This window comes from Glossina fuscipes, unplaced genomic scaffold, assembly GCF_014805625.2.
Source record: "Glossina fuscipes isolate IAEA_lab_2018 unplaced genomic scaffold, Yale_Gfus_2 61, whole genome shotgun sequence".
NCBI lineage: Eukaryota > Metazoa > Arthropoda > Insecta > Diptera > Glossinidae > Glossina > Glossina fuscipes.
Window position 1 is genome coordinate 3,796,609 of NW_023998433.1, and position 143,419 is coordinate 3,940,027.

At 33.1% G+C, this 143,419-nt stretch overlaps 14 protein-coding genes across 35 annotated transcripts; 6 read left to right on the plus strand and 8 right to left on the minus strand.

Annotated features, from left to right (window-relative positions):
• Positions 1-3,092: 3,092 nt before the first annotated feature.
• On the minus strand, positions 3,093-58,785 carry LOC119637925 (protein MLP1). Of its 7 annotated transcripts, none has more exons than XM_038034369.1 (14): positions 58,644-58,784; positions 45,323-47,878; positions 44,571-45,262; positions 44,259-44,505; positions 44,036-44,176; positions 38,891-39,199; positions 22,980-23,105; positions 19,900-21,057; positions 19,437-19,604; positions 18,355-18,549; positions 17,275-17,781; positions 5,467-8,516; positions 5,294-5,404; positions 3,093-3,805 (listed from the first exon to the last, which is right to left on the minus strand). In XM_038034369.1, the coding sequence occupies exons 1-14, from the start codon at positions 58,656-58,658 to the stop codon at positions 3,559-3,561; spliced, it is 9,522 nt and encodes a 3,173-aa protein (XP_037890297.1). In that variant the 5' UTR covers positions 58,659-58,784; the 3' UTR covers positions 3,093-3,558. The 7 variants fall into 7 exon arrangements, with proteins under 7 accessions (XP_037890297.1, XP_037890300.1, XP_037890298.1 ...); XM_038034371.1 differs by lacking the exon at positions 3,093-3,805 and adding an exon at positions 3,850-4,953 and having other exon boundaries at positions 58,644-58,785; XM_038034372.1 differs by lacking the exon at positions 38,891-39,199.
• On the plus strand, positions 38,229-80,333 carry LOC119637928 (integrator complex subunit 10). Of its 2 annotated transcripts, none has more exons than XM_038034382.1 (7): positions 38,229-38,295; positions 78,104-78,278; positions 78,344-78,411; positions 78,473-78,725; positions 78,784-79,578; positions 79,639-79,806; positions 79,874-80,333. In XM_038034382.1, exons 2-7 carry the CDS (start codon positions 78,144-78,146, stop codon positions 80,315-80,317), a joined length of 1,863 nt encoding a protein of 620 aa, XP_037890310.1. In that variant the 5' UTR covers positions 38,229-38,295; positions 78,104-78,143; the 3' UTR covers positions 80,318-80,333. The 2 variants fall into 2 exon arrangements, with proteins under 2 accessions (XP_037890310.1, XP_037890311.1); XM_038034383.1 differs by lacking the exon at positions 38,229-38,295 and adding an exon at positions 78,010-78,029.
• Positions 62,075-65,923, minus strand: LOC119637926 (putative uncharacterized protein DDB_G0282133). Of its 3 annotated transcripts, none has more exons than XM_038034379.1 (3): positions 65,764-65,923; positions 65,467-65,628; positions 62,075-64,920 (listed from the first exon to the last, which is right to left on the minus strand). In XM_038034379.1, the coding sequence occupies exon 3, from the start codon at positions 64,790-64,792 to the stop codon at positions 62,486-62,488; it is 2,307 nt and encodes a 768-aa protein (XP_037890307.1). In that variant the 5' UTR covers positions 64,793-64,920; positions 65,467-65,628; positions 65,764-65,923; the 3' UTR covers positions 62,075-62,485. The 3 variants fall into 3 exon arrangements, with proteins under 3 accessions (XP_037890307.1, XP_037890306.1, XP_037890305.1); XM_038034378.1 differs by having other exon boundaries at positions 65,750-65,923; XM_038034377.1 differs by having other exon boundaries at positions 65,467-65,923.
• LOC119637930 (ubiquitin-conjugating enzyme E2 variant 1) lies at positions 69,917-73,002 on the minus strand. Of its 2 annotated transcripts, none has more exons than XM_038034386.1 (4): positions 72,208-72,442; positions 71,768-71,910; positions 71,547-71,669; positions 69,917-71,481 (listed from the first exon to the last, which is right to left on the minus strand). In XM_038034386.1, exons 2-4 carry the CDS (start codon positions 71,810-71,812, stop codon positions 71,341-71,343), a joined length of 309 nt encoding a protein of 102 aa, XP_037890314.1. In that variant the 5' UTR covers positions 71,813-71,910; positions 72,208-72,442; the 3' UTR covers positions 69,917-71,340. The 2 variants fall into 2 exon arrangements, with proteins under 2 accessions (XP_037890314.1, XP_037890313.1); XM_038034385.1 differs by lacking the exon at positions 72,208-72,442 and adding an exon at positions 72,813-73,002 and having other exon boundaries at positions 69,919-71,481.
• On the plus strand, positions 73,290-75,120 carry LOC119637929 (tektin-B1). Its single transcript, XM_038034384.1, has 4 exons — positions 73,290-73,774; positions 73,835-74,266; positions 74,331-74,553; positions 74,625-75,120. The coding sequence occupies exons 1-4, from the start codon at positions 73,563-73,565 to the stop codon at positions 75,051-75,053; spliced, it is 1,296 nt and encodes a 431-aa protein (XP_037890312.1). The 5' UTR covers positions 73,290-73,562; the 3' UTR covers positions 75,054-75,120.
• On the minus strand, positions 74,913-77,767 carry LOC119637927 (protein arginine N-methyltransferase 7). Of its 2 annotated transcripts, XM_038034381.1 has the most exons (4): positions 75,662-77,767; positions 75,450-75,601; positions 75,126-75,387; positions 74,913-75,000 (listed from the first exon to the last, which is right to left on the minus strand). In XM_038034381.1, exons 1-3 carry the CDS (start codon positions 77,351-77,353, stop codon positions 75,129-75,131), a joined length of 2,103 nt encoding a protein of 700 aa, XP_037890309.1. In that variant the 5' UTR covers positions 77,354-77,767; the 3' UTR covers positions 74,913-75,000; positions 75,126-75,128. The 2 variants fall into 2 exon arrangements, with proteins under 2 accessions (XP_037890309.1, XP_037890308.1); XM_038034380.1 differs by lacking the exon at positions 74,913-75,000 and having other exon boundaries at positions 75,069-75,387.
• Positions 80,334-80,437: 104 nt separating the features above from the next.
• LOC119637908 (mpv17-like protein 2) lies at positions 80,438-81,766 on the minus strand. Its single transcript, XM_038034350.1, has one exon. The coding sequence runs from the start codon at positions 81,164-81,166 to the stop codon at positions 80,438-80,440; it is 729 nt and encodes a 242-aa protein (XP_037890278.1). The 5' UTR covers positions 81,167-81,766.
• A 3,695-nt stretch (positions 81,767-85,461) lies between these two features.
• On the minus strand, positions 85,462-92,305 carry LOC119637888 (Bloom syndrome protein homolog). Its single transcript, XM_038034323.1, is given in 11 exon segments — positions 85,462-85,891; positions 85,955-86,965; positions 88,101-88,191; positions 88,257-88,453; positions 88,513-89,115; positions 89,118-89,337; positions 89,397-89,954; positions 90,338-91,177; positions 91,239-91,936; positions 92,009-92,044; positions 92,092-92,305. Coding segments are annotated over 11 exon segments (4,347 nt in total). The 5' UTR covers positions 92,138-92,305; the 3' UTR covers positions 85,462-85,844.
• Positions 92,306-98,856: 6,551 nt separating this feature from the next.
• On the plus strand, positions 98,857-101,005 carry LOC119637848 (GPI mannosyltransferase 3). The gene is made up of 7 exons (XM_038034211.1): positions 98,857-99,105; positions 99,163-99,630; positions 99,687-99,815; positions 99,884-100,138; positions 100,193-100,390; positions 100,448-100,691; positions 100,758-101,005. The coding sequence occupies exons 1-7, from the start codon at positions 98,978-98,980 to the stop codon at positions 100,953-100,955; spliced, it is 1,620 nt and encodes a 539-aa protein (XP_037890139.1). The 5' UTR covers positions 98,857-98,977; the 3' UTR covers positions 100,956-101,005.
• Positions 101,006-102,252: 1,247 nt separating this feature from the next.
• On the plus strand, positions 102,253-106,133 carry LOC119637773 (succinate--CoA ligase [ADP/GDP-forming] subunit alpha, mitochondrial). Its single transcript, XM_038034042.1, has 6 exons — positions 102,253-102,314; positions 102,387-102,449; positions 102,757-102,983; positions 103,044-103,274; positions 103,704-103,988; positions 105,714-106,133. Exons 2-6 carry the CDS (start codon positions 102,413-102,415, stop codon positions 105,927-105,929), a joined length of 996 nt encoding a protein of 331 aa, XP_037889970.1. The 5' UTR covers positions 102,253-102,314; positions 102,387-102,412; the 3' UTR covers positions 105,930-106,133.
• A 1,546-nt stretch (positions 106,134-107,679) lies between these two features.
• LOC119637771 (arrestin domain-containing protein 2) lies at positions 107,680-116,415 on the plus strand. 2 transcript variants are annotated; one of them, XM_038034040.1, is made up of 4 exons: positions 107,680-107,773; positions 114,831-115,371; positions 115,435-115,617; positions 115,674-116,057. In XM_038034040.1, the coding sequence occupies exons 2-4, from the start codon at positions 114,913-114,915 to the stop codon at positions 116,055-116,057; spliced, it is 1,026 nt and encodes a 341-aa protein (XP_037889968.1). In that variant the 5' UTR covers positions 107,680-107,773; positions 114,831-114,912. The 2 variants fall into 2 exon arrangements, with proteins under 2 accessions (XP_037889968.1, XP_037889969.1); XM_038034041.1 differs by lacking the exon at positions 107,680-107,773 and having other exon boundaries at positions 114,913-115,371; positions 115,674-116,415.
• An 80-nt stretch (positions 116,416-116,495) lies between these two features.
• On the minus strand, positions 116,496-119,054 carry LOC119637774. Of its 9 annotated transcripts, none has more exons than XM_038034051.1 (4): positions 118,869-119,054; positions 116,989-117,479; positions 116,781-116,918; positions 116,496-116,685 (listed from the first exon to the last, which is right to left on the minus strand). In XM_038034051.1, exons 2-4 carry the CDS (start codon positions 117,154-117,156, stop codon positions 116,596-116,598), a joined length of 396 nt encoding a protein of 131 aa, XP_037889979.1. In that variant the 5' UTR covers positions 117,157-117,479; positions 118,869-119,054; the 3' UTR covers positions 116,496-116,595. The 9 variants fall into 9 exon arrangements, with proteins under 9 accessions (XP_037889979.1, XP_037889977.1, XP_037889976.1 ...); XM_038034049.1 differs by having other exon boundaries at positions 116,989-117,549; XM_038034048.1 differs by having other exon boundaries at positions 118,104-119,054.
• A 7,379-nt stretch (positions 119,055-126,433) lies between these two features.
• Positions 126,434-127,859, minus strand: LOC119637955 (histidine triad nucleotide-binding protein 3). The gene is made up of 4 exons (XM_038034431.1): positions 127,829-127,859; positions 127,311-127,630; positions 126,759-126,952; positions 126,434-126,691 (listed from the first exon to the last, which is right to left on the minus strand). The coding sequence occupies exons 2-4, from the start codon at positions 127,597-127,599 to the stop codon at positions 126,653-126,655; spliced, it is 522 nt and encodes a 173-aa protein (XP_037890359.1). The 5' UTR covers positions 127,600-127,630; positions 127,829-127,859; the 3' UTR covers positions 126,434-126,652.
• Positions 127,860-134,711: 6,852 nt separating this feature from the next.
• Positions 134,712-139,549, plus strand: LOC119637866 (golgin subfamily A member 4). 2 transcript variants are annotated; one of them, XM_038034252.1, is made up of 4 exons: positions 134,712-134,898; positions 134,963-138,172; positions 138,233-138,352; positions 138,412-139,549. In XM_038034252.1, the coding sequence occupies exons 2-4, from the start codon at positions 135,032-135,034 to the stop codon at positions 138,670-138,672; spliced, it is 3,522 nt and encodes a 1,173-aa protein (XP_037890180.1). In that variant the 5' UTR covers positions 134,712-134,898; positions 134,963-135,031; the 3' UTR covers positions 138,673-139,549. The 2 variants fall into 2 exon arrangements, with proteins under 2 accessions (XP_037890180.1, XP_037890181.1); XM_038034253.1 differs by having other exon boundaries at positions 134,712-134,886.
• The last annotated feature ends 3,870 nt before the right edge of the window (positions 139,550-143,419 follow it).

Here is a 143,419-nt window from a genome sequence, read left to right on the forward strand (position 1 = left end):
TTTTATTTAATTTATACATTAATGATTTGCCCTCGGTGATTAAATCCAGCGAAAATTTAATGTATGCTAATAATGTGAAAGTGTTTTCTTCTTTTTCTGTAGAATCGCAATCACATCAGCTTCAAATTGACTTGAATAATTTTTTTGCATGGTGCTTGTTGAATTCTCTGAAACTAAATCTAAATAAATGTAAGATGATTTCTTTCTCAAGACGAAAATCATCCATTACTTAGTATTTCACTGATTCGCACAAGATTCGTCGATTCGTTCACAGATCTAGGCGTTCTATTTGACCATAGGTTACGTTTTAACTTGCATATTGAGGTCTCGTTAAGCAAAGCTAGGTCCGCGCTTGGTTTTATAAAGAAGTGGTCCAAAGAACTTGATGATCCTTATATTACGAAAAGGCTGTACATATGTTTGGTTAGATCTACACTCAAGTTTGCCTCTGTTGTGCGGCCACCTTCCTATAGGTGCAATGTAGATTTAATTGAATCTGTTCAAAAGCAAATCTTGCTGTTTGCCCTTGAAAATGTGTGTTGGGACCCGATTGCTTTTTACTTTGTTTATTACTTTGTTTTTATTAGTCTTCTTTTTTCATATCTTTCTTTATATTGTATACTAGTTTTTAAAACAATTAGTGCAAGATTTACTCTTAAGAGATACTTGAATTCGAAGTTAATTTTGTTCAGTTGAATTTCATGTGTAAGTATTTAAAATAAAATAAAATAAAAATACATACCGACGCGAGTATGTATAAATATGAAGCTGTATTGCTACAGAAGAATCCAAGTGATCAACAATTACATCTGCTTGAGTATATGAATCGTAAGACAACTTTATTCGAACAAAAAATCATTTATACCAATTAGAAGTTCTTGCAGTTATTGAAACTTTAAAGAAGTGGCGTGTTTATGTAACCGGGATTAACATAAAATTGTACATGATACCTTTAAAAGTTTCGAGATGCGCCATTTTTCTTCAGGGATTTGATTTTACAATTGAACACAGATCTGACATCAAAATGCGACATGCTCTTAGCCGAGTGTCTTTTTTATTAATTGAAGATTCATTAAAACATCGTATAATCCAAGCCCAAAAGCTAGACAATTGGGTGAAAGCAATAAAAAAAATAGCAGAAAGCAATTGATATGAAGTCTTCTACTTACAATATAACCTATTATGTAAAGATCTCGCTAAGGGGCTCATCGTGATACCGTCACTGATGCACAGTTTATTGAATTCATTAGATAAGGCAGATAAACCATTATTGTTGTTGTTGTTAGATTGCATAGAATCGATGAAACAAACGCGAAAAATTTACAACTACATATTTAAAATTGTGGATGCTTTTTCTAAATTTGTTTGGCTATACCCACCCTACTCGCAGCTATGATTCTGATGAAGTGATTGGTAAATTAACGAAGCAACCAATTATCAACATTTGCGAATCTAGAAAGAATCGTATCTGACAGAGGAACTGCTTTTACGTCGAAAGCTTTCGAGAAATATTGTGAAGATCAAAACATACCACATCTTTTAATCTGCACAAATGTCTCTGGAGGAAATGGGCAAGTCGAAAGAATTACACAAATAGTTCTAACTTTTCTGACTAAATTGTGCATTAGCCAGCCTCAACAATAGTACAAACACATTGACAGAGTAATGCAATGTGTAAATAACACGCCTTCAAGAAGTATGCATGTATCACCATTTCAAGTCTTAACTGGAGTCGATATTCGAATTAAAAAACAACCTACGGCAGCTACTCGAAGGATTTATATTAGAAAAATTAGATGTGGAAAGAGAAAATTTTGGAGAAAATTTTGTCCGAGACAACATAAACCCCATTCAGAGTGAAAAGAGGAAAACTTTCAAGCATAAAACAAACACAGTTTGGTCCGGGTTTAAAGTTAAAACAAAAATACTTATAAAATAATTAATCAACTTAATCATGATAGATATGAAGTTGAAAAGGTTGATGATGTGAAAGGCCCAAGGCCCACTACTGTAGCAAAGTTCATGAAAAAATGGCACATCTTTCTAGGCGAATAACAATTCAGAATGGCCGAATGAAGGAAGTACACAGAACTACGCTAACAGAACACCATGCAGTATAAACATTTTGTAAATTAGAGTAAGCCTGCGATGTCATTTTCATTTTTATGAATTGGCCTTTCATTTTTTTTTTTCAGTTTAGAGTTGTTTTGCGAATTATTAAAGTTACGTAAGTCAAGCAAATAATTTAATTTATTAGGATGAAGAAAAACATGCCACCCAATTCCTATATAGATTCTCCTCTTACACTCTTTGAACAACTAACCATTAAGATACGATAAAGCAAACAAAAATTGTAAACCAATTTAATATGTATGGCAAAATATCCAAAGATGTTTTCGAATCAGCAATAGTCTAGAAAAATGTTACAAAGAAGAGCTGGCGGAAAATAAAAGCAAAAACATTGAATATAAGCAGCAATGAGATAATGAATATTTTAAATTGAAGGCTAGAAAAAATAAATATTTTAAATTTCGAACTGATAGAATAATATTCTATATAATAAATAAAATTTCTCTTTCTTTAAAGACTTCACAAAAACGTGATCTTAAGAAAAGTGATAAAGAAAAAATTTCAGGCCAAGACTATTCTTCCACACAAAAAGTGTATGCGATCCTCATAGAAAGAAGAATGAGACTACTAACCGCATTATTTAAATGGTGATGGGGCAGACATAAGAACAAATTTAGAAACGCAAGGCACCCAAGGCAATAGAAAATTTCGTAACATTTTATCATTTGAAAGAAAATCTAGTAATGTTTTATGTTTAATAAATATTTTAAAACGTTTATTTTCTCAAATTATTCCGAAATAAACTTAGAATTTAAAGCTATAAAATATATATTTCATTAAATTTGTTTTTATTATATGTTAACATTGTATATATAACGAAGGCACTCTTCCTTTGTTTACATTTATTATAAAAGTAAACTGAATATGTATAGAAATTATACAAAGAAAATGTAAAAAGAAAAAAGATGAGAAATTTTGTTTACCAAAGTATTGAAAAACAAGTTTAAAATTTGATTTTGAAAACAAATTATATATTTAGAGAAATGAACTTAAATTATTTTAAAGCTTTAAAACAAAACAAAAAATGATTGAATGATGAATGATAAAAACGCGTTCAAACCAAATATTTAGTAATGTTTTATATGTAAGTAACTACAGTTAAAAGATATATAAAATGGCCACAAATAATGACACGTTTGACTTAAAAGTAGCGGAGGGTGTAATTTGAATTTAAATAATAAAAATACTTGGATATAATCTTTCTTTCTTTCTTTTCTTCTCCCTTTCTCTGCCATTCTCCCTCGGCCTTTAACCTTCGTTAAAAGCAACGTACAACACCTTTGTTTTAAAAATATCTTAGGACTGATAACACTTAACGTTAACACATAGATTGTAAAAAGATATTACATCTTACAAGTTAAGACTTACATTCTATTATAAGATCAAGAGAAGAATAAGTGATTGCTCTTACTTAACTCATATAAACATTTATAAAGGCTGCTGTTTTGTTGGCACTTTTGGCCAATCAAATGCTTTCACTGACGTGGCCGATGAAGGTGTCGTTTGATGATAGTGATGGTGACCAAATGACGCATTTGATGTTGTATACGACATTAAAGTTTGGTCAAAGGGTTTGTGCGAATTTCGTCTTAAGCCAGAGCTATTTATTTTTGGAGATGTAGGGCGCGTGGAACCAACAGTACTAGTGCTACTTATGGCTGAGACTTGAGGACGTCTATTTTTGCATTTTAATGACCAAAAAAGTATATATAATAAGAAATCATTTTCAATCAAGAGATAATTTTGTACTTTTTCTTTATTGTTGATTCAGAAACATATTAGAAAATTATATTCACCCAAGAACGAATCTTACATATCCACCACTTCAAGGTAACACATAAAAACCGCGAAACTTTCGTTTTATTAAGAGCAAGCAAGCTACTCAAACGATTGAATCTATTTGGCATACAGCTTTTAAATAATCTTAATAAGAAATCGTAGCACATTTCGATTACTACTATCTACTATTTTTAGTTATTTGTAACACAACGAAACGCATTAGGTTTTTTAATACTTTTGTTTTCTTTCGCCCACAAATGCTAATGAAACAAAGTAAATGTACATATACATATGTCTATAATCCGTATATAATCTATGTGATATCTACATCTTTATTCTTCATAGTGAATACAAAAAGTATAAGGGAAAATTTATATGCAGCTTGTAATAAATATTGTTATATTTATCCACATTACCCTCTAATGATTTTTTTCTTTCTTAAACTTACTAAAAATACAAATTCTACATCTCAATTTTCATCTAGTGCAATCCAAATAGATGTGAGTATATAAATATACAAAGTACTAAAAAGGTGTAATGCTTTCTTAATACAATAAATATAGAAGTGAAATAAAGATCACAACAGTAAAAAGTAATGTCTCATCTACGTGAAAGATTCAATTTCTTCATGTTCTTGATATTTTACTAAATGAGCCGAGATTTATCTTTAGAATTTTATAATTAGGACACCATTTAGTCCGTTTAGTTTTTTTTTTTTTTTAATTTTAATATCACAATACAACACACAGAGCAGATTGGACGGATTGATAATAAAAATTTCTAGAGAGATTAGTTTGTTAAGGAGTTATAGAAACAGGAATAAATTTAATGTAATATAATATCCTGATGGTAGTGAATATAGAAATTGTGTATGCTCTAAAATGTTTTTCTAATTTATCTGTAATTTGCTAGTGATTTTTTTGATTTTTTCTAAGCTTTACTTTCCTTATACAGTAACATTAATCCTTCTTAGCATTGTTATTTGAGTATTTCAGTTATACATGCAAATTTACAGTCACCAGTGGATTACTAGCATTTGAACAGCTTAAGATTTTCACATCATCAAAAATAGAAGAAAGTATTTAAAAGAGAACGGAAGGGAAAAGAAATTCAAACATAATTAAAATGTAATTTTGAATCTCTTACTAGAAGAAAAAATGTAGAGTAAATTAAACTTGTGATTTTTTCAAATCTTTTACTGTATACAAAAAAATTATAAAAATTCTTCTATAAGTAAATTAAGATATTTTCACGTTTTCAGTTAAATTATTTCATAAAAGCATAAAATTTACCAAGACAAAGTTTTATACGGTTCGATTTTAACTTAAAAAGCTTCGCATATACCGCTGCAAAGAATTTCAAGAGCTATTTACCTAAAACTCACCTTTGATGGGTAATGGTAAAAACCGATTTAGATACTATACGTTTGCCGTTTTGCCATAAACGTCCAATATACCTCATGCGTTGGATTGATATAATAGCCAAAGCCACTACCCTGGAAATAACATTGAAACGATTTTTTATGAGGTGATTTAATTGCGTTAATTTAAAACTTACTTAAATAATTTTTTTTTATTTTTTTGATTTTCAGTTAATAAATGTTGTCCATCACACGCTGCCAAAGCGCGCTGTTCACTATCGACATAGCTTTGCAGGGAAATTTTCAAGTAACGCTTTTGATACACCAAAGCTTTACGATGTGATTCAACTCTAAGATAACGCCCAAACAAATGATTACAGCGATCCTCCAATTCACTTACATTAGCACTACCGTTCACTTGCGACTCCAGTTCATCACATTTACGTTGCAATTGTCTGCGTTCTTCCACTAAGTAATGAACAGTTTCAGACATTTGCTTGTTCTCTCTAGTATTTTCAGCTAATAAAGCATTAATTTCTTTCATTTTTTGTAAAAACTGCTCAGGCACGGCTTGCGAGCCATCACGATTCGCCAAATTGGCATTGGCGTTGGCTAGCGCCTCGCTTAACCTAGTTTCCCGTTGAGCTGAACACTCGATATCATAACGCAATTGCGCGATAATATTTTTCAGTTTTTCTCTCTCGCTTTCGATTTTTTGCAATTGCGTTTTCCGCTCCTGTAAATCAACCATAAGTTGTGCACTTTCTTTAAGTTGGCGGTCTTTGCGTGCTCGACGTCTTGTTTCAGCTTCTTGCAAACTAGCTATTCGCCCTTCTAAGCTTTCAATTTCTTGTGTTTGCAATGTAAGTCTTTCCTGAAAATGTTCAATTTCCAATTCAGAATTTTCTTTATCTCGCGCTATCTTCTCCATTTCATATTTCAATTTCTCACAATAATCGGTGCGCTCTTCCAGTTCTTTTTCAAAACGCAAACGCTCGCGTTCACTACTTTTTTGCAAATCAGCTGTGCGTTCACGTTCACGTTCATTTTGCGCTGTTAGCAACTTAATTTCACTACGCAAACGTTCAGTGAAGTCAGATTCAAAATCAGGTAAGGATCGTGAAGATTTACGAGGAGATTCGTTGGGTGATTTCAAGAGTGCCGAATTACGTCTGCTCTCCGTGCGCTTCAAGGCGCATAATTGCGTCTGAAAGGATTCACAACGTTGTTTTTCTATTTCCAACTGTTTATGAAGTTCCTCGTCTTGTTCAAGCACTTCTTCTAAACGTTTTCGCAACGATTCAATAATCATCACGTCTTGTTCTTGAATTTCTTGTGAATGTTGTTTTTCTTGTAATAATTCTTTATGTATTTTCTCACCCAGCTCTTGTTGTACAACAATTTGGGCCTTTAACATTGACAATTGATTAAGCAATTCTCTTTCGCCTGCAAAATTCTCGTCATCTGTGGTACCGGGACCGTCAACTAAAACAGGCTTATGCGCGTGACTTCGATTAAGATTATTTTCCTCTTCACTTTCGATGGCCTTCAATATATTTGAGTCAAGCTGTGCGGAATAATTCAGTTCTTTTTCCACTTGCTGAGCTATTTCCTCCACCGAAAACTGTTTAGAGCTATTATAACTGTTTTGCTGTTTTAGTTTTTCCATTTCGCGTTCTAAAGTGGTTATTTGTTTTTCCTTTTCATTTAAGCTCTTTTCAGTTGTGGTAAGTTTAGTGCTCAATGCAAGTAAACGGTCGTCTTTGCATTTTATAGCTCGATTAAGTCCTTCCATTTCATGCCTACGATTCTCATTATCATGGATTGTATATTTGCATTGCTCATGAGCTTCTTCCAAGCATTGCAATTCTTTACGTAAATTCTCTCTTTCCTTAACTTCACGTTCAGTATTTTCAAGTATTTGGCGTTCCATCTCTTTTATACGCTTCAAGTGATTTTCCTCACTTTCTTCATAATTGCGCAAATTTTTTTCATTTTTGCTCAGCAATTCGGTTTTCTCTTTCTTAAGTTTATCTTGTTCTCTTAAAAGTTGTTCAATTTCAAAAGATTTTTCTACGACTTGCCCGCGTAATTCAAGTAAGTCTTTTTGGCAGTTAGTAAAATCATCTTGCAACGCATTTAAACGTAATTGAGTAGATATTAAATTATCTTCATTTTTTTCTTTCTGCTGACTAAGAACATCCTTTTCTGCTTTTAATAAATTCAGATTTTCCTTCAAAATATTCGCCTCCTTTTTCAAATTTTCTACGAGTTGATCTTGATCTTTGTTGGTAGATTGTGGAGTTTGTAAAGGAGTTCTTAACTTCAAATCCTCAGTGACGGCTGAAAAGTTAATTTGTCTTGGTATCAGTAAGGGTGTAATACTACTATCCGATTTGGCAGAACCCAATACGATATTGGGACCCTGAAAATAGTGAGGATTATCAAAAGTATTGGCTTGTTGTAAAATATTGAAGCCGGAAAGATCTTCGCAACGTCTTTGTGTCAAGTTGTCTATTACTGCTTTAGAAGAATCAATTGTTTGCTGTAGAACGCCACCACAACCTTCGGGTACCATAAGGGGAGAACCCATATTCTGGGCCGCTGCCCTTCTAACAACATCTGGTTCATCAAACTCACTAATCGACATTATATCACTTAGAGTGCGGGCACTTAATTTCGCTTTAGATTCTTCAACTTTGACACCGCACGCTTTTGCTGCACCCACCGAAGATGTCTGATTCGTTTCCAAGACAGATTGCAATTCATTTTCTTTGGTTTCCAGCTGTTCTCGCAAATGATCGATCTCGTCGTTCTTGTCGGCCAACATGGTCTCCATTAAATCAGGTAAGGCCAATTTATTAATCATTTCATTTTTGATTTTCTCCTTAAGTTTTTGATTTTCTATCTGCTTTTGTTTCACTTCATTCTCCAAGCGCTCAATGGCGCTGCGATCTGGTTGATGCTCTATCGCCAGTTCAGCCTCTAAACGATCTATAGCCAATTTGCTTTTTTCTAATTGCTGTTTTAAGGCCGCAATTTGTTTGTCCCTCACATCAAGTGTCTCTCTAAGATTTTGAACTTCAGTTTGAAGATCGTGTATGCGAATACTTAAATCGGAAGTGTTAGCACGTTGTAAGTCTTCAGCTCTTTGGCGTTGCTCTTCAAGACGATTTTGCAAAGCCGATATGCGCTGCGTCTGTTCAGACATACGCTCTTGCAATGACTCTCGTTCGTGCTGAAGCTCCTGTATGGGAAATTTGAAATTAGAAGAAAGAATGAAATAAATTCTGCATGTGTATATCTGCGCTAAACCGCTTATCGAAAGCAATTCGAAAGCATTTCATTCTTTTTCTTCTCTTATAATAGTATACGTCTGTAAGGCAGGATATAAGTCGTTTTCACAGTTTTTATATTGTATACAAGATAGTTAATATATTTGAGGTCTATATAGAAATTAAAAAAAAAATTATGTAAATTTCGTATGTAAAATAACGGACCGCAAAAAAAGTTTATTTGTTGGGCAGTGCTTACGTTATGTGCAAAGTCTGTTCGTTAGTTCTTTCAAAAAAAAAAAACCTTGTGTCCATATATGTACGATTAACCTGATTAGCGAAACAAGTTTACCCATACCTGTCTGTCACTACGTCCGCCATGCTTCCGCTTTGCTAAAATTCTATCTTATCTAAATTTCAGAGAATGGGTGGATAACCGGCTTCAAGATGTGTTTTAATAAAAGATTTTTAATTAGGAAGCATTCATAAAAAAAAGTTCTCAATATCCTGTCATATGGGTTTGTAGAGTTTTAATTGGGACCATACACGCAGTTTATAGTTTAGATTACTATCGATGCAAACTCTATATAAATAGATATAGGGAAGATTTGAATATAAGAAATCAACAAAAAAGATTTCTCAGAAGTTCAGTAGTTTTTGACCATGTGAAATTGCTAAAAAAAACCCAGGCAACAAATAAAAATAAATCAGATTAAAACAGCACAATTTTTACTCTGACCTGACAAATCTGTGTATAATTTAGTGTTAGTGCCCACTGCGAAGTAGAGGATCTAACAATCGTTATTGCTTACTAATTGTGCATAAATAGTTTTCTGCTTGATAACAAAAACAAACACAAAACATAGTCAACATATTTAACATAACACCTGAATGCAAGAAACTCTGCTAACCAATAATCATAGAGATTTAATTTATGTGAACAATATGCAAACAAACTAAGTAAAATTTCTTTTGTTAATTTAAGCGAATTTTATCCATTAGACTTTTAGTATATATGACCAAAAACGCACAAATAAAGAGACAGATGTTATGAAGATTCTGTGCAAAGTGAAAATATTATTAATTTATATTGACTGTTGCAAACATCCATGTATTGCAACGGAAGTCTTAGCGCCCCGACGTTGAGCCAGGTAGCTTGGACTCACCTTACACTTGCTTATCCTAAATACGCAAAGTAAATTTCAGTACAATAAGTTTCAAATCAATACCTCTCGCACATTATTAGCTTCTTTTCAATCAATTAAAGCTTGCTATGCTAAGTTATAAATTTTTATCTGGGCTTTTGCGACTGTAAAGAGATTCCAACCACAGCTAATAAAAAGTCATATAAACGGACGGACGTAAAAGATAAGCAGACATGGAGAAATTAACTTGACATTATGCAGCGATCAATGTTATGTTTCATGCCATCATTTCAGTTGCGTGTTTCTGATTGCAACAACCGGGATCACAAATTCTCTTTACCACATATTTCAGTGATGGGCATGCGAAGATAACAGACTATATTAAACACTTTCCGGTTTTGACTGACGTAATTTTCATGTAGTAAAACGTTTAACAGTCTTCCTACGGATGGTGGTGTTCAATTAAAATGAAAAATTAAACTTATTTCATCATGGTTTATAAGAACATCTTATTTCAATGAAGTGGAACGGTTCAATTACCTTGAGCTTCTATATATCTCTCTCTTCCTGATTCTTATACTCATGACCAAAGGATAAGAGGTATACTCATTTTGTCAAACCGTTTGCAACACCCAGAAAAAAGTTTCAGAGACCCCACAAAGCCACATATTCTTGATCAAAATCAAATTCTAAATCGATTTAAGCATGTCCGTCTATCCGTCTGTATAATGCCTGTTGTAAACATTCTCCTGGCCGAAAAAATTAAGCTATCTTCTTCAAATTTTGCAGAAATATTGAACGTTCTTGTACGCAGTTTATTAGCCTAATCAGTATGAGAACACGCCCACAGAGCTAATTAAACTGAGAACACCTCTCTTTTTCAAAACCAAAAAAAAAATGGTTTTTGCTCATTACTCAAAAATTTGAACAGATATTCTATTGGCGATATTGTAGCACCTGTATAAAATTGAAAAAAATTGATCACGCCTACCCAAAATTATAATGTATCAAAGTTTAATTTTTTTTCAATATCTTTATAAGGGGCAGACACAAGTTTCAAAAACCCCATAAAGTATATAAATTCTAGTTCAGTTTCAAATTTTGAATGCACATGTCCGTCTGTTCTTCTGTCCATCTATCCGTCTGCGCAACCTTGTACTATTTGTGGTAAACATTCTACCGTTAGAGAAAATGCGCCCAATTCATATTATATGGCATGAAAATTTAGTTCTCTTACTTTTTTTGCTTTTTTTACGATAACGGTGATGAGCATAAAAATTCGAATATAATTTTTTTTTTTTTTTTTTTTAAGTACTTTTGGTGCAAGTAATGGTAAAAGTATTTCTACCATAAATTTTTGATAACCCATAGCATCAATATCTTACCCCAAAGCAATATCCAACAAAAATATTGCAATGATTATAATCCATACTTCAACAGCAGTAATGCCAACGATACAAACTGCAAATTTTTTAATAAATAAAACTCAGTTTTAATTAAGAAAAAACACTTTCGTTTAAATGAAAACGAAAAAAAAAAAAAAATAATAGTAAAAAAATGAAATGATCTCCCTACACATGAGGCATGGTGCATTCAACGAAAAAGTTCATAAACAGCGTTTTGTGCAACTGTGATGAACGTATGACGACTGCCAGTAGCTACAAACTGTCTATGAACGAACAAGAGAGAAACCCTAAATGAATGAATGTCATGAACTCTGCGGAGCATTAACTTCTCTTTATTTTTGTTCTGTTACAACACAAAAACAGAATGCAAAACAAACACAGATTTTTCTTATTGAATTACTTGAGATAATGCAAAATTACTGGAAAAGATGAATAGAATATTTAAAAAAAAAAATTTTTTTTTAAATCACTTAAGTTGTACAAGTACAATAAACACTTGATGTGAACTTTGACCGCAACAAACGCAGATTCTTTTGTAGTCGATTAAAGAGCAAAGAAAGGAACAAATACAATGTTTCTAAAGCATTGTAGAGATCAATTACGACTACTTTTGCATGCGCCCGTGTATATACAGCAATTCAAAGATTTCAAATGTCAGCAATTTTATACAGATTACTTCGTTTTATCCCTTTGCGAATATTTTTCCGCATATTTTTGGCTATAGTTTATCGTACATTCAATTTTACATATTTGCACATTTTTCTGCAAACAGGCATGAACTAAATTATTTTTTTAATCCCGTTATGATATGTTTGCAAAACATCTATTTTCGTAATGAGTGCGAAATATTTAACCCAATTTTAATATTATTTAAAAAAAAAAAAATGCTAAACCGCCAAGCATTATTGTGGACGTCATTTACTAAATATAATGAAAGAAAATTTTTATTCACATTACCGGCCCCTACGAATCTTTTCATCTGTACGGCACTTGCTATTTCTTAAATATATAAATGAATGTTTGAACATGAATTACTTTTATACCTGAACGTAGGACCAATTATATACATTTTAAACTAATATCGGCCTCAAATGAAAACCAAGTTAGCGACTTTTTGTAAACCCGCATTCTTACATATGATTCAGTTCGTATTTTTTACATCTAGATGTAATTTTATAGAGAAAGCCCGACAAATGTGGTGCAGTCACTTCCAGTATTACCTAAATCAAAGATTTAAGGTTGCGTGGCCATAGCAACTGTAGGAAACCGATCATGGCGTGACTCAAAAACTGATACTCTGCAGTGAGACTGCAGATAGACTGTACATAAACAGACATAAACATATCGACTTTTAACAGAATATGCATTGTTGTGGAGCTCAATGAATTGCACTTTGCACCAAACTTGACATTTATTGTAATTAATAAGCGGCCACGATTGTTTTCAGGGAACCTTACATAGGTTTAAAATAGAGCAGGACCCATTTTGTAGTTTTTGCAAATGCATCGAAGAGACTAAAGACCGGTTCTTTGTCTGTCCGAAACACTATTAAGAATGACAAAGACTATACAAAAAAATCGAAAAGAGGTAAATACATTGTTCTTAATATTTGTATTTTATTTCTTTTTATACCTACCACTGAAGGATGGGGGGGGTATGCTGATTTTGTGTCGCAATGTTTGGACACCCCAAAAGGATGCTTCAGGGTCCCTATTAAGTATATATATTCCTGATCAGCGCGAAATTCTGGTTCGATTAATCCATGTCTCTGATCCTCTGTAAGCCTGTATCATGTGTTGTTGTGGTGTTGACAGACACCCTTTTGAACGCAAAAATGAAGATATTGAAAATGACCGAAATGGTTCAGAGCACATGTCCGCAGCGAAGCGTAAACTTAACATAATCACGTATCTTTAGGCAAAAATTTGTGGACTTTTGTTCATTACCCAAAAATTAAGAAAGATTTAAGTCTGCGATTTCCTACATTTATTTTACGGGAAATTCTGGTATTTACGTGCGAAAATGGAAATTGATTTTGTACATTCCGGAAATGAAGATATATTCACCGCGTAAAAATGCGTTAATTCTAAGAAAAAATTATAGTAGACGTCTCGACGTAGTGGGTTAATTTTTTCTTAATAATACCGCCGATATTGGTATCAAATAAAAGTACTTACAGAGTAGAATGCAAAAAACGAAGTGTGTTAATTCTAAATTAATTGTGGTGGATGTCACGACGTAGTAGATTAAGTTTTCTTAACAATACCTAAGAGGTGAAAGATAAATTTTTATCCGATTCACTTTTTTATGATCGTAAATAAAGCATTGGGGTGCTACAGATTTTAAGAGTGGCGGGTACGCGAGAATCGGCGTTAGCCGAATATAACTTTCTTGCTTCAGTGTTTTTAACTTTTTAAAGTGTACAGGCTTCAAGAGTTGATGGAAAACTCTGACGCAACTTTTTCAATTGTACAAATTTTGCGAACGTTTTTGAATTGAATGCATTGAACCGCTCTGTGAATTTTTACAGCTCTTACAACTTTCTATAATAAAACGAATTTAACGACGTACCAGCGTTTTTTTGGGATGGAAAGAAAGGTAATTGAAGAATAACACTCATATTCGTTATATTAACTTTACATTGAAGTATGAAAAAAATAATTTTTTTTTTTTAACAATGATTTTTCTTAATAGCTAAAGCTATTCTTCTATCCCTCGTGCTAGTCTTTAAAATTATGTTTCGGCAAAAGCCCGCTTTTAGTTTCAAATGCCCGTACACTGTTCTATAAAGTTAATTACTTAAAGATTATGTTTCTTTTCTACAATCGTCCAATACCAATCGGAATCGATACAAAATGATTACATCAGCAAAAAGAACATTGTTTGTGAAAAGCACAAGCTTTACATGGTTAGAAGTGGCCTGCAATTATTAGCAGCTGCAGTTTCTTACGCTCGTTGAAAAGGAGTTCGGATAACATTCAAAATTTTGTGATCATGAAAGAAACGGACCCTTAAAAGAGTTAATTTCGCCTGAAAACACACCAACAAAACCCTAAAAGTTATTCCCAATAAACGAAAAGTGGCGTTGCAAGACATAGTTCATATTATAAAGATACCAAAAACACTATTTTGCATGAAAAAGAATGTGTTCCAAATGGCTACCGTGGCATCGCGTTCACAGTAGAAAAGTACAACACACAGTGTGACAAATCATTAACTACCATGCCAAATTTCTACTCAAGCCCCTATAATCTTCACATCCGGCCATCAGCAACTACTATCTATTTGCAAATCTTAAAAGAATGCTCCAAGGAGAAAAATTAGAGTTTACTTGACATGTTTTCACGCCTTTTTCTAGAGTCTCTCGCACGGATCTCGTAAATACTGATTTTAGCAAATCGTGAGTAAGATAACCGTAACTTATTTATCTTCAAACTCCTTGCTTCTGGCTTCGCTTTCTACTTAGTAAAAAAGGATAACCTCGTATCTGCACAGCAGATCATTCATGGTTCTGGATGAATTTTCCGTGACGTCTGGCGACCCTGACAGCCACATAGGACCAGTTTTATTTATTTTATGCATTCGTGACCCCTCGCCGGTAATTAAATCCAGGCAGATTTCAATGCACACTGACGATGGTAAACTGTTCTCTTCCTTCTCCTTGGAATCGCAATCGTATCAGCTTCAAACTGGCTTAAATAATTTGGTTATATGGTACTCATTAAATTTCATAAAATTAAAAAACGCAAGAAGCTTTCTTTCTTAAGAAGGAAGTCATTTAGTATTGAGTATTTCATTGACTCACATAAGTTGGAAAACGTTGATTCGTTCAAAGAGTTAGGGGTTCTATTTGACTAAAGATTACATATTTAAGTAAAACAAGGTCCACGCTTGGTTCAATTAAGAGGTAGTGCAAAGAGCTTAAGGATCCTTACATTAAACGTTGTACATGTGCTTAGTTAGGCCAATACTTATTAATGCTTCTGTTATATGGTCTCGTTCCTATAGGTGCTTTGAAGATTCAGTTGAATCCATTGAAGAGAGATTCTTGCTGTTTGTCCTTCTAAATTTGGGTTGGAGCCCCGTTCTGTCTCTGGCTCCTCATGATCTTGTCTGCGTTATCATCATTTGATAAACGTAGATAAGCTTCAATATATCTCACCGCTTCTCTTGGCACTTTATGTTCACTAAACTGAGTCAATGTGAATACAATTATGAGCTGTTTAACCCGTTCAGAGTCGTTTGTAGAGACCTGAATTTTGTCTATCACTGGATGTCAATATCGGATTCTTTAAAGTCTATCAAAACAACTTTGCTTAACATCGCATTTAAACTACCTTGCAATCTTAACATTTCGCTATGATGCGAATTGGTGTTGTTTACTGTATCGGTTGCCATGCTTCTGTGTGCTTGCAATGGTTTATGGGTTCACTTGCAATTTGGTCCTCTACTGGTTGTGGGTGTGCCTCTGTACTAGTTGTATACACAAGTTTTTTCTTTGTTTTTTTCGCCTTCTTATTTATTTATACATCAATTATTTTTTAATAATTATTGTTTCTTTTTTTTTTATTTCCTATATACTTTATACTAGTTTTTAACATTAATTAATAAAAGATTTACTTCTAAGAGTCAATTGAATTCGACTATTAATTTGTCTTAACTGAGTCTCATGTGTAAGTCAATAAAATAAATAAATAAATAATCCCGAGGCTTATTTTCAGATGTGTTTTAATGTACTTTGGTTTTTTAATCGGACAATAATTCTTTTCCAAATTCAGAATCTATATCTACTATTGAGAAGTTATTTATAAAAAATCGTTGATATTTTCAATTATATTAAAATGGGCGTTCCGTAAATTATTAAGTATAATAAAGAGATTTATGGGATTTCTGTCGATCGCGAGGATCATCGTATTTCATCCGTAAAATTGTTCTTAACTTTAACTTTCTGCTTAATTTTTCGACAATTTGAAATGATAAGTTTCAAGGAAAATATGGGCGTAGCAAAGACGTGTAAGAGTTTCTCGCTATTTGGACATATATATGTGATCACTAGCGCATATATTTACGCATTACAAGACGCGCAAAATTCGTACTTTTCAATATTTTTTACAAGAATGTGTGCTTACACAAGCATAAAAAGTATTATTGTAAATAATCAATATAAAATTAAAGTAAACATTAATTTATTTAGTTTTCATTTATTATACCGACTTGAAAAAGAAAGATATAAAAACCGGAGCTATGATGTTAAAAAGGTATGCCAAAGCATTTTATATTGGATTAGGATCTTCGTCGTTTTTTGTGTCAATTTTTAATACCAGCTTAACAGAACTTCTTATAGACAATTTAATTATTATGAATATCATACCGACTGTACACATATTCGTGGGCCATATGCATATATTTAAACTATGGAATTAAAAAAAAAAAACACAATACGCGTTTACATTGAAAATTTTTGCTTTTCTTTATCAATTCTTTTAATGCATAACAATTAATTACAACAAAGAAAAATTGTAAAAAAAAATTCTTCCCACTTTGGCTTGTTTTTGACAAAATTTTGGCAAACATTTAGGGAAATTTGCAAATATATTTTTTTTTATTTGCGGACAAACAATAAAAATGGTTTTGGGAAACTTACCCTAAACGGACTCATTTTAAGCGATATATGTTTTTGTAACATTTATAAATTAAAACAAAATTCTTTAAAAAAAATTAATTTTCATATTTTTGAAAGAAAAAAAAACCACTAAAGACATCGAAGTCTTTGTCACTTACGAAAAGAGAATTAATTCAATTGAATGTTCTGCGTACAAAGACTCACAATTGACTAACATCAGAAACACTTAATAATTTAAATAAATAAAGGGGGATGCAGGCAAATAACTAGAGAAAGGAAGAGTAAACAAAAACCATAACAATAATAAGAAATATTTTTTGTAATTAAATGATCTCCCAATAATAAAAATCTCACTGCTATAGTTAAGTATAGTTGCGAGGAAAAACTTTTCATAAAATTATCGAGTGAGTGGTTGCTACAGTATGAAAGAAAGAAAGAAAGCTTTCGATTTCAAAAATATGAAAGCTTTTTGCTTTCACGATTTTCATTGGATCCGTTGTTTCCTTGTTTGCATAAATAGCTATAAAAAAGAAAATAAGAAAATACAGCAACTCACCACACATACTGCTCTTATGTGAGTCATTTGCATTTCTAAATCTCTTAGACGTTTAACGGATGCCTCTTCTACGCGCGAATGCTTTGACAACTTATCGGCAATGCGTTGTACACCTTCCATGGCGAGCGAGTGTTGGCGTGGTGAAGGATGAACTGGGGATTCTTGTAGACCAGCATCAACTGTTGCCGGCAACGATGACGGCGCAGAGCCGTGCACCGACACATCTTCAGTAGCACTTAAACTGCCCGAATTTGAAGCATTCGAATGATGTAAAGATTCTAAGTTCTTAGTTTTCTGATCCAAACAGTTCTCTATATCGCGCAATTGCTCCACTACCTGATCTAAAACAAGACTTTGTTCCGCAGTTGGACGTATATTTTGTAATTTATCTTCCAATTGTTTAACGCGCATTTGATAGCCACATTCAATCTCAGTTCTCAGACTTTGGACTTCACTTTGCAAAGTGTCATTAGAACGGTTTTGCAAGTTAATATAATTTTCCAATTCCTTATCAAAAAAGAAAAAGAAAAAGAATTAGTTTAGAATCTTTTGTCCACAAATAATCCATATTTTAATATATTCATGAGAGTCGATATAATAATATGCCTGCTCCTATACTAAGTGTGGCCTAAGATCCTCAAACTCAAGATTTGTGTTTCATAGTAGATTGTACGAATTAAATTTCTCTCAGAATACGCTTAGTTAAACAAAGCACGTCAGACAGAAAAGAAGCTGAAAAAATTCGGTCAGAAATTCTCGTAATCAAAAACTTCACAAGTTCGCCATGATTTTATTATAAATAATAGAAAAGAATCACGCATAAAGAGTGTGTATTAATAATCGGGCCATTAAAATGTCCATATGCAACAAAACACTACAATTTTCACAAATTTCCTTTAAATAAGGGACGTCCAATTGTTTGCTCTATATAAAACTATTCTATAAGTAATTTCGAGTTTCGCATTTGACATCGTTTCATCAGGGTTCGTCAGGGTTCGTAACCGCCATTTTAGACGCCCAATATAAAATTTTTTACTATTCCCTTGATTCTTATTATAATAAGAAGAGAAAAAACCCTACCTTAACTTTTTCACTCATTACATGTTCATTAAGAGCCTTTGCTTCAATCTGAGTTTCTAGATCAGATATAATTTCTCTCAATACAAATATTTTATCAATCGAAGCTTTCAATTCCACTTCAAACTTGTCACTTTTATTGATCGAGTCTTGCAGTTTTTTTGTTAAGCCACGCATTTGGACCTCCAATTGTTCAACCTATGAGTAAAAATGAAAGAAAAAAGAATAATCCAAAGGAAACTTAATTAAACAATAAATATCTTATACGCCAAACTAAAATTCAAACTTACATTCACAAAAATTCTTGCATTGAGTGCATACAATAAAAATGAGTTATTTTCGTTTAACAAAGAGAAACGATTAGTGCTTAAAGCATAAAGTTAGAAAGAAATAAGTATTAAAGATAAATTTTATTTTAATATATATATATATATATATATATATTTTTTTTTTTTTTTTTTTTTCTTATATTATCAATATGTTTTTTAGAGCTAAAGAGAAACCAATAAAGCATTAATAAGAGTAACGTAACACAACTTGGATGGATAGAGGAATTATTGTAAACCCAAAAACAATACAAATGTGCATCGCATTTTATAAAATATCCATTTAGATATTTTCGCATAATATTCATACACATGCAGCACCTTTACTTTTTCAATATGTTATCCATAATTTCCCTTAAACAGGTCCGCATAGATTACCTTAAATCGCAAAACAATTGCAAAACATACCAACATCCATATGACTTTCCGCAAAATAAAATTTTTATACATTTAAATACGAAGCATAAGAGAAACGTAAAAAATAAAAATTAAAGAAAAACTAAAAGAAAAAATCATGTACTTTTTACACCAATCCTTAAATTCAAATTAACCAAAGACGAAAGATGGATAAGTAGTGGTACTGGAAGGTTTAATATAATAACCGTCATTCATCAACAACCAAATAAAATCAATATTGGGAGTAAAATATCCGTAAAAGTAAAAATAATGCAGTGGGAGTAGGTGTGGTAGGATATCACTGTTAGATATTTTAGCCATCCAAACCATATAAAAAAAAGTTTGCGTAAAAGTTGAACTCACCTCCTCAGAGGCATTAACATAATTACTGCACTCTTTTTCTTTATCGCGTAACTGTCCTTTAATGTTTGCAATTTCGCACAGAAATTCGTCACGTTCCTGCTCACGTTCGGCTGCCTGCTCTTCCAAGAATTGTCGTGTAGCTTTTAACTGTTTATCGGCCGTATCAATCTTCAAACGATGTTTTGAAGGTATAAAAATTAAAACTAGATTTATAATCCAGACAAGGAAACTAAGTCTAACTTATGTTGAAGAAATTTTATAACAAAACCAAAAACATAAGCGAAAAATTCTTTATTTCAGTAATAATTTTCTTCACCTTTTTTCACAATAAACTCTTTCAGTTCAACTAGTGGGAATGTATTATTATGACACGAAATTGTAGTCACTCATTAGTATCATATTAATATTTACACAACAGCAAATTTACTAAAAAGTTTAATAATTTTTTTTTTTTTTAACTTACTTGTGATTGTAGATCCTCCCGTTCCCTTTTATTGAACTCTACTACTTTGTCACCCTCACGACAGAAGTCCTCAATCATTTGCAAAAGTTGAACCGTAGAATCATGATCCGGTTGGTTCTGTGTTGGTGTGGTCAATATATTTCGAGCCTTCTCTTGCAATTGAGCGAAATTACTAGAATTGTGCTCCGAAGGGTAAAGGCGTGGAGATGTTACTTTTATTGACGCCATACCATAACCTTCATTATAGTCGATATGATTCAACGAACTCAATTGTGACAACTGGTCTCTAAGGTGTTGCAACTCTTCTCCTAATTCCGTATTACGATTTATAGTTAGATCCAGTTCTTGTTGCAATTTCAAACGATCACTTTCCGATTTAATAAGGCGGTTTTTAAGTTCGATCAATTGAAAGTTCAATTCAGAGGCATTAGCATCATTCGAGGAATTGCTCTCAAATTGCAAACGATTAAGATCAGGTGGCAGTGAAGATACTTGTGGAGCATTGATAAAGTTATTGAATTGATAAGTAGATAAGTGTTGTTCATTCAACGAGTTAACGCGCAAAAATTTATGTTTATCTAGCTCAGTTTCGCAATAACTGCCTTGCTTTTCAGCTTCACTACCATTAATGCTCTCCGGTCTTTCAATGTTTTGCTGTTCCCTTTTACGTTTAACTAGATCTTCGGATAAATGCAAAAGATATAAAGCCTCTGAACGTAGTTTATCCAAGCAATCCTTTAAATCGAAATCATCATTAAGTTCATTACTTTTATTTGCAACATATTGCAATAAACTGGGATCTTCTATTACTTCTAAAAGATTCTGCACATCCGGCATTAAGCGAGAAGATAAAGAGTTGTTAAGAGATGTATTAAATAAGCGAGAAGAATTAAAGTTGATATCATCATTATCCTCCACAGAGCGATTATAAGATAATAAGCGTTGCACTTCTTCTATAAGAGTTTCATTTAAATCATTCTCATAATTGGCCACACATTTGGCTAATTCGGCTAGGACTTGAATCAAAGATTTGGTTAGCTCGCGTAAACTTTCTTGTTCATTGAGTAATTTATCAAAATCTCGTTTCGAATCAAACGTCAAATGGCGTTTATTCTTACGATTCAATTGTTTCTCATAATCCAGCTTTAATCGCGACATCTGATAATCGAAATTTCAAAAAAAGAAATTTATGTAATTCATAACGAACGGGAAAATTCATAATTTGATTTTGCAATTGAGTTTCAAGAAAAATATAAAAAGAGAAAAAAAATTTATTATTGGTATCAAAATAGAGTAATTAAATACTAGCTACCAAGAAAAGAGAAAAAAACGATGCCTAAAAATATGCTATACATATGTAATGCGCAAACGGAAGGAACCAGACCTTAAAGTTCGCGGTTACTATGCGACGCTTTTTTCAGTGCAGATGATATATGATGCCAAAATCGTTCAATAAGGTCTGTGATAAGGCAGAGAATGACTCGAAATAACGAAAATCTCCTTACCGTTCGGGCAAATTGTTTACTGAAAACGAAAATCTATCGTTTGGAATTTTCAAGAAATGGGATGGTCTGTGAGTCTCACTTGGCCAGTTTTCAAAAAGAATTTGAGCCTATATACTTATAAAATTTTTGACCTTCAGGAATTAAATCCCATGGATCCATGTGAATTCGCTTAGTTGGTTTTGGAACAATTTGAAAACTATGATGTTTTTGTTTTCAAGAAAATCTCTTTCTCATTCTACGCTTATATTTGCCTCGAAAATTTAAAATGAAAACCCAATCCACAAATTATTCAACAGACATATCTACATACCGTAAAAGTGAGTGTTTGATGTAACGGCACCATACATACATCGGAGAATTAATTTATTACGTGGTCAATAATAAGTTGTGATAGCGATAAGTTATCAAGGACGTTATCAAGTTAACAAATTTAGAATATTTCTTGTGGGATTATTTAAAATTACGAGTCTATAACATTAAACTAGATTTTATTTCTATTTATGCGTTGAAAACGAATATTGAACGCACTACGCACGAAGTTCTCGAAAATCGGGTTCGTCGTATTACTTCCTATAAAACGAGCTGTAATGGCTATTAAAATGATATTGTTGTGCTTTTTCTCAATTCTTTAATGTTGTTTGTTTAAACTTTAAATGCCCCCTTGCAGACGTAATTAAATCAATTTTTAAGCTCATCACTACCGTGCTTGTTTCCTCCTACCGTTTTTAACACGCAGCTATATTCATGCAATGCGGATCGAGATACTACACCAAGCGAAAGCGTTAGTCAAAAGATGAAACTCATTTTAAGACTCAAGGTTACTTAATATCCTAAAATATGTACCGTGTTCACAGTAGACTTATGCATCATTTCAAATAACTGTTGGTATAAAATGTACTTACTGACATCTTCCAAATCTCATTAGTTATATAATTTCGCGACAATTATTGTATTGGTGATAATTATATGTAGTCTAATAAACAACTTACGAATAAATGTTTACGCCGAATTTCAAATCGATATATACCTTAAGTGGTAATTTTTGAAGATAAAGCCTAAAATTTGCTCCAATTAAGTTGCTTTCAATTTTTTGACAAATAAAGAAACTTAAATTTGACTTTTTAGGTATAAACTAAACAAAAACAAATTTAGATTTCTATCGAAATTTTTAATAACATTAAAAGCCGCACACCAGAAAGATATAAAATGATATTGTAGATCGGACGTTCTACAACTAGACCAAAATAGTTGTAGTCATTTTATTTTCAGACAAATTTCTGATATTTAAGATCTTAAAGCAGTTTATGAAAATTGAAAAATATTTTATCAAGTGTGGACATGCCAATTGGACCATTAAAACTATTTCTATACGGACACACACTGCAATAGATTGCAAGCTACAGTTTTTGCGGACTTTTGACTTGCTTGCAAATGGAATGCGTTTGTTTTCCTACTTATATCTTGAATGGAGCGAAAATGAAATGAAATCTAGTACACACGGACCGTTCAGTCGTATTTTAAAATTGAAATGAAATTAAATGAAATAAAAAATCACGTCACATTTATTTATCCTACCTCTTCAGCATGTTTAATTTGTAGTTGAGCAATCTCCAGCTGGCTTTTGGCGGTGAGCTTTTCCCGTAATAATATCAATTCTTTGGGCCAATGCTGATCGTCTGCCGTGGTTTCTGACAATAAAGTCTAAAAGCGAAAGCGAAAAATTAATACATTATTTACTATTTGCTTCAAAGGTAAAGTTTTGCTTTATAAAATTTATTCATATATATCATTGTTGCCGTTTTTGAGCTGCTATCCAGGAAAGTGAAATAAAACTTGAACAATTCTATATTAAAAAGTTTTAAACGAGAACTTTCTTGGCACAAATTTCTCTCTGAATAGCTGAAGTGTTTATTTTATGACTTCGTTTCTGTTAAAACCACATGATAAACATATGCCACAAAAGAAAGCATTAAGCAAAAAACTCGAAAGATTTTGCTGTTTAACTCTCTTATTTTGCGGTTTAATAAAATATTTTTGTAATTAAGTTCGTACCACTGAATTACGATTTTTGGAGCAGCATAGATTTTATTGACAATTCTTAGGAAAGAGCTTATATTTCCATTGTTACCAGATTTCATTCCCAAATTTTGCGTAAATCGTTTTGTCTGTCAAATATCACTCTTGTTAATCTGTTTGCTAATCGCCGGCATCATAAAGCTGATTTCACTTATGGCGCCGCCAGGCAAAGCATTATGAATCTGTATTTGGTCTTAACATTTAAAAAGATTTTATTTTCTAGAATATCAAGTATTTCTCATCGTTTATGAAACGAGTGACTTTCGTAGCGCACCCCCTCTACTTAATCTTGCTCATCACGGCCTCCGCGATGTGCTTGTATTCGATTCCCTCATAGCTAGATAGAAGTTTAGCCGACAAACTTCTCTTGCGTAATAGACTAAGCGGTCTTCCTTAAACTCTTCATTATTCGCTCTTAGTGTCTGGGTTTCGGTTCCCCCCTTGCGATGTATATACATCGGTTTGGGTTCGTTGGCAATTAGTTGGTGTTTTCAATTCGAAGTTCGCCGGAGATAAAGCCGCATTGTGTGTTCATTTTACAAATATTCTGGAAGTACGGACCGTACACCTAGACCAGCCACAAAATTTCTGGAAGATAACTGGTCCATCTACGCAAGTCATCGAAAATTCGTTTGGCCGCAATAAACTTACTAAGCACACTATTAAGTGTGCAAATGCTAAAATAATTCAACAGCAGTCCGAAAGAATTCGCTTAGCGAACATAGGGGAATTAGCCAACCTTATCAAGAAATTGTAGTCAAATAAAATTATCCAAACTCAAATAGCCCGTATTTCTCATCGGTAGTCCTTGATATAAAAGGGCATTTCACGTAACCGCAGCTCTTGGTGATTTTGTGAACGTGACGACTCTATCTATGGAAACCATTCGGGCACCACTGAGTTTTACTGTTGAATGTTCTTTGTATTTTTTTACAGCATCTGCAAAACCTTGATGAAACGTGAGATTTTCTTTGCATTTAATATTATTTTCTTCTTCTTCTTCTTCTCTTTTTCTTCAAGCCGTTGTGAAATTGTTTTTTCAACCCATTGTCATTATCTTTTTCCACTCGGTTATTTTGTGATTAGTTTGGCTCAATCAAGATGTCTTCTTCATTCATATCGTTTAGCGTTATTAGAGCCTCCACTAAAGAGCCATTTCAGCTCTTTCAGCAATTTGGCAATGCGACTAATCAATTTTTTTTCTGTTTTACAATTTTCGGCGTGCTTTTATCTCTTTTTATCTCTCTTCTAGACGCAATGAACGTAGCGGACACATCGTCAGCTTTATATAGTTTAGGAATTTTATTCGAAGTGTTCGTAGAAAAGTGGTGTCTTTGCCAACTATTGGAAGGACGTCCCCAGGAAAGTTGGCGGTCAGAAAGTCGGCGCTTTTCTATGACCACTTCTTCCATGAACTATCTGAATAGAATTTCTAAATTAAGCAAAGTTGACAATATGTCTGCTACACTTGTTGCTTCTTGTGATTCAATGTTTGGCTTTGTACGTCGAATTTCTAGAAAGGAAGAAGAAAAGGAATGCACGATGAAAACTGGAAAATAGAAAAACAATTGATTAACCTCATTGACAACCTACTGAAAAAGAACGGCTCTTGTGGAACAAAAATAAAGCGAAGCAATACGAAAAACAAAACATGTTGGCTGAACCAAACCAATCGCATAAAAATCATATGGAAAAATGTAATAAAAATGTAGTGACAAAAACGAGCCCACAGCGGTTTGAAGAAACAATGACTCGAAAGAAAATTACATTAGAAGAATATCATTCTTAAACTATTTTAAAAGAACTAAGTTCGTTTTAAGCAAATGTTTTGCTTATGTAATCTTTCACTTTCATCTCACGAATACCAAATTTCGCCATTTTTGTTTTAATCCCGTTTTCTATGAATTGTTGTAAATTTTTTCGCCAATCACTAGCTGCATAAGGTCACCTTACTGTATTATGTCGACAGCGTAATACATCAGTATATGGTTTTACCATTTTAAAGGAGTTTCCTTTCATAGAGAAAAGGGGAGCTTTCAAGTTTTAAGAAATATTTGATCTTCATAGCAATATATTTACTATGATCTCTCAAAAAATACATTTTCTAGATTGATCCAAATATATTCGAACATATGCTGGGTACGTAATTTCTTCGCAAGTACCAACAATAACAACGTCACCAAGATCTACATTCATAAGTATATGTAAGCCAACGATGCTCATCACGTTTCAAAGTTTTAAATGTTTCATTTATTTGAAATAAGAGCTAAAGCTATTGTTATTTAGTACTGTGTGGTGATTACTTTTTGTAGGTCATCCATCAACACATTATTTAATTGAAAGCTATATAGTATCGCGGACGCGCATAGAGTACTTTTTTATGTTATACCTAAATTCCAAACAAATTAGAAAGAAAAAAACTCAATCTGTTAGCATATGTAAAGAAATGCCTCCTTCACGTCTTGCTTTATCATAATTACATCTCAATTCCGTGAATCTTCTTTTCAAACAACGATAAATTCACTTCTTAGAAAATTAAGAGCCAACAATTAGTATTCGTTAAAAAAAAAAAAAGGGAAAAAAAAAAAAAAGTAAAAAAAATTTTAAAATTAAGCAAATTAAAAATGTTGAATTATTAAAATTAAAGAAGATTTTAATTTTTAATTACGCTTGCGGTATCTAAGCTTTATTTTAGATGGATTATCTCTGTTTTCACATTTGGTCTACGGATTCATCTCAAGACTATGTGCCTTTCGACACCGTTAGAATATCAATTATTTCTTACAACTACACATTCCGATCATCGACAGTAACAATTGTTACGATTTTGTCAATGTTTTTCGGTGTTATTAACTGTTTTAAGCGCCCACTGCGTGCAATATAATCAGTGTCGGGGGACAATCCCTTTTAAAATCAACAAGTCTTTAGCGTTCGTCTTATTATCATGTGTACGAATATTCCGATAAATATAATTTGTATCGTGTTATTTTCAGAACCGCACGTATGTTAAAACGTATAAAGTGTCGAACATTAATTGTAACGAATCCCTCCTGTTAAGATAATTAATTCAACGAAGCACTACCTACAGTAGATTTGACGCAACCGGTGAGAAAGGTGCTCAAGAAATGACTACAAGTTTCTTACATATTACATTCCCAACAGCTAATGTATTTCAATTGTCAAATATTTGCATCACCGGCATCCTCTTAAAAATATGCATATTTCTAATCTTCATTGGCATCAAAATAGATCGCCCGTTTTACACTTTACATGTTAGCGAAAAAATATATAATTCTATAGCCAAATTCATAAACATATTCAAAAACATCTTCTCATACCTTGAACTTGTTGGTTGAGACATTGAAATCTTTCGAATAGCTTTCAGCCTCATATCCAATAACGAGTTAGGTTAAAGTTACATGAGTTCTTTTTCACATATCCTAGGGGCATAAAGTATCTTTTCAGCCAATAAGAAAGCTTTTTGTTTGAAAAATGTGCATTGGTCTCACCTATAAGATGGAAGACTGCAACGAAATTTATAAAAATAAAACTAAACTGTGATAGCTGTGGATTGAAGACTCGCCGTAACGAGTAGAGAGTTTACAGCTGTTGATAAAGTATGCATTTTTGTGACTATCGAATGAAAAATTTTTCGATCGTAAAATTGTTGTCGGGTGACATATTGAAATTACTATCAAGTTAACTTTATATCAAGAACGATGAACCGACCCACAATTTAAAATAGCTATCAAACTGAATACATTTTCTCCTTTCATGTCTATTATTCTTGATATAAATATCGGTTTTCATATTTTCTCTTGTCTTTACCACAGCAAATAACAAATAGTTGATGTTATTATGAAAAATGATATGAATACTAATTTATAGTTCATTTCTCCCTTGTGAAATACATAGATTAACTGAAAGCTTAAAAACGTACTTTTTTCCATATAGCAAATAAGTAAATTATGTCTCCTTTTTTATTCTATTGCACGCAAAAGTCCGTAATGAAATTTATTTACTAAGCAAATTCTCGTCTCATAAATTATAAGAAAAAAAAAAAAGTTTTCATCTCAACGTCACTTAATATCTCTGTGGCGAACATAATCTTTTGGTCTCTCTTTTGACTGTTTCTTCTCTTGCTCTGTATGTAACATAAATGGAATGCATGCAGTGAAAACTGTACATTTTCGTCCAAAATAAAATTAAAATCGAAACATTATGCGAAGTAATGAATGTACATAAAGGCTCCAAACACAAATAACATTAAAACCTTATATATACTTGCATGCATATTTATATACATGTATATACATTTATAAATTGTATACGTGTGCGTCAAATGCAAAATTTTCATACACACCCACATGCAAACATATTTTTCTTCTCTTCGGTTTATTTATAATATGTAAATAAAACGCTTTTTGGAAGAAAATTAAAATAAAATAAATATAAGAACACGCAACAATAAACCTTTGTACTAGAATAGAAAAAATGGCAACTAGTAGGCCATACAGAATTCCCGTACAAATTCCTTAAAACAAAAATATTTATGCATATTTTGATACAAACGCGAATAAGAGCGATTGCAAATTGGAAGTAGACTTTTGAAATTTTAACCCCGCTTTCCTCGATGCTCCATTTATAGACGTTATTTATCGCATCGTTGGGTTCTTAACTTTGCAACCGATTACTTTAGTATTTTAACTGCAGCTTGAGATAAAAATTTCTGCAATGGTCAATTAAAAGAAAATATTGATTTGTGGGAGCGCTTCCTTCCACTATTCCACTTTGCCGTTAAACGATCTACAAATACTTCCAAGAGTAAAAACGTGCGCATTAATAATTGCTTGTTTCTTCTCTTTTATACAAACATCGATAAAACTTATCCTATTTTGAATAATATCTTGACCGTCAAACATAGGCATATTTTACTAAAGTAAAGGATTATTCATTATATTAACAAAATATTGACTTTTGAGTATATTTGAACCTTTTCCCAATCTCCCCCAAACTTCTGCAATTTCTCCTAGTAGATCGATTCGTACAATGTAATGAAATAAACCCTAAATGTCTACAAAAACAATAATATGGAAAAGAGCGAGTTTTGAAATGGGTTTTCTGGCAATCAAGAATGTTACAGAATGCTTGAAATGCAAGCTATTGTGCAAACTATCAAGAAAACTAAGACTTTGAATTGTCATTCGAATAATTAACGTTTACGGTATTCTTGCTTATCTGCCGTACATTATCCATTACTCAGCATTTATATTATTCTTACATCACTATTCACTATTGGGTAACAATTGTTCACTGTCTATATTACCAGTTATTATTATTATTATTATTATTATTATTATTACATTCTCTACCTACTATTCCTTTACAACTCTTAGATATGCATAGGAATGTATCCTCGGACATTATCTGTTATACTCGCATTTATATATATATACATATACATTTCCTTCAAATAAAACTGCACTGAAAATATGAAACACAATACAGAAGAATGGTTTTGCTTTCAATACATTCTCGATGGTTTATACTCTTATGGCTTGTGCTTTTCTTTTTGCGGTAACGTATTGAATGATAAGCTCAAAATAGTGATAATAGAGTTGAATTTTAATCTTTAATTAATGAACCCTTAGGTTTAATTTAAGATGCAATTTCAGACAGAGAAAGAGAGAGATAGATAGATAGATAGATAGATAGATAGAGAGAGAGAGAAAGTAACGAAAACAAGCAAAGCTATGCCATTGCATTTTCATAAAATAAATCTTCTATATTTACCATCTTAAAGAGTTATGGAAAAATCGCAACGTATTCTATGTTTGTGTCAGGTTTTTGAGTGTCCAATTAATTAGACTCACACAGCTTTGCGGTTTAACAGAAAGATTTACAGACTTAAGACAAAAATTTTCATTTTCTCATTTTACTTTTTTATACCCATCACCTAAGGATGAGAGGTATATTTATTTTGTCAAAACGTTTGCAAAGCCCAGAAGGAAGCTTCAGTGACCCCACAAAGGATATATATTCTCGACCAGCATCAAATTCTAAATCGATTTAAGCATGCCTGTGTAATGTCTATTGTAAACATTCTCCTGGCCGGAAAAATGAAACTGTCGACTTCAAATTTGCCAGAAACATTGGAACTTCCTACACGTAGGCTTTTGTTGAAAATGGGGAAAATCGGTCAATGGTCACGCCCACAGCAACACGTAAACTGAGAAGACCTCCATTTTTCAAAAGTAATGAAAAATTGTTTTTTTTTTTGCTTATTACTCATAAACTATAACAAATAAATAAATAACAAATACAGAAATTTGAACACATATTCTATTGGCGATGCTGTAGCAACTGTGTACAAAAATAGAAAAAAATTTAACGCGCCTACCCAATATTACAGTGTATCAAAATTTAATTATTTTTTCAATAACTTTATAACACGCGGAAACAAGCTTCAGAAACCCCATAAAGTATACAAATTCTTTATATATATATGTACATATATATATAAGTATGTTTATATATATATACATTTTTTTATATTATATTATTTTATATATTATATATATATATAAACCAAAACGAATTTATATTCCCTCTACGATCGATCGGTTGTAATGTAAACATTTTAGAATGCATTAAAATTAACATAATGTAATTAACATAATGAAACTTACTGTATACAACTATAACATAACATAAGATATGTAGTAGTGTTTATAAACAAGTGCGCTGCCATATGCAAAAGGCAATGATGGGATATAACTTACCCGAAGCATAACAGATTTAATATAACACTTTTTTTTTAACTTTTTTATTAAATATGAAAAAAGCTCTAAGTCAACTTCAACGACTTTTCAAATTAATTAAACAAACAAGCTGAAAAGAACATTATTATGATTTCCAACTTAGAATAATAGCTATTTTTAAGAAACAAATGAATAATAAATTGATGCAATCAATTTCTTGCTTATTTAATATAAGCACTGCATTGTATTTTCCTATGTAAAAAAAGTTTTATGTATTGAATCTTTCTGTCTGCCTGCCTTTGTGTCTTTCTGCCATGCCTAAATTAAAAGCAAGTTTATGTACGTGTTGAGAACTGCGCAGATTGTAGATCATGAGAAAAAAATGCTCAGCTAAATATGAGCGTTGATAGTTAAAGGAATAAATGAAGACAATTGAAATATGATTATATTAATTGTAAGAGGATATTTAAGGCATGCTTTTCAAAATTTAAATTCCGCTACATTTTCGTGTCTCTAGTCCCTAAAGAAACATTTACCGAAATAATAATTTTTCTATAACATTCAATTTAGCATTCCGCTTATTGATTTATATCTCATTAAATCGAAAAGTCTCTTCAAACGTAATAAACATTTTGTTAAAACACACAATAATATAAATATAAAAAGAGCAAAAAGAAATTGATTTATAAGAAAATTCTTTAAAATGAAATAAAAACAATTAAGAAAGTTATATTCGGCGGGGGCCAAATGTCGCATACCTACCACCATGCTTTTCGCATTCTACTCTCCAAGTTCTTTTATTTGTTATCCGTATCGCTGGTATATCACTAAGAAAAAATTAATCGCGGTGTCTATCATATTCATTTTAACCCTTTGCACTCCGTAGGCACCGCTATTGCGCCATATGCTTTCATTGCACTAACTCTATAAGTAATAGTCAGTAAATCTAACGTAGTGCTCGACTACACACATTCAATGGGTGGTGTAGATCGGGCTTATCAATATGGATCAACTTATTTTATTGCTTCCTAAGAAAATCTCTCAACTGGTGGCGAAAGTTATTATTTTGGGGGATGGAAATATGTATACAAACAGGTTAAATGGAACACTTCATGTAATGCGAAGAGGTACAAAAAAGGACTGTATAGTATGGTCTAAGCGCAAAGGTAATGCCGGAAGATGAGAAACAACGGAATATTGTGACACATGTGCAAAAAAGCCACGGATTCATATGGGAGATTGTTTTCACAAATATCACACTAAGTTGAATTACAAAATATAAATATCAAACTGTATTTCTTGTATCACAAACTACGTTAATTAAATAAATAAATTTATAACAACAGATCTTTTTTTCTTTAGTACAACAGAAGTTCATTTTTCAGATGCTCCAACGCAAAAATGTCACGGAGTTGTCGCACTTTTGAATAAAAAAACACTCGGAGTACAAAGGGCTACAATTAATCTATTTCGTTTGAAGAGTTTTAACCGTTCTATCTTGTATGCCTTAAGATAAATAAATATTAAACCTCAAAACAGTCAAAAAAGTTTAATTTAATGACTTGTAACTTGGCGTGGGCGCGGACGATTGGTCTCACTGCACACTTCTGCTCTGACCAATTTGGCCCATTTTTAATACCCGCCTGTGTGCAGAAACTTCCAATGTTTCGACCAAATTTGAAGTTGATATCTTCATTATTGCGATCAGAAGAGTGCCGACAACACAAACCACGCAAGCACATAAGCGGAAAGGCATGGCTAAATCAACTCAGAGCTTCACGCTGATCAAGAATATATGTACTTTATAGGATCTGTAAAGCTTGGTTTTAGATGTTAGACATATTATGGAAGAAAAAAATAAAATAGGTATACCCTCATCATACAGTGGTAGGTATAATAAAAACAAATTTGATATAATTTTTTACCAAAATGAACAAAAATGTCACAATATTTTATATGGTTTATTATTTATTCGTTTATTTTGAAATAAAAATTTAAAGCAATATGATCGTTACGGTTTTAATTTAAATTCACGCACTTACACAAACGCGAGTCTTCAAATTAGATTTTATTGTCACTCTTGCACATCAATTAATATAATAAATTTACTTTCTAAACATACACAAATGTTGTTTCTTTATATATTAAAGCAAGAAACATCAGAAGCCGCTAGCAAAGTAATTTTTCTACGCATACGCACTTACGAACGTTTGAAATCCTCACGACCGACTGATCTGCGTTAATTGCAGAGAAAGAAGACTTAAATGGAACGTTTCGTAAAATATTGAAAATATTCTAAAACAGCTAACAAGAGCGAATCATTAAATTTTAAGAGAGCAATAAGTGATGTTGTTCTCATCATTTTTAAAACACACTATCCGCGATAAGGATCGCCAAATAATTATTAATAAATATATGATAGGATGATATATATTATATATTATTACATATTATTATATAGCATGTATTATAAAAACGTAACAACAAAAGAAAAAATTAAAAAATATTATTTCATAGACATATTGGAAAGTTTCTCTAACGTAACCATTCATTCAGAGTCAGTCCTCTCTTAGGTAAACTTGAAATTTTCATTACAAACATATACATCATTTGCAACTTAAATAAATAAATAAATAAGTTTACACTATTTTTCAAATTTTGTTTGTAGCTTACAATTCTTGAATATTATTTAATTCATGGTTTTTCTGCGATTATTGATTTTCAGTTGAAAATTTTTGAATTTCAAATTTGCAAACTTTGCTTTCACCTAAGGAAATTTAACTTTTTTATCTCTTTTTTAAATTCAGCTCACGATGGTCAAAACGGCCGAAGTCTATTACTCTTCAATAACAGTCCCCATTTCCAATTCACATTTCGCTTGAATTTCAAAATGTTCAAAATTTATATTATGATGATCAATCCACGACTTACAATTTCCGATTTAAAATTTCTGGATCTCAATTAAAAAACTTGGAGTGCACAATTTTTACAAGGCTGTTTATGATTTCAAAACTTGTGAATATTAATTCAATAATTTCTAACTTACAACAAGTGCGTATTTTCTCGTGTCAATTTAGGTACCTTCTGCATGAGCTAATACTTAGATATTTTATTAAGAAATTTGAACGCCCTAACACACTTTACTATATTTCCATACTATTTCTAATAAGACTCGGCACAGCAAGAGATACGATATTTATTGATACCATATGCAATGTTTGCGAAGGATACATAATAAGAAGCTTTATTTTTGAGCTGAAGAGTTCAAATTTCAAAGCAAACTAACCGTACTGCAAGTACGAAAATTATGGCTTAACACACAACCGCCTTTAAAGCATCAATTCGACCCAACGAACGCACGCCTGTTTCACCCCTAATCTGCGATCGCTGCACTCCACAATCAGTTTAGTAGCTTTCAATACTTTTATGGGCGCAGCAGAAATATTCTAAAAATTCCATTGATCGTTTCATACGTGATTTTCATACGTGATACGTGTTATATTCCAGTGCTTCCAGTACAATACATGTAATATGTGCGTGCGCCGATATTCGGAAAATCATATTTTTAACTTATGTAAAGTTTCGATTCGTTCCACAATCATCTTTTCATATCATTCTTGAATGAATTAAGGGACCATATTTTAAGACAACAAGAAAAAAAAAGACTAAAAACAATTAAAAGTTGTCTCTCAGAAACGTTTTTCGCAAATATCCATACAGCCGAAAAGATAAGAATAATTTTAGAGGTTTTCAACGAATCTAGATGGTAAAAATAGGAAAATCAAATTTATTGGAATCGAATCCTCCGAATCCGAATATCTATAGTACGGTTTCATACTTTTAAAAAAATTCTTACGCAAAGACTTAACGTTTAGATATTAAATGAAATACACTTGCCACGAATGCTATAGTCGCACAAGGTCGATCTTTAAATACCCTACACGATTTCAATTAACATAGTCATTTTCGTTATAATACATCCAAAAATTATACATTATTTTAATTTGAATGCATAATTTTCATGAAAGGCCTCATATTAAAGGATAGCCTAAAAGGTCCACGTTGAATTCAGTAAACTTAATTTACTTGTCGAACATACTATTATTTTGCAATTGTTCCCATCATAAAAAACCAGAGTAAAGAAGAAATGAGAGATACTACACATAACACGGTGCAAAAAATAAACTTATGTGATTCACATTCTCTAAGAAAAAGTTTTCATTACAAAATATTAAATATTAGACTTTTTTGGCACATAAAGACGCTTTTTTCATTAGAACTCTTATGAGGGTTGGGATTGAAATAGTAGGCCTAGAATTTTCATGAAGAAGTGTTGAAAATTAGGCCGTTTTACCATATCAAGATTCAGTTTCCATAGGAACGGTTATGCGACAAGGAGTGTAAATTAAAGTTTTCAGATTAATTTATAATGCCAAAATACTATTACTAAGCGATTTTTGCCGCGAAATTCTAAAAATTGTCTTATTTTGGCGAATGGTCGGAAAAGTCGTCGTTCGGTCTTGGGTCAAAGTAGGTCAGTGAACCAAATTTTATTGAAAAATTTCTCGAATATTGTGACCTGTAGATTAAATAGAAGAATACAAGGGCAGATATCATTCAGACAGACGGACGCACAAGCTTAGATCAATTCAGAAAATTATTCCGAATCAAATGGTATAATAAAAGTTGGGTCTATTTCAAGTCCTACTAGGTGTTGCATACGTTCTCACAAACTTAATATACACTGTACGACAAGTGGTATAGTGTATAAAAATAAAGCAACAAACGAAAAAGATGTAAAGCAGGTTTTAAGATACATGCGTTTTTCATACAATCGTCACTTTCTTAAATAACAGTTTGGGAATTTCTTGGAGAACATTTTTATTTAAATTAATTTAACTTTTCATAATTTATTTATTTATTTTGATTATTTTTTTTATTTCCAACCTTGATCTTTTTAAACTCTCTACACTTTATTATATTTAATTATATAAATTAAAATATATATATGAAATAATAAAAATAATAATTTTTGTCAAAAAATATAACTGAATATTAAAAAAGACGGGTGTATGACCAAGAATGCCTTTCGTAACTTTTTTGTATTAGCGAGCGCTTCTTATGGGACGATTGGAAATATATTCACACTGCAATCTGCGCGACGAATTGTATTGGAGTTTCAAGTTTTCTTTTGGTTGTTTTTATCTTTTCAAACCTTCGGCCATTTTCAATCTTAAATGATGAGATGAAGCCAAGCATATGTATAATAAGTTCGGAATTTTCATTTTCTTTCTTTTCCTTTTTTAATATGTCAAGTCATGAATCTTACATTGAGGAAACCGAATTTACTAACAATCTTATGTCAATCAAGAATATGGAGAACGCATGTAGCGTCTCCGATATACGTTAAATTCTCCCAAATGATGATAATGCGACAGATCCCTTTAATGCATACTTAGTGTCAATCAATATAAGCTTCTATGTGCAGTAATCTCTCTGCAATATGGAGTTATAAAACAGAGAGAGAAAGAGAGAGAGAGGGAGAGAAAATAAACAAAAAAAGATTGCAATTCTCATATATTTCCTCGGTAGGTATTTATTATCAATTTTAATTAATTTAAAATATAAATCGAAGATTTTAGCCAAATTTTCCATGGTTTTTGCAATATCTGCAAAGTTTTCTAAACATTAGATAAGCATCAAGAGCCTTGAGAAAACGAAATATCCCCTTTTTATGACCATATATCACAATTTCAAAAACCGTCCATAAGCTGATTGCAGATGTGAATTCGCAATATTATTTTCAATTTTTTGTTGAAAACTTTCATATAAATATTGATTTGTTCAAGGACAAGACTTTTTGGACAACCAAGCATTTAAAACCATTAAATTGTCGTTTCCCTATCATTTGAATGCACTTTTGTCTTTCTACTCTTCCTTTAAGCTCTATAATAACATACTAAACTCCAAAAATCTAATCTTGACCTTACCTTTAATTTTACAAATAATTGAAATAATTGAAAAACCACCAGAAAACGAAGATTTATTTATGGCTTCACAAGTTTATGTATTTAAATGGTCACAAACAAATCAATAAAAAATATATCATTAGCATAGATTTTCTCTATATTTACCAATGCGCCTACCTAAGGCGGTAATGAACTTTAGCTGTGCGGAAGAAACCACTTAAATGGTGCGATTTCCTCATGGTAAATGTAAAATCATCTCAACAATGTGGTACCAAACAAATCGACCAAGAACCAAATTAGAATGAATTTCTATTTCAATACAATTCGAAAAATCATTTTTTAGCACTCGTTTAAAAAAATGTTATATTTAGCTCTAGACTCTCTTTAACTTTCGTTCTCGTTAAAGAATATACATAAAAAATAAAAAGAAAACGAATGTGCGTTTGTATGTATGAAAATAGAGACCAAAATTCGTTTATAAATATACATAAGGCAAAGCGTAAACAAAATTATTCGAAAAGACGCACACGCGTGTGAACTGAAACGCTTTTGTTTATTTATTTTGTCACAAAAATTTTCTTTGTAAGAATTTTCAAAAAGAAAATTTCAAATAACAATTTGTCTACATTGAATTTATGTCGGTAAACAAATACATTACGTCATAGAAAAGACATCATAAATTTACATCCGCCTTAAGTCGTCTTCTTTTTTTTGTAGTCACTATCTCATAAAAATACTTCACACATTACAAAGTACTTGGAACATTGTGGGCGTGCCTATTAAGCGATTTTTACACTGAAAACTGTAACAACATGCTAAAGTTTTCAAGAGTGGTACACTCTTTAAGAAAAAAAAAAGCTACATTTAAATATGGCATCATTTAAATCTCCACTACGGCTTCTGCTACAGAATGAATCCGATCATCTCAAATTTCGGGCGTTCCGTTTCGTCCTAATTTTACCAATACGGCATTCAATATACATTTTTAATGCGAAATTACTTCTGCCGACCAAAAATGTGAAATTAGAACTCCTTGATAATCATTCGGTATCTTCGACCTATCTGTTGAGTTTTTACGAATTATTGTGAAATAAATTTCATTAGGTTTCATATGTTTAACATTTTATCGCCCTTAAAACCGCATGTGTGTGTTTCGGGAGAGTCATATAATTATTATATACATAAAAAAAGGAACTCTTTGTAAATGATCTGCTCAGGAATAGGGCGCAGCAGCGAAATTGTCCAAAATTTTTGATTCGACCTTTAAGCACAAAAAGTCATAAATTATATTTTTTCTTTCATGCTATTCTCTTTTTAACATACAAAAATGCGAATGCGTTACAGAAATCGTCTAACTGATCATTATAGGATACCGAGTTATTTTATTGTAAATAAATTGAACATACAGATGGTAAAATATAATACACACGAGAGAATCACGGTCTTGTCATTTCCTCAAGTCCAGTCATCCATCGTAAAAACCAAGATCAAATCTTGAGACATACATTCATTGGACCGTTGTCGATGCCTATTGCCAATGTAATGAAATGATAGAACTTTCAATTATTGTGTACGATTGCAAGATGAAACGAAGATATATAATGAAGTATCGAATATTGGCAGCATCATGCGTGGGTTGTCCAAATTTGGCACAGTTAATTTTTTTGTCTTAAATTACTATCATGATCTGATTTTCATTATGAAGCATTGAAAATTGCACCTTTTTGTCACATGAACTTTAGTTTTCGCTAAATGGGAAGGGGCTCGAAAAATGGGCCCAGCCGGTTCAAAGTTTTCGTACTAATTTAGAATTCCAAAATACTGTTATTTGGTCACTTTTGTCGAGAAACTTTGAAAATTGCAATTTTTTCCATATAACGACTTTTTAAACTAGTGCTTTCTGTGAGGAGTGGTCGAAACATTTTCAATAGCGTTCGTCCTCCAGACAGATAGGCTTAGATCGATTTAAATAATGATTCTGAATCGATCGGTATAATAAAATGTGCATCCATCTTAGGCGCTTCTGCATGTTGAATAAGTCAACACAAACTTAACCACGAGCGATGTAGGTTGCAAAAAGACCAGGTAAGTTCAATTATCATTACTAATCGATGTGAAAACACTTTTACTTTTCTCAATCTGATTTAGATCGCTTTTAATATTAAAACAAACTTAATACTGACTAACTTACTTCGAGTTTATATGGGGCAATTCAGTCAGCTTCGTAAACTAATGATAAACAAATGATACATTGTCTTTGAGTAAACATGATTTCTCAACCCTAGTATTATCATAATCATATACTAGTTTCGTTGTTTCGACAATCGTTTCCTCTTACGCTCAAATTGCTTACCTCAGAACCACACATTTAACTAGAATTTGTTATTAAAGTATAACAGAGAGCAACCAATAATAGCGTAGAGAATCCATACTTTAAATTAATTATTTATTTAATATTGCATCCAAAAAAAAAATTAAAATAAAATTTAAAAAAAACTCTAAAAAGCTCTAAACGCCAAAAGTTAATCATGCATTAAGACGAAGAAAGGAAGGCAAAAAATTGTAAATAAAATTAAAGCGAAACGAAAGAAAGGCAAGCAAGGCAACGTTAAGTATATATGAGAATATATGCGATAAGGATAAACGACATAGATGTTATTCATCTCATCTCAGCACTCACCTGTATTTGCTGCTCCAGTTCATATACAATGTCCGCTTTGGCTAAAGCCAATTGTTCTTGTAATCGACTTTCATATTCATCTATGATTTTTTGTATAACCTGCGCTTCATTGTTAACATAAACACTGTTTAACAACTCATCCTGATCAATAATGATCAGCGATGATCTATTGATGTCTTTATTGTTATTACGATGATCCGGGAATTCCTTCGATGTTGTAGCCAACGGTTCACTCCGAGCAGCTATGTCTGGCACATCATCCATATCAGTAATGCTATTGTGTACACTACTGTTAAGTTTTATGGATCGCTGTTTATTTTGAACGTTTAGTATTTTGGATTTGTACATTTTGGGGAGTTAGCACAGTGGATTGATATTGTTTATAGGCCCATGGATATTGTCATAAATATGCAGAAGGATATAAAAAAAAAAAAAATGCAGAAAGAAAAACATGCGTGTTAGCACAGCATCATAACCTCTTTTTTTATATAATAACACAATTTTACCAAGAAAGGATCATGCTTGTGAATAAAATTACAGAAAGCTAAAAGCTATTCGATTTGCCATAATAATTGATGAGTCATGTCTAAATTGTTTAGTATTTAAGATAAATGCCTAATTGAATATAACATAACATATCTTATCGGCCTCCTCAATATGTTCATTGTTCTTCTTTTTTCGTTTACTACCTAATATGCTGATATAAAAAAAATTAAAAGTTTTGCTATTAACAATTCAAGTTTGTTTTCGGCACTAGAAAATTTAAATACATAAAAAAGTATTTAATAACCCAATTCCAAACCAGGTTGGTCCTTTGTCGTGTATATATGCTTACAATTGTCCTTTGTGTTGTGCCTTTTCAGATGGTAGCGAGTACTCAATAATTTTTTTAATTTTGCTGCGCAAGTGTTACATACACTAATTCCTTGATTTTATAATCATAAATTTTAATGTTGCTTTATGATTGGGAATTAATTTAGCTGAACGGAAATTTTACAATTACACCTTCTTTTGATTATATGGCCAATCACTCAGTCGATGTTTCCTATTCATGTGCTAAGGTGACGGTAGGAAAGAAGTGAGGAACAACGGAAGCGTCTACAGCCTAGAGGTTGTGTCACCACGACTATCACCGCGATCAAAAAAACCATAAATTTTACTAAAATTCTCACTAGCCTGACACACGTTCTTACCTTAAAAATATTGCAATAAAATTTGAAAAGATGCATTTGAGCTCCTATCTGATTTAGTCATAGGCTCTAAAATTCATTCTAATGTTGTACTATTAAAATAATACGTAATATAACATATCAATTGATAAGTTGGTAGAATAGCATATCGACCTCCATAGTATTAATGAATCCATATGATTTTTAGATAGCACTAACCTTTTTAACGATTATCTGTATCTGTTGAAGTGATGCTACTTTTGTAATTTTCAAAACAATGGAAAAATCTTCCTTTCGTTTGTCGATAAAAAAAAGAATTGCTTTTTAATGGGAAAATATAACGTTCACACGAAGCAGTAAATTTGAAAAGAGTTATTGGCTCTGTTCCTTCGAGGTAGAGAGGAGGTTTGCTAATGTGCTCGCCAAAGCTGAAACATTTTTTGAAGCGTTTGAGAAATTATTCCATAAGAAAGACATAGAAATGTTACAGAAGCTTTGGAAAGAATGTGTTACCGTTTATGGGAGTTACGTTAATGAATAGTCGAATTTTGCCTTGTTTTATTAGTGATACTACGACTGTATTGCGTGGTACGTTATTTAATAATAGAATGAACTTAAATATATCCAAAGCCCTAGTAATAATATAAATTAAAATGAATTTTCGTTACTTATTGGCAAAAGAGCAATGTGACGTTTCCAAAAAATGTTAGTTCCGCAACAAGATCACTTCTCAATAATATATTTCCAGCAAAATTACTTTTCCAACACTATAGTGGGAGTTTTTTAGAAATTCATTTGAAAAGTTTTTTAATAAAAGACGTCTGCTCTTTTCCGATATGTTTGTGGAATTGAACCCTGAAAAAGCTTTGAGGCAACACTTGAAAACGGTCATTTATGATATAAATGCATGAATGAGTAACATGTCAATGCTACTCACCTAATTTCCTCAACTTTGAAACGTGCGGAATTTTATTAATTAAATTCAATTATATACAAAAATTATATTCGGCTGTGACTGAATCTTTCATACCCGATACATTTCTTGACAAGAAAACAAAATAAAACTAAATAATCGATATTCTATAATGTTAGGTGAACGTGACTTTTTTTTTAAACAGGTACTATAGCATCGTCCATAGTAAATATGTGGGAGTTTTTCTCGTTGTATCTGTTGTAGTTTATGAGCAATGAACAAAAAACTCAGAAAGCAGGGGTATTTTCAGAATGTGTGGTATTGTAAACGTCTTCTTCATCGATCTAATCCATTTTCAATACCCACCTGAGTGCCAGAGCTTTCAAGGATAGTGCCAGATTTGAAGTGGACCTTCACTTTTACGAACGGCGGAATATTTGCCACAGCTATTATGCAGATGGGTAGGTGAACAGATGGACATGCTTGGACGGACTCTACTAAACCTTGTCAAGAATATATATATTTTATGGCATGTCTGAAGCTTCCTTCTGCACCTATTTTGCTAAATGACTTTTTTCAACTATTGTATGGGTATTATGCGATTGCGCATAGAATAAACGTGGAAACTTTTACAATTTTATCGACTGCAGTTTGTGACAATAAAACAGTTCCAACAACCTGCAAATTTTGGCGAACGTAAAGCTGATATTCTTAATTTTTGGAACGAGAAGAACGCAACGCACATATCACAGAAACAGACAGACGGACAAGGCTAAATCGGTTCAGAGTTTGGTACTATCCAACAATATATTTCTCAAGCTTTTTTGTCGGCGTTCCAATAGCGTTTTGACAAAAGCAACATAAACTCAACCTTCATTGGTGTATGTAAGAAGAATGCAAATACAACCTCTGCTGTATATCAAAGTGAAGTACATTGAAAGAGACTAGACATCAGTATGGATATCCGGAGCATCATAACCATTGGTATGTGCCTAACATTGCAATTTACGGAGGGGCACCAAAAAGCAATATTGGAAAAATGTACGTCCAAATTAATAAGTGTTTTAAACAAAAGTAATGTAAAGACCTATTAAAGACCGGGCTTTTGAACAAAAAATAAAATTTAAATGCCCGGAATCATTTAGTTGCTAATTGTATGACTATAAAATTTTCTTTACTTCATTCAATTTAATGCATCAAAAAAAAAAATTTATGCCATTTTCCCCAACGAATGACTTTAAAGTCGCGTATTTTTAGCTATACTAGTTCCATCCTGCCATACTTCAGCTCTTGTCAAATAAGATAATAGTAGTATACCACAGATAATTAAAAAGAATATGCTCTAATATTTTTTTTATTTAGAAAATGAATTAAAATTCTGGAAAAGTCGCTATAAAATACATGTCATTTGGTCAAGCATCTGTAACCATAAAGAAAATCATAACCACACCATAACAATCTAAAAAAAAAAAAAAAAAAAAAATAAGTACATTATAGACGGGCAAGACCAACCATTAGAAACCCCACACCACTTTGCCGCAAACAGTTATCCAACACACCAACAATTACATATTATTTTCATGTAAAGTGATAGTTTTCGTGGAAACCCATATGACGAAGGACGCTCAATATATTACATGACAATAATCACCATTTAACAAATTTAATTTACTTCCTAAAAATTTTCTTATTTTTCAATTTCTGCCATAAAAAACTAAAAATTAGACTTTCCCTTTATATAGGGAATATCACACTAATACATATAATATCACTACAGCTAAATTGGCAAAGACCAAGAATTGATCCCTGAAAAAACCATCCATCACGACAATGCCAGATTCTACCAATCTGTCATAATTCGATAATTTTTGACAGAGCTTGGTTAGCATCCGCCGAGCCCATTTTGTCCAATTAGTATCTGTTTCGCCTTTTGCAGAATTCCTTTAATGACATGAAGCTGTTCAGTGTGTTGCCCAGGAATCCCATGAACCCTTACGTGACGTCTTATGGACTTTATCAAAAAAATCGCAAATTCATGTGAAGTCCTACAAAAATAGCCACAGATTTGCTCTTTTATCAAAATGCAACAAAAACTTCTAACAATACGTCTTAAATATTTTGCAACGTAATGAATAGATGCTCTACTTGGAAAATGAAACTGCCGCTAAATTCACTCGAAGCCTACGTCATAATCCACAATGTTTCATTAAAAAAATGAAGCCTTTGGAGATACAACATTCATATTTAAGTTTTCTTTGCTTTTTCAGAATTCTTGAATCGCAGTATTTTTTCTTTATTTTTTCGTAGTTCTTAATTCAGTCTAATTTAATTTCTTAAATATACACATATATATATATATATATATATATACATATGTATATACATACATATATGTATACATAGAGTTGCATTCACTAAAGCATAAATCAGTAATCAAAGTAAATATATAAAGTAGATACTTTAATTGGTCGTGAACTGAACGGAACGAACAGCATACTGATTATTTGATAAAATTTATTCACTCGTGTGCTGGTACGTGTAATAAAATTCAACTAAATAGAAGCTAATTTAAATTGCAAAAACTTTTTAAAATTAAATGTTAACGTCAAGCATACTATATTTCAAATTTCAAAACATGAAAATTTGTAGTTAGTTAATCAGTTGATCCGATTTTCGATGTTGACTTATACAAGCATTTTAAAAAAAAAAATATTGGGATAAAATAAGCAAAATGCATTTTTTCTAGGACTGCGGGTTCTGTTAACTTAAGAGCGAATAGTTGCTTCTTATTTCCTCTTTCTACATTTATAGAGATTTCAAAGATTCTGCTCTTCGGAGTGCTCGGTAAAGCCATAGAATTTCAAGATGACAGATATAACTTTAATATTTTCAACAAAAATTTACACATATCGTCAAAAGAACAAATTTTTATGGTATAGTCAAAATGGTATCAATTTAATTGCCATTAAATAATCAATTTTCCGCAAACAAACAAAAACCATTTTAACGTAAAAAAATTTTTTTTTAACATTTGACGTTAATAAGCTGTGGTACTTAACTCACCATAAAATCATCTTCTGGATAACGGCTTTCATAGTATTTCAGTTTATCGATTAATTTCTTTAAATTTTCCTCGTGTGCGCGTCTAATTTCGCCTATTTCGCTTTGATAAAAAACCTTCAGATCAGTAATTTCTAAAGCTAACTGAAAATAATATCGAACGCAAAAATAGTTGTGTCATAATGGTCAATGGCGTAAAAAATTAGGAAATGTCAAAATACTTTACTTGGCTTCCTTGATTTTTGATAAGGTCTTCACCAAAAGCATCATTGCTGGGAGTTATTTGACGATGTGACGGACTTAGCAGCAACTCCGCTTTTGAACGTTTTTTAGGTGAGCTAAGATTGTTTAATGATCTTTTATTTCCCCCAAAATCGTCAGATATTAGTTCCTCATCTAAACATTCGGAGGCTGAAGAGAAGGTATCCGCCTCCTGATGCTGTGACTTTTGAGAAAATACATCATCAGAGAATCTAAAATAATGTTAAAAAAGTGAATACATTTATATGTTAAACAAGCAGATGATTGTTTCACTTACTGCTTTTCCAAATCGACACATTTCGTTTCGAAATACTTCCTCAAATCCTCCATTTCATGTGCATGTTTACTTTCCTTTTCTTCTCGCTGTTGTAGCAGTTTCTGAATTTCTTGTTCTTTCGCCCGCTTTTCGTGCTCCCATTGATCCATAATGATTTTTAACTCTTGATCGTAACGCATTTTACATTTTTCTAACTCTTGACTGAGATAATCATCAAATTTTTTTTGAACCATAAAAAACAAACGCACTTCACTGGGTGTTAAATACTTTTGAAATTGTTCGATTTGTTTACTGAATGCCTCCGCATCCACCATAACATCAGCTTCGTTTATTGGGTAATAATCTGCTTGACGCGGCATAGATAGTTGACGCTCTCGAGAATTGCGCGAATGCTTATCTTCATTGTCGGTTAAAAATTGTCGTTCAAGATCATCATCTGATTCGCTGACTAAATCCATAGAAATTTCCGAAATTCTTTGACCACCATTACTCTCCTGATCACGGGGCCAATACGATTTGCGTATAGATTCCATAGCTTCAGATAACTGTTTTCTCAATATTTGCACTTCCGCATTAAGCTTTTCGCTCTCGGCCTGCAAGTTTTCACGCGTCGTCAAAGATTGTTGCAGAGAGTCAGCAAGTTTGGATATTAGCTCGTCTCGTTTTGATAATTCTACGTATATGTCGTTGGTCTGAAAACAAAAAAAAGAAATGTAAGATTCAAACTAAAAAAATTATTGCATCAAACCAACCGATCCTCCAATGAAATCTTCGTGAAAAGTTCGATAGTCGGTAGAACTTGTCACCAAAGAACTACTATCGCGCCCCGAAAGCAATTGCTCTAAGGATGGATTGACCAAAGACTCGCGGCGTTGTAAGTTGTCTAATTGCATATTCACCGAGGCTAAGCAGACATCTTTTGTCGCCAGCACCTGCTGCAATTCCTCCACTTTCTGTTCTAACATTTGAAGCATATTCAAACTTGTTACACTTGCACCAGCAGTCTCTTTTTCTTCATTACTATATAAATTTTTACTTTCGCTAGTTTTTGTTGTTGTCTGCGTAACAGTATTAGTAACAGTAGCGCAGGACGCGGGTTCCTCATTAAACGATAGAGAATTTCGTTCACTTTCTTCCGTAATATCCTCCAAAACATCTTTTGAAAACTCTGCTAACGACACGCGTTCCATAGTTTTAATTTGGTTAGCTGAGTCGGCAGAATTTGAGAATACTTCGGAAGGAGATAATTGTGGGGGAATATCACGGAGCTGAGTTTTCATGGCCAAAATTTTTAACTTCATTAATTTTAAACTAGTTTCTTCATCCTCTTCTTCGCAGACATCAGTATTGCATGATTCATTTGAACTTTGCTCTAACACCACGTCCTTTGGTTGATTAGATTTCTCATTTAGATTATTATCTAAATCGGTTGTCATCCCCGCTAGAGGAATGCTATTCAAGTTGACTTTACTTGGGTCGCTCTGAAGGCTTGCAGATATTAATGTCAACCCTTTACCCGCTTCCAATTTAGGTAATTGCTTTATATTAGCAGGTTTTGTGAGATTTTTACTAACGCTTTCGTTTGCGGATATGGGAAATTGATTTATCGTTGCTACGCCTGCCTCCAAATTCTTAACTTGATTTGGATGATTAGTTTGAAGTTTTGTTAAAAAGTCTCCATCAATTTCTAGTTGCGATACTGATTTTATATTTTTGTTGAAACTTTCTTTCGTACTATCAGGTTCATACTTTGATGACTGAGCAGTCGATGCACTATAAGTTTTTATAACTTTCATTTGTTTCTTTCTGCCGGGGTCGGAAAACTTTTCTGTGTTTAAGACCATTGCAGAGTCCATCGACAGCAATTTCAATTCATCGCTCGTACTGCTATCTTTGCAAGAATTTTGTTCAAATGATCGACATTTATTTGCATCGAAAGTTTCTTCCTGAGCAACTTTTCTTGAAAGGTTTTTTTCTATTGCTTTCTGTGGCGTATCCGCTAATAATTGATTGGCTAAGGTTTCATTATTAATGTCAAAACTGGCATTTAAAGAGCTTAGGTTTTTGTCATCGAATGACAATTCAATTGAATGGTTTGTCGCTACAATTTCTTCCATGGAGTGATCCTTCTCACTATGCACCGAGCTAGTTTCTGACAAGGCTTTTTGATTTAGATCTTTTGCTAAATGTTGTTTATTTTTCGGTTCATCTTCTACTCCTGATATTAATTCGTTGTCTATTTTATCTTCCTCAATTAAATCAGACACGTCATCTGCGGTACTTTCATTATGTACACTCAACTCTTGATCATCCAGCTGCTTTTCTTTCTTCTCACATTTTTCCATAGGCAAACTGCTGATTTTAACATTATCTAAATTCAGTGAAGACTTTGCAGACTGCTCTTCTTCGTTTATAAGAAAATGTTGAGCTAATTTACCGCCCGCTAGTTGATCGTCATCGATTTTATATTGTTCATCATCTGTGGAATTTTTCAAGCTTGGGCTCTGGCTTTTAGCTAATTCATTACTGCCTTCACTGAGACTCAAATCCAAACCAAATAATTGTTTAACTGCTAGATTTTTGCTAAGACCAGGTATTAAGTCTGTTGCATCTCCGGTTTCACTAACTTCGAAAACTTCATCTATTTCTTCTTCAATGCTATGTTGATCAGTTTCACTGCTAGATATCGTGTTTGCTGTTGCTGCCTTAACGGTGCCAGCTATTTGTTCATTCACCTTTTGCGAATTATCTTCCATTATTTCTATGGAAATTGAACTTGTTGGCTCATCAAAAAACGTTGAGAATGTCGCTGTCGATGTTATATCGTCTGATAGGCTATTAAATTGTTTGACGTCTTGCCGCAGCAATTCTTCAGTGTCTGCTAATGAAACTGAAGCACCTCGATGGCACTGGTGCGTTGGTTGATCTGATTGCACGTATTGTTGTGTTTGCTTTTGTCGATCTAATCTCTCGTTTGGCAATGATATTGAAGTTTTCCTTATTGTATACGTTAATCTTGAACTACTACTCGAACAGTCATACTGTTTTTCTCCGCATTGTATTAAACCTTGTTCCTCTGATTTGCAGTCTGGACATTCGTAAGATTTTGACACCACAAACTCCAAAGTAGGTATAAATTCAACATTGTTTATAGTTGATGTTGCTGTTAATGCCCTTTTAACAGGAATATCTGGTAGATCGTTAGAATTATTTGAATTATTGGAGTCGCTGGCTGCTGTCGTTTGAGCTTTGCTCGATTGTCGATGTTGCTCTTGATTTTGTGCAGGAGGATGTAAAAATGTAGTTATCTGCAAAAAAAAAAAAAAATAAAAAAAAGATGGAAAAAAATTACCTAAACATATATGACACTTTAAAATGAGTAACAGGCACAGCCGCTCAAAAGCATTTTAGTCCGGTGGAAAAATTAAATTTCAAATCGACCAATTTAAATCTCATCGGGCAGTGAGATCAAAACACATATAAAAATCTTTGGGGATAAATTTCTCGTAAATTAGTAAAAAACAAATGAAAACATTGTAGTAGAACGCTGACCGTAATTAAATACCATACACAACTTCGTTTTATGTAGTTATTCCTGCAAGGACTTTTCAACTAACTATATAGTAAAATTGGACCTAACTCAAGTTTTTCTGGCTGTTGCATACATCTGCGCAAACTTAATATACCCTTGTAGCATAAGTGGTGGAGGGCGTAACAATGAAGTCCGTTTTCAAACTCGATCTGTAATCACCAACTAAGAACATTTATGTCAGGTTTGGACTTCCTAGTCCCATTTTTGCGAAGGCAACCGTTCCGAAAATACAAGGCGACAGAGCTAAATTGACTTAAAATTTTACGCTGATCGAAAATATCTACACTTTACAATGCTACCAACTCGGTAACGAGTCAATACAACTCCATCGTTCGGCAACGAGCAAAACAATAAGTGTTTGCAAAAATACGAGCTGCTCAAGCACCCTAATAAGTGTTGCTTATCGTGAATGACATGAATAACATTCATTGTTTAATCAACTAAGCTCGAAGATTTATTATATATTTTATTGAAAACGGCATCTCTTGATGATAATATTTTCAAGTGTAATGCAAAAAAGATTGATTCATTTACCTATAAAGTACAATTAATTTGACCTGAATTTTATATATCAAAACCCAAAATTGAAATTTATATTCAATTTTATAGTTTGTTTTCTCTATTAGATTATATTCTATAATGAAATGACACATATCAAAAGAGAGTTTCTTAACCTCTTACAATCGGGAGAATTTTAAATTATTACCGCGAAATGAATTGAATTTGTCGTTAAGCAATTAATATTTACCAAAATGCACAAACTTAAGAGATAGAGTTCGAAAGTGAGATAAAGATAGATATAGATATATAGAAGGAGCCGGAGATGAAGATAGAGATAGAGACAGAGACAGATGATTTAAAGTGATTAAAATGGACCATTGTGTCCTGCAACATATCAAACAACTAGACTATGAATGCATTAAAGTGGTTTAAGAGCATTACTTAAGAGGGAGCTACAGCACTACATCAGTAAACTTAATTTCTCCGCCTAAATCCGATACTTTAGCATAGACAATAAAGATATATATTTTGTCTTTGTCTATCTTTTGTCTATATTTTGCCAAATTTTTGTTCAAATAAGAAAATATAAACAAATTATATTCCACGGGCTGACTCTTTTTATTCATTTTCTGTAGAACGTAACATTAACATTCTATTATTATAATATTAATAAAAAACAATTAAATATTTAATATAAGAGAGATCAATATTCAAACTCTGTACTTTTTAATCCAATTTTGTTTTAATTATCTTATCTAGGTTTTCATTCTTTATATTCGTAGCCTTATTCACATGTGTTTTCGCCCTCACCGAACCTCAAAAAAAAATTAATTTTTGTAAAAAGTACTATGACTGGCTATACAAAATTAATTACAAATTAGTTTACTAGAAATTTTGTTATTAAATCGTGAATCCTTTGTGAGAATTTCGTGATTTGAAAGTACTTTGAGAACATAAATAATGTCAATAAATTTTTTTCAAACGACTAGACAAACGTTTTAGTCCAATTTAAAAAAAAAAAAATTGGAGTCGATAGCCTTAGTTGCTAGTATTAGTTTGGGAAAAAAGGAATCCATTATTTTTATATGAACTTCAGGACTTTATTTAACATGCTTCGGATTGTCCGATTTGGGTCAAATATGCACCGTTTTGTTGTACGATTTGTTGCCATTTTAAAGGTAACTTCAAAATGCCTCTCTCATAGAAGTCCTGGTCTCTATTTGCAAAAAACTCTAGTAGTCGATTTTCACAATCCTCCCTAGATTCCAATTTTTTATCATTAAAGATATTTTGCAATGCAAGAAAAAGATGATAATCGCTTGGTGCCAAGTCCGGACTGTATGGCGGATGCATTAAAACTTCCCAACCAAGCTCCCGAAGTTTCTGGCGAGTCACTATAGATGTGTGTGGCCTAGCGTTGTCCTCGTGGAACACGACACCTCTCCTGTTGGTCCAGTTGTTGCCAGTAGAGATCAGAATTTAGCGTTTGGCCATATGGAAGCAACTCATAATAAATAATCCCTTTCCAGTCCCACCAAATGCATAGCAAAACCTTCCTGGCCGTTTGAGGTGTTTCACCGCTCTTTGACCACGATCGTTTTCGCACAGGGTTATCGTATGTGATCCATTTCTCATCTCCAGTCACCATCCGTCTAAGAAATGGGTCTTTCTCATTCCGTTTGGCCAAGGCTACTCAGATGGAAATTCGATCCATCATGTTCTTTTCTGTTAATTGGTGTGGCACCCAAACATCGAGCTTCTTTTTGAATCCAGCTTTGTGTAAATGGTTTAAAACTGTTTTATGGTCGATTTTTAGCTCCTGGGCGATGTTACGACTGCTAACATGCCGGTCAACTTCGATCATTTCTTCGATTTTATCGACATTTTCGACGACCGGCCTACCTGTGCGAGGTGCATCTTTAACATCAAAAATTCCTGAACGGAATGTACGAAACCAAAATTACACATAATTGGCTGTTACAGTATCGGAACCATAAACACCGTTCACAATTTTAGCCGCCTGGCTTGCATTTTCGCCTTTGTCAAAGAAAAACTGTAAAATGTACCGAATTTTCTCTTTGTTCACTTCCATTTTTAACACGCTGTAACTCACAACTGAATGCACCAAACAAAAAACAGCAAAAGAATTTTTTTTACTGAGAAATGTCACCTTTCCAACGAGCATAAATCTGAAATTGTTTGATCGATACTTTACGAGAAATCTATCAGTGCAGCCATCCACCCAAAAAAAAAATGGATTTCTTTTTCCCCAAACTAATATTTTAGTCCAAAAGTTGAATTCTTAGTCTAAATGAATTTTTCTATTACATCTTCTTAGGGACTCGTGGAAGTTCTCGAACATATTTGGCTATCGCGATTTGTGACTCAGTATCTCTGCATTTGTTGATACAATAAACGTATGGAGCACTGATGTCAATGGAAATGTTACGTATGCATCACAGTGCAGACGGACGTATGATTACGACAATATAGAAAGATACAGTTGATGAATTACACATGTTTATATATATTTGAAAACTATAGAAAACTAGTTGTCAAAGAATAGTTTGTTTAGAAGAGAAGAAAAAATTCTAATTAAAAACATACCGAACAACAACGCAGGGTCGTTGTCGTTTCGCTTTGAAACATTCGTAATTATTAGGAAATAAATTTTGAAATAAAATACATGTTTTTTATTTATATCCACGTAAGCGTAAAATCAGATGTTAAAAAAAAACCTTTTTGTTTTTAAGAAAACTATGTTAAATTGTCAAAAAATTTTAGGGAATTAAAAAAATTTACGTATGAGATAAAAAAACTTCTTCTTTTGAATATGAATATAAAATTTGATATAATTAAAAAAATTGAAACAAAACAAAACACTGATTAAAAATTGTTTGAATCGAATTTATGAATATACATTTACCAATACACAATAACATTTTTAAACATATTTTTATGGCATAAAACATGTTCACACTTCTTTCGACCGAGTTGAATTCTTTTCTCTTTTTTCCCTTCTGATCCAAAGTTCGTTTCGTTCGCATCCAAGGTTCACTCGTGAGAGTTTTTCCATTTATATTAACAATTCCATAGATTGGCACAATAGGAGCGGCTGCAATTGCATCAGTTTTTTAGTAATATCAATTAAAAGTTAGAACATTTTCTGCGAAGCTTTCTAATCAAATATATATGTGTTTAAGAAAATTCAAGATCGAGTCAAATAGTTCCAACTTATTGGTACCCTCGTTTTCCATTAAGTTTTCTAATTTCGAAATCAATAAAAAGCCAAACAAAGTCATATCAAATGAGTCAGTTACTTGTTTGGTGATTAAATTGCGTTTTTGTTAACAACTTCTGCGCAGTTTTGAATTTATACGGTAGTCTACTGCCATTTTGTCCTAAAGAACAGTCAAGAAAATTATGAAAGACCTTAAAGAAATATTTGCCTCTTAAAGCAAAACTCGAACGACCGCTTCTTCATTTTTTCGACCTTTTAGCAGATCGTAGCCGTTAAGATTCGACTGAAAATGCAAACTTTTTATCCGACTAATTTTTCGTTAATGCACAAGGCACTTGACATTATGGTTAACACGCAGCATCCTTCCAGACAGGCAAAAAAAAAAAAAAAGAAGTGATATCTTCCGAGCCTTGCATGCGCCCTATGCATTGACTATAAATAAAAATCACTAAACTTTTTGCCAAGGATAAACGTTGTCCAATTGGGTTTTTTTTGCGCTTATCTTTTAGGCAATTCTAGAAAACGCGGATAAACACAACTTAGACCAAGCTCGGCTATAGATAGCAATTTATTGACACTATTTTACATTAACGTTCCGTTAACGGATGCTAGGCTGAAGTTCTTTATTAAGAACAGTCATATTCTATTATTTTCGTTTCAAGCAACGTTTAACTTGGCTATTTCCGGATACACGGTGATCTTTTCCACCGTGACTCTTTTTAAACTCATCAATCATACATCAATCAAGAATTAAAATTCCATTACAACAACAAGAAAAAGAACGGTCTATTTAAAATGCTTGGTGAATACAGCTGTGCGTGCTCTACTGCTATGCATAGAATTCATCATCTCAATTATTATAATTATTCTAGATATCTGTACAAAACAAAATTCTCCCTCTGCTTATTATTCCAAAATATTTTTGTAACTTTTTTATTAACTCTAGGAGAAACCTGATCTTATTTCTTTCGTCAATGTCTTTTATTGACAAGGATAGGATTTCAAATATTTTGAACAAATTTTTTTAAAAGATTTTCGTGTTGAGCGTAGCGATTCTGCAGCAAGCTATTCGTAGAACATCAATGATACCGTTTCGATTCTTAAGTTTGTCGCTCCAGATAACGACATACTGCAAGATCTGCAATGATTAACAATCATAGTTTTTGCCAACTCCTGATAGCATTTCCTCATGCATTCTCAATTCCTTCACAAGTGAACTCTGTGATGTTATACTCAATAGTTTTTTTAATTTTTAATGTTGAATATGATGCTAATAATAAGAAATTGCCAGTCTTTGCGTTTAAGCATTTTTAGAACATCAATATCATAAAGACTTCGCAAATCAAGGTTCAGCTACAAGCATTTTTTTTCACAAGTTTCGTTGCTTTAATTTTGGGCCATTTTTTTACATGAAAAATGCGTTTATTGAGAAAAATTGGTACAATTTATCTTAATCAAAATACTTTCCATTATTTTCTATAACATTTTACTATATTTCTCGCAACATGGCAGCGATCGAACCACCGACCCATTTTCGAACATTTTCAACTTCGCGTAGCTGCGTGCCAGCCATGCCATGCTGCATTGACCTAAAAAAGTGATATTTAAAAGACAACATTTCTAATAAGTACACTGAGTGTGGCAGAACTTCCTATTCGAGCTGAAATAGTGTATCCTTGACAACTTTTGTAATAAGTAGCCAAAATGGCATTTTCAGTCAATTCATATGGTAGCAATTAGCGGCTATTTCTCGTCCCTTTTGCAACAATACATCGTTCAATTTGTTCAATCGACGTTTGCAGACATCTGCAGTAACACTTTCGTTCGGTTTTAGCAGTCCCTAATGCACTACGTATTGTTGATCATCACCGTATGCACAACAAAACTTTACGGCCATGAATATTCTGCTTCGGGGTCGATACGAATGGCTCTCCTGGACTAAACTATAGCTTTTTGTGCTTACGATTGTCACAGTAGACTAACTTTTCATCGTCAGTCACAATACATCGGAGAGAAATCTTTTTTTTTGCCGGGCAAGCAATAAAACCGCGTTATTGAGAGGATTCGAAATGGCATATTCATTGCATCTAAATGTCTACAAACACTTGGTTCGTCAATTCGCAGTTGGAAAAATTTTAGAAAGTTTGAGCTGGGTTTTCTGCTAATAAGTCTTGCAATTCATGGTCCGTGCACATTTTTGGTCCTCCAGGCCGTTTTTTCCCATTGACATCATAACCATCACTTCTAAAACGTGACAACCAAAACCGACCATTAAGATATGATGAAGAAGCATCACCATAAGCTTCTGAACGTGTTTGGTGGGCTTCTGTAGCAAGTTTCTTGAAATTTAACAAAAAAAAAAAAATAATGAAGATCGAAAATGCAATTTTGGGCGCTCCACGATTAGCGGCGTAGACGACATACGCTGAATATCTTAATAATATTATATGGAAAACTATTATTTTAGGTAGAGAAAAGTCAAAATCATTGAATTTTTTTGTTATGAACACTGGCATTTCCTATTTGTATACCATTTTTACCTGTAGAAGTCGTTGGCCAAAATGTCGTTGGCGAACTCCTAATATTTAACAATTTAATTTTTTTTGTAAAATAAAAAAACTAATAATTGCGAGGGGGTTTGATACGAATCCGAAGAAGCTACAACAAGGAAACATCGTCACAAGCTCTTATTACTAATGTGCAGAAACAACGCTAAAGCGCGGGCGTTACCTTTTATTCATATTAGGTTGTAAGGTTGGCGCCGTGTTAAACACATACACAGCGCTTTTCTTTTCATTCTTCTTTTTCTGCCTCTTATAACTTTATTTACACATTGATTTCCTTCGTTTTTAGGGATTTTCTTGTCTTTTATTTTAAAAATTTTAATAGTTTAAGCGCCCTCTTAAGAACATAGTTTTCTATATAAGAGTAAAAAATAAATAAACAAGTAAGATACAGACCTCTGATTAAAATCTATAAGATTTATTTTTTCACCTCTTTGTATTAAAAACAAGCAAGAACATTATAGTCGGGCAAGGCCGACCATTAAATACCCTACACCACATTGTCTAACGCAATTCTTATTTTAATTAATAAATTTAATAAATCATCACATATTGAAACTTACACTTTTCTACTCTATAAAGGATCAATTTTCGTGAAAATACTTAGTAGGTTAGAATCCAAAAACTATGCCGCGGTGATCCAAATTTCATACAGTTAATTTTTTTATCTTAAATTAATATTATCATATATAATATTCGTCGTGAGGCATTGAAAATCATATCTTTTTGTCGTAAGAACTTTAGTTTTCATTATGTGAGAGAGAGTTGAAAAATTGCCAAAGTCGGCTCAAGTTTTCTCTACTTTTCTTTTCTGCTACTTAGTCACTTTTACCGAGAAATTTTAAAATTACAATTGTCTTCCGTATAACGACTTTTCAGAATAAGGCGTTATATGGAGAGTGGTCGAAAAAGTGGACCGATCCGAACCATTTCCAATAGCGTTCGTCCTTAGGTCAAAACACGTCACTGTACCTAATTTCATCAAGATATCTGAAAATCTGTGACCTAAGCTGTGTAAACTGTGTAAGATGAGCACTTAACCGATTCAGAAAGTGACTTTAAATCGATCGGTGTAAACGGGTCTGTCTCAAGTCTTTCTGCGTATTGCATACGACCGTAGTAACTTAATATACCCTGTATCACAATCGTAGGTTAAAAACATTCCTCCACTTAAATACTTCTTATTATATCAGTTGTTTTGTCACTGCTAGGTGGAATAAACACTGCCACCACGGAGATTTTATGAGAAGCATATATTATCTCATATTTTGATTTTGACTACACGAAGAAATTAATTAATTCACATAAGGCTTGTGTCACATAATTCGCACCGTTTGAGCTCCTTGTCAATTATATATAAACTTGACCATTGACCAAAGTTTTTTTTTTTATGAGAATCACCTCAAATTAATGGAATTTGATGTTCGCGGAGGAAATATATTACAAAAATATGGTAATACTCAATTGAGGCCAGACTCTAACATTCCCACATGACCCAGTTTACAAAATCAACCCTTTAAATATAAATTTTCGTTGCACTTGTTGTCTTCGCTAAAACAGTTTTCTGGGCGTTCATAAGATGTTCATTCTTTTTTTTTTCTCATGGTATTATTATTATTATAAGTTTATGTTTGCTCAATGCATAATGAAAGAAATGAAAAAGTTAAAAAATCTTATGTGAACTAGTTCAGTTTATCAACAAATTTGTTTTTAAACCAGAACTAGAACGAAAAAGCAATTTGTTTGCATTTTTTTCTTTTTTTGAATTTTTTTTAATGTGTTTTTTAAATATAAAAGTGAATAATTTTCTCTATAAACTATTAAACTTTGCATTTTAAATATCAAGCTGTCAGAATAAATGTCCTTGATCTTGTCGCTTACTGTTTAATAAACGTAAGCAAAGTTGCGCGGTAGTCAACTTAATAACTAAAGGAAAATTTGTTTAAGAAGTTTTCAATTTTTGATTATCTTCAAATTTGGAAGAATTGTGATGAAATATAACTTCAGTTATGCAATTCGTAATTTAATGCCTAGAGACGTTATCTAGTCTTACAGAGATAAAGTTTATTCAACTCACTAAGAGAAGATGTACGTACATATTTAGTTATAATCGCATTGCTCACCAACACGCCGACACAATTATCACTTCTGTTTGAAAATATGATTTACGCTTCATAAAAATCTGGTATTATATCAATTATTGTAATTTTGAATTATTTCTGTTTCTATTTCTAAATACTAAGTGTTTACCAATCAACTATTCGAGAGAAATATATCGATACCAGTTTCGATAAATGTCATTAGAAACTGATTGAGGAAAAACAGAGTCTTTAGACGAATAAAAGACAAATCGAATTTTCAGAAAATTCCTGTAGTGTGAAAAAAATTAACAAATCGGTACATGTTTGAAAGAAGCTACGACATAAAATTCATTCTTTTTCTTACTCCTTTTTTTTGTACATTAATACCGTTTTCATATAAGGATAGGGAATGCGAAAATACAGCAAATAGTACTGCAAATATGTAGCGCCTTTTTGAGATCCACGAAAATACAAATTAAATAAGTTACAATATTTTTTACATAAAGAGAACTTTAAAATAAAACAGGACTTTTGCAAAACAAAACATTCTAGTGGCGCTGTCTAAGATAAAAATGTGCTTTTTGCCTTGCTTTTTGCCTGCACACACCGATCTCTATAACGTTATAAGAGACAATATCTATGTTAGAAAAGCTAATATTATTATGATTGAAGAGGTGAACATAAACATAAAGTAAGCCATAACCGGACTGATATTTGTTGTGTGTAAGACGAAGAACAAAGTGTTTTTTTTTTCAATTAAATATAAACCCACTTTTTTTTTTACTTTTTTAGAAGTAGTTCTCTCGGCAATAGCTAAGTTATTTCTTTTAAGTAATATAGGAATACGGATGCCATCAGCATTTTTTATGCGGCCGCCTTTTATATTGTATCTATTATATTATAACTGCGATTGAATGTGGATTCAAATTCAAGTGTGATGATATTTGGAAATTGTTTAACTGCTCTTGACCCAGCAATGAGTACGATACAATTTCAAAGTGTATCAGCGAAATTCGGTAAAGGCCATTTACGATACGTTCGGATTTTCTATCATTGCTTTCTCGGCTAAAGAATGTCCGAGAAAAAACAGAGAAGAAGAAGAAAACGAATTACTTTATGAAAACCGTTCAGAATCATATATAAATAATTGCTAGCCAGATAGCGCGTATTTACATATACATATTTTATATGTATCCTCGATCATATTGTTATACAAGTTTACGCAGATAATTTTCGACCACTCATTCCGCCTTATTAACATATAATTTTTCTTTTTATTATGGGTGAGTCCAAGGATCGATTCCGTTAACTTTCGAACTTAATAGGTAATATCATACTAGGGCACTTTTTCAGTATACTTTTTGGCTTAAACATTTCTCACAAAAAATATAACAAACATTATATAAAATGACTGATTATGGAGGGAGAGCGTGGAGTTTTACACGTGCTAAAAACCAATCCCGACACACTTGCGTTGCCAATATGTTGAATGTGCATTAGATTGACATTGACAAGTAAGAAAAGTCAATTATGAATGAAAACGATTAAACATGATCTTAACCACGCTCACTGTTGATCACTGTTGAGAAGTAGAACAAACACATAATAATTTTTCGAAAGAATAGAGTAGTTCTCCTTAAATATTGCGTTCTATTATCAAAGGAATTTCGTTTTGAAGTTGCAGAGTTATAACTGGTAAGCTACAGTGATGCGATACGTAGGATCAAACAAGAAAATGCACTGCTTTGCAAGGGAGACCGCGCCTTCTATTTGTTTCTAAGCAAAAATTCGAAAAACTTTTCTTAAATAATTCAATATGTGTAGTTTTATATGTCCTATGGTTTTTTTTAATGTAAAAATTTAATAACAATCCCATTTATTTGCAATGAACATAAAATAAAGCCATGTGACAAATTTAACGTCAAGTTTGCTTTTTTAAAGAAAAGTTTTGAAATCGTATTCGATCTAATGTTATATGCTCTCTATTTAGTATCTCCGTTTCTATGCAATTACAACTAAGTATATACGTAAAAAATTCAATACATGCAAGCCATTTTCAAATCATATGTACGCACTATAATAAAAAACACTTACATGAAACTTATGCATTCTGTTTTTTAAAACATGTATGAATTCGACTTCATTACTTAATAAGTAGCAAAGATTTTCATAAAATTAATTGTCATATAATTCAGTTTTAGTTAATGTTTTACACTTATTTACAAATCGTCGAAGTAAAATTTTGCTTTATAAGAAAACTGAATTTTATGTTATTTTTTTAAATTAAAAAAAATAAATAAAAAAAGTAAAACAAATAGCCAGACGCGCTGAATTAAACTGTAGAATCCGCATCGTAGCGATATGCTCTTTTAAAATAACGCAATATATATTAGAGTGAGCACAACTACTAAACGGTTCAATTTTCACTACACAAGACAAAGTCGTATGACAAACATTCAACGTAGGCAGAGCGTCGATTCAATTGAATACAACTAAAACGAAATGAATTATGAGAGCGAAAGTGAAACAAAAAAATAAAAAAAATCTTAAACGAGAACAATAAGAACCGAACAAATCGACACATCAAAAAATAAATATTTCGCTAAATGAAGACAAAAAAAAATAAAGTAAATAAAACGAAAAATGAATAAATGTAGAATAAATAAAATTGAAAAAAGAAAAAACTCTCATAAACTGTTATATTTTACTTAACAACTGTAAATGCACATGTTATATTTTAAAGTATATTTCGATGTATGCGTGCCGTTATAAATACGGTTTTTCATTACATGATAACATTCAACACACCGTTCCAAGCGGTTCCGTGCACCAGAAATGAAACAAACTACCACAAGCCAAACTACTCTGATAAACGATATATTTAATTTAATCTTACCGTATAATGTATTTTCGAATTAATATTTCATAAGTGTGTGTGTGTGTGTGTTGGAGAGAAAACATCTTTACGTATCATACAAATGAACTATATAAACAAAATCACACACGCACATGTCATGTGAATACATACATGCATGAAGATTTCACAAATCAAATTTAGCCAGCACTCTAAAATTTTCATTTAATTAATATAGTCAATTCGATCGATTTTAAATATAATTTTAAAAACACTCCCTTAACTCCTTTTCACATTTATTAGTATTTCTCTAAAATTCTGCACATCCTCTTCTACAGACGTATAAGGACCAAATCTCTCTCTCTCCCCCTCTTTCTTTCTCTCTTCCCTCTCTCACTCTCCCTCTCTCTTACACACACACACACACACACACACTTTCTTTCAATCTCTCCCCTTCCTTTTTTACTCTTTTATCGCTACTACTTCCCCACATGCCAATCGAATCGACTGTTTGCTGCTTTTGGCAAAATGAGAGAACGAGTTGGTTTCCTGGCATCTTAACGGAGACATTCGAATGCACATAGCAAATATTTTAAATTTCTTCGATATGACATCATTATACGCAAAAAAAGGATTTGCATTAAGTACGCATCGATCATTGTAAAGGACGCAATTTTCTCTAGAATGATGAACTTACTCTTAACTTAGATTATCTTAAATACTGTTTGCAACGTACTTACGTAGAGCGGCTGATATGCTAATAAAGTGTATGGAAAATGGGCATAAAAATAATCCCATTTAATTCATTTTCAACGCGGTTCATCCTTGGGCCAAAACATTTGTGTACCAAATTTTTTTAAAATATCCCGAATGTTTATTATTCAATTTTCAATTGATTTCGTGTCACATTCTGGATTCGATGTCACATTTTTATACCCATTGCCGAAATATGATCATTTTGTGACAACGTTTACGCAGTTGGAAACTTCAGAGACCTTGATCAGCATCAAATTCTGAATCGATTTACACATGTCCGTTCGTGTAATGTCTGCTATAAACATTCTTTCGGCCGCGAAAATAAACCTGAAAGGCGCTTCACATTTGGCAAACACATTGAAAGTTCTTGCACGCAGGTCGGTATTTAAAATAGGATAAATCGAGTAAAGGACGCGACCACAGTGCAACATAATCTCCATAAGAGCAACTCTGTTTTTAAAAATAAAAATAATTTTGTTTTATGCTCGTTACTTATAAACTACAGAAGGCACAAAGATAAATATTTGCATTTACATTCTGTCGGAAAAGTGGCAGTCTCTCGTAAAAAATTTTCAAGAAAAACAATGACGAAGAGTATTTAAGTATGGCAGTTCAGTTTTTAATGGCATGATCGCAAACTAATTGGCAACATTGATGGCAAATTTATTAAAGCGGCATATCTATAACGCATTGGAATACTTTATAAGCGCACTTTTCTTGAAATAGACCTTTTCAAAACGTCTCCTACAATTTTCACTATGTTCGTTCGAATTTCTTATTATATCTGTAAAATAATATTTTGAAGAGAAATATACAACGGTTTTTCGATAAATTAATTTAAGCATTTTTGCCAACGCCACTACGATGACACTACGCAAACTCCAGCGCCTCCCTTGCATTGGAATCACCTAATGCTTTAGAAATACACATGAGCATAATGCCTATGCCTACACCTACAAAAAGAAGTGTCAGAGCGCACTTAGAATTTAGCGAACATCGACAAATTGAAATCGTGGAACCTTAGGGGCCGCTTAAAAATACTGAAGAACTTAATGTATGAACTGTTTTTCAAGACATCGGACCCCTACATCGCAAGTTCGATATTGTCCCATTTGATTCAGAGTGTTAAGGTGAAAACACAACAATGGCAACTACTGTTCAAAACAAGAAAATGGCGAAACCGGGGCCATTATGTGCGGCCAAGGTTTCGGCAGGCGATATCACCAGGACACGCATCCTCCATATTTGAAGCAGAAGTGACTTTAAACACTGAATGAACTGGACAAGCACAACGACGAGTAGACACATCTTAAAAAGATTTTTTTTGCTGCTTTTTAGGGAAAACTAAATCCAAACGATAGAGAGAGAGATAAAGAAAAAATTTTCAAAATATGTAAACTCAAGCGCACACAAAATCGTGTCCTGTTATTGGAAAATCGGCGAAAATTATGATAGCGAAAACGCAAAATAAGTTGGACTGAATGAAAAATTTTGACTGAAGTAATGCTTTTATGAATTATTATAACTTTGCTCACCCCGGTTGAACAGCCTTATCTTGATAGCTTGATTTAACAAAGTGACACAATTTTAATATATAGAATCGCAATTTTTTTCAGGAAATGAAATGATATTAAAAACAAGAAATGTGCCCTACTTCTGCCATTTACTAAACAAAGAAAACAAGAAGGATACCTCTGGTAGAGTAATTTATCATAAAAAAATTTGCTGAAAATAATAGTTACTTTGTTTCGGAATACGAAACCATTTACGGATGATCTATCAATTTGTCATTTAATTTTGTTTACTTAATCTTTGACAAACAAGTACGCCAATTGCTAATAACATTAAATTTTCTTTAAGAAAGAATATTGTAATAAATATTTTATATATTGGATTGTATAAAAAGTTTTTTAGTTATAGATACCATTAACTAACGTTTTCTAACGTTGAATATGTATGTATAAAAAACACGAAACAATTATAGACAATTATATAATTTTGTGCAAGGCTTTGTTAACGTTATTTAACACAATTATTCTGTTTTAACACACAATTAAGGCATTCAAGTTACTTAAAGAAGGAAGAGGAGCGAGATATTGGGAAATAGCGGAATTTCCATAGAAGGAAATAAAATGTGGAAAAAAACGAACTGAATTAAACGAAAGCAGCGTTAGTATGATAATAAATAGAAGAAAAGAAAAGGAATATATTTTAAATACAAATTTTGAAAGAAATTATCTTAAATGAATAAAATAATTAAATATAAATTGCTTTATATCTGAACGCTGCAAACGTAAATTTCAAATGCGTTATCCCTTCGTTTTTTTCAATTCGCATCTGTATTATTTTCCTTTTGTCGAAATTTCGTTGAATATTTGTAGAAATCCGACATTTCAAATGGTTTAGTAACCTCTTTATAGGGCTGAAATGTGGCTGGCTGCACTATGGTGACATTTTTTGGCGATTCGATACGTATGTCAGGCGACAGCGTATTGCCAGTGACCGAAGAAGAGACATTAGCTGTAGTATTATTAAGCTGACCATTATTGTTATTAGTATTTACATATAGAACCGAGGTGGGTAGAGTAGACTTTGTTTGTTTTAAATATTTGTAAGCCGTTGGTAAATTATTAGTCAAAACGGTATTTGAGGATAGGCCTGAAACATCCATATGATTTAGATACGACGTAGACTGACTTAGTTTGCAATATCGCAAATCATCTTCATTTACTAACTTGGAATTGGTGGCATTTGTTAGGCTGACAGTGTTCGAATTTAATGGATTTCGTTGATTTGCCGTCGCTGACATGGAATAGTGACGCGGCGTAGTATTTAAAGAATGTGATGACAATTTTGATCTGCAAGTGACACTGTAATCGTCATTGTTATTATGATTACAATGATGAGGCTGTTGGCTATGTGAATTTCTTATAACAGGACCATCCAATGATGATTCCAACCATTGCTTAGATTTTTGCGATTTTTTTTGCGTGTCTGTGCTATAAGAATTAATCGATGTTACGTCATCTAACTGTTTATGGCATTTATTAAATTGAGTCGACGTTGAAAGTGTTGACGTTGGTGGATTCAGAGCTGTATTATAATATTGATTATTGTTCAGCATGTCATTGGAATGAGACTTATTGGTTTCAGTAGCGGCAACAGGCGGTAAATTTGACTGAGACCGCCAACGTACACTATTAGACGTTGAAGCGTTGTTCTTGGCTGAAATAGCATTAGCGGTAGTATAGTCAATTTCTTCCATGGACACATAGGAAGGAGTTAAAGAAATAACATCTAGCGAAGGGGTAACACGATTCATAACTTGACAATTGGAAGTTAAACGTGCTTTATCCCGTATTTGGACGGATTGAGGTGAATGATGATGCCCTGTTGCTGGTGATACGTATTCCTTGATGTTTTGACTGGATTTTATGAAACCACCTCCATCTTGATGGTTGGCATGGGTAGTGGGCGACAAATAGTACTTGTCGCATTGCACTATTATCGGTTGATGTTGTGGTTGACGATGCAAAGTTGCCACATTGGTCGAATTGATCGAATACAATGAAATATTGTCGAGGCCATGACACATTACTGATGGTGGGCTAACATATTGCTGAGCCTGAGGTTTTTGAACAAGCAGTTGCTGCGGTTGCGACTGCTGCGGTAAATAGCGTCCATATTGTGTCAAATTATTGTGCTGAACTGATAATTGCAATTGTGGTTGTAAAGTGGTATAATAAAATTTCTGTGTGGCATACTGCAAGTGAGGAACTAAAACTTGATGGTGTTCCAAGAAATGCTGCTGTTGCTTTATTATATGCTGGTGCTTTTGTTGGGTATATTGTTGTTGTTGTTGCGTTAATAATATTTGTTGCTGTTCTAAATGGTGCTGTTGCTGCTGCCTGAAAGCTTGTAAATTACCAACTGTTTGTACCGTAGTGCCAGCTACTGTAGAAGAACGTTTTTTTATAGCAGTTTTGCTAGGATATTGTTGCGTAGCTTGCGTCAAACTATTACCTATTTTCGTACCAGCTGAATGTGTTGATTGCATATCTATGCTGGGAAAATTATCATATTCAGAGGAACGGTTTGATATTTCCGACTGGCGGTGAAAGGCGTTGTTGTAATTTGTGTTGTTATTTAATTGATTTTCCTTTTTCGTTGATGGCTTACGACGCAAAATAGTCACCTCTTCATTTTGGCCTCCAGTAGCCGTATCGTGTTGCGTAGTTGTTTGTTCCTGTTCTTGTTTATATTGTGTAGCCAAACTTTGTATGAGATCATTTAAATTCATATACTCGAACGTGCCATTCAAGATTTGAGTTTCTTGCTTCTGAATCTGCTGCAACAGCCAACTTTTCTCATCTAACAATTTTTCCAACTCTTGTTTACGTTGCTCCAAAGTTTGTTTTTTGAATTTCGAATCATTTTCGGCTAATTTACCGCCCTCAAGGTTATTATTGCTGTTTTGCTGCTGATGCTGTTGCTGCTGTGTGCTGCGCGTATGTGTACTACCGCCATTGTCCTCGTCATCATTAATTAGACTACTGGCCATAGTTTCCGTCAAATGGTATGCGGGTCGATTGTCTACAAATGAATCCGTCTGGCTTTTCGATTTTAAGTGCATTGGGTTTCTCTAGCAGTCTTCTTCCCGTTTTATTTTATAAATGAAACATCGTGTCACGCACACATTACCACACAGAAGCATAGAAAGAATTTATCTTTGTGCGAGGGTGGATTTTCTTGTGTGGCACCCTAAAATAAAACACATGCATGGATGAATTGTTTTAAGTCAATTAGAGCAATAATCATATATATAAGTTGCATTAAGTTTAGTTAAGTAAACACACCAATACAGGCCTAACTTAAGAAACCATAACCAACGTTTGTGTTACGAGTACGAATAGGGACGGGAGAAAGAGGTTAAAAAAAAGAATAACAAAACTTACAATTAAACCAAAAAGAAGTCATTGTCCTTTAAAAAGTATACACACAGCAGCATACAACGCTACAGCGCGAAAATATTTCTTCAAAAGACTCACTTGAGACTCCATCTCTCTCTCTCTCTCTTTTACTAAAATATTTATTTCTTCACACTTCCATTCAATTCCGATTTTACCACTGTGTTAATGCCATAAACAATACTATAAACAATGATCTTAAAAAAATGCTTTTCAACACTACCACCAATCGATTAAATCAAAACCTTATACTTATAATTAACGGTACACAAGACAATATTAAATAATTGCCTACTCAATTTTATTACAATAAATGTAGAATATAAACTTTAAAACTTACTTGAATCTTATTTATCACTTTTACTGGAGAATTTTAAATGTAAAACACACAATCTCATTTTTGACGCCTGCATGTATATCGTATGTATGTTAATATGAAAGTGCAAATTCTATATTACCGATTCCACTTTAGAAATATTACCGTTCCGAGATTATATTTAACCTGAAATATAATGGCATCTACTTATTGCATGTTGCTTTTCTATAATAATAAATTTCATATGTCGCTATCGGGTACAGCTGTTGGTTTTTGATTTGTTTTTGCTGCCCTTTTAATTACACACTCGCTTATGCTCACTCAAGAACATTCACTTAATTATCCAGAACAACATTTTAAATTTTTCTTTATAATATGTAATAATAGAAAAAAATTTCCCAATTTCTATAACTGGAATTTCATAAAAAAAGAATTATAAAATTAGCACAAATCAGCACAAAACTGAGAAAACTTTTATTTATGTAATGAAGTTAGCTGTAGCTTTAAATATCTTTTTTTTCGTTTTTCAACTGATAGTGCCTAATATCGTAATTTCTACGAAGTTGCCAGTTTATCGCTTTTCAAAATTTACAACAAAACTACATTTTAAAAATTTTAATAATATTTAATATAGTCCCACCCACATAATGTGCTGAACATTTGTGCGTTGCTAAAATAAACTCATATAGCTAGCATTTGTTTATGTAAATGGTAATGAAGAAATGCGAAGTTTTCTTTAACAAGTAATAATTTGAAGCAAAAGACGAAAGAATCGAAAAAACTGATTTTGATTAGCAATTTTCAAAATCGCTGCGGTTCTAGGTTTATAGGGTTTATTTAAGCGACAAAAGAAGATGTACAGCGAGAATTTGATTTTACTGCTATGACTGTGGGGGCAAATTAGCATAGAATTTAACGTTGGCTCTGAAAATAGCAGAGAAGCTACTGCTTGGTTTAATTTGATAATAAAAAAAAAATTATGACGGTCTACTTTTAGGCTAACTTGTAAAATTAAATAAGTTTAGTTCGCGTATTTTCCAAAACACTTGCATGTATTGTGCCGCTTTGAGAATAAGCGTATATTCGTTCTGAAGTATTCAACAGGTCTTTATAAAAAAGCCTCATCGATTATATTCATATTCATTCGTACTCAATAATTTCCGTATACAAATTCTATATAATTGAGAAAATACAAATTCCATACAAAAGAGTTTTTGATTCGAACAATCACTTGAGTACACACGGGAACGCACATAACTAATTAAATACTAAAAAAAACATTTAAATTTTTATATATTTATTTATATATTATTATTATTATATTTATTTATATAATCAGTCGATGAGATTTCAGTTTTCGAATATCTGTAACGGGATCTTTCTGCAGCTGACGCTTCTTTTCTTCTATAATAAAATCCATCATTTCAGTTTGATGATCCCTCATTCGCTTCATGGCATCATTATAAATAAACATTAGTTACTAAATATCCCAAAAAGTTTTCCTTTATTTTGCCGACGGCTTTTGCTAATTTTTCTTAGATAATTTGGTCCGTTAGATAATTTGGTCCGTCAGATAATTTCACAGAGTTGAATCTTAAGTTCGGCATTTAAGATTGGCGTTAACATTTAAGTTGTTAGTTGGGCACAACCATTTATAAGCGACTCTGTGCTTTATTAGCTTGTTGCAAGAGCCTTTTTGGTTCATTGGAAATTTTGTCTCTTTTCAAACTTTCAAACGCCTGGCGCACGATGTGGTGATTCATCTACGTCTAGTTTCGGTGTCATGCTACTCTTTTGATTGTCAAAGCAAAAGAGTATAAATATTTAAAGAAATCTACAAATTTTTATACATCATATATAGTAATCTAGTGTACGTACATCTATATATATATATATATATATATTTGTTCGTTAAAATGTATTGTACATATACGCAAAGTTATGAAATATTTACAACGTTTAACGATATTACAAATAAATATTAAATTTTAAGATTCCAATCTGCTCTACGACTTATCATCTATTATTTTTAAATTTCTCTCATTATAATTTCAGTTTTTAAATTTCAATTGAAAGAAAAAAAAAGGAAAAATAAAAGAAAAACAGTTTCAGATTGAATCTTAGATACCTACAAGTCGATACAAGATCACAGCAGTTTTTTAAAATTGACGAAATAGTGCAAATATATTTTTTTTTCACGCAAATACATTTTTTTTTAAGTCGAGCAGAATTTATGTATGAATGGAGACAAAAAAAAAACAGTGAGAAAGTTTTATTCGTAATAGAGGCTTGCGTGCATCCAAGCGTTCATAAATTGGTAACGTTATGCATTTACGATGACACGACTGTTAACGCTTACATACACCTTTCCCATTTATTTACCAATTCCATTAAACAAAAATTTTGACTATCACCATACCATGACTTTTTTTTTTTTCTTCTCTTCTGGATTCAACAGATTGACCGTTTCTATTGAATTGGCTCTCAAAACCGTTTTTCCGTTACAAGAAGCGCTAGTTCCTAAAAAAAAATCCTTTGACGTATTTCTCGAACGAAATAAACAAAACTGACAGTTAACATTAATACGTGTAAAGCTTAAGAGCAACTATTAGCACTAACAGAAACACTAAACATCTAGAGGAGATGATAGAAAGGCAAAAGCGACCAAGTCAAGGAAAAAGAATCGGAAACAATCAGGAAACCATTAAAAAGAACAATTTCTTTTATATATATTTTTATATATATTCATAAAGCTATTTTAAATATATAATAAAGCTATTTATATTTAAATATAAATTATATAAATTAATATACAGCAACAGGAAAGGCCAGTTTGATTTTCCCAATGACAAATTAAAGCGGTTGAAAAAGTGTTTGTTGCTAGAAGCTGCAACTAGACGGATGCTTTTGGTTATATTTTTGGTTATACGTTGCGTTTTGGGTTATTGCATGGTGTACTTGTTGTACTTCTTTCTGCAGCATTTTTAAGAAACTCCCCTAATTCGCGTATTGTAGTCTCGGTTTGTAATAAATTTTTATTGCGTGTCTCACAGAGTTCATTGGGTGACCTAAAATTCTTTTTTGGGTTTAATGACAACAAGCGATTGTTATCATTAAGAGCCAACAATATATCATCGGTCTGTTGACAAAAAATTGCTTTGAATCATCTTGAGGAAGAACACTTTGACTTAATACAATATTAGCATAATCGCTTCCCATCTCTCCACTCCCTTCATCGTTTTCAACTTTTATATTCGACTTTTTCTCATCTACTGACAATTTGCCGCTCCATCTGGGGTAATCTCCTTCTTCTTTCCTGCTTGTTAAAGATGGCTTAAAAGTTTTTTTTTCAGATAGCATGCTTTGCTTTTTAGAAATAACTTCATTTTTTATGCAAACCAAATTATCGTCAATATCACCATCACTTTCACTTCGGTGAAATTCGTTTAGGAGGCCTCCCACACGTTTTCTCCCTTTTTCAGATATAAGCACGTTCTTGCCATTAGCCATTTGTAAACCTGTGGGTTTGTCGGCTTGTGCACTGTTCTTTGCCATTTTTCCACATTCATAGTCCTTTTCTTGTAAACGCCTTGTTGCCGGCGCTTCAAAAGCGTTGTGGAAATTCTAACAATTTATATAAAGTTTAAAACGCGTCCCCCTTATAGTCTTATAGAATATCTAGATTATGATTACAATATATATATATATATATATATATATATATACGATTATCTATTAAAAAAGTGACGTTTTCTCTGAGGAACATATGTTACAAAACAGACACATGTTTATAATCTTTACGAAAATATGTACGTACAGCGAGAACTCAACCATGTGAATTTTCTGTATGGAAAAACTTTTTTAATGCTTCATCACAAATTTATGTTCTTCTTCTAAAATTAATAACAGCAACAACAAAATTATCAACAGGCTATCAAGTCGAATTCTGAGAACAGTCATTGGAATGCAATAAATATGTATGCGTGTTCATATATGAATGATAGAACAATATAAAAGAGAAAAGGGAGATATTGTTGCAACCAGAATGCTTAACCTTGTGATTTTCTCAAAAGTTTTTGTTTTCGTTTTGTTTGTAAAATGATGTAACATTTCATAAAATGCATCGAATCGATTTAAATTAGGAAATTAATCAGAGAAATTTTCCAACATCAAACGACCTCTCTTATACTCAATAGTACATCATCTCTTAATTATAACATTTTTAACTTTTAGGTTTGTTATATAAGTTTAATGAAATTTTTCGCCCATTGTCTTAATTTTTTTTTTTTTTTTTTTTTTCGTTTAATATTAGAGTAATTTTTTATTAGTTTATTATTATAATTAATATTACAATTACATAAGTTTGTTTTAGACGAATTTGAATCAATTCTACACATTATGTACTTTGCATGAAAATAAAATCGCATTTAAAGATTATTTTCTCTTATTCTGGGTAAATAATTTTTCTTAGCTAACTTGTTTCTTCAAAAAATTGCTTAAAAATTGTAAAATTGATTTGAATTATATTGAAAATTAAAAACTCAATAAAATTCGTGGTACATAGAAGGTATGAGAGGAAGTAGAAAATAAGGAAAGATAAATATCTAGAATTGCAATAGCTTGCATTGTAATTGAAATGAAATTCTTTTCTAGCTCTACAGCCCCTTATGACAATTTATTAAAAACCCATTTTTTTTCCAATTCACAATCCATGCATACACACACTATTATAAGCATGCAAATAAGTAGTGTGATTTTTTCATTAAATTATTTAAAAAATTTCACTGCTTTATATTTTCCCTAATTTTAGCGAAATTCCTGTAGATTTATTTTATCCACTGCAAAATATCAGTTTCATATCCTTCTTTTTTTAAAGAAAAACTTAATCTCGTAAATTTTTCTACACTGCTGTCAATTTTTCTTTATTGCAACCTGGCAGAGAGGGAAAAACCTTTATACGTATCTATATATAAATGTATATATATTATTATTAATTTAGCATTTTTATTATGTAATTCGTAATTATTTAAGAATAATTTAATTACATAGACTCGCAAGTTAATACGCTACTTAAAAAGAGAGTGTAGTCGTATTGTTTCTGCAAACATTACTTGCTTTTCAATACATGTTGCAGTGCTGTTCTTTATTTGTGAAATGAACAACAAATATAAATGCAACATGTTAAGACGGCAATGACAATGTTATACACAATATGTAATATTAGTAATAGTAATTTGTTTTTATTGGTTTTCCACTTTTTTCTTCGAGTTAGCTTTCGATATATCATTACGATTATCATTAAACAATAATGTTGACGTTGACTATCGTCAAAAAAAGGCAACAGTGTTAACAGTTTATTTCATTAATTTAACCAACCGTTACCCTACACTGTAAGTCACCCGTTTTGTTTTGTTTTTCTTTGTTTACACACACATGATAACTGATTACTTTTTAATCACCTTAGGCTTAATAGAGGCAACAGCAGCATTTTGTTTTATTTGTTCTTCATCATCAGGTTAAGAAGTTAAAGAAGAATCCGTTATTTTTATAATTTTTAAATAAAAATGAGTTTTGCAATTCATGTAATAAAAATTTTTGAAAAATGGTTATGATGACAAAATTAAACAGCAAAACCGTTCTTTAATTAGGGCAAGCTGTTATGAAAAAGAAATCATCGTTTTCGCATTTCCAATAAAAAAAAGTTATGCTTCTTAGAAAGTGTGTGTATGTGTGACTTTTGAAGCGTTTTTGTTTTTACCAGCCACTGTTTGTTTAGGTCAAATTTGTTGCTGTTGTTAGTGCTGTTATTGTAGTTGTTTTACTTTTACTTAAGGATGATGTTAATTTCATTTTAGTATTTCTTGTTGTTGCGGCTATTATTGTAAATGCTTTGCTCAACTAAAAACAGGTGCCTTCTGGTGGTTGCGCCAATTTAAGATTCTCTTTGCAAGTCATAATCCGACGTATTTCTTGTAATAATGACTTAATTGTATATTCACGATTCCATCGTGTCAGCATGGGTACTAATCTAGGATCAACCTGTTGAAAAATGAAAGAGGAGAATCATTCTCTTTAAATGGTTAACACGAAAAGCAGATGCCTACCACACCATTCTGATTAATGCAATTAATATTAACTTTTGTTAAGAATTTTATCGTAGGTGGTTCATCAGGATATCGCTCGCCACATTCAATCTTTAAGGAATACATTCTATTCTCATAAGGAGTCTGTAAGACGATAAAACAAAACATTGCATTAAAATATATACGTTTGTATTCTAAATTGCCACCATTTGTTAAGATTCGCAACAAACAGTTCTACTTACTCTAGGAGGACCTATGATCATGCCGATCCAGTATGTGAGGGTCATATCATCATCATTTTCAAGACCCCAAGATATGGTACCATCACCCACACCTTTCTGGCCTTGATCTAATTCTTCCAGTAGCCTGAAATTTCTTGGAACCACTACGTATTAAAAAAATAAAGATATTTAAAGACATAAAATAATCAAACCATCGTTATAACGAAACCAATCAAATAAAAAACATGGAAACAACATATGACATCAAAAGATCGATCATAAAAAATCTGTAAACTATTCAAAAAACAAGAAAAGTTGATAGCGTTTAAAAAAAATAATATGACCACCATTATGAGGCAATAGTCTGCTGTTTGAACCCCAAATAGATAGAGAGATAGATAGATAGATACATTCATACATACATACATACATACGTATTTGTAAGTTGCTAATCTAATTACCTATTAAATATTATACTGTAAACAAACGATGCGAGCCTTAATTAATTATTTCTACAACAATGAGACGAAGGGCAAAACTGGTCTTTCACGCAGAGTAATAATTGAAGATATATAATCATAGCTCTTCGTGTTCCTCCGGCGCATAAGCATTTATTCGTATGAAATCAAACTGTCCACTAAAACAAAGACTGTCAAATCGAATGGGCGGTGGGTGCTGTAGTAATTATAGCAAATTAAAAAATGAAGAGTAGGATTTTACTGCAATTTAATAACTTCAGTACCCCACCTTTTTTTTGAAATTTAGCAAAAACAACTTCTTGGTTACTGCTTTTTTTCATTTTTTTTTATTATTTCCTTGATTTTCCTACTTTGCTGTAGTCAGTGACTATACTTTTTCACTTTCACGTTTTTTGCCAAGAGCAAAAAAAAAGAGCACACACACACCACAGTTTTTTCAAAGCGTTTTTCTAAGCAAAAACACAGCAAATTCGAATTATAGTCTTTAGGATGACACAACTTATAAGATAAATTTCTTAACTTTGTAAAGTTAATTGAAAAAACTTTGGAGAAATCCTAAAATTTTTCTTTAAATTAAAATTTCTTACCAACACCGGTGGATTGATTCGCCATTTTTCACTCTTCACAGCAATCTATTACACACTCTCAAGAAACTTCAAATCAATCTCTTCTTTCTCCTTCACTCTTGCGCATATATGAAATGCAACTGTAGTGCATTCACTTTATCTCTTTGTTACTAAGTTTAGGGCGTATTTACGCTTTTTTTTTTGCTATATATAAATTACTAAGGGAATTTGGATTGTAAACTAAATTAAATGATAAAATATTTCGAGAAATTCTGTAATTTGTTTGTTTATGGTTGCCAGGTGCCAGAAAAATCCGTGAATAAATGTGGTCTGCTCGTGCAGCTTTTTGTTCTCATACAAATCAAGATAAATGTTAGAGGATGTATTCATAAATAATATTTAATCTTTTTAAATAGAATTATAAACATTTATTTGTATTTCGAACAACCTCGAAAGCTACAAACGGAGTAAACTTTACGTTATTTTCCATCCACTTTCTGAAAACTTTTGACAACCGTTATTGATATATGATATTTCAAATCATTTCTAAGCAATAGTTGCCTTGGAAATCGGTTTTTAGCATTAGCCACAGTTTTCTGTATACTAGATGCACATAAAAAATTCTGTGTCTAGTATTGATTTCATTTTTAGACTGTCAAGATATATATTTCAAAAATTTTTTGAATAAGAAACTAATTCATTTTGTGGTGAAAACATCGTCTATATTAACATATATATTTTTGTTCTAAATTGTATTGAGTTACATTGAAAATGGCATTTCAATCGTTATTGGTTTTAGAGAAGCCTCTACAACATTTGGCTTTGTCTGATTGGAACAACCGTTTGAACACATTGCGCAATGTTGCTGACGCTCGTCGAGGTGACGCCTTTCGCATACGTCACAGTTCCCGTAATCTAAGAAATGAAACGCGTATCGAAGGTGACTGGACGAATTATGAAACTAACGAGGCTTTAGCCGATCGGCAAGTCTAAAAGTTGTGATGTTTTTTAAAAACCTGACTTAAGTAAATATAATCTTTCAGTATTTCTGAATTAAACCGTTGGCGTGATGCTATAGCGAACACGTTTGAACGTATTGAACGTGAAATGAAATTGTTAAGCGAAGAAAAATGCTCAACTGAGCGTGAACTTGAAGCCATGCAAAACCCTTTATCGGTTATAGGAGAATGCCTAACCATGAGAGATTGCCGCTTGGGTGCTGAAATGACCTACGATGACGCTGATACTGAAATAAAGAATGAACTTTCTGTTTTGGAAAACAACCAACGCTTGCTGGCCGATCAATGCCAGAAGGCTTGGGAAAAATTGTGTCGTTTAGAGGAGGTTAAGTTCAAATTAGGTTTGGAGATAGGCAATAAGGAAGAAGCAGAAGATTTGGACATGGCTCAATTGGCTTTAGACAAATTTGCGGCCAATATAACATATAAGCCGGACTCTACCAGAATCCCTAAAAAGTCTGTTCAAATTTTGAAATTTGGAATCAAATACAAAGAGCGTATACAATTTTCTGCTTTTCAGCTCTTGCTCATATCAATCATGGCTAGAACATACGAAGAATATGAAGCAATTAGCTGAAAATGAATTGGCTGATACGTACGCCATACGTGAGGCTTTGTTCGTGTGCCGCGAGAAGGCTCGGAATATGCTGACATCGCAGCAAGAGAGAGCAGAGCATAGTATACGCAAGCGTATATTTGAAACCCAAAGAGCTCGTAATGAGTTGGAATGGCAACAGCTGAAGGTTAAGTATTAAAAATCTTCCAACAAAAACTTCATAAGTATATTTGGCTTTTTTTTATTTTATTTAAAAAGATGAAAGAAGAGATGGAGAAGGCTGTGTGTGAAATTAAAACTTTAGAGCAGGCTTTGCGGGACAAAACTGACGGCTTAAAATTGGCTGAGACTCGCTTGGAAAATCGTGCCCAACGTTCTGGCATGGAACTATGCTTAGATGAAGCCCATGATCAGCTTTGTCTAGAAGTACATAAACTCCGCGACATCAGGCGTCGTTTAATAGATAAAATTGATGAAGCTAAAACCAACTATAATCTGTTGGAAGAACATGCTCAGAAGATTGATGTTGACCTCGAAAATAAGCAGCATTCTCTCATGACCGACATAAGGGCTTTAGATTTGCGCCAACGCCTTAAAGGGGGGGAATTTGGTGCTGCCAAACCAGCTGCACAAACTGATCGCAACATTGAATTGACCAAAATGGAAAAGGAAATACCAAAAAATTGAAATTTCTGATGACTTAATTTTTTATTTGTTTCCATAATAAACTTGATATGTTATGCTTGTTTGCTTACGTACGTTTTATTTGTGTTTAATATCAAAATTGAAATCCAGTTCAGCTGATTTAGACTTAAAGGCCACCGACCATTCTAATATACTACCTTTAATGGCTTCATTATTATGTATAAAATGTACGCCTTGACGTGTGAACATGTCCCATTTGATGAATTCTCCCGGAATAATCGATGCTAGTGGACCCGAACTGACTACAGATTTGCTATTGCCACTTTTATCCAAAAACCAGTCCACCCACAAGCAGACGCCGTTACAAAGACCAGATCTGAAAAAGATTTATAATTAAAATAAAAGTAGGTTGAAAGAAACTAGAAAATTGAAACTTACTCTTTCACAATTATCTCTCCTTGGTGATGTTTGTCTATGTCGAAACGTCTAAACTCAACTTTTAAAATTTCGACAGGATCTGCTAACGCCCGGCAAGGATACTCCCAAAGCGGATGAGCCTCTACTTTAACTTGCGATATGGACATCGATACCTAAAAGCGCACAATTTTCAACGTATTGCTCTTGATTTCCATTAGATCTCACTTTCTTACCTCTACCATTTTATCGAACAGACTTAGATCAAAACCCTCACATTCTCTTACTGGCGCTTTTATTTTGTGAAGGTCTAAAAATTCTACCGGTACCGCATAAATGCTGGCAGCGAAAGGTGATATTTGCACTAATCGGTTTAATTTCTCCAAAATTTTTGTTAACAAATAGCCGAAGTAGAAATTATCCCAAGGAAGTATAGAGGTAAGAAAGTAAGGCTCCGCAATTATATGTGTTAAAGAACTTAGATCTTCCGACTTTATATCTTTCAAACTTTCTACTAAATGTACATTATTAAGTTTGTTACATTGCACTAAGGAATCCATAAAATGTCGCGAAAACTTATAAGGCTCGTGACACCATACTTTAGAGGCGCCAAGGGAACAGCAAGCCAACCCTAAAATACAACCATGGCCTAAAACCAAAACATTTGAATCCTTGTGTATATTATTTTCCAAGAAACGCAAGTAACGTTTGTTGCGTGGAGCTTGATTAATTTGTCCTATTCTGGACCTTGAATATGTTGTGTGGAAACGACAGATGCAGGCATGACGTTTGTTTTGCTTTTCAAAATTATTAGATACCTTAGGTAAAACATTAAACCACCAGGAAAATTCATCATGATTGCAATTTAAAATGAACTCGTCATCCGATTCAGTTAGCTTTAATGGTCTCGGTATATAATAAATAGCCTGCATCCAATGATCACGCCAAGGCACAACATTTGTTAAAGGTAACTTAGGTGATGCCTTTGCTTTAAGTTCTTTGAAATTAGGATGAGCCCAAAATGGGGCGCAACTGAGCACAATTTCCTCCTTAAAATCCATTTTGATATCCCACCAAAAAAACACCAAGTCAGTTGAACCAGGTATAAATGCTTTCACTAGTATATTACGAAAACGCTGTACATCTGTAGGTTCTTTACAGTTAAAATCAAATTGAAATATTTCTATAGGTTGAGTTAAAGGTTTGATCTGCTCTAAAGGCAGCTGAGACATTTGAATGTCATGCACACTTGGTTCACCACTACAATTCAGCACTTCTGAGGAAGGTTTTAATAAAATATCGCCATCTAAATTTACTAAAAGCTTTAGGGAATTCCATTGTGTAGCCAAACTCGATTGAACAACTTGAGCATAACACGTAGCTTTACATGGTATACACAACGCGTCCTCAGTTAATAGGTTAGCATGAGCATGGTTATATATAGCTAAAGCTCCTTCTCCAATAAGTTCCGTATCTAAGACTTCGGTGACTAACAAATTTGCTTTACGTTCCATATCTTCGCCAATACGTATATCAGTGGACCTTTTCTTAATCAATTTGATGCGATCTCCGAAATTGTTTGCTTTTAGTATTTTTTCAGCACAATTAGCCATAGGTATGAAGGCTTCACAAGCCGTTACCGTATCTGCTCCAGCGTGCCATGCCATCATTGCAAGTATACCTGTACCAGTACCTATATCTAAAACGTGCACTTCTTGACCTTCTGCACGCATGCTAGCAACCATTTTTTTTATAACTACAAAATATTTTTGGTTACGTTCTTTGTCATGCAGCATATCACCAAAACCAGCATTTGCCACTTCCTGATGATAATCGTATGTGTCTTCGTTAACCATCCATTCAACTTGCGTTTTTAAAGGATTTAGTCTCTGCGTAAAAACTGACATGTGATGAGTTTCAAGATTCATAGCCGAATCTATCTTCAAACACTTTGTAATTTTCAATGGCTCAATAAAACCAGTGTTGTATATTTTGTCGTGAATCTTCCAATTTGTCTAATAATTCAATTATTTATGGGATTTTTTTTTTATTATACCTTCAATTTCTCTAGTGTAATTTAGAATTTCTTTAGCTGAAACTAATCGAACTTCTTGTGATTTTGGGAAGAAGAGTCTGAAGGGTCTAAATTAGTATCAGAATTTAACGTAGTATATAGAAGAGGAAGGTTTGCAATAATCTTTTTAGCAGAATATATAAGAATTTTATTTATATTATTTTATTCTTAGAAAGTGATATGTTTCCTTTTTTTTGTCTTCACGGTATATAGAATCAAGTAATGGTGATTTTCATTCATATATTTCTTTTTTAATAAAATTTTTTATGGAAAAATTTACCTAAATTGTATATCAATGTATATTTATTTATTTATTTATTACGAAATAGTGTCAAGTATAAAGTATATGTATACACGTACAATTATACATATATTTTCTAAATGTGAACAAGTATTCATTGCAAACTCAATATCGAATAAAATCAGCTGAGCCGTATCAGACTGCAGCGACAGCTATGTTATATCTTAAAACAGCTGATACGCGGAGCTGCACTATGTAGTATTTGCATTTTTGTAGTTGTTGTATTGCCGTAAATAAAAAAACGGCAGCAATTGTTAATTTTTATAAAAAGGTACCTTTTTTAATTAAAGTAACTTTTCACAGAACTACATACTCAAGCCCGAAATCATAAATTTCTGTGAGAATGGGTTTAAATAATACCGGAGATGAACTTTATGCAATAGAGGAGGTCAAAAAATTACGCACTACTGACCCCAGTTCGGCGAAATCGTGGATAATTACAGCCAAAAGCCTATTTCCCAATAACTTTAACATACAAGTAAGTATTATGCAGGAGAGTATTTATTTTACGAAATTCTTTTAGATCTTAACAATTCCTTATAGTTTGAGGCTTACAAACTGGAAAAAGAAGCCAACAATTACGAAGAGGCGGCAAAATGCTTCAGTTACATGTAAGAGCATTACGAATTATCATGTGTTTAATAAATTATAGGAATTTGTGTTTTTGCACAGAATATTAACTTTTCAGAATCAAAATGTCGAATTGTGGGAGGAGGTTAATGAGTTGACCAGTGCGTTGCGTGCGCCAGAAAATGAAATAACATCCACGCAGGAGTTCTATGTTAAAATGTTTCAACATGTCTCTTATGATGTGCAGCATAAAATTTTAATGCTCACAGTTAATAATACCGAAAACAGTTTAAACCAATGCAAATTATTGCTTTTAGTGCTTAAAAGATTTCCTCAAGCCTTAGTTACCCATTCAGTAAGTAGTTAAATGCAAATTTTTAAAACGCTTGCAGAGCTTTATCTTCAATTTATAGCCTCGTTTATTGGAAATGATAGCCGATGGTATGAAGCAGAATCCTCAAAAATATCAAGACTTATTGGTGGAAGAAGCCTTACCTTTATTTTATCATAAAAGTCTAGATTTACCTGCCGGTCTTGTGTGTCGAATATTCACGACATCTCTAGAATATTACATACGTCAAATTATCGATGAAATCAAATGTGACACGAATGAGATCTGGAAAAAGATTTTCCAAGTGTTATTATTGTGCGGTCAAATTCAACGCTGGGAAGTATTTTTGCCCTTTAATAAAAACTGGGGTCAAGATGTCTATTGGGATAAACTGATAGAAATTGTATCAAGTAGTGCAGCGGGTAGCACACAAGTTCTCTTTTACGCCACAACTTTGTTTATATATTCTTTGCATTGTTATATTAAAAACTGCGATACCCGACCTGACGAAATACAATTGAACCACGTATTAGTTGAAGGTTTCACAAATTGGCCACTAGAACGTAATGATATACAAAGTAATGAACCACCACAGATATCGTTAACCACTGCCGTCAGCAAAGACTTATCAAAAGCTTTTGTACATGCTGCCCAATGTTGGCAACTTTTAAACACCGAACAATTTCAAAGAGATTTCAGTAAGTTACTCTTGACTCTACCTTTGTCACCGTGGATATCAAGATTTCTATATGATTTGGCCATTTATTTTGGTCACAAGGAGGAAGCCAAAACTTTAATGACAGAAATGGCAATAAAAAGTTCTCTCGTTCATAATCTTTTAAAACTTAGCTTAAATTTATTGAATGGGTCGTTAACGGTGAGTTATAATTTCTTGTTTTTTAAGTTATATAGATAATTTCTTTTTAAATATCAATAGTTCGATGGTTTCAAATGTATACTAAAAATTTTAACCGATCTTCCTGCAACCCAAGGACAATTGTTGGAGCATTTAACCCTTAAAGTACCAAGACATATGATATTCATACCCTTAGCACAGAAAGCTCTGGTCCAATATTGCACCAAAGCCATAGTCACTTGTCTGAGCGTAAGTTAAAACACATATGAACACACATTCGCCTTTCCTATTAATTAAAAATGTTTATTGTTTACAGCGAAAACTTTATGAACCGAACTGTCCTGACGAAATCTTGGGAGATCTTCTAATTTTACTACAAGTAGATTATCCCCGTGATACAGAGATGGCTGAGCAGATCTTTTCGCTTATAGCGACGCGACGTTCATTTGTATTTCGCAATTTTTCTATGTACATCATCACAATTGACTTTATTGAAGAGTTTATGTATATGTGGAATAATTACAACGATACTATTAATTTTGATTTTAATGCATCACATAATACTGCTACGGGTTCGATAGCCACACGTCGCACACGCGGTTTTGACAAGGGAGTAAGAGAAGATTTTCGTTCAATTATAAAACAACAAATTTCACGAGCCAATGAAAACCTGACCACATTGATAGCTAATTTTATTACGCAAGAACAAATTAAATTAATACACATTATGTTTGGCGCGGAAGCGGCTCAATTTCAATAAGAAAGAAACTCATGCATGCACAATTATATTATTATCAGAAATGTTTTTTACTTAGAATCAAAATGATTAATTAAAATTAGAAAACAACTAACAATTCCACTAAGAAAAGAATATTTGTATTTATAAAGTCGGTGCATCCTTATGTAAATGTTTTACATACGATATGAATACATCGTACAGAGCGGTGCAAACATTAACATAAGTTACCCGATATTTTATATCTAAATAACGAAAATTTACATATTGAGCTCCGGGCCAAAGTAACCAATCAATCAGATATATATATAAGAATTTTTCTTTGAGTTCGGCATTGGTTTCAGCAACAGTTTTTCTTTCTAACAAGCAAGCTGAATAAAAGAAAATAAGTAAACAAGCTGGTGACATAAATATTTGGTCGATCAGTATCTTGCGTATAGTGTTTCGCAAGTTTGGTATTGGCATGATTTTTTCCATCCAATTATAAACGTAGTGATGTAAGGGTCCCATTAGGGCACCAGCAACGAACATGCGACCCATGCGTTCTAGATCATAGCGTTTAGAATTTGGTACTCCTTTACGAAATTCAATCTCTTGAGCCATAACATCACCCACAACCATTAGAAGACCGGAACCAGCGATATTGGTAAATAACAAATATTTACCAAATACATTGTTCCAAAATATCCGTAAATAGCAAGCCGAACCGCTACTACCATTAATGTTTCTATTATTTTTTTGATTAGGTTCACGCTTTACTATAGTGGTTTTCAGTAATTGGTGGCGGTATAATAGAGATAGTTTGACGCCTTTATTTTTTAATAGTGGTATCGCTACACTACTTCCAAAACGTTGAAGAGTTCGTGTAAACATGTTTCTAAATTATTACGTTTATTCTCATAGCTACAAGTTTGCCCTTATAATTATCACCTGCAGTTCTTTGAGTATCACTGTCATTTTTAAAAATGACAATTGTGCAATTGCTCTCTTGCAGCGACTCGAATACAGTCAAGTCACACATTACTTTCTTGCTTTTCACATGAATTTTCATTTACGCTGTTCGAATTCCTGCTTTAAAAGATACAGTCCATCTAACACAATTTCAAAGTTATTGTCTTATTTACTTGGCTATAAAGCTGTCTACTATAAATTTAAATCTCTGCCACTAAATTTCAAAATTTAGCGACCATCGCGCGCTTTTTTGTATATTGTCATACATATCTTACGACTTTTGCAGGTTTTGATTGCATGTAGGGTTTTTACCAGTTATACCAAATGCTCTAAATGAGCATTTTTGATATCAACAAGTAAAAGAGATTTTTATATCCGATATTAGAAAATATGATAAATGTAGAACTGTGAACTTTACACCGTTTTTTTCGACGTTTTTTTTAGTTTATTTTCACCGGAAGTATAGTTTTTTATTTGTTTCTAAAAGCAGCAATGCCCCTAGCTTTACTGTAATAAATTTACCTTATGTGTTATTAAGGATGTGTCGACTGTGTAAAAATGAATTAAAATATATATAAAAAGCAAACTATCAACAAGACGACATATCAATGTTACTATTCCAAATGAAATAAGTCAAAAATATATACTATAAGACTAGAGGTTTTGTATAGTTTCAATTTTTCGTAATAATTTTCACAAAATACTGCCATCTGGAGTGTAAAAACTTTGTATATGGATCTCTTTTCTTTTTTTTTTTTTCTTTTTCGTTGTAAAAACTTTGTATATGAATCTCTTTTTTTTTTTTTTTTTGGTATGTTGAACAGAGATGGACTAAGCCAATAGATTTGTGGCTTATATGTCCAAATAATAAATTGTTGTAATTTTTAGTCACGATTATGTATAAAACGTAACAAAAAAAAAAAAAAGAGCGGCCGTAATAACTGGAGTGAGCATGTTAAATGTAATTGTGTGTGTGTGTGTGTAATTGTGCTTGTTGAGTTCTTGAAAGTTAAACAGTGTTGCAAACTTTGGCTGAAAACGAAAAGCAATGCTATGGTAATAGAAGATTATTAAACGCAAAAACGAAAGAAAAAAAAGGAAAGAGGAAAAAAAAAATTCTAAAAGGATAAATTAGCTTTTCTAATAAAGCAAGTTAGTTCCCCGAGATGACGTACATTTTTTGCTGCAAAGAGATCGAGGAGACAGCCATATAACTTGAAGACTTCCACAAAAAGTTGGGCTGGCATTTAAAGTGTTACCAAGGAATCGAAGAGCTTTCATCTGATTAGTTTGATAAAATATAAATTAAGATCGACGCATGAATCGAAAAAAAGATTAGCTTTTATCAAGAGATTATTCACACACTGAAAAAGACCAATCGGCAGATACAACTAAGAAATCATCGGCATATTGAAACAATGTGAGTTTTGTCATCTCGAAGATCATGCAAAATACGTCTGTATAGATTGAAGAGTATGGGGCTCAAACAACTGCCTTGTGGAACACCACCATACCAAACCATGCTTGGATAAAAAATTTACTATCCACAGACGTATTTGAGGAGGTATTGAAAAGTTTAAGAGAATTCTATTAAGCTTAAACAAGTTGACACAATCATAGGCTTTGCCTTTCTCCGGTGAAAACATAGCCATTGTACCAGTTTTTTTTAAACTAGCTACGAGAAAAGACAGCTCATTAACACACATATTCGTAGATTTGCGATTTTGATAGGCATAAGAACGAGCTGGAATAATGTTCCCAGTTTTCAAGAAAGCCATTACTCTCTCCTTAACCATGAGGTCGATAATTTTTAAAAATACAGATACTAAAGAAATTGGTCTGAAATTGCTTAAATCATTTAGGTCTTTACGTGCGTTAAGAATGGGAACTATTTTGATGCGTCGCAAATCTTACGGTATAAAGTTAATAGACCAGCAATTATTCATCGCATGAAAGAGGATACTTAAGCTTCCTCCAGACAGTGCTCTGACCATGTCATAGTTAACTCCTTCACAACCTGTAACAGTAGTCCTCTTTCTGGTATGTAAAACATATATTAGCTCATGCAATGAAAAGGGTGTGTTCTTGACACTACTAAAAGGAATTGAAGGTATTGCAATCAGATTGACACTTGGAATATAGCTCTTGAGCATATCCAAGTATCTTTAATTATCATGGTCATTCCACACAGTACAACCGTTTAATTCTCGACTGAAATATCGATTCTGCTGACATTGATGGCTTTGTTGGTCGAGATTTAATGGCCACACAGCAAGAAAGTCACATAATCTCTGAAGACTGAGTAAAAAGTAGCATGTTGCTATGAAAAGATTCGGTTTAAAATTCATGGTTTTAAAAATGACAATATCGCCAGCAGAATTGTAGGGGATACGTCTGAAATGGACGTTTTGCATAGCTAGAATAGTAGCATCACCATAACCGTCACCTCGACATTTGGTGGCTGAAGTATAATTGGAAACCTTACCTTCAAAAAAATTGTCATTCCTTAGAAAAACTTCACTTAAAATGCAGAAATTAATATTATTAGAATTCAAGTAAAAATCCAAAAATGATAAGTTACGTCGAACACTTTGAATATTATTACATTGTAAAAACGAGATCATGCTTTAAATAAAAACAGAACTGCAGCGGAATTATTCGTGTTACTATGCGCCTGATTGTAGCGATTATTAGCACAATTCGACGTTTTTTCTTCAAATTCTTTGACACGATTCAGAGGGATTATTTGACGGATACATTCTTTAATCGCAGAGATTAATCTATCAAGTTCTGAGGAAAGCAAATTTTTCTTCGAATTTATTGGCCGCTGAGATCTTGTTATAGACGCATTGGGGTGTGAGCTGGGAGAAGGCTTGGGAAGTGTAATGAAAGAATATTTTTAACGACTGCATTGAATTTTTTCCATGTTAAAGTTTTATTAGCATGTTCATTACCATCCTTGCTAGAAATGGCGGACGAGTTCGCCAATGGAGGGAACTTTTCATCGTAGGAGTTGTCATCCAGGCCATTAAAGTAGTTTGAGGAAAAGTTCTTTTTCACTTCTTTATAGGAAAGATTTTTAACGGCCATAATCTTGTCGATATTTAATTCCCGCTCTCTGTTCGGGTACCACTTGTTAAGAGCATTGTGCTCGCCTGAACCAGAGGACAAGCATTTCATCGTTTTACAGTTTTTGCACTTGGAAGACTTTCCGCAGTCCAGACAGCTTTTCTTCTTGGCTTCAAAGAACGCTGACAGATGCCCATATCCTGGTCTTAAAGCGTTGCTTTTCACAGGTAGATTGCAAAAATTGAATTTTACCATTTTGTGGAGGGCTTTCCCTTTAAAATCAACTTTAATACTCATTGGGGGAATAAACTCTACCTTGATGTCAGAATTTCTTCTTTGAAACCTAACAGCAGCCTTAATAGGAATATCCTGTTCCAACATTCTGTTCAAATTGAGATTCTTGGAGACTTTTGATGTATCTTTTATCAATAACAGTACTAACGTACCATTTATATGTTTGCTCCTTCATTCGCCTTATTTGTATGGACATGAATTCTGTTCATAGTTTCTTAATATGACGTCGTATTGTTTCAAACGTTTGCAAAGCAGAAAAATATCCAGCTCTGTGCTTCTAAGTCAATATGAACTACGGTATGCATATAAGTGCGTATGTACGAGAAAAACAGAACAGCAGATATATTTCTAATAAATAATTTTTCGTGCTAGCAATTATATATCAAACAATTGACTGCCTTTATCAGAGTTGCTGATATTTCTTTTTAATCTTTTGTTCTCCTACTATCTTAATTAACACTATACAGCCTAAACTTATCATTCTTTTTTCCGGGAAATTTATCAGAAATTCGACAGTACCGTACTGACTACTCGTACATCTTTAGCAATGAACAAAGGGAATCTCATCTACTAGACATCTGATCCTTCGGTTTTTTTTTGCGGAAATTCATCCGATTGTGACTCTCAATCTCACAGCTAATGAAACAATCAGGACATCAGGACAATTCCTCTTTATCTATTTCTCTCGTACACACAAAAAAAAAATTTTATATGTGTTTGTTTTAACCGTAAGATTTTACATGAAAGGAAAGAAATGGAAATAAAACAAATTAAAAAGTGTTTTTACGCGAACTTAAGAATGTTTAAAACCACATCAATATTAAACCCGTGAAAAATAGTAAAAGTTTATTGCCTAAACATATATAAACTTCTTAAGGGGATTGATATATAAACGATCTTTATCTAAACTATGGTTAATTTAGTAATGGAGGCGCCACCAACATGCTGGATATGAAACGAAATACTACTGAGGAGGAGCAAACGAGCTCAGAAAGGTGTTACATAATGATTTGCGGTTTATTATTAAATAAAATCAGCAGTTAATAACTTAGCCTAATATTACACCTGTTAAAACGGTATTTTTCGAAGAGCCAAGCACTCTTTACTCTATGATGTAAAATTTATATACAAAAATAAAACAACAAGAGATTTTTTATAGTAATTAATATTAACTCTAAATTATGATTCCGAGCTACAATTTGAATTAATTAGAAGGTAGCAAAAATTGGGATTGGTATTATTTTGACTGGGGTATAGGCATTAATTGGAAATCACAGGTGCGATCTGTTAGTAGAAAAATAAATTTTCGATCATTTTAAAAAGAGAAAGAGAACGAAAGAGCCTCACTTGTTTTTTTGGATATCCGACACCCATCACCACCCCCTTCTCTGCTTCCAGCTTTACGGCCACGTTTGGGAGCTGCTCTTTTACGAGGAGAATTGTTGAAACGTTTACTAGCGCTTCGTTTAGGTGAATTATGAGCAGAAGATGAACTCAAGTTACTGCTTCTACGTCCAGAAGATGTTCGACGAAATTTTTTTGATCCTCTGCCTCGCCAAGCACCTTTACGTTTAAGCACTGGATTTGTATTACTTCCAACATTATTATAAGAAATGCCTTGCATAGCCACGGCACGTTCCCAGTCTTCAACGTCATTCTCCGCATCGCTTTTTTCGAAATTATAAATTTGATTAGTGGATGCACGTTTACGCGTAACTGTCTCTTTATTGCTCTTATTTTCTGCTTCATGTTGATCTTCTAAATCCATTAGATAGCACAATTTTTCCGCAGCGTAGTGTCTCGTTATTTCTAATAGCTTTTCGCCATATTTATCAAAGTTAGCTTTAGTAACATGTTGCATGGAACACATATCGGTCGCAGTTTCTGGTAGTTGATTAGACATAGCTTTAAGAGCTTGTATATTCATGATAGTGGCCATGGCGACATTACGCGCCGCTGCGAACGTGCGACATAAATCTAATAGATCTTCATAGCAACGAGCACTAATTTCACGAAGTTTAGCCTCAACACTATCGCTTTTGTTCACAGTCACTATTGAACTATGTATGATCTCATTATTTAGTGTTAACGGTTTAGGACCACCTTTTCTTGCCCGTGAGAAACTAATTTTTACATTCTCCTTCATAAGTTTTGGGGAACAACAACCCAAGTATATGTAAGCTTGGGGTATGTCGTTGGTAAATATTAACTCTTCACGTAAGTAATCTTTAGTAACCATAATTCGTAATAAGCTTTGAATATCAGATTTATCCCAGTCCTTAAGTATGCCATGGTATGAAGTTTTATTATGACCATAATCAACGATTTTTTTAATCATAGAACCTTTAAGAACATCGGCTGGAAAGACAAATTAATTTTTGATGAAAATAAAATAGCAAACAGGACACGTCTATTATGATTGATGATGTTCGAGTCTTTGAAGCCTTACGTTCAATCCTCTAACAATTGTATTACAGAATAAATAAGCATTTATATGACAATAAGCTGCAAAACTAGAGAATGTAGGGAAATTTTTTGGCCCCACTCCTTATAAAAATTCCCAGAAAAAGTAAAATAAAAAAAAGCATGATGAAACGCTTTCATTTTTAGTACCTTATATCAAAACTAGACGATAAATAATAATTTTGGTCTGTTCACGTTTTGCGCCCACTGCCATATAAGCGCTCTCATGAAAATTAACTGCACCTTCACCTGCACCCAGTATATAATTTTTCGTATCTTGATTTGATGAATTGAACGAAAAGATTAAAATACCAAAACAATTTGCCAAATATATGTCAGTCGACAACGTTTTGGGCCTAACTCTTTTGTTGACCGTAATATTTGCCAAAATTTAGATCTATGTGCGGAATAGCACATCCTCTTGTTTATTATGGGCGTCTCTGGACGCAAATAATATCCATTTTCGCTAATCGTTTTATACAGTTATGTACCAAATTTTCCAAATACGCTTGCTATGAATTGGAAGGTATAGTTTTTGATCGTTCATGAGAGTACTAAATTTCATCATTTTATTCCAATTTTTGAGACTATAACCATTTGACATTCGACGAGGTTAATTCGACATGAAATATTACGTTTACAAGTCTTATGGAGTTGTGTATGGAAGTAGGAATAAGACCGTTATTTCATTGTTGATATCATAATGTTTAAGTATATCTTCTTAGACTTAAGCCCCCGGAAGCTTTTTGAGCACCAAACTGGATTGATTAACAACATTGTTTTTGTGTTTCATAGCAATGTTTGGGGAAATATTAGGAACTGGTAGAACCTATTTGTAAACCTGATTAACACGTTGGCACATAAATTTATCAATATGCCAGACAATCCCTAATTAGATTATAAAGCGTTGTTGTGGCGATCGAAGTAGTTGTATACATAAACTGATTTTACTACACTTTTGTATGTATACACTCATTCAAACTTTGCAAATAAATGTATGTATGTATAGAAACTATATATATACTGTTACCTATGTGCAATAATGTAAAACGGGAGCGCCCATTACACAAATCGGTCACACATCGTACAACCTTCCGGCAGTGTTCCACGACGTCAATGTTCTATTAAAAACAAAAAAGCGAGAATTTTAAGCTTCGAAAATTTCAGACAAATTTGTTTGACCTACTTCGTACGCCTGCTGTTTTAGGCAATTATCACAGGCAGTTTGACGCATTTGCATGCATTGCTCTCTAGTGAAGTGTTCGCCAAAATAGTCCAATTGCTGGGAACGACGACAATCAGAGACGTTCTCACAATAGCCCACAATGCGATGCAAATTCTCTGTGTTTATTCGTTTAACTTCAAATGACGTTTGTCGATCCTCTAAACAATTTAAGTTTCAATCAAATAAATGCTTGAATGATTATTAAATGTCAGCTTACTATCCATCATTTTGCGATAACGTAACATATCACTGTAATTGTAGTATAAAACACAATGAGCTATTTCGCCATCTCGGCCAGCACGTCCAGCTTCCTGATAATAACCTTCAATCGACATGGGCATAGAGAAATGTAAGACTACACGAACATCGGGCTTATCGATACCCATACCGAAAGCGACTGTCGCACATATCACACGGCACTTGTTTGTTATCCAATCTTTTTGTCGGGACTCCCTTACACTATCCGTGAGTCCAGCATGATATGCGCATGCCATTATTCCATCGTTGCACATACTTTTGGCGACTTGCTCACATTCATTTCGTGACAAGCAGTAAATAATACCACTATGTGTAGAAGGACGAGAACGTATGAAAATCTTAACGTCTTCCAATGCAACCTGAGTTCCCTTTTTTGGTGCAACTGAAAATTTCAGATTGCTGCGATTGAAGCTAGACAAAAACCATTTTGTGTTCGTTAAGTTCAGCTGGCGTAGAATATCCATACGTACGCGTGGGGTGGCAGTAGCCGTTAAAGCCATCATCGGCACATTAGGAAAACGGTGACGCAATATACCCAAGCGTTTGTAGTCGGGACGAAAATGTGGCCCCATTGCGATACGCAATGAGCTTCATCGACTACAAACCGGCTAATTTTCTCCTTGCGATACAGATCGTCAAGTAAATCTTGAAACTTAGTGGAACCTGAAATCTTTTCAGGTGTTACATACAAGATTTTAATAAGCGGCGCTTCTGATTGTAAATCGTTGTAAATAATATGTTGTTCTCGCTGGCTTTGCTCGCCAGAAAGTTTTGTCGCATTAATCTGAATTATAAAAAAACTTATACTTTTCCGAGCAGTTTACATAGATTAATCTTACTTACATCCAACGAAGCCAATTTATTGACCTGATCTATGATCAATGATTTCAAAGGACTTATTACAATGGTTATACCTGGGTTCATAATGGCAGGTAATTGATAGCATAATGATTTGCCACCTCCAGTGGGCATCAAAACAAAACAGTCCTGACGTAGCAAAGCAGCGTTAATAACTTGTAGCTGATTTGGACGAAAACTAGTCAGACCGAAACTGAAACGTAGCAATTCCATCATATGTTTCGAATAAGGGTAATCCAATCCATCAAATTCACCAGTTGTACCATCATTATGAACATTTGAATGAAATTTGCCTTCAACTTTTTGAGAAGTTTGCGTTGTACTTGTTGTTGATAAGCTAGCAATCATCCTTTGCTGCAAGCGAGCATCATGACTGGTACTTGGTAAACTGTCGTCTAAATTAATGACACAAAGGTCATCATCTATTGCTTGTTGGGAAGAATTAATTACATAACTTAATTTATTAGATGAATCCAAAGTGGACGTTTTAAATTTAGAAGCAGCTTGCGAAAAAGCCATTTCAAATTGTTCTGCATCGTAAACCTGTTTAATAGTAAATACATAATAATGAATATGTGCAAAAAAAAATAAATAAATAACAATGATGCTAATAATAATGTGATTGATAATATCTAATGTTAATAATAATAATTAGTTTTTTGTCAGCGTGTTTAAGTCATGCATTACAAACAGTTGATTAAACGATCGACCTTAAACGATCGTAAAAATGTGGAGGTTAGGGTAAATTTCACCGCAGATAAACCAGATATTTACAATCTGCTTGTATCTTCAACGAAAGCAGAATGAGGTCAATGTTAATAGTGACTTTGATAATAGTAATTGTGGTACTGATTTTCTTTAATAAACCCGGTTGAAAAATATCTGAAAGTTCTGAATTGTGTACTATTTTAAGTTTATTAACCTACCGGAAACCCATCCTCGTCTAATTCAGGTGTTGCAACACGTGGATGTTCTACAGGAAACATTATACGTTGAACATTTGCACTTTCCTTTTGTTTTTTCTGTTTTTTCTCTCTCTCATAGTCGGCGTAAACATATTCGTCATACAAACACTTACGACCATTCAGTTCTTCTTCATGATTTTTAAGATCATTTAATAAATCATCTAATTCGCAATCACCATCATTTTCGTAATCAACTATTGCGCTTTCCTTATTATTAACCTGCAATGCATTCGGATTTTCTTTTCCCTCATGTTCAAATTCGGAACAAAAAGTTTTATCCAGATCATTTTCCTTTCTATTGGTTGCTTCATCTTCTTCAGATTCTTCACACAGATCATGAACCAATTCTTCACGTAGGCGTAATAGTTCGTTTGACTGCAGGGATGTGTTTCTCACTATGTCATCTTTTGCGACATTGTCACAATACTTCATGTCCAAATCGTTTCTTTTTAAACTTTCTTTATTAAATTTATGAAGTTCTTCCTGTTCAGCGTTAACGCGACGTTCTTCTTCTTCCATAGCATCCACGTCAAAATCTATAGACCCTGCATGATGTTGCAGCTCTCCCATCATTTTGGTTTCCTTCTCTAATCTATCCATGCAATTTTGCAGTAATTTTGATTTCGCTTTAAACTTTTGACGCATAATTTTTAATTTAAGAAAAGTTCCAGTCTCAAACCCCTCAATATCATTAAAATAATCAGGTGGTATTTGATCCACTATATTACAATATTTTTCCATTAATTGCAAGGATGTGCTTTTGAAAAATCCAAGTGTAGCTTTAATTACATGGATGTCATTCTATAAATTATCGAACATTAGAAAGATTTAAGAATATTACAGAATGTGGACAGCAACATACCTCTTCAGTGTTAGTTTCAAAGTAAATGCTTTTTACTAAGTCACACAGATACTCATTTAAGCCCTTTTCAAACATAATTTTTACTTTAGGCTTTTGTGGTAATATTTGTTGCAAGCCTTTGTTTACTAATCCATCACCACTTTTGTTTAACGAATTTGAAGGCGAAAATCCGGGATTTTCTTCTTTCGATTTTATGGTATTTCCCCTTATTTTTCTATCGCATTTACTACTTGCATTGGATGTAGTGTCTAAATCTTTGGGAGCTGTTTGGCAATGTTTGAATGAGGTATTTTCCGACAATAATAAGGGCAAATTTTTGTCAATAGCTATGGTATAAATATTTCGTTCATTATTTACTTTCGCAATATTGTTTTCTAAATTTTCCATAGTTTTTTGATGTAAAGCATCTATGTTATTCAAGTCGATTTTAATAGGAGAATATGAGCTTTCCAATCTGTTCAAATTCGTACTGTTTTCCTTACTTTGTATATTAAGTGGTTTAATTTTTTTAGGAGTAAGCGCAGCTAGGGACGATTTGGACACATCATCAAATAAATATTTCTTAACGGAGATTCTTGTGGTAGTGTTAATATCGCCCTTGTTAATGATGTTAGTTGTTTTTCTTATTTCTTTTTCCTCTTCTTCGTCTTCCTCCGAAGAATCCAAATAAATGGGATTCATTTTTTTGACTGCTGGTTCTTTTATGGTTAAAATATATTAAAAGACATAAAGCTTGTATACATTGTATATATTTCAGAAAGTGCTCCCACCTTGGCTTTCGATTTCCGGACAGCCAAGAAAATCACTTAGTGATTTTCTTGGCTGTCCAGATCCGGACAGCCAAGAAAATCACTAAGTGATAATTGCTTGGTTTTTTTCAATTCATATTTTTTTGACATATTTTTGTATTCTTTGTTTTACATATTTTGTATATTTTTTGCGTAATAAACTTTTTTTTTTTTTTTTTTGAATGTTGAGTTAAGATAGACTAAGATTGTAAGATTTAACGCTTATATGTCCGAATAATAAACGGCAGTATTTATTTGCAAGAAATGTATACAAAACACAAAAAAAACTGCGGTCAAGATAGCTGAAGCCCATATGTTAAATGTAATTGTAGATTGTTGAGTTGTAGAAAATGATGTAAAAATAGTGTTGCAAACTTTGGCCAAAAAAAGAATGTTATAGAAATAAATTCTGATTGAACGTAAGAAAAAAGGAAATGTAGCGTAAATTAAGAGATAAGTTCGCTTTTTTAATAAAGCAAGTTAGTTTTCCGAGATGGCGCACACCGAGGAGGCCACATGATAACATGAAATAGCCCGAATCATTTTTAAATATACTTTATCATAAATGTGACCGCTCATGAATCTATAGAGAATTTTGCTTTCCCAGGAATTCAAGGAACCTTCTGATAAGCGTTCAAAGTTAAATGTGGGATTTATTCCCTCTGAATTCGTCTTTCAATTGTTGAAAGATGTTGTTACGAATTACTCGTATTGCTTCATTGGGAGTATATTTAATAGACGAAATTGTACTATCAACTTGGCTTTTTTCATGAAAGTCAACTTTTTCACAAAAAAAAAAGCCGGACAGGGACCAGGTGTCCAAACAAAGTGTCAGTCACCCATTTAAAATTCATATAACATCTGGTATATATCAAACATATATTGATTATCTGCATCTCTTTTATCTATTAAAAGCAGAGCTTATTTGCTATCAGAGAAGACAACAAATTTTTATGGTCATCCATAATAGCTACCTTAATAGCATGTTTGATGATAAGCAATTCAATAAAGGTCGAGGAAAGTTCCTCCGCATCTTTGACTCTATGTGTTATTTTAGACAGACGCCTCAGTACCGAGAAGCCAGATATATTATATCCAAAGGAACCGTCAGTGGCATGGCCTTTGTTGTAATAAAGAAGAAGCTTTTCTTGACATAGGATCCTCATACATGAGATATTGACATTTGCTTTGACCTGAGGTCGATTCAAGAATATTCGTGAAGTCTCTACATTTGTTGGTAAAAAAATCGCAGAGAGAAATTGCATTTATCTTGTCAAAAATATGAAGTAGTTTTTGATAACAAAATATGTAGCTGCAAGGAACAATATCACTGACATAGGACTTTCTGGGAAAAGTAGAAATTCATTATCTCAATCTTAATTAACTATTTACCAAAACAAAAAAGAGTTCTTTCGGAAACGTGCCATTCACTGTAAATCACATTGAGAATATGTTGAGGAGTTGAGAGATTCAGTTCAGTGCAACGTTTTAACATTCTATTTTTGAATCTTTTTATACGTTTCTGAATATATTTTGCAAATTTGATCTTAGGCCTGTACACTGTCAAAGTTTTTTTGGGAGGCAATTTCTCGTTAGTTACTCATAATTTTGGTAATATTAATCCCAGGTTGCCAATCTTTGAAGGCTTTCTCATAACGCGTACGAAGAATTAGGCTGTCATTTAAAATGTTACTAAGAAATCAAAAAGATTTCAACTGATTAAGTTTAGTTCCTTTAATAAAGAGCTTACTTCGCGTTTAGAACCTTAGTTATAAATAGTATTTGTTTTGCTAAGATTAGCCTTTATCTACGGCCACTGGAGAGGACAAGTCCCAGATACAATTAAGAAATCATCTGCATATGAAAAAATGTGAGTTTTGTCATCTTGAAGACCATGCAAAATAGCTGTGTATAGATTGAAGAATATAGGACTCAAACAATTGCCTTGTGGAGCGCCACCATACACTTCAACTTTTTCTGTACCCATTACTAAAACACGCTTGAATAAAAAATTTAGTATCCACAGCCGTATTTGAAGAGGAATCGAAAAGTTTAAAAGAATTCTACCAAGCTTAATCAAGTTGACACAATCATAGGCTTTGTTAATATCCAGGGAAAACATAACAACCATTTTACCAGCTCTCTTTAGACCAGCTATGAAGAAAGATAGTTAATTAACGCGCATATTCGTAGACAGACAGTGCCTTGACCATATTATACCTAACTCCATTACAAACTGCAGCGGTAGCTCTATTTCTGGATTGTAAAACATTACATTAATTCACATAAAGAGAAGGTTGTATTATTGAGAAAAGTGAAAGGAATTGAAGATATTGTAGTGTGATTGACATTTTGAATATATCATACACCTAAATGTCTTTTATTACCATGCTCGTTCCATACAGCATAACTATTTAAGTTTTGACCAAAATATGGATGACCATTGATATAATTACAGAAAAAACGCGATTTACCATCATCGCACAACTCTTTAATTCTCTTCGCCTTTCTAACTGCTCAGTATTTACTAAGCACGTGATCGTAGCGAAAATTAGCGTAATTAGAAATTTTTTCTGCAAATTTAATAATAAGATTCTGAGGGATCATCGGATGGATACAATCTTCAATCGCAGAGACAAACCAATTTCCAATTCCAAAGAACACAAATCGTTGTTAGAAATAACTGGCCTTTAACATTTTGTTATAAATTGTTTTGGGGGTGAAATGGGAAACGGTTTGGAAATAAAAGACTTCCTTTTTTACAATCACATTAAATTTTTTTTTGTTAAAATCATAGGAATATCGTCCAGACATTGAAAGTAATTTGAACAATGCTTCTCTTTGATTTCTTTGGAGGAAAAGTTTTTAATAGCCACAATCTTATTGGTAGCTAATTCGTGCTCTTTGTTCAAGCAAGGCTTGTTCAGAGTGCGGTTTTCACTTGAATCACAGGACGGACACTTTATCGTTTGACAATCTTCGGTAAACTTAGGAGATTTGCCACAATTAAGGCATCTGTTCTCCCTGGCTGGAAGGAACGCCCACATTTACCACAATTAAAACATTGTTTTAAAGTGCGGACGTAGTAGTTAACTGGGACCTTACAAAAATTGAACTTAATCGACTTAGGGAGGGCTTCTCCTTTGAAACCAATTTTTATCCAATTTTATCGGGATAAAACCCTCCTTCTTGTCAGAATACTTTTTTCGATATGGATATATCGGACATCGTGTTTTTAACAATCTCATTTACAGCATACTCAATAGGGACATTAGGGATAATTCAATATCTCTCCGTAAGAGAGCTCGAACTGTAAGCTTTAAGCTTTATCTTTTTAAAACTATTATTTTTTATAAAATTATTAATACGAAGAGCACGACTGAACAGTAATTTGGCTCTAACAATACTAACTGTTTTAAGCTCTTTTAAGCCATCAATATTAAAACTTTTAAGATGCTTATAAAAAAAAAAGTCAGAACAGATATTCCTGTGTTTGCCCTCAGCATTTTTAACAAATACAAAGAAATTACACTGAATAATATAGTCATATAAGTTAATTTCAGGATTTGGAATGTCTTTGGCACCCAAGTCAAAAGCCTTATTAACAACTTGGTTATCAAGTACTGTTGGACCAGCAGATGAGGAAGCTAATTCAACATCATGCGCAGCCAACCCCAATCTCTTGTTTTTCTCAATTTTGTTCCCATAATAATCCTCAAAGTCATCTACATATTCAATAATCCGATCTGACCCCGTCTCATAGGGAGAGAGGCTGATGTTATATTAGCTGTTATGGATGCCACTCCGCGGAACAGTTACCAAAAATCCAGTTGCAAAACAAAACAAAAAAGAAAGAAAGGCTCATTAATATATTTAAAAAAAATGAGGTTACGAGGTTGTTATTTAACAAATAAGTATAATTTTCCAATTGAAAACGAAATCGAATTATATTAAATATTTTAATTCAAGTCAAGAAAATTTACAACAAATTTTAATTTTAAAGTTGCATTTGTAGAAAAACGGCAGTAAACAAAAAAATACAGACAGGTATTAGAAATAATTCATTTTTTCAAAAATTTTAAAAAATTAATATTTATCTGAAATAAAATTTCTAAATTGTGAAGAAAAAGAAAAAAAAAGTTGGCAAACGTAGGTACAATTTTTCTTTAAAATATCAATCAATGTATACATTTGCAGCACAATGCATTGTAACTTCCTTTTATGCTGGTTCATTGAAGAGGAGAACAATGACCCTCATGACGCAAAAAAAGATCACCACGATACAAGGGAGAAAGGTTTTGCGGGATGCCTCCGATTAAATAACGCTACCTCAAAACAAGTAAGGTAAATTGTTTCTAGTATTTATGAAGACGTATAAATATATCTGATATTCCTGTACGTGGATTTATACAGAAGTTCTGCTTTTCCAAAGTGGCACTTCATTACGTTTTGGAAAAAACTGGTATGAGTGGCGGCATGGAGAGTACATATATACAGCCGGCTTTGCGCTTAACTATGACTTTAAAGCTGTTGGCTTGTCAATGGTTGGCCGATGGGACGATACCGTAAGTGTGCATAAAGCATGTTGTTAACCGTCGTACTCGGCATGTTACGAGAGTTGGAAACCGTAAGCGTGAAAACGAACTTGTGGCTTTACCAAAAATTTTGTAGTCCAGTTACTAAGGAATTGAACTTTTTGTTTTACAATAAACGATATGTTAATGGAGCACAAAGCCAGCGGAAAATGAAGCAATTCATTAATCGAAAAGGAAAACACAGCCTAAACGGACTGATAATAAGTAATCTGAATAGTTGTGTATTAGCAACTTCTTTTTACCTCCACATATATATGAAATTAGCTCATGAAGGGCTTGTGTATTAAATTCTTAAATTATAAACAGATAAATATATATAAATATTTATTTCCAAATTTTCGATCATGCTGAAAATCATGGCAACCAACTTCAAATTTCCTGGATCGTCCCATGATTCGCAATTGTGAAGGCGCTCGTGCAAAAGAGTTTACCTGGAATGCCATTGGACTTGGCATAATAACATTGCTTGGATGCTCGTTAAGCAGTAAAAAAAAGGTTAAAACGCCAAAAAACTACACCTTTCTAATTTTTTTTTCAGATGATAATGGATGTTCGGTGAATCTATTAAAAAAAAGTACAAGGAAATCCGTTGCAAGACGAAGAACGTTGTGGAAAGATGCTTTGGTGGGTATAAATGTTAATGTTACAGCAATTAGTATTTCGAAAATCTAACTGCAATGTATGAAAATTTCTCTAGGTCACTAGGCTATTATGCAAGAAGAGCTGGTACAGCCTGGAAAAGCTGGAAAGAGTCACAAACGATTATGCAGCGCTGCATAACATTAGCTTCCACTACAAAGTGGAAGGAGATCTATGAAGATGATGGTGTTGATAGTTGTATGGAGGCTTCCCAATTGTATGATCAAGCTAGAAGATTATTGTGTTATTATCATTGTAAAAATTTTGAAAAGGTAAATAATTTTTTGAAGTTATGATTCACACAAATATTTACACAAAAATTGAATAAACATAGATTATTACTCCCCTTTTTAATTGAAAAACACTTTTTATATACTGGCAATTAAATGTATATTTCTTGTAAATCGATTATAATTGTTTCAACATTCAAATTCATTTATCATTTTACGGCTTTAATATAAATTCTAAAAATTTTCATTTCATTTTGCAGGCTGTTTACTATATAAACGTTGCTTATACAAAACACACATATGTCAAAGTGGCTCTTTTTTTAAGCTTCTCTCAATTATCAATGCATTGTAATGAAAAATTTGAGAAGTGTTGTAAACTTGGCGACAATGGCGCACAGCCAAGACTCTCGGCTCGTCTTTTTTGTTTAGAAGGCTAACTAGATGGTTAATTTAGTTTCTTAATAAAGTTAAATATTTTACGTCCTCCAGGTACTTCCAAGGTGTCCATATCTTCAGACGCTCCGAACATGAGTATTGGAAATATTTACAAAGTATGTGTTTTACCGTAAGATTTTGTTAAAAACTTCCAACTGACAAACAAAGTGGATAGCAGCGCTACCATATTGATTTTAAAAAGACAAACATACGATTGTAGAACCAAAAATAATGAAATCAGCATAAACATGAAAAACAAATTTATAAAAAGTAACAATTTCGTTAATCCTCCAAATCTACATCAATATTATGACACCATCCAGAGTCTTTTTATTTTTTTTTAGTCGATCCATAATGTAGAAATTACTATCTACGACTCTCCAGTAGAACAATTTCACCTATAAATAAATGGTTTTTATTGCTTGTTTTTCATTTCTTACAAAATAATGCATGGAATAAAGCAAAATTACAATTCACATAATATAAAAAAAATGTAAATTAGTGTAAGGCAAACATAAATTAGAAAAATGACTTTAAGATTTAAAAGAATCGATCACCATTTCTTGCCCTAGCGGTTCCTTTGTGCTTAGGTTTTGTGCTATTGTCGCTGGGCTGAAGCTGCTATGTAGTTCATTTGATTACAACGCTGCAACAGTAGTACTGCCAGACGTTTATACAACTGAGCGTCAGTTTTTTATTAGTGACGTCACTAAGTTTTCATTCGTATTTTATAACAACAACAAGCCGGGCCACTTATTTTAAGTTTTTGCTTACAAATTATTTTTAGCTGTTCTAATTCAAAATTTGCTGCATAACGTTAATAACAAATATAACATAAAAAGTGAAAATAAGTTTGTCTATTTTTACTATAGTTTGACAAAATATTTTCGAATTCCTCTTTAGTGCGCCTTTTCTCACCGTCTACATTTGTTGTGAATCTATAAAGATTGAATTAAAAATTTAAATGATTATAAAAATGATATAAAATACACGTTTTACGTGAGATTTTTAGTTGATTTTGTGAAATAATACAAATTGCCGACCGTTTTAAGATGAATTTGGTGACAATATTTCTTGTTTTGCTCACAGTACGTTTGTTTTCCGTATTTGTGGTTCAAACCTTCTATGTCCCCGATGAATATTGGCAAAGCTTGGAAGTGGCTCATAAAATAGCTTTTGGGTAAAAAGATAATTTAATTGAAAATCAACAATATTTAATATCAATTCTTGTTTTTAGCTATGGTTACTTGACATGGGAATGGAAACAGGGAATTCGTAATTATATATATCCTTTAGCTATTTCTAGCATATTTAAAATTTTGGCTTTACTTAATTTGGATACCGTATATACACTGGTGTTAACGCCCCGCGTTTTCCAAGCTATATTATCAACTTATTCCGACTATAGGTTTTTTATATGGTCCGGGAAGAAAAAATGGGCTTTATTTTGCATAGTCGTATCTTGGTTTTGGTTTTATATGGCCTCCCGCACACTCTCTAATACGTTAGAGATTTCTTTAACCAACATAGCGTTAAGTTATTATCCATGGCAGGGTGAGGGTATTCTCTACTTTGGTCCGGCTGCTTTGTGTTGTTTTCTCAGACCAACAAGTGTGATTTTGTGGTTACCTTTGGTATTTTATCACATAAAAAAATCAAAGTTATCTTTGACGCAATTAATTTTTAAGCGTTTTATAATAATTGGGTAAGTTTTAAGCAAAGAAAAAAAAAGAATTAACATTATGTGATCTTTTCTTTTAGTGCGGTTACATGTGTTATATGCATTAGTATTGATTCCTTAATGCACGGTCAGCTACTGATAACTCCTTACGAATTTCTGAAATATAACATTTATTATAATGTTGGTAGCTTTTATGGTTCACACGCTTGGTAAGTTGCAAACATGTATGAATGCGGATAGTCGAGAAGTGCAGTTACACTTCAGTTGGTTTTTTTAGGCATTGGTACTTTACAATAGGCTTGCCTACCGTATTAGGTATTAGTTTCGTACCATTCTTGTTTGGTGTAATTGAAACTATAAGGCATCGAAAAACGTATCCCACACGTAAGGTTCTGCTAATAACTATATTTATAGTTATGTTGGTTTTAAGTGCAGTAGAACATAAGGAATTCCGTTTTGTTGGCGTGTTACTGCCATTATGTCTTTATATAACTGCAGATACATTAACTAAATGGAGTTATAATGCGTCAAAGTAACTATTCGTTTACGTTTATATCTTAAGTAACTTATATAAGTTTATTTATAGGGTGTCACTATGGTGCGCAGCTTTGCTTTTAATTATTGGTAATGCCGTTCCCGCCTTCTACTTGAGCACAGTACATCAACGCGGACCCCTCGAAGTAATGAATAAATTGCAAAACATTGCTTATAAATATCGTGACGAGCACAAAAATCCCGCCAGGATCCTTTTTTTAATGCCCTGCCATTCTACACCATATTATAGGTTGGTCTTTTAAAGAAATTATTTTCAGAATTGTGTGTAAATAAACTTTAACTGCAGTCACATTCATCGAAACATTACAATGCGCTTCCTTACTTGCGAACCAAATTTGAAACAAAAAGTCAATTATAAAGATGAAGCTGACCAGTTTTATGATTCGCCGATGCACTGGCTACGTTCGCATGTACCGTCTTATCCACCGACTGTCAAACCAACACATGTCGTGCTTTATGAACCTCTGGCTACGCAAATTAAGGAGTTTCTAGTCGGTTATAAACGGCTATACATTGTGGTGAATGCAGAGGTAATGCGTAAGACGTGGAATAAATTGCAAAAAATCTTGATTTGAATTTCTTTTGCCTGTTTACAGTACACCCAAGCACGAACTGGTAAAAACATATTAGTATATCAACGTCTGCGCGGAGATGAACAAAATGTATACAATCGCGAAGAATATAAAGAAGAGCAACAATTTAAGCAGCTGAGTGACCTAAAAGAGCATAAAAACGAAGATAATCTTATTGATGGCGAAGATGAATTTGGAGTAGATGGGAATATGTTTAATTAATTTATTTAGAGAAAAATGGGCTCAAAACCAAAAGAGTCTTAAAAAATTATGATGACTGTATGTGGGTACAAACATTTTAATTAAGGCATATTTCATAGATATATATATATATATATATATATATATATATATATATATAATTATATATATAAGTGCAAGTAGTGTATGTGTAATTGCTTATGAATGCACTTACTTATTATTGTTTTTTGGTAATGAAATAAAAACTTCATAATGCCGAAAGTTAGGAACTCAATATGGTTAAGTAAATGTTTCTTCAAAAAAATAGCATAACATGATTAACTTTAATAAAATTTTCAGCAAGGATTTATATTTTAAATGCAATTTTAAATAAATAAATCGTGTCGACTTGTAAAAGATTACACCTTTACGGCAAGCATAAAAAAGTACGTCGAAAACTCTACAAACTTTCGTCCGTACTATTGGAATAGTGAAATTGAATGAGCTATGCTTGCTGCGTGTCAATTTGTCTATTTTTAGTATTGTCTAGAGGAATAATTTTGATTTTAAACTTTAAACTTTTAGTATCATCAACATAAATCCAAAAATCGACACATACAGACTCTTAGATAAATAATAAAAGATCATTATTTATGCTTCTTGGGTTTTTAGACCTATCAAAGAAACCAGAGATATGCTGTATTGGTTTTTTCAGTTAAAATATTTAAAAGTATGAAAAAAAGACCCCAATGAAATATATGTATCTTGACTAATTTTATATTTCGATTTCGAAGTGATTGTGTGTTGCTTTCTTTTTACTTATTGAGACGACGATTATCGACGATGACTAAAAAGGATCGATCATAATACGTGTTTTGAGTTAGGCAGCGCTCTTTTTCTTTGTATTTTTGTTTATTGCATTTGTTTGAAATTTAAATAAAATGCAAGGCTTTAACCACGATCGTATTCTTTGACTATTCTAGTGACTCTTATCACCACAATAAAAGGCAAGGGAAAGCTTATGTCTTATGTTATGGCACTTATGTTTTAAATGCAAGATAAGTTTAAACAAACGTTCCACAAACACCCTTAAAACTAGTGAATAAGAAATTTGTTTATTAACAAGAGGTAGCTATTCATTGCAGCTTTCGTTTTAGTTACAAGAGTTATCTAAGACTGAAAGTGATTTCGACCGACTAACGATGTGATGGACAGCGATAGTTTCGATTGAATTAATGTTCTTGCAGTTTTCAAATAAAAGCCCACGGAATGAAAAATAAACAATTTTTCATAGGGTTTGTTCATATTTCTTCGCGTGGCAACAATAGCGTATTTTTCTTGCTCTTAATCATTTAACAAGAAAAGGAAAAACTTCCGTACGAGACGAGCAAAAGCGAACAGGCAAGTTACTTTTATTAAGTAAGTTGTTCGATAGAATATTTTTCGATAATTTTTGCAATTTGTAAGAAACAGCTAGAACACAAAAAGAATTATTGACAATGGCTGCTTCCTCGAGAGCTTTGCTCAAAGTACGTGGTAAGTTTAGAAGAGATTAAAAACAAAAGAAAAAGTTGAGATAAAAAGTCGATACAGATATTATATAAGTGCTGTGAGCAAATTAAGAAAATGCTCCTCGTTTTTAATAAAAACAGAAAAGAAAAAGTATCGTAATGTAATTGGTGATTGAATAACAATTATTAATCGCAGCATTTTCTCTGCAAAGACCTTGAATGAAATTATTTAATGTTGAACTGCCTTTTGCATTTTATTCATTTTTACCTCAAGGAACTTGATTATTAATATAATTAAGACGAAGCTTTTAGTTGAACGAATTTCTTTGCAGATAGTTTAGTAACCGCTGTGCGATATGCTGCTGCTAGCACGCAATACAACAAAACTCGACCTAATTTATTGCTGACGGAAAATTCACGTGTCATCTGTCAGGGTTTCACCGGCAAGCAGGGAACCTTCCATAGTCAACAAGCTTTGGAATATGGCACGAAACTAGTGGGTGGCATTTCACCAAAAAAAGGCGGTACTCAACATTTGGGTTTGCCTGTGTTTAAAAATGTAAGAGAATGAAAGAAATTTCCACTGCAACACAAGCATTTATTTTTATTTCATTGAAAGGTGGCCGAAGCGAAAAAGGCGACTGATCCTCATGCTACCGTAATTTATGTGCCACCAGCGGGTGCAGCTGCTGCTATATTGGAGGCTTTGGAAAATGAAGTTCCTTTAATTGTTTGCATTACCGAGGGCGTACCACAGCATGATATGGTGCGCGTTAAGCATGCTCTGTTGACTCAACAAAAATCTCGTCTAGTTGGTCCTAATTGTCCAGGCATCATTGCCCCTGAAAGAGTAAGTAGGCATTGTTTATTTTTACTGAAGATGAAGACTTTGGATTTCTCCAGTGATGATAAGGGACCTCTATTCAGTAATGTTCACAAATGTTTTTTTCGACTTCACATTTTTAGTGCTGAAGACAGTTTTCAAAGTTTATGTAATCATTTTTGGAATAGGTGAAGGTACGGTTAGAGTTAATAACCAAAGAAAGGAACAACATTGTCTTATAAATTAGCAGATTAGCAGTCTTTTTAGTAGATTATTTAAAAAATCTCTTTTTTTTTGAATTTTACTTATTGTAATAGAAGTTTCTTCCGTCAAAGTATAGAAATATGCCTTGTAAAAAACATTACGTTACACTTTTTGTGTTTCTCTTTAATTGAACTGTTATTTAACGGTTTATTGTATAGAATATTCATTCAAAGTCGTTTTGCTTTATAATAGTGTAAAATTGGCATCATGCCCGGTCACATACATAAACGTGGCAAAATTGGTGTAGTCTCCCGATCGGGTACCTTGACCTATGAGGCTGTCAATCAAACAACTGAAGTTGGCTTAGGTCAGACGTTATGTGTTGGCATTGGCGGCGATCCATTCAATGGTACCGACTTCATTGATTGTCTCGAAATTTTCCTTAGAGATCCAGATACCAAGGGTATTATCTTGATCGGTGAAATTGGTGGTGTTGCTGAAGAAAAAGCAGCCGAATATCTATCATATTTTAATACGGTAAGTTTTTCAAGTACAAAAAGAAATTAAAGTGTTATAAAATAAGATAATTTTGTTTATTAATCTACATTATTGATGCTATATTCACTTTATACCTATGCCGCGTAATTACAAACAAATATTTGATGTCAAACGTGTTTATAATGTAACAACACTTTCTGAAATATCAAGAAGACATTTTTTATATACTTTTTCCACTCTTTTTCAAGGATTGTGTGGGTGTACATTTTGGGTTGTCGACTTTGATTTTGATAATCGTATCCCAATAGTTGTTCGAACCACTTTTTAAGCGTGATAATAATTTATCAATATCGTTTGTATATAGGGATTTATTTACGATTATACATTTGAAAACATGAGGATTATTAAGAACTGGATGAGCATTCTGTTGGCTTTTTTCCGGATAAGAATTTTTTGTACATAAGTACATTTGTGATGAATTAACCCCAGTCAATTTATGATTGTGGTACAATTTTAATTTTAATAATTCTAACTCTGGTTACGACAGGGGGAGAGTTCTAAAAACTTCCTATTGAAACTGTAAAAAAATTTGTAATCATAATAAAGAGTTTTGCATCGTCATTGAGGGATTTGATGCAATTGACACATAATGTGTCGGTCACGCAATGCGGTAATTAAATAACTGAATGCAATGCTTGAAAATTTTTGCCAAACACGTGTAGCCACGAACCAGCTTCCAAAATGATGATGAAAGTATTGTGATCCAATTCGTTTATTGAGAAAGTTACTTGATAGTTTTGATTTCTTTAAAAGAAGAAGAGATTCCTTTCTGTTGAACTTAGTTTTTCCACATCTAAATACCATAAGTCTAATTTTTATTTTTTTAGTAAGAAAGTTTAAAATTTTGTTTACAGTAATATGTATTTTTTGGAATCGAAAAAATGTATTTGACAAGCAAGGAAATTATATTCGGTAATGACCGAATCCTTTATACGTCATAGACTAACAGGAAGGAAAAGAATTACATTGTCGTACTCTATAATATTAGGTGGCGCGTCGGTTTTTTTTTTTTTTTTTCAGAATAATATTGGAGTTTTATATGGTGTTTATGTTGTATGTTTATGGGTAACGAGCAAAAGACACGGAAAAGTGTTTACAGTGTGGATGCTACGGGTTTGGTAATTTTCATATACTTTTGCAAGTTTGTAGACGATATTTCCGTATTTTCAAAAGATAGAATGTTTACCGTAGATAGAAACACGAGCAGACGAACATGCTCAGGTGCAATTTGAATTTAAAAATAAAATGTTGATACACTATAATATTGGGTAAGCATATTCAATTTTAAGTAAGGCACCATCGCCCATAGAATATACGTTCAAAGTTTTGTAGATTTATCTGCTGCAGTTTATAAGTACTGAGCAAAAAATCAATTTTTTATTAATTTTTAAAAACAGAGGCGTTCTCAGTGTATGTGCTGCTATATGTGCATCTTTTGACCGCTTTGAACCATTTTCAATAGCAAGCTGTTTGTAAGAACTTCAATGTTTTTGCTGAATTTGTAAACGTTTCGACGAAATGAATACACCTCTTATTCTTCGTTAATGAGTATACAAATATGTGAAAAATATTATTACAGGAAATTAATAAGATATGACATTAACATTATTATTTAGGATAACAATAATGTTTGGAGTTTTGTAATAACATAAACTACGTAATGATCAGTACTAAGCAGTAATTAAAGAAATGAATTTTTTTTAGGGTATGAAAGCTAAACCTGTAGTCTCGTTTATTGCTGGTTTATCGGCGCCACCTGGGCGTAGAATGGGCCATGCTGGTGCTATTATTTCTGGTGGTAAAGGAGGTGCTGGTGATAAGATCAAAGCTTTGGAGAAAGCTAATGTAATTGTTACCCGGAGTCCTGCTCAAATGGGCAAAGAACTTCACAAGGAAATGAAACGTTTAGAGTTAGTTTAGATTTTAACTTTGCAACAAGGGCAAATTCAAGAGAAAAGCTTAATGAAATGAACTATATTTTACAAAATATTGCAATAAGAATAAAGTTTTTTTTTTTATTTCTTTTTAATTGCATCCGTATATAAATCGAAATAATGTAATGCTATTATTGCCTTTAGCCAATATTTTTTAAATAATTAGCAGATGGATGAACAGTAAAAAAAATATTTTCTTTGAACTGCCATAAAAACAAGAAAGAAGATGAGCATATATATTAAATAAGGTTCCACAAAATATATATGAATGCATATTTTCATCTACCAATTTTTTGAATCACTTGTTGCAAAAAAAACAAAAATTTAACTGAACAAAGCAAAATCAAATTTAAGAAAAAATTATTAAAAATAAATTTGTTGTTTAAAAACATAATTGTATATAAGACTTATTATTTATTTAACCTACCCACACTTATATGCTTCTTTAATGTGTGGTTATAATGGCAATTTTGAATAAAATAAATAACGAAATGACATGGTGTTCAGAAAAAAAGCTTAGGAAAGGCTTAGTTCATTAATTAAAAATCATTCTGAGTTACGCTGATTGGTGTAGTACTTCTAAAATACGCGTAATGCGCGTAGCTAATATGAGAATATGAGTAAAGTGAAGAGTAATGTAAATTCTGTAATTTCTGTTCTCAGAGATAATCATTCTAATCGCTTGCATACAAATGACAACATTTATTAAATGCTTGTGAGACTCATTTAGATATTATTATTATTATTATTATTATTATTATTATAAACTTAGCCAGAGAATAAATTCTATGACTAAAGTCTTAAAAGCACTAGCATCTAAGGTCTTCGGCTTTATTAAAAACTCTACCGCACTTGGGATTTGAACCCACGACCATTGAGTTGCTAGTCGAGACTCTTGCCTACTCGGCCACTCAGGCGGCTGTCATTTAGGTAAAAAGTGACTCATAAAATAATCAGAAATGTTTCCATGATATGTTCTATGTGTAGATAATAGAAGTTATTTAGCTATGTTTGTTTGCTATCCGCCGGTCTACATAATAATTATTGCCTTGAAAATTAATAATTCCTTCCATTCGTCAGATTCAAATGTATATTCTCCATTTTTTCAAGTAAGTACTTATTTTTCTTAGATTACGACCATGAAACTGCTTAAATCGTTATACTGTTACTATATTCTTTCTTTATTACAATCTATGCATTATGTTCATAAATCAGTTCAATCAGTTTGAGAATTCGCCGCAATTTTAATAAAAAAAAAAAGAAAAGAATGTTAACAAAACAGTCTTGCCTAATTATACATTGTCGGTCAATCGATCTTATGAGCACGTATACATGTATATAAATATAATAATGATAAAATTGTAGCTTCTTGAAGACAAGTGTTTCCTGCAGCATGTTTATAGAGAATCGATAAATATGCCGATCTGTTGAAGGATCCAATGCATGCAAATTGAACCAAGGGCAGTAGCAATAAATTGGAAAACTTTAAGATGTGCCATGTATGTGACAGTATAGAGTGTGGGATTAAGCATCTTTCTTTCTCTCTTCTCTCTGGCTTATCTTCTTCTTTGTCTCATTTTCGTAAACCGAAAAAAGGCATTAATGATTATAAAAAATTTGAGATCTTAAAAAATTGTTATACTCTCTTATGAGAGTTTTTATTCTTTCTTCTCGCACAAATAATTTCGTCGAAAGCTCCAAGTGTGTTTATATCGAGAATATACAAAACTGTACAAAATTGGACAGTTAGTTAGTTTAAACGTGAGAGCCTTTATGAGTAGTTGTCAAAGCAGTAAAGAATTGGCTTTCTGCGCTATTGTTATAACATAAGTGAGTCTAGGTTTTTTATTTAATTTTTTTAAATAATCTGTAAAAATAATCTAGAGAGGAAAAATGTCAATAGAGTGGAAGAAGGTGGCTGAAAAAAAACAAAAAGCAAAACAATAACAGCGAAACAATCCGGACTTAAAGCACCCTCGTTGCGTGTTCATACTATTTTAAGTGGTTTTGCGCATACCTGCGTATGTATTGAATGTCAATGCGTTGAAGTTTTATAAGCGGAACATTTCAATGCATTTATTTCGGGAAGTTAAAATACTTAAAATGCAACAGAGCTCTTAGTCGTAAACATTGCTATCAAGACCCTGTAAAACCAGTTGAATGTGAATTACGTGAGCTAAGCGCGTATATATATTTATATATCTACAAACAAGTTTTATTTACTTATGAATAACGTTGCATAGCGTACACATAACTAAGAGATCGTTTGTCTGTTCGATGCTTATGTATTATATGTTCATATAGATATGAGATGAGCGACGAACGACTATATAGATTATTAACTATTCATACATTTCCGCTTTTCTGATAGATTAAATAATAATAAAAAAAAAAAAACAGAAAAATTTATTTCAAAACTTCCGCTAAACACAAAAAATCAAAGCAACAAATAACATAGTTTTAAAAACCAGTCTAGTTTCTTTTCTTCAAAGTTAATGATATTAACGATTTTGAAAAAGAATTTTTGCTTTTCCAATAATTATCGCATTACATTGAAAAAAAGTTTACTCAAATCGTGTTAGTTTATGGAAACTACTAAATGTTTTCCTTTTCAATCATTTCTATATATATATACATATAACAGCTTTGTCTGCCTCTTATATAGTCGGATAGGCAAATGATTGGAAATTTATATAAGTTCGTATGTAATAAAATAAAACAAAAAAGAAGATTATAAAGCAGAAAAATAGCAACAAATTCAAATGCAATTTTATTTATTGTTTAGAAAATTTTGCAAATGTGATTGTATTGAATATGTGTGTGATATCAGTTTGCTTTGAGCTCAAACAATATTATTATATTGGGCTGCAAAACCAGTTATTAAGCCTTTTGTGTATAATTTTTCTAACGTTATTGAATACATTAGCTGAAGATAATGCGAAGATATCATAAACCTTTTGGTTATTGCAAGTTTGTACAATACATGGACTGCATGAATCTGTTAAAACCAAAAAAGAGTTAATTAAATAACTATTTGAATGGAAAGTTTATTTGCTGATAATAAAGCGTGGCTATAGTAAAATCATTGCTGTTTTTTTAATAATGAACGTATGCAGCCTTACTGACAATAAGATGGTAAGGTGGACGATTTGTCAATTGCACTGTGCTTATTGCACGTGTTCTCGATGTTTTAGAAACATTTTAGGAAAGCAAAAAGTAAACTTGACTTATAACCTTCCTAGCAGGGTTTTTAAACCTAACTTGACGAGAACAAAAGAAAAAGTACCAAGGCACTCATCCACTTTTAATTCAAAAGTTTTCGATCACAAACTCTTGATTTCCCTAGAGAACAGGCAATCGATCAAATCCATAGATAGAACAGGAAAATGTGCATATACTTACGAATTTCTTAATAGTATGGAAACAATGAAATAAAACAAAAAATTTCTTCAGATAAATAGAGCGGTAAAAGACGAATGAAGTGGAAAGAAAAAATAGTAGTGGTTTGTAGCAAGAAATTTTTTATGATAAATGAATTATCTATCGGATTTGGTTTCTTAAGACTTAAAGTCATCGTAACATTATAAAAAAAATTGTTTTTATACCCTACACAACTTGTAGCATCTATGTAACACCCAGCTTTATTTGAGGTAGTCCTATTTTTTATTATACTGTAGCTTTATTCTATTTTATTCACAGTAGCTTTCTGATTCGATGAAGAGTCACTTTCTGATTTTTATGAAATTTGGCACTTTCACGTGTTTGGAGTCGAGAACGAACGCTATTGAAAATGATTCGGATCGGTCAAATTTTCGATCATTCGTCATCTTATTTTGGTGAGTTGTTATAAGAAAAGCAACTAAGATCATTACAGTCGGGCGCATACCGGAAGATGCCGAAAATATAACATGACGTAATCAAAATTTAGCATATTTAATTTACTTCGCAAAAATTTCATTATTTTTCAGTTTCCGTCATAAAAAAGTAGAAATTAGACTTTTTCCGCAAGTACGGGTATACTTTTTATGACAACGCTTATATATGTTTGGGTTTAAAAAATAGACCTATGTGAGCTAAATTCCATATAGTTAATTTTATTGCACAATCACTACTGTGGATTAATTTTCATAATGTTAAATAAAAAAGTATTAACAATTAAACCTTTTTATGAAGCGCTTACTATTCATGAGATATGTTATATAAACTGGGATCATAGCAATAGAGTCATGTGGTTGAAGTTTGGTTCACTTAATTTTTATGTCAAATTACTTTATTAATTTATTTATACATTAACAATTAGTCCTTTCGGGGCAAATAAGGGTTTTGCCCTTCGGCAAATCCTAGAACGCGCTGGTATCCACTATATAGGCCTACGTGCTCGAAATTTGGCAAGGTTGGTTTTTTGGGCAATTTATTATTGTTAACCAATTTTCACCATGCAGTATTGTAAATTAGACCTTCCTATCATATAATGATCCAGTTTTCATAGAAGCGGTTATTTGAGAGGGGGTTTAAAAATTTTCCCAGCCGATCCAATCTTTTCACATCAATTTAGAATGCAAAAAAAACTATTACTCAACGACGTTTGTCAAGAAAATTTGAAAATTGCAAGTTTTCCTTACAACGACAAAATATGGGCAGTGCAATAGGGATCGTCCTCCTTTCTCAATAACTGCGATCTGTAGCTTGAACATAATTATATATGGACAGACATCAGATGGACGTTATAATAAATGGTGGGCCTATATTAAGCCCTTCTGAGTCTTACCTACCGTCCGCACAAATTTAATATACCCTGTAACACAAGTGGTGTAGGTGCACATATCTATGAACTTTGATATTTGCTTATAACACAAGCCCATTTTTATATATACATTTACTTCGCATTCGTGGCATCTCAATCTACCAATCGTTAGCTCTGGTATGTCCTTATGTCCGATTGTGTCCAAATTTTCCATTCATTTTGCGTTTCGATGGCAATACAGCGTGGTATAGTTAATGTTTCTTTATATTTATTATTGTTATCATTATTAATTTAGAAAAAGTAATAAATTCTAAGACTAAAATCTTAAAGCATTAGCATCTAAGGCTATCGGCTTTATTAAAAAGTCTACCCACGATCGTTGAGTTGTTAGTCGAGATCCTTTGCCTGCTCGGGCCCTCATGCGGGTTTCTTTATAATTAAAATAATTCTTGTCATGGGTATTAAATAAAATGGTTTAAAGAGTAGAATGCAGCAAATTAAAGGAATAAGAACGTTTGTAATCGGCTGAAGAGTGAAAAATTATAATAAATATATACCAATCAAAATAACTTTTTGATTTAATGAAATAAAACGTGTTGAGAATGCATTTTTTTCATATTCACCTTCATGTGATTATGCATAAAATCGTATGGCATATAAAACAATCGAAGTTCTTACACATTGAAATCTTAACACTGGAATTATCGATGTCTTGAATATACCTGTTTCTACCAATTAGCCATTTTGATCTACAGTCCATTGTTTTTGATCTATGCGCATACCGGAATCACAATAAATAAGAAGCTTAAACAATTTCGAAAAAAGCCGACATAATATACGTCAGAATTACCTGTACGTTCGTTTCAAAAATTGTTCGGATCAGTTTACTAACACATAAATAAGTAGCCGACTAAATAAAAATCTCGACTACGAAGTCTGCGTTCGTGGGTTTAAATCTCAATGCGGTCGAATTAACTTTGGTCGTAATTATAATGAGAGCTCAGTCGGTAAAGGTAAAAACACTTACCGATTGTACACACAACAACTAGGGTACTCCCTCAGTTCTTTGTATTTACCACTGTCACCGTATTAGACGAATAGGAGATATCGATTGAGTGATCAGTCATATAACAAAAAAAGAAACAAAAGAAAAAACTTATACATATGTACATAAAGGATTTCTAAGTTAAATACAAGACCGCTCATTATTTAGGAACTTTACTGTTTTATGTAACTTGAAATTTGAAACATGAAGAATGTGTAATTGTCCCATTCGATAGTTGTAGCGTTAAACGCGTTTCAAGCTTTTGTGTATAGTTAGTATAAAACACTGTACAAAATATATATTTTTGTAAATCGATTTTTTTTGGAAACCGATTTTTTAATGTAAGTAAATAACAACATTACAGTTGTATACTATATATAAATTGTAGCTCAATTAATTAATGAATATCTGCACCGCTGCGTTGAATGTAATTAATCAACTATACCCGTCGTCTACTACTCAGAATTACATCTTGCTACCATATAAGAACTGAGCAGAATTCATCATGTCATAAAATACAAAAAGTTAAATCTTGCCGCCCATTTAAAAATTCATATTTCAAGGAATCTTTGCGAAGCAAATTTGAATGAAAATTAGACATTGCATAAGCGTTGATTTGTTCTAGCAAGTTTCATATGGGAGGGACGTTTGCCCTTGGGCAAGAGCAAATCAATGTACCAAATTTCATTCAATGAAATCAGTTGATAATTATAATTTATAAGTTTATAATTAAGTTGAGCATAACCTTAGATAGATAGATGTTAGACGCGCAGACACAAATTAACAGACATGGTTAAATCGGTCCAGAAAATGATTACGAACCGACAGGTGTAATAAAAGATTTTCTAATTATCTCTCAACAGTTTGTGGATATTGCGTACATACGCATACAAACTTAACGTATACTTGCTTCAAGTGTCGAAGAACATAAGAATAGTTAAAAATGAAGAAAATACAAAATTAATAAGTTTATTAAGAAGATTGCTAATAGCAAAAATAAACAAGGGAAACTCGCTGATCAAATGAAAAGCAGTAAGTTTATCGATATCAATCAAAAACTCTAAAGACTTATGTACATTTGAATTTGTTTTTAAACCGTTGAATTGATTTTTTATTTGTTCGATTGGTTTTACGCAATTTGTTTTACGCATTTTTTTATGCGGTGCATGAATATGTATACAGCTAAAGAAAGATGGAAAGAGAGAGCGTGGGAGACAGGGGAAGAATATGTGCTTTTTAGGCAATGACGAGTCGTATTGAATTATACGCATTCTGAAAATATCTCCGCTTTCAAAATGAGAATTAAGTTTTATTTTATTTGAAATGCACTTTCTCGCTATTCCGTACAGCTTGGACATATTTTCGAAGGAAGACTCTTTTTACACATCACACATCACATCTCCACAGCATAAAATAATATTTCTTTAATATGTTGTAAAAAACCATTTCTATACGTAATTACTTTTTTGCTAATTGTTAATAAGGAAACGAAGATTTATTAAAATTTATCTAGCAAGAATCAATTAACATAAGCATTGTTCATTAATTAGCTGGATTCCATATATAGAAGGATAGAACTACAATTGGATGCGAAACCTTAATGCGTCTAATAATGCAATATTCTGGCATGTAGATCGCTGGGTAGTCAAAAGAGTTTGTGACTTTGTTTTCTACTTTCTTTTTTAAGGCTATTCGAAGGAACATCACAGTGACGTCCTAAATCACAAAAGGCTTTTATAAAGAATTGTCAAGTAGATTTTGTGATTCTTTCGTATTTTGAGGCATAATCATAAAGTTTGGAACTTGAAAGAAAATAACAAATTTGTAACCATCTATTGAGTAAATAGATAATGTTTTTATTATAGCACAGCACAGCATTGTCTAGAAAGGCAGGAACAAATACAAACGTTATGATCGACGCGACGCACCACTGAATACTTTACACCACTTGATTATTAATATATATATTTATATATATGTACATTATTTTTCAAAATAAGGCATTATACGCAAAGAGAAAAAAGTTTCAAACCGATCGATTCAATAGCGCTTTTCTATGGTTCGCCTGTACTTATTGCACTGTACGCACTGTTCGCTGGTGCACTATATTATATGCCAATGGTCCAAAATGTGAACTTACATGAAGCAAATTTATCAATGCTTCATCTATTTTTGTCACAAAGCAAATAGGTACAATAAAGGGCGAGTCTGTCGCAACTCTTTCTGGATGTTACATATATCAACACACATAATGTACCTTATGCGACAAATAGCCCTTCATTGAAAGCCTTTTTTCGTCAACGCTTATCTGTTTTTCCTACTGCTAATCCAACCCGTTCGTGTCTTTTTATCCAGTGGAAGTTAAAATGAACTAACGCTAATCAGGCAATTGGCCATGGTAGCCAATTTTGATTGCCTACTGCAAAGTTGAAAAGTAATAGTTATGTAATTGATGATATGCTTTGTTCTTCGGTGCATCTAGCGAAGCTATGTTCAACAAAAACATGAGCAAAATCAACAAGTTATTGTACAATTGATTTATGAATCTAATTATTTTTTACGTAGAGTAAATTTGAAAGCTTAAATTAATTTTTATAAAAGCCAAGTTTTGCTTGATATAATTACACATATATACATATAATTACGCATACATACATAACACGAGCTTCTATATTTGGTTTATAGTAGTGCAATAATCATGATGATGTCGATGATGATGATGTGAGATTTAGACCTTCATTTCATGCCCACATCGTGTACACACATCTCATAAGCGCATAAGCGTGTTAAACAGCAATAACAAGAGAAACATTCGAAATACCAACTGGTAATAACAGCCTTTACAAAATACATGGAATTTCAAGAAGAGTCTCCTGCTATATATTCAGTTCCTTCTTTTGCTAAGTATACATGAAAATAATAATTAAATCGGATTGTGATGATCGTTTTTCATTCATCATTTACATACTATATGTTCTGAATTTAATTGTTAAAAAATTAATTATTAATTATTGGCAAAACTTCTAATTAATATAAAAAATTAATTTAATTGTGCTATTTTTTTATTTTTACCATTTTTTTACTACGTAATTTTATAGCCCTACGATTTGATATATGAAATATGTTATAGTTGTTCAAGTGGTATAAAAAACGTTTACCGAAGTGCATACGTTACGCATAATGCCCCGTAAACTTCTTAAGTTTCTTATTATCTTCGATAACACGTCCTTACTGTATTTTCCTGGTCAATTTTTGTCGGGCCGTGTACTATTGGAATTGCAAGATGATACACCAGCGTTGGGCTTACATTTTCATGTGGTTGGTGAGGGTGTAGTGCGAGCCGGATCAGCACGACAAGAACGAGGCACTTACGACAAAGAGAATTACATTGATTTTCGAATGCGTCTATTAGGAGATGTGGATCAGGGTCCTTCGGTGCTGTCACCTGGTATACATAGCTTTCCTTTTAAATTGGGCCTACCGATGGGATTGCCATCAACATTTTTAGGGCGTTATGGCTGGATACAATACTACTGTAAAGCTGCTCTAAGAGAACCGAACGGCTTAATACATAAAAATCATCAGGTTTTCATTGTTATGAATCCGATTGACTTAAACATGGAAAAACCTGTACTGGCAGTAAGTCCTTTAATTGTTACAACGTGCATTTAATTTTGTATTCATCATCAAAAACAATTTCAGCAACCATTTGCTTGTGAGGTAGAGCATAAAATGGGCGTGGCCTGTGTTGGCGGCGGTCTAGTTAAATGTCGTGTAGCTTTAGATCGCGGAGGTTACGTCCCCGGCGAAAGCGTTGTGGTTACTGCTTTTATATCCAATCATAGTAACGTCACAATTAAACGCACAAAAGCATCATTAACTGAGGTTTGTTGAATTTCTGAAAGATTTTGTATTAAACTTGGTGGTGTACGCTATTTCAGACGATTGAATATTTGGCACGTGGTAAAGTAGTACAAACTGAAAAACGAGCGTTAGCTGTCTTGGTGCGTGCCAAAATACGTCCCGGCGGCAAAGATGAGTGGCAAAATGATAGTCTCTATGTACCGCCTTTGCCTCCCACCAATTTGCATGGCTGCCACTTAATAAAGATCTCTTATGATGTTTTCTTTGTAATTGAACCCAAGTCATTGGAAAAAGAAATTAAACTGCAATTACCCATAGTGTTGGGCACGTATCCATTCCGCAGCACCGGCAATGATATTACCAATACATGGCCAGATTCGGTACTTAAACCTGATACACATTATCCATCAACATTGCCAATTTTTCGTCCATGGCTGCATGAGAAACCGGAATCGAATTAATGCACAATACACTTATATGTATCTTTTTTGGGGCCTCACAATGAACGAAAGTGACTTAAATAAGTAAATCAAGTTGACGTTTATTATTAAATAATTTTAATGCCTATTTAAAGAAAGAGAAAATAGTTTCTTCCCCCACCAATAATGTTTGATATAGAAATGTTAACATTTTGCTATGGGCAGTGCCCACGCGGTATTTGCAATAAGCTTTTTTTTTTTAAATAAGGCAGTAATAATAAAAATGCAAGCCAAGCCATACCACATATTGTTGAAACTAGATTTTACGTTTACAATTTCTAATGAATTTTAATAAATAAAAAATGAAAAAGAAATGTATAAAGCGCATACGCATATGGTACTCAAGCGACGTATTATTTAAATTTTTATTGGACTTTTGTGAGCTATTTTATATCAAAAACATAATGCATGAAATGATCACAATTAATAATGCTTCCTAGGTGAAGTGCTTTAATAAATTTGAGAATTTCCAGTGTAACTCATGAAGGAATTCATCGATTTGCAAGCGAGGTCCCCTATGCTAGGTGGCGCGACGATTCGTATTGCCGGTCCTTTGAATAACACAACCTTTAAATGAATTTAAACGCACGTCAATTTCACCTTCTTCGAGCTATTCGAAAAACAATAAAAAATAAACAAAAAGAAAACGAAATTTTTATTTTTCATTAAAAAACTTCTTTGCTTTCGATTATCTCATTACGGAACCTCATCGAAGGCGTAGATATCTTGATAACAAGAAAATGATATACAACGTCTAACGCATGCCTTGCGCTCGGCACCATCTAAACTTTCACAATTGGTATGATGTTCACAGTTTACTTCAAATTCATGATAAGTTATTTCCTATTAGAAGCAAAAAATCGAACACCTTTTTCGTAGCATAAACAAACAAAAATCAATAGATTTGCTTTACATTTTTGCTGGTCTCTTTGTAGGCGTATTCGGGAAAATGAAATGTGGCCGGTTTGGGTAAAAGTTTACCATCTAAACTCTTTTCTTGCATGGTAGAAGCACACCAAATGCATTTTGCATTTAAATATGTTGAAAAGTATAGAAAGCTAATAACTTTGTACGACAGCATAACGTTTTTTAAGGTTATTGTCTTTTCATACAAATTGTTAACTGTTATGTCAAAGAGCCTTAATAAGGGATGTCTTAACGGCAATCGCTAATCAGCTGTACACAAACTGTGTGACGTGCAGGTCTTAATATTTTATTTTTATTTCTTTTGGATATTGATTTTAGATGAACTAAGCCAAAATGGTTTATATATATTCACGTTATAAATAATTACTTAACTCGACGATTATTTGCAGCATATATATTTCTAAATATTAAGAAAACACGCTGGGGCCTTTATGTAAGTAAGCCAACAAGTTGAGTGTATTAGAAGCCTGTAAAGGTCTAGATAAATAGTGATGTAAAATTAAAGTTGCATTCTTTGGCTGAAATAAGACTAATTTGGGAGAGCCACCTAAAAATTGAGATAAAAAGTTATCGTAAATTAAAAAAACAAATTTGCCTTTTTAACAAAAAAAATTAAATACCCAAGATGATAATTTTGTTTTTGCTTTAAGGAGACACTCCCTTGTTAAGAAATCTGTGATATTTAAAAATGAGGTGCTCAGCAGTATGTCTACACAAATATTACATTCCATTCATTTATTTATTTATAGTTATTAGTTACGTTTAGATAATCAAGTAATCTAGGGTACAGAAGAGCAAAAAAAATTTTTTTCGCTTGGTCTACGCTCGAAACTTTCTCCTTCTGCTCACATTGAAAATATTACCAAACAATGTTTCCAATTAACTAATGACCTGAAATCCAATTATGGTATTCCATGGGTTTCTGACCCTTTTTGTGGAATTAAATTATATCTCGTGCTATTAAGGCTAAATATGCACATTTCAAATAACCACCTTCTGAAATTATGCAGAATTCAATGGAAATGTGTTTGCCTTGCTCTTGATCTCACGAAATCTAATCACACACTAAACCGAAAGGTTTCGTTCACTTGCCAATTGTACCTCTAATAAGATTCTATCCAATGAGAGTCATCCGGTTTTTATTTTCATTTATGATGTATCGCCCAATTTTTTTCCTGCTTTTTTGCAATTTTTGTTGCCGAACTCAGTAATTAAGACATTCGAAGAACTATTATACATAACTTTTTCAAAATTTCTTTGGGATCACAGTAATTAAACATTGTTATTCGAATTTGGGTAACGCCAATGGGAAATATTTTTCACCCGCCTTTAATGATGGATCTAAGTCTGACATTGTAGGCAGCGGTCTTTGGTTCGCACATATTGATTCGCAAACATCAATATAGAAGTCTACTTCTCATTGTTTGTTGATGTTTAAGCACACAAGATGCAACGATCATCTGTTCAAAATGAACGTAGTGAGTAGTCATTCATGTCAACGTGCGTGATCATCTTCGATTTGTCTGTTCTAATGTCGCCACTTCTGTTCGCTATTTCACACTTCGTAAATTGTCTATTTACGATCGCAGCCTTTTTGACTTTTTCCATTCACGCAGTTTGGCGCTTATTCTGCTATCTTCTCTTCTTTTTTTTTTGTTTCACATCCAAATTATGAATCTACGTTTTCGCAACTTTCGCAACTTTTCTGTTCTTTCATACGACACTTTCATATGCTTTTAATTCATCACTTTTAACATTATGAAATTCACTTTGCATTGCATTATCTTGTAATTATTTGAAGAACAAGAAAATCTCAGAAGATTTCGCTTCAAACGCTGCGATAATAAAATGAAGTAAAAAAATTACGTGAGCTTCGGGAAATGTAAAAATCATTTCAGTAATGTTGTTCGGTATATGTCTGTGAAAATTTATAATCCGTCAGTTTTACTTATGTTCAAACAAAAAACCTCGTTCACATGAAAACTTTTTTACTCAACTTGAAGATGAAGATTTTCTAATGTAACCGGGTTTTCTTATTAAAGTAAGTCTTAATGTAATCAAAACAGATGTTTTCAAAAACGAAATTGCGTGCACTACCCTGGCAACTCTGCTTCGGGTTACCACGTTTCTCTTTCTCGCTCGTGGAACCAAATAACTGGGCCGGGGGGAGCTTTCTGTTTCGACATCTTATATTATTATATCAGGACATAAAGCAGGCAAATAGCGTCAAATCTTCAATTTATTATAGTGTCAGGTAAGTTGGTTTTCTTTCTTTTTGAATGGAAGTCAGCACATCCATAATGGCCTTCCCTTCCTTGGGGTGTAGGAAAAAAGGTATCACTTCGAAACTAACTGAATTCAACATTTTTCAAAAAAAATTTTAAGCTGAATTCTTCTGATATATCGCCGGAAAAGTTTAAAACAAACATCGCTCCATATGATGATATGTTAAAAAGCATTCTCCAACCTGCTACTACTGATAATCTAGTTGAGGTGAATGAAAATAACTCTACCTTTCCCTCTAATTTGACAACCAAACTCCTTAATTGGTGATGAGTCTATATGAAGATGATATGTGTGACAACTATTATGTATTCATAGGAACATGTCCAGACAAGAATAATCATCGCGTCCCAATGTTTTCTGATTTGGCCTTTTATGAATATTTAAAAAACTTCAATCTGGCAGGTTTAAATAAATAAGTAATATTAATAATCAACTAGAAATTCTAAAGCCAAATTTCTTTTTGTCTCTGCGTCAAAAACGAATAATTCTATTCTTAACAATGATCTACAATCCAAAAACTTGAAGGCGTACATTCCTAGATCTTTCACCGAAAGACTTGCAATTGTGCGTAATATCCCTGTGGCATACGATCTAAATTACATCAAAAAGAATGCAAAGTCCTCTATTCTCATATATTCCGTGACCCGGATCTTCCGCAAATCTCTTAAAGACAACAGAAAATTTGTTCCTATCACTAACGTTAAAGTAGGGTTCAAGGGAAAACAATTCCCAAAAGGATTAATTGCAATTATTGTATTCTCCATATTAATTTCTTCATTCCCACGCTGAGACAATGCTTCAAATTTGGTCATTTGGACTGCAGAAGTATCGCGGTGCTTTAAATGCGGCAACACTTCTGCCTGTACAAATGAATGTAACAGTATCAGTATCGAATGTCTTCGATGTGGCTGTCTTAACCATAACATGCTAAGCAAAATACGTCCATCTAAAAACAAACAGGAACATATCCATCATCATCATAAAAATAGAAAATCTTTCTTTTAAAGAATATCTCCAAAATACTCTCATACCTACTTCGACCCGCTTGACATCGGCGAATATGATAGCAATTCAATTCAAAAAATTATTATTATTATTATTTTAATTTTAGACTAATGAATTGAATTCTTAGACTAAAAAAAGAGATATTGAGCACTAGCAACACAGGCTATCGGCTCTAATTTAACTAAATGGATATTAGATAATAAGCTTAGTAGTATTAATAAAGTAAAATATTGAATTGATATTCTGTTCTGAAGTTGATTGTAGAATGTTCAAAGGGTTAATCGTTCCAAATGCAATACTTCTAGCCAAGGAAAAGTTGAGGCAGTCGCAGGGAATGTGCTTTATAGTAAGAGTTTGCCCACAACAGCAGATTGGGGGAGAAGACTTCTTCAGGATCCATTGGTGAGTTGCAATTGTATGACCAAGGCGAATTCTCGAAAATGTTTGGATCTTGGTTTTCTCAACATTTGTTGGATATAGAGGTGGAGTTAATTGAGGGTTAATGCAAGAGTAGTGTTGATGATGGTATTGTAAATTTCCTTCTGCAATTTTCTCTTTTTCACTTTTCTTCCAATGTATCTTTGAAGATCCAACTTTTCTATGACATCATCCATAATTAGAGGAGCAGAAGCAGCATCCTTTGCCGCTCGATCAGCCTGCTCATTTCCCAATAAACCGATGGGACTTGGTACCTATAACATTTTAATTTTTCCCTCGGGTGTTGTAATTATATTCCTTAATTTGTTGATGGTGCTCCATCTCGAAGTCGAAGGGTTCCGGGTAGCTAGTAATACAGACAAACTGTCGGTAACAATGACGGTTTTGAGTTTGTTTTTATGGGGAAGGTTGGCAGCTTTTCTAATAAAGCAAGTTAGTTCCTCGAGATGACGTACATTTTTTGCTACAAAGAGATCGAGGAAACAGTCATATAACTTGAAGACGCTAAAGGAATCTCTAATGGCAACAAGGCTGTGACGTCTGAAGATTAGATGCTCAGCAGACTCGACAACATTGCAAACTCCACAAACATCACATGGTATAGCGTGAATCATTTTACATACTTAACCATGAGGTTGATAGTCTGTACATCGAGACTGGGGGGAAAATAGCATGATGCTATGAAAAGACTCGGTTTAAGGTTCATGGTTTTAATGATGATAATGTCAACAGCAGAGTTATAGGGAATACGTCTGGAATTGACACCTTTCTTAACTAATATACTAACACCGTCATAGCCATCATTTCGACATTTGGAGGCTGAAGCATAATTCGAAACTTTAAATTCAAAACAATTTTCATCTTTCAGAAAAACTTCGCTTGAGATGCAGAAATCAACTTTATTTGAGTTCAAGTAAAAATCCAAAAACGACAGGTTACGTCGAACACTTTGGAAATTATATTGTAAAAAGGACATCACATTTAAACTTGAGAAGAAACCCCATTTTTTCTTCAAATTCTTTAATAAGACTATGAGGGATCATCGGACGGAAACTTTCTTTATTCGCAGAGATTAATCTTTAAAGTTCTGAGGAGCGCAAATAGTTGTTTGAAATTACTGGATGTCGAAGACTTGTTTCAGACGGCTTGGGGGTAGATTGAGAGAAGGTTTGGTGGGTGAACTGAGAAGAGGTTTGAAAAGAACCGATATCCTTTTGACGACAGTGTTAAAATTATTCTTGGTTAAAAATTTATTGGCATTTTCGTTGTCATCCTTACTCGAAATAGCAGAAGCGTTGCCCAATGAAGGGAAATTGTCATCGTCGAAAATGTCGTCACGACATTCGAAGTAATTTGAGGAAAGCTTCTCTTTTACCTCTTTATAATAAAGATTTTTAATTGCTATGATTTTATTGGTGTTTAATTCAAGCTCTCAATTCGGGCAAGACTTATTGAGAGCGTTGTGCTCATCTGAACCACAAGACAAACACTTCATCTTCTCACAGTTCACGCACTTTGGAGACTTTCCACAGTTCAGGCATTTGCTCTCCTTAGCTTTACAAAATTGCACTTCGAATGCTTGTCTTTTTTCTCTCACTTTCTTCTTCTTCCTACTCTCCTTTTCTTCCTTTAAAAGTTTTTTTGTTTTTTTTTTTAAATTTGGTTATTTCTCAAAACTTTTTGTTCCTTTTTTTTTTTAATTGTTTGAATTCTCGTAAATTTTTCTTTATTTATTTATATTTATTTTTTTTTCCCCACTAACACCAGTAAAACACAAAAATTATCCAGCTGCCATTTGCAGAGATGACGTGTTATATCAAGTGTGTGTGAAAAAAAAGTTGAAGTTTTGATATATGTTATAATCATATCCGCAAACTTAATCACTTCGTTTCCCGCAAAGGTTTCATTCATAATTTATTCAAGATACCCATCGTCCAAGATATCACTGATATTCAAAATATTTTTCAAGAAGACCTAAACACAGTAAGAAGAAATTTCCAATCTTTCACCCCAAAACCATGATGGACCATACCATGGGAGCAAAAGAAATGGAGTGCAGCCGTAAGAAAAGCAAAAAGACAAAATCGTGCAAATACGATTGATGACATCGGTGCGCGTGGTAGCTCCCCACCCTTATGAAAAATACATGACTTACTAAACTTGGGGTTTCCAATTTTCCAATTTGAACTGATACTGACAATAAAAATTGTCTGAACTACTTAAAAAGTCACATATCTGTTGGTCACTTGTTTGCTTTTTCTACTCTTCCTCAGGTATCGAACAATATCGGCCCTTTCTTATTCAAAGACTTCTCTCAATTTTTGAATTCTTAGAGAAAAACTTCCGTTGTTTTGTGCGATGGAACCAAATACGATATGGTCAGGTGTCTCTCGAAGAAAAGTCGCTATGTTGGTTGGCCAACAATATTTCTGATAATTGAAGCGCTTCGATCCTGAAACCTGGCAGAAGTCATGGCATTTATAAACTTCAAGCCAATTGCCCGTTTATCAGTGTTATTAGAAATTGCAAATGTTATCATCAAAGAAACGCTTACCTCTCTCCTTATTTTCATTCCCTCCAGCTCCTTTGCCTACCAAAAACACAATTTGACAATTATGTGTGTCAATGAACTTTCCATACTAATCAACAGTGAAAAAAGAGCTGGCAGAAAGACTGTCTTGTTGTCTCTTGACATCAACAAGACATATGACTGTGTCAACATTGAAACAATTTCAAAAACGCTAATGCTACTTCAGATCCCCCTCCACTTCCTCCTTCTAAACCCTCTGCCAAAACGTTCTTTGTTGTTTGATTCGGTTGTTGTGCAAGCTGGTTTGCTGCAAGGCAGCCGCCTAAGCCCCATTCTATTCAACCTGTACAAGACCAACTCACACCAGCTGCAAAATTCTAAAACCCACATATTCCAATATGCTAATAATTTTTTGTTGGTCAAAGTGGGCATATCCAACCAATGCGCGTCCTTTCGGTTCCTTGGTATTTCCATTAACTCCAGTTTCACCTTCCGCGATCATTTTGAAAATGCGTTCAAAAATGGTCAATCTGTTTGCAACCTAATTAAGCTTTTAACAAACAAACATCTAGATCTGCCCCCAACCAAAGGCTTGTGATTTACAAGTCTTTGATCCGTTTGAGAATTGAATTTGCACATTCAGGCACCTGCAACCTCTCTCTGTACATAGCCAAAAAAATCCACGTTTAAGGCGATGTACCGCTCTTACTTCCTTGAAGCCGTTACACATACTAAAAATTATCTTCGGTGAATTTCCGGTGACCGAAAGAGCCCTCTTACCTACTGCCAAAGAGGTAATCATAATTAAGACTGTAAGGCCCTCTTTTTTCAATAGAGTCGTCGGATTGAGCAAGAAGGTCATATGAAGTTACACTTTGTGCTACCGCAGATTTTGCGGTATCTTTGAAAAACTAAACCGCTTTCCTGATCACATCACTGAGAATAAGAACTTTTTGGTAGATCTACACATCCTAACGTCGCTTGCATCGGCCAAAGGGGTCCTTCTTGCATCTCTCTAAAAGTCCTATGCCCATAAAAGTTTGAGACCTATCATAACAATTGCTTTGAAATTTATGCCACTGATGCCTTTGTAATTAATGAGACATCCATCTTCTCGGTGGTGAAATATGGCCACGATGCCATCTGTAAATTTAAAATTCTGGAAAATTTATTCGCTACCCTCATTGAGTTGTTTGCCATTAACCAAGCAATAGTTCTAGCGACAGCGAGTTGATATGCAAAAGTTGTTATTTTTCAGACAGTAAATCGATTCTGCTCTTTATAAATAAGAAAGACCCAGCAAACCAAACCGTTTTTGAAATGCGCGATGTGCGTTATAACCCTTTTATCGATCAATGTTATTTTTTCTGGGTGCCGGGTTTTCACCTCAGTCAAAAGACTGATCTCTACGTCCCTGAGGCGCATCTCGATGGGCAAATAACATCTGGGATATATCCAAGAAGCTCTGCACAAAATTAAAAATATCACTCCGAGATCTAGATGGGGAATAGAATGTACTGACAAAAGAAAAAGCGAACCGTCTCTTTAAACAAAATATACCCGTCTATGTTTCTCAAAGCCCTATTTAAGTTTCTCGGTTTAAGAGATAAAGATTCAATACTGCCTAACAAACCTATGACAAACCTTATGTTAATGATCCGGCCGTTTGAAAATGATAAGCGTGACACATGCCGAACAACTGAATCGACTGAGCAGCTCATCTTTAGATGCAAAAAACATTAGATTGACTTTCGGTTTTTTCGGTAGGTGCAACAACCTACATATGTTTTGCGCTCAGAATCATGCTCTTCTAAAGGAACTAACTGCTTTCATCAAAACAGGCAAGCTTTCTTTTTGTTAAATTTATCTTCTATCCTTCTCTGCTCTCAGCCTCTTCTTGCTCTTTTATTGTCCGGTTTCTCTCTTTCCAGACTAATGGTACTGGCCTTGCTTACTCTCACCATATTTCCACTTTCACAACTAATCTACACGTGCTGTCTTGCGGCCCGATGATTTCTACTTCTTCTGTTACTGCAGATATAGGCCTGTAATGACTGCCGTCTCTCTAAACTTTTTCAATACACCAAAAAAAAAAAAATGTTGGTGAAAACACTACTTAAAATCTTGCGAGAAAAAACTTTGCACAAAAGACTTTGTTTATTTTAAAACTGTAGCTAATATTTGAGGCAATTGAATACAAATTGTAGTAGCTTAAAGAATATAGTATCAAGAATAGTGCACTCTAATCTACAATGTCTGCAGCCTGCAGCACAGGCACGGTTTAATGACATCGGATGCTCCCATTAGATACCAGGATTATGCCTAAAATTTAGTATTCTTACTATACATCTAAAAATTTTAAAAATTAAGTCCTTGAAGTTCAGCCTTTGAACCCACCTTAGGAAGAAGGATCCGCACAATTGCCAACATAGTTTATGGCAGCTGTCGGAATTCAACTTTGTTTTCGTCAGAAGTGGGCATAAATCGTAAAATTTGAATGTGAATTTTTGGCCAGATTGCATATAAAAAAGAATATTGTACCGTTTTAGGTTAAGCCTACACCTTGTAGCGCCTTCTTGAAAAAAATTGTGATCAAAGGAAAAAACCGTCGTTCATTCACTAATCAATCATGTACAGAACAAGGATGGAAAATTTCAAAAACATTAGTTCACATCTTTCTCAGAAATTGTGTCAATTGAATTAAAAAAAAGAAAAAAGTGACTAGCTTTAAAGTAGTTACAGTAAACGGAGTAGCAGTGACAATTTTCAAAAAAAATTCCGTATCCTACAGTTCTACTCCGATTGACCTATAAAATTAAAAAAACTCAAACGAAAAGAAAGTTTCTTTGGCTTGTAAGTGAATAAAAAAAAAAGTCGGATGGTAATTTTACCGTTAAGCAAAACTTTAAAGAAACAAAATGAATTTCAGACATTGGAACTACGCCGTTTGTTGGGAACAAAGAAACGAATCCGAAATGGGTTTTCCCAGATAAACTGGTCTTGCGGTTTTGCTTGTAAAACACACTACAAACCGCACTAAATTCGTTTGTTACTTTATCTAAAACCACATATAGTGGTATTGATTAGTTAACTGTGAGAATTTGAAAAATGTTTTATTAAACTTTCTTGTTTCGCTTGTCACTAAAAAGGAAAATGTTTATAGTTGACGGAAAATAAAAATCACTAATAACAGCGAAATATTACAGCAACAAAATATCGATAATTCCAATTTTAAGTTGAAACGAAGCGACTCTTTCATATCCATTGTATCACTGATTCCTTAACGAAAATTTATATTTGGAAATATATCAACTTAATAATTTATATTAAAAATTTTTCTATATACAATTGGACGCAGTTCAGAAACCAACACTTCCATGGTCTCGGTACATTACGACTTGTTTTGCAAATATTCTTTGGCTTCATCTACCTATAAAATGAAAGAAAAAAATCAAAGAATATATTTGTTATATTCATTATACGGTTCGTAACCTTACTAATTTAAACCACGCGGAATGGGGTTTAAAAATGAACCGCATGAGGAAAGACATATTGGAACGGGGTGCTATGCCATGCAAATGCAAATGTTTGACGGTTATAAATGGCGGCATATGAAAACCAAGTAGTGTTTGATTGGATTCGATACCTTTCGTAGCGAGAAATTTTCGCATGCCACTTTCCAAAGTATTCACTATAATTTCAAATAAACCATAAATTGATTATATGTATATGATATATTGAATAAATAAACAGCTTTGTATTGCAATGTGACAAATCTTATTGCGGATTCGTTCACAAAGTATTAATAAGGGAAACAAATATTTGATACGGTACAACATAAATTTGATTGTAAAAGCCTGATTTAAATATAACAACGAAACTTATTTTGCTTTTTTTCTAAAATAAAATAAGATGTTTACGTAAAAAATTAAAACAAAAATTATCAAAATTTTAAGAAGCAGGCAACAATCTGATTATTACTTTGTTCCTCATTTATTACTTTTACACCTCATATCTACGTCGTAGATGCGAAATAGTTTAATACATACCAACTTCGATGTCATTCTTGGTCAGAGCGACGACACTTTCAGTATGTCGCTTTGGCACGGCTAAGTAATGATGATCGGAAGCTGGTTTGATGTCTTTGAATATAACATAATCGTCAGTTTCGACTTCAAATTTGGTTGGCGATTTACCACTAATTATGTCACAAAAAATGCAAGTGGCCATTGCACTTTGAGAACTTGAATAAGCCCAGAAAACAAGAAAAACTGCAAGAGCCAGAAGTCCAATATAAATCAATTTTCTACATCTTTTTTTGTTTTGTACAATGATCATTGCTGTTGTTGTCAAGTATAAGTGATGACCACTTCAAAAAAACACAAAAAGAAAAAAGAAGCGCAAATAATTTAAAGAAAAAATCGAAAAAATATTTGAACACTGAATAGGAGTACTTTTATCAACTATGAATATTTTTTTACTAAGCAAAGATGTGCTTTTCTAAAAAACATTACCGCGCTTTTAATTTCATTTCGACAAGTAGAGTAGAATATAGTATTTCCGTTACCTTTGTGTTGCACGTTACTGATTGCCTTGAGTTGAAACTGAAACTAACAAATTTAATGGAAATGCTAAGGATTTATGTGGCGCCGCAATGGCGCCCTACTATATTGTTACAGAAAAATGTAAATAAAGAATATGGCGAGCAATCATGTAGGCAGGCGACAATGGAGTAGGCGATAATCGCCAAGAGAATCTAATCATGTTGACAAATTTTCTGGTGAGTGTCGCCAAATAAGCTTTGTCAGTTACGTCAAATCTGGCGTCAATAAAATTGCTGTTACTGAGAACAAATTTGCATTAGTATTGAGTATAAACTAAGCAAAGTTTCTATAAATCTCTGTTTTTAAGTTGCGATGCAAAAAAAACAGCTGCAAAAGGCAAATATAAATATAAATGTCTACTGTAAAATGAATTATTAATTCAAAAATTTTAAAATATTAAAAAAAAGAATGGGTCTGAAATTATATATGTGAACTGTGAAGAAAAAAAAAATTGGTAAAAGTAAATACAATTTTTTTTTTTAAATGTTGAGTTAAACTAAGCTAAATATAGTCTAACACAAATTCTACATTATTTTCTATTCATTTCATTTTGCATGATTGTTAATATTCACGATATGTAGTTTATTTATACAAACAAGTAAACGTTAATTTGGCTCTCATTTTTTACGTTTCTCTTAATAATTAATGCATATAATGAAAAACTCGCGAGGAAGTATTGGAAGGCTGGCGACAATGGTACCTGATTAACCCCTTAGCGGTACTCGCTTACGTGGTTATCCCCATGATCGTAGAATCAGAAATTATGTAATCAGCGTAACCATAAACAAAAAAACTTATAAAAAATAGCAATAAGAAAGTTAATTAAAAAAAAAATAGTTTTTTATTGTTTAGTTGTGAAGAACCTTAATTAGATATATATAAATATATGTATTAGATATATTTTTGCGTATTAAATGATCCATAATTTACAAATTATCATTTATTTATCTAATAAAACAATTTGATCAATTTATTTCAACTTTAAAATAGATGGTCTTTACTACTTGTTTTTAAGTTTTTGCAAAGTAATGCATAATACAATTCAGTACTGCAAATCACTTAATATAAAAAAGTGCATTACTTGTAACTCAATGCCCGTGAATTCTGAACGTCTGTCTATATGAGACGGACGCAGGTGTCATTGCTGAGCTAGCTTGTTCGGGGGGATACAGGATTATATTTAAAAGAAATACCCGTGCTTTACTCTTATAAAAACAAACGGTCGGACAAAACCTACTTACCGAACTGCAGATCGTAAATCCTGGCCCATTCTGTACGCTACCTTGACACCCGGAAGTTGGGGGCGACGACCCGTAAGGTACCTCGCTCACAAAAAAAGAAAAAATTTATTCCATTTACTGCATTCCATTTTTATATTCATAAGTTTTTTCGTGTTCTATTGTTTTATTACAGAGGATTATGAATCAGCAAAGTGACCTGCTGGCTGGGTTCGCTCGATTCGCGGCTACGTAAAGTTGATATTGCAGAATTAAAACTTTGCGAATTTATACGTTCGATGCATTCTTTGCTTTACTTAAAATTGGATCATCAAGTTTTCAGGGCAGTGTAAATTAAGAGTTATTTTATTAGGTGTTTTTGAGTTTAAGTACAATATATTTATTTCATCTCGTTCACTATCCATTCAGATAAAGGCACTTTTTGTTTATCATCATGTTTACGTTTTTACGATAAAACAATAAGTTACATAGTTTTAGCAGTATCCTCTTTTTAATCATCTTATTGTCCATGCATTTTTACATATAACATGTATGCCTACAATTTTTGGAAACCATGGAATTCATAGATTACTAAAATCTAATGCTATTTGTGTACATAATATATATTGTAATGAATTTAAGGATAGGATGCGTTTAAATATTTGTTTGTGGGAAGATACCCTATGAATCTTTCCCAAAGTGTGAGTAAGTGTTGTTGGATTTTAGCCCTAAGCTGCTCGGCTTCAATGCGCCAAGTTTGTCTGCTTCTTTGTAAATGCCAGACGAGCTAGGCATGAAGTAGTCCCTAGTAAAATTTATAAGGCGGATGGAACGCCTATGAGTCTTTAGCAAATTGATTCGCTTTTGAATTGCTTTGATACAGTTGTTTTATTCACATTTTGATGAGTTATTTATACATAGAATATTTTGGCAGCGGAAAGTTTTTGTATTTCTAGTACATTATTACTTGCGCAGTTTCTTTCATATCAAATGTTTATAATTTTTCCAATCATAATCCCACTATTTTCCGTTCGACTCTATTTATTTTCTTCAACTTGTTTACTTTTCTTTCCGTTCATGCCTTTACTTGCAATAGCTCAAGTAATAACGAAAAAATTAAAAATAGCATCAACCCAAATATAATATTTTTCAGTTCGATTCCTTGTTATATTTTGAACCATTTAAACCACTGAAACTTTATGGAAAAATACAACACAAACATTGTCATGGACGTTTATTAACCGTTTTCACCAGAGATTCTTTTTAAATTTCAATTACACTTTCTCGACGTATAAGATTTTTCTCTCCGTTTTTGATCGCTTCCCTCAACCAACAAAAAGCCAATTTCTCCTTTTTCTTCGTCCCAAGTTGACAAAAGCTTACCCTCAACTACATTACATTTACCGTTGAGCTAGATTAACAACCCAATCTTCTACAGGGTCGCAGTTGTAACTAATATTACAAAATACAACCATACATAAATAAGATAAATATAAATTGGATAAACAACTTTAAAATTAAAAAAGAATGCTCATCATTTCTTCTTGTGCTTTTTTCTTTTTTGTTTTATTTGTGTATATACATGGAAATCCTTATGATTTGTCAATAAATTGAAGTCTCTTTTGCTTTGAATTTATAAACTGCGTCATTAAAATTTTTCTTCATATTCCTTAACGTGTTAATCTAAAGAAATTCCTGTAATTTCAATTTTATAAAACTAATTGTTGAAATTCTTAAAACCATGACGATTGAAGATGTCATTATATCACAGATATAGTTTTCCGTACCGGAAGTCTTCTTGGTTTTTCACTATTGTATTTGCTGATATTTTGCCAATCAAGTCGGGCCCATGTTTACTGTTCCTTTTAAAAAAACAAAACAGTTATATAAATTTTTTTCCTTTCTTTCCCATGCCTTACCTTTACGCATACACGTTTACAGGCTCTTTGGTAACAAAAACGAATATGAAAGGACAAATCGACATAACTCTGAAATGGAAATTTATTATTTTACGCGGCGCTTCAATGAGTAAGAGACAAAAGGTACAATCAATATTTTAATATTCTTTTTCTTTTCACGAGAACACACACACATTTGCACTCCATCACATCTCACACTACGAATTGCTCTCAAAATCATTCGCAAAATGTATAAAATACCGGAAATTATTATTATTATTATTATTATTATTCAATATAATCGTACCCCTAATTATAATGGTAGACTGCTTGATCTCTGCTTTGCCAACTTTCCTGAGATTAACGTAAATCGTTTCCCACCTTTTAATTTACCTGAGGACCCTTATCATCGATCAATGTGCATTTACTTTCAACATATGAATGATGGTTCGTTGAACTGCCTTAATGCGCCGAATCAAACTTTTTGAATAAATGTTATGATTTTCATAAAACCAATACTGTATTGCTAAAACATCGTCTTTCACATATGAGGCTTGATTTCTCAACCGGAACTATTGAAAGCTTATTGTCATCGTGCTACAATACATTAAATCTAGCTATTGCTGCATCTGCTCCGATTAAGCAGTGCCGATCTCGAAGCAGGTGTCCCCCTGGTTTAATAAGACAATTAAATATTACAAGAATAGAAAAAACACGCTATTCAAAAAATATTCGAAAAGTGGCTCTGCGCTCGACTATGTCGCTTACTCGGTGGCGAGGCATAGATTTATTACTGCAGATACCTTCAGTTCATTAAATCCTCTCTGTTTGCTAATCCTAAATACTTTTTTCAATTTGTTAACTTTAAAGGAAAAAGTTCCACATATCTCTCTCATGTTTCTTTTAATGGCTCTGATTACTCGGATGATTTTGAAATCTCAAATCTGTTCGCTGAGTTCTTCCGACGAAACTTTTCAACTGCTAATTTCGATTTATCCGCAAACTACCCATATCCTATAACTAACTTGGTTTCAATACCTAATTTGGTTATTGCTCAAGATGATGTTTTTGAAGGGTTGGGTTCACTAAAATATTGTTTTGCGCCAGTACCTGATGGAATTCCATCATATGTACTTAAATCTTGCGCTGTCGAGTTATGTTGTGTGATCTCAAAGATTTTTAACCTGTGCTTGAATTTAGGTGTTTTCCCTTCGTGTTGGAAGAGTAGTTTCCTTTTTCCTATTCACAAGAGTGGAAGTAGACAATTTGTTGAGAACTACAGAGGCATAGCCAAGTTGAGTGTCTTGCCCAAGTTGTTCGAGCGAATTGTGACTCAGCATTTGGCCTTTGCCATTAATTCGTATATTTCTCCGCACCAGCACGGCTTTCGGAGAGGGCGGTCTACAGTCACTAACTTATTAGAGTTTACTTGTCATGTTTTCAAGGCTTTTTCTAGTGGCTCTCGCACAGATGTGATATACACTGATTTAAGCAAAGCGTTTGATATGGTTAACCATAACTTACTTATCTTTAAACTCCAAGCCTCTGACTTCCCTTTCTATTTAGTGAAATGGATAAGCTCTTATCTGCACAACAGATCCTTCAGGGTTTTGTTCAACTTTACCACCTCGGATGAATTCCCCGTTATATCTGGCGTACCTCAAGGAAGTCATTTAGTTCACATTTTATTTAGTTTATACATTCGCGATCTTCCATCGATGGTTAATTTCAACCAGATCTTAATGTATGTTGATGATGTGAAACTTTTTTCTTCCTTTTCTGTTGAATCGTAATCACATCAGCTTGAAGGTGACTTAAATAATTTTGTTGCATGGTGCTCTGTAAATCTTTTGAAACTAAATCTGAGCAAATGTAAGAAGCTTTCTTTCTCAAGAAGAAAGTCATTCATTACTCAGTATTTCATAGACTCGCATAAGTTGGAGGACGTCGATTCGATCACATATTTAGGCGTTCTATTTGACCATAGGTTACGTTTCAACTTGCATATTGAGCTCTCGTTAAGCAAAGCTAGGTCCGCGCTTGGTTTTATAAAAAGGTGGTCCAAAGAGCTTGATGATCCCTACATTACGAAAAGGCTGTACATGTGTTTGATTAGACCTACACTCAAGTATGCCTCTGTTGTGTGGTCCCCTTCATATAGGTGCTACGTAGATTCAATTGAATCTATTCAAAAGCAATTCTTGCTGTTTGCCTTTAGAAATTTGGGTTGGGATCCGATTGCCTCTCTTCCTCCCTATGAAAATAGGTTGCTTCTGATGTCCTTACCGTCTCTTGAGAGACGTAGGTTTGTTCTTGGCGTTTCCTTTGTAATCAAAGTAATAAATGGTGCTATTGACTCGCCTTTATTACTTGGTGAAATAAGCTTTAATGTCCCTAACCGCTTCTCTAGGCACTTTATCTTGGTTAAGCTTAGTCAGTGTAAATATAATTATGAGCTGTTCAATCCGCTCAGAGTAGTTTGCAAGAACCTAAATGACGTCTACCACTTATTCTCGTGATCGGACTCTTTAAAGTCCATTAAAGCAACATTGCTTAATACGAGCGATTTACCTATTTCTTACTTAAACTAGTTTTTATCCTTAAAAGTGGTTACGATTGGAAAATGAATTGTTGTTAAGTATTATCGGTTGCCAGGCTTATGCATGTTTGCGATGGCTTAGGGGTTCATTTGCAATTTGGTCCTGTACCGGTTGTGAGTGTAGCTCTATGCTGGTTGTGTACATGCTTTTTTCTCTTTTTTTTTTTTTCTTTCCGTCTTATTTGTTTTATTGTACTTATACTAAGTTTTATTATTAATTTAATATAAGTATTGCTTTAAGTGCCAATTGAACTCGACTGTTATTTGTTTATTTGAGTTTCATGTATAAGTAGAATTAAAATAAATAAATAAATAAATAAATTACTGTTTTTATAATTTTAGACTAATGAAATAAATTCTTAGACTAAAAAAAAAGACATTGAGCACTAGCAATACAGGCTATTGGCTCTAATTTATAAAAGTGCATTAGATATTCAGTCTAGTAGTTTTCATAAAGTAATGTATTGTATTGATATTCTGTTCTTCACCTGATTGTAGAATGTCCATAGAGTTAATCCTTCCAAATGCAATACTTCTAGCCAAGGTAAAGTTAAGGCAGTCACAGAGAATGTGCTTTATAGTGAGAGTTTGTCCACAAGTGCAGACTGAACGGAGTCTTACAATCTCCAGAACATATCCTATTTGTCTGTCCAAATATTATCTCTGCTATTCGCCATTTGGCATATGTGGCCTTCGTGATGGCAACAGTCATTGACATTTTGCGTTCTCACAATTTAACAGCTTACTTCGTAATCTTTTCTTTTTTTAAATTATGTCATCAAAATATATAAGCGTTTACAGTCGAATTATGGACCTACACTTTTTTACACTTTTGTGCTCTCACACTTATATGACACTCTTTACTCATGCACTACATTACTTCTTGCACAAGGGAATACACTCCTCGCTGTTCTGTTTGGTCCTACGTGACGGACGAGTAATATGCATATCGTAATAAAAACTATAAAAAAAATAATGTGACGGACGCATAACACACAAAATTAAAAAAAAACTTTAATCAAATTATCACACTGAAGCAAATAAATAATAATATTATAAAGCAAATCTAACCTTAATGTTACTAAGGCCCAAACAAGGAACTGTGTTTACATTAGGCGTTTTTACACATCTCAGCGAATTTTGTTGTTAAATTGCTGAATAACAGAGGAAGAAGAAGTAGCATCCACTTCAATTTCTTATAAATGATAATTAAATTACAATTCTGATCGAACGTCTGCCTTTAAATAAAATAAATGTGTTGCTGCAAGACTACAGAGTATTCGGACTGTGACGTGGAATATTAATGGGTACACAAACAGGTTTTTATTTAACTTAACTAAACCCAAAATAGAAATTATATTTAACTAAAACTATATTTGGTAGGCCAAATTCAAGGTCGTTGTTGCAGTCCGTTGACTAAATTAAGTGCCTAATATAATCGATTTAGCCAACATGGCCTGTGAAGGACATCGGAATTCAAGTGAATGTCGTCTATCAACTGATTCGCAACAGTTCAATCAAAGTTCAAAAATGACTTGTCTTCTGAGAAGTTTGGATTCAGGCTTTCACACGGCGTGTTCTGATGCCAGTGATTGTAGCTTAATGTCAATGGAAGAACGTGAAGGATCTTTAGCATTAGCTTTACACGATGTGCATAAATTGCACAGCGAACTGGAGCGTTTGAATAAGTCTGAACAATGGTATAAGCAGGAATTAAGGCATCAAAAGCTGGCACGTTTAACGGATTTAAAAGGAATTTATACTAGGGAAAGCAAATATTTGCAAGAAAATCATAAATTGCAGCAAGAATGCGTGAGATTGTACGACAAGTGTCATGCTCTAGAGACTGAACTGGAAAATGACCATTTAAAAGATTCCCGAAGAAAAGTTAAGTTTGAAACTAATAAAGATCTTGACTCAAAGGGAAAATCACACAATTTTGAAATTGATCAGCAGCAGATTGTAATAAAAGACCAGGAACATTTGATTAATGTTTTAAGAAAACAAAAGCAAGGATTACTGGACGATTTAAGATTACTGTCGGAAGATAAAGATGCAAAAGTATTGGAATTGCAAAGATTGCTGGTCGGTATGGAGACCGACAGTAGCAATATTGCCAACAAATGTAAAATTTATGCAGAAGCACAAGAGCAATTGCAATTTAATTTGCAACAACAAAGCGATGAACTCCTGGAGTTTAAAGAGCAGAATACTAATTTGCGACGGAACTTTGAAGACTTAAAATATCAATTGAAGATGCAAAAAGATTTAGTGAAAAGCAAAGAACAAAAAATGGGAGAGTTACAACAAAATTTCCGAATGAATATGGAGCATGAACTGGATGTGAATGAAATCCATAAATTAAGTATTTCATGGCATGAACAAATCAAAGCAAAAACATCCGAGATCATAGAACTCAAAAGTAAAGTTAATGAACTGGAAGAAGAAATTAATGCCCTTACCGATCCGCAAATGCAAAACGAGGAACAGCAAAGAACGATTGAGGAAATAAGCCACTCATTGCAAACTTGTCTGTGCGAATTGAATAATCTAAAAGACACCGAAGTAATTAAGGATCAACAACTGCAAGATATGCAAACAAATGCGGAGCGTTTAAAAGCCGAAAAAGAGGAAACTCACGAAAAATTGTCAAGAGCACAACATGAAGTGGCAAAGCTCAATGCAGAACTTCGATGCAGCAGAGACAAATACGATATAGTCGAAAAGCTCTGTGAACGGACCCGTTTCGAATTGCAGTTGCTAGAATTAGAACAAAATAAACTAAAATTTAGATCTGCCCAAGATCAAGAAGACATTTTAGTATTAAGAGATAAATTAAAACTGTATGTGGAGCAAACTTTACAATTAAGTGAAAGAATCATAACACTTGAGCAACAACTAGAAGTAGTTTTGACCGAAAACTCTTTCTTAAAAGGACGTCGTAATGATATTCGAAAGGAATTTAAAGAAGAAAGTCAAAATGAACATAGAACAGAAAATCTCCTCCACTATCTGTCAGATGCACATGAAAAGTTGCAAAATTGCATCAAACACAATGAAACTTTACCATTGGAAGTACTTCAATCAAGTCAAAACTTATATAAAGTTCCAAGAAGAAACTCTGGGGAGTCACATGAACTGAATTTTGAGAAATTAGTCAATGAAAACGAAAATCTCCGAAGAAAACTTTTTGAAATCACAATAAAAACAAAAGAATTTGAGTTGAAAGAAGAAATCAAGGAGAAATTATTAAAATGCAAAGATTTTGAAGAAATTCTTATTAAACATCGGGGAGACATAAATAAATTGCGTACACAATTACTAATCAGTGATAGTAGAATTTATAAAATACAGCGTACAGTTAACGAGTTGGGGACGAGTTTTGACCTGAATATTCTAGAGATGGACAGAACTCAACTTAAAAGAGCATTACAAATTGAAATTCAATTAAAGACTGAAATCGAAGAACAATTAACGAGCGAACGTAATTCGATAGAGGAATTGCAAGAATCCTTGAAAATGTTAAATGAACATCGCTCACCCAAGCAAAGCAAGGCTGTGCAAACTGACACCATGATTGTAAACGAATCGAATGAAATAAACGAAAACAATGAAGTTAACGAACTGAGAGAAAAAGTATTAAAATTGGAGTTCAAGTTTGGAAGACTCGTTGAGGGGGACGCACAAAAGAGGGAAGGACGCATACAAGTGCTAAATAAATTGATGAATTTGCAAGATGTAAAAATGTCAAACATACAACAAAATCAAAAGGACTGGGAAGAGGTGCTAGCGTCCTTACAAACAGCGCAAATTATGGAAGAACATACAAAACATGAATTAGAGCTAAAGAGCATGGAGTTGGAACATCTCAATGAAGTCTTTGCGCAACAGAATGAAGAGCTAAGAAAATTGGAAGACTTTGCTGCCGCTCTCGAATATAAAAGACAACAGGAAAACAAAACACTCAAAGAAGCATTCCAACAGGAAATTAGTGTGATGCAACAGCAAATAAATGATTGCCAACATGAAACGGAAAGACAAAGAGAACTTAATGCAACTTTAACGGCATTTAACGAACGCTTGCGTAGTAGTTTAAGCGAAGATTACTCTATTGAGTTAAATGATTACAAAAACGAAATATTTACGCTTAAGGTTCAAATATCTAAAACTATAGAGGAAAAGCAAGACCTCAGTGAACGCTTTAAAGAAGTGGAACTGGAATTAAAGCAACTAAAGGATGCTAAACGACTCGCTCTAATCATGCCGGAAATGGAATATGACTACGAATCGTTAGATAATGCTAGGGAAATGGCCGTCGATAAAAGCGGCGTGAGTGAAGACCATTTACGTATACTAACAAAAGTTCTGGAATCAGAGTATGAGCGTAAGATGCAACGGTATGACCACCACATTCATTCGCTGCTAAGTAACGTGAAATCCTTGAAGCACTCGCTTAAAATACAGGAGCAAGAGGCAATTTTTTTAAAATTCGAGCAATCCCGGACAGCTGAGGAATTATGTGAAATGCAAAAAAATCAACATACATTGGATGAAATGCGTTTAAAATATGAACAAAGTCAACAGACGATTAAAGTAAGTTTCATAGTTGGAATTTTGAAGACTAATTGATGAAAGGTTGAACTTTTCTTGCAGGAACTTAAAGTTGCTTTGGAATGGGAAAGAAAAAAATTCGAGTCTTCCGATATAGGAAAATCTGTTCTATTCGAAGAACCTGTTCACGAAGTGGCAAATTTGATTGATGATTACAAAAAGGTAAAAATATAAAGTGTAGAAATAGCAGTATAAGTTTTACTAATTCTTTTATATTTTAGTTAATCCAACAATCAGCGGCATGTAGTAAGCGGCCTAAAACAAGTACGGTGTTAGATTTGATAGCACGCAGTAATCAGTATGTTCCAAGTCTACATAAATTGGAAGCAAATTTTGAGGAATTACGCCGTGACTTGAAGCAACTCTTAAGTCTTCATAATAACCAACATTATATGTCTAATGTCACCGCAGTTAATGTTGACTCATTACATGTCCCCCCTTCTCTAATGGATGAACTAAAAGCCGTTTCTCATGAGCTTTAAGCAACAAATTTATAAACTTTTTAACCTTTGCTGCTTTCGTGTAAGCAGTGGACATAGAGGAAGTCCTTGACATCTAGGATTAGTTTATCTAAACGTTGTAAAGTTTTCAACTGTGCACATGTTTTCACATGTAACGTCTAATGTCCCAGCCATTAACAAACTTAAATTGAAAATATCTTTGGCTAGCTTATCAGCTAATTTTCTTAGCAGTACAGTTAAAGAGGTTGTAACGAAAGGTTATTTTTCTTGCTCTGGTCCTATTTTTATGTATTCTATAATTTTTGGTCATATATGTGCCTCCTAATTTTATTTATAAAAATATGTGTGTATTAACACGTTTGTTTCTAATTATTTACTTTTTTACCAATTTTTCTATGTTCCGCAGTGAAACAATTATAGGCGAACATAACAGATGGATGAAAAACGATATTAAATATCAATCCGTTTGCCGTAATAAATCTTTATGTATACAAAGAATTTTATTTTCACTAAAAATCAAAATACTTTATTTGATATTTATGTCGGCTAAAGAGTTTTCAACTACTTGTGTATTATTTTGAGCTGCTTCCTTGAAGGTCTTCCACTTATCCAACGCTACTGTACATTTTGCAAATTCGCTGCGATGACCATAGCTGGTGGAATAGTCGGACGCAGCATTGTCGAAACAGTTCGAATCAATATCAACGTTACCTTTTTCGGGCACTTCCGCGGCCCTAAATTAACTGGCGATAATTTGTTTGCTACGATCCATCTACCATTTTTCAAATTGTCTCTTGATGACTGTCAGTTTTTGCCGAATTCTACAACCAATTGCATTCGGAGCACGTATGGTTTTATCGTAAGCTCAAAAGCCTATTAAATATATAGCCCCGAAATGAAATTAAATAATCAGGAAAATAGTTTCGAGTTTCATTGTCATGTATGTTTGCCCCCACAACTATCTCCATTGACGAACACATAGACCTCCGGCGAATTATTGCATCCTCAATAACTGCCCCTGTTAGATTTAAGTGTTTAAACTAAATTTTCTCTAACCACGGATTTAAAATTTCTTTAATCTTATGTGATCGTATCAGCATGTATGGTAAGAAGTAAGAAGTAAATCACACCTTGTTCTTAAAGTAAATTGTTTGACACTTGAAAGGAAACATACAGGCAAAATATTATCTTGTTAGCAACAATAAAAAAGATTAGCTTTTACTAATTTTGTTCCATCATTTCTTCATTTTATTCATCGCTAAAACTTAATTTACATATTGCCGAAAAATTTTCACCAGCAATATATGACTAGTAAAAAACTTCGCGCAGTCATAGGATATCATTGAAATATAAAGAATATGAAAATGACCAATTGAATTAATACAATATTATAACATATATGAAAAGTAGCATTGTCTATTCTTCTATATTCCAGGCGAACGACTCCATTTACCATGATACATTATATATAATATAGCTGTTCGAGTGTTCGGGTCCTTTTCCTTGAGATGTGAATACCTGCGTCCTTAAAAATCTGTGTTGTTTTTGCAATAAATAATACGCTTCCTGGTATTTTTTTAATAAAAAAAAAACTTGTTGCAATTGTTGATTTTATAGAAAAAAGGCTTGCCTGAAGGTCTTAATGACATACCTGGAACTGTATTCAAAAAAGAAGAGCACTACTCAGTGACTTGTACCGCGTGACATTAGCTTTGCTAGTTATATGAAGAATAATAAAACTGTTATGGTTAAACTGAATTCGATTGAGCTGCGGGACGTGTTCCTGGGCAAATACTTTAAGAACATGAAAGTACGCCAATTCTATGCTGTGAACTGTGTAAATGACGCTAAATTTACTCAAGAGATTCTGCAGCGGCGCATCTATTTCAATGACCATCTATGCCCAGCATGTGACAATTTGTCATTTAGAGCTATTGACGAAGTACTCGAATATTATTATCGTTGGTGATTTTAATTACAACGTCTTCGATGTAAGCAAAGCTAATGTTATTAGATCTGTTTCCTTGAGGTGTAAGGATACTATATCGCGCAATATGACACATAGTCACTGGGAATTAGCGCACCAAACTACGTCACTACTTGACTATTGGCCGCTTTGTGATGATGCCTTGCTTAACTTTTCTAATCAGGTGCAATGCTCTTTCATGTCTTATCATGCATTGATCTATGGCAACTTTATGATCAAGCGTAGATACGTCTTATCCGTGATTGAATACAAGGACCTTAAACATTAATTGGGGTGGGGTCTTTGCATGAGTCAACCAATTTTCTGAATATCGCGAGCGTTGGGGTGTAGTCGGAGCTTTGTGGTTGCTTTTGAAAATGTTATATTCTTTTGTTCCTGTTGTCAGAAAAGTTATCCCCAGGGAGACTGATAAGTGGGTGACGTGTAGTAATGTCAAGCGGTCCCTCCATACTCGACTTTTTAATCTCCTGGATCTGTAGATGATTGACGAGTTTATTGCCAATATTTTATCAACGTGTTTGTGGGTGTGGACCCCTTTACTACTTAAAGGATGTTAAGGAGATCGGTTTTCACTGAGGAAAATTACTCTCCGTTTAGTTTTGATGTGGAGGAGATGAATGATCATTTTGTAGATGTGCCGAATTGTAAATTGCCGGTTGATAAAATCTGAATTTTCAGGGATCCTTCTCATTTTCTTGTATATCATGCCAAGAGCTGAGTGCAGTACTTCACAAAATCAAATCTAAATCACTTGCTGATTTCCTCTTCCTCCTCTTCTCTTCATCATACTTATCTTTTCACTTATTGTGAAATTGGTAAAGTTTCTTGTTAATTCCGTATTGGCACAGTCGGTTTTTCCGTTGAATTGGAAGAGGCCATGTGCTGTGTCTATGTCTAAAGTTAAAACGGTCCGTTTTATTGATGATCTGAGACCTATTTGAATTCTTCCGGCTACCTCCAAGATTGTTGCATTCAAAGGACCAGATTCTTGCTGCTGTGCTGAAACTTATTTCACTGTTCCAGTATGTGTTCCGTCGGGAGCATAGTACCACGAGCCTATAGATAATCTTAACAAATACTATTAAAACGTCGCTAGCAGCTTTGGATCTATCGAAGGTATTCAACAACGGAAATCGTTGGGGACTTATTATGAAGCTAGTTGGGTAGTTTGGATTTTCTAAATCGACGTGTGAGCCAGTATACTCGTACTTAACTCAGAGATCTCAATTTGTTGATATTAACCGTGCTTATTCGACTACTTGTCGAGTATACATCGAGGTACACCAAGATTCTGTTTTGGAAGTGGTCTATAGATAATTCCTTGTTGATTAACCTGATTAAATCTAAAGCTGTGCTTTTTGGGAATGCGAATTGGTTCGGTTCCCACTTAAGGATCTTTATTGGTGTATCCTACATTGCAATTGTTTACCTACATTAGTGCTTAGGTATATGTATTGATAACAACCTCACCGTTGAGAAATATATTAAATTCATTCATGGGAAAGTTGTGGGCACCTTACCATCAATTTATTCCAATTATATCTATTTACCGCAGTGCATTAAATTCTGTCCTGCTCATGCTCTAGTGATGCCCCAAGTCCTGTATGGGACTTTTTGAAGCTTAGTCGAATTGTGAATTCTATGGTACGTTATGTGTATAGTCTACTTGGTATGGAGCATATGTCTGAGTATGTTAAGCAGTTCTTGGAATGCACATTTGCAACATTTTGATTATGGCATAGACTTACACATTTTTATCCGGTAGTTATATGTGGCGTGACTTTTAATCTATGCTTTGAATTTGTTTTTATGAACTCTACTAGGAATCCACAAGTTTCTGTGCTGTTGATTAGGTGTAGCTGCTTTGAGAATTCTTTTTTGTTCCGTGTAGCGGGTTGCTGCAACTACTTACTACCTGCACTAAGCACTTTTTCTCACTCTAGTGACGCCTTTCAGCTTAAGCTATTTAATATATTATTTGCTCATATTACTGTGGGCTTTATTTCCCTAATATATTGGAGTATGTGACCAGGCGATATGACAAAAACGAAAGGCGAAAGAAGATATGGTACCACTAGAGGACTTAGTGCTGAATATTTTAATTTTATTTTGAACCTATTTTCTATGGCTGGGGAGCTAAATTGCTTACTGCGGACTATATTGGCACTCTACTTATTTTAAGCTGTAGAGTGTCAGCGGTACCTATTTTCACTATTTTTTTAAAGTTAGTTTATGTATTTATTGGATAAATGCATTTATTGTTTAATCCAACAGATATGCACTTTATTTACTGCCATTGTGCTTATTGAGTTTTTTATCTCTTATGGTAAAGTTTGGAATATTATTACTTTTATATACATAGCGTTAAGTTTAAACTTTATCGACCCAGTGGGAATTGTACAGTGTGTTAGCTGTAGTTACTTCAATGTGTTGAATTGGCTCTTGAAGCGCTTTGTATTGCTTTCTGAATACATATAAATAAAATAACAATAAGAGCTACTGCGTATATTTTTAAAGAAGTGGCAGCACTATAAGCAATAAATATTAATTAGACGCTGAAGAATTGAAGCAAAACGAAGATGACAACAACAACGAGACTACTGAAACAATGAAATGAAACAATTTATTTGAAATTAACATGTGATGGCAAGATTCCACAAGTTAACCGACCAGATTCCACAAGTACGGTATATAAGCCGCCCAGATTCCACAATACGATATATAAACCGCCCGGATTCCACAAGTACGGTATATAAACCGCCCCGATTCCACAACAGGGTT

Bases quoted from the DNA above. Each gene is read 5' to 3' on its own strand.
- LOC119637925 (XM_038034369.1), bottom strand. The intron at 23,106-38,890 runs GTGAGTGCTGAG...TTTCGCTTTTAG, and splicing joins AACTGGAGCAGCAAATACAG to ACTTTATTGTCAGAAACCAC. The intron at 17,782-18,354 runs GTAGGGTTTTTT...TTTTTTGATAAG, and splicing joins TAATGAGTGAAAAAGTTAAG to GAATTGGAAAATTATATTAA.
- LOC119637926 (XM_038034379.1), bottom strand. From the start codon at position 64,792: ATGCACTTAAAATCGAAAAGCCAGACGGATTCATTTGTAGACAATCGA.
- LOC119637930 (XM_038034385.1), bottom strand. From the start codon at position 72,837: ATGGCGAATCAATCCACCGGTGTTG. The intron at 71,911-72,812 runs GTAAGAAATTTT...TTTAATACGTAG, and splicing joins GAATCAATCCACCGGTGTTG to TGGTTCCAAGAAATTTCAGG. The intron at 71,670-71,767 runs GTAAGTAGAACT...ATCGTCTTACAG, and splicing joins TGATCATAGGTCCTCCTAGA to ACTCCTTATGAGAATAGAAT.
- LOC119637929 (XM_038034384.1), top strand. From the start codon at position 73,563: ATGGCATTTCAATCGTTATTGGTTTTAGAGAAGCCTCTACAACATTTG. The intron at 73,775-73,834 runs GCAAGTCTAAAA...ATAATCTTTCAG, and splicing joins AACGAGGCTTTAGCCGATCG to TATTTCTGAATTAAACCGTT. The intron at 74,554-74,624 runs GTTAAGTATTAA...TTATTTAAAAAG, and splicing joins TGGAATGGCAACAGCTGAAG to ATGAAAGAAGAGATGGAGAA.
- LOC119637927 (XM_038034381.1), bottom strand. From the start codon at position 77,353: ATGAATCTTGAAACTCATCACATGTCAGTTTTTACGCAGAGACTAAAT. The intron at 75,602-75,661 runs GTAAGAAAGTGA...GTGCGCTTTTAG, and splicing joins TGTTCGATAAAATGGTAGAG to GTATCGATGTCCATATCGCA. The intron at 75,388-75,449 runs GTAAGTTTCAAT...AATCTTTTTCAG, and splicing joins GGAGAGATAATTGTGAAAGA to ATCTGGTCTTTGTAACGGCG.
- LOC119637928 (XM_038034382.1), top strand. From the start codon at position 78,144: ATGGGTTTAAATAATACCGGAGATGAACTTTATGCAATAGAGGAGGTC. The intron at 78,412-78,472 runs GTAAGAGCATTA...GTTTTTGCACAG, and splicing joins GCAAAATGCTTCAGTTACAT to AATATTAACTTTTCAGAATC. The intron at 79,807-79,873 runs GTAAGTTAAAAC...TATTGTTTACAG, and splicing joins CCATAGTCACTTGTCTGAGC to CGAAAACTTTATGAACCGAA.
- LOC119637908 (XM_038034350.1), bottom strand. From the start codon at position 81,166: ATGTTTACACGAACTCTTCAACGTTTTGGAAGTAGTGTAGCGATACCA.
- LOC119637848 (XM_038034211.1), top strand. From the start codon at position 98,978: ATGAATTTGGTGACAATATTTCTTGTTTTGCTCACAGTACGTTTGTTT. The intron at 99,816-99,883 runs GTAAGTTGCAAA...TGGTTTTTTTAG, and splicing joins TTTTATGGTTCACACGCTTG to GCATTGGTACTTTACAATAG. The intron at 100,692-100,757 runs GTAATGCGTAAG...GCCTGTTTACAG, and splicing joins ACATTGTGGTGAATGCAGAG to TACACCCAAGCACGAACTGG.
- LOC119637773 (XM_038034042.1), top strand. From the start codon at position 102,413: ATGGCTGCTTCCTCGAGAGCTTTGCTCAAAGTACGTG. The intron at 102,450-102,756 runs GTAAGTTTAGAA...ATTTCTTTGCAG, and splicing joins AGCTTTGCTCAAAGTACGTG to ATAGTTTAGTAACCGCTGTG. The intron at 102,984-103,043 runs GTAAGAGAATGA...TTTCATTGAAAG, and splicing joins GTTTGCCTGTGTTTAAAAAT to GTGGCCGAAGCGAAAAAGGC.
- LOC119637771 (XM_038034040.1), top strand. From the start codon at position 114,913: ATGCCCCGTAAACTTCTTAAGTTTCTTATTATCTTCGATAACACGTCC. The intron at 115,372-115,434 runs GTAAGTCCTTTA...AAACAATTTCAG, and splicing joins TGGAAAAACCTGTACTGGCA to CAACCATTTGCTTGTGAGGT. The intron at 115,618-115,673 runs GTTTGTTGAATT...ACGCTATTTCAG, and splicing joins CAAAAGCATCATTAACTGAG to ACGATTGAATATTTGGCACG.
- LOC119637774 (XM_038034051.1), bottom strand. From the start codon at position 117,156: ATGCTGTCGTACAAAGTTATTAGCTTTCTATACTTTTCAACATATTTA. The intron at 116,919-116,988 runs GTAAAGCAAATC...TGCTTCTAATAG, and splicing joins ACAAAGAGACCAGCAAAAAT to GAAATAACTTATCATGAATT. The intron at 116,686-116,780 runs GTTCCGTAATGA...TTTTTCGAATAG, and splicing joins ATATCTACGCCTTCGATGAG to CTCGAAGAAGGTGAAATTGA.
- LOC119637955 (XM_038034431.1), bottom strand. From the start codon at position 127,599: ATGATCATTGTACAAAACAAAAAAAGATGTAGAAAATTGATTTATATT. The intron at 126,953-127,310 runs GTATGTATTAAA...TTGAAATTATAG, and splicing joins CAAGAATGACATCGAAGTTG to TGAATACTTTGGAAAGTGGC. The intron at 126,692-126,758 runs GTAAGGTTACGA...TTCATTTTATAG, and splicing joins ATTCCGCGTGGTTTAAATTA to GTAGATGAAGCCAAAGAATA.
- LOC119637866 (XM_038034252.1), top strand. From the start codon at position 135,032: ATGGCCTGTGAAGGACATCGGAATTCAAGTGAATGTCGTCTATCAACT. The intron at 138,173-138,232 runs GTAAGTTTCATA...CTTTTCTTGCAG, and splicing joins AAAGTCAACAGACGATTAAA to GAACTTAAAGTTGCTTTGGA. The intron at 138,353-138,411 runs GTAAAAATATAA...TTTATATTTTAG, and splicing joins TGATTGATGATTACAAAAAG to TTAATCCAACAATCAGCGGC.